This window comes from Phaethon aethereus (genome assembly GCF_964289735.1).
Source record: "Phaethon aethereus genome assembly, chromosome: 8".
Taxonomy (NCBI): domain Eukaryota; kingdom Metazoa; phylum Chordata; class Aves; order Phaethontiformes; family Phaethontidae; genus Phaethon; species Phaethon aethereus.
In genome coordinates this window covers 14,884,745-15,028,923 of record NC_138584.1, presented here as the reverse complement: position 1 = coordinate 15,028,923, position 144,179 = coordinate 14,884,745, and the positions used below count along the sequence as shown (strand labels likewise).

The 144,179-nt window shown below is 40.1% G+C and overlaps 2 protein-coding genes across 2 annotated transcripts; one reads left to right on the top strand and one right to left on the bottom strand.

Annotated features, from left to right (window-relative positions):
* Positions 1 to 28,229: 28,229 nt before the first annotated feature.
* SNX7 (sorting nexin 7) lies at positions 28,230 to 57,789 on the top strand (the record flags this gene model as incomplete). Its single annotated transcript, XM_082002787.1, has 9 exons — positions 28,230 to 28,610; positions 34,488 to 34,670; positions 36,516 to 36,626; positions 37,021 to 37,185; positions 38,146 to 38,347; positions 39,826 to 40,025; positions 43,414 to 43,500; positions 49,469 to 49,621; positions 57,709 to 57,789. The coding sequence occupies exons 1-9, from the start codon at positions 28,428 to 28,430 to the stop codon at positions 57,787 to 57,789; spliced, it is 1,365 nt and encodes a 454-aa protein (XP_081858913.1). The 5' UTR covers positions 28,230 to 28,427.
* A 35,125-nt stretch (positions 57,790 to 92,914) lies between these two features.
* PLPPR5 (phospholipid phosphatase related 5) lies at positions 92,915 to 136,080 on the bottom strand (the record flags this gene model as incomplete). Its single annotated transcript, XM_082003175.1, has 6 exons — positions 135,459 to 136,080; positions 114,646 to 114,778; positions 112,448 to 112,698; positions 103,316 to 103,492; positions 101,544 to 101,663; positions 92,915 to 92,947 (listed from the first exon to the last, which is right to left on the bottom strand). Exons 1-6 carry the CDS (start codon positions 135,687 to 135,689, stop codon positions 92,915 to 92,917), a joined length of 945 nt encoding a protein of 314 aa, XP_081859301.1. The 5' UTR covers positions 135,690 to 136,080.
* Between the last annotated feature and the right edge of the window lie 8,099 nt (positions 136,081 to 144,179).

The following is a 144,179-nucleotide window of genomic DNA, read 5'->3' as shown; positions in this document are numbered from 1 at the left end:
GCGAAAGACTACAGCGCCTTGATGCGAAACAGAGCTTCAAAGCTGCAAAAACATTAACACCCACCAAAAAATAGGAGCATAAAGGTCCTTTAATAGCCCTATACTGCTCTTGCCACGAGCTCTAAGCTCTTAGTGAGGAAGTGACCTTTATGAAATTATTGTTTATGATCTCTCTGTGTGTGCCAGCATAGGCACAAAGAGTATTCCAATTTATTTAAAAGGTTACGAATCAAAACTGAGTATGCGGTACAGCCGTGTTACCACATTGTATAGCTTTTACGCAGGAAATCCAATCCTTGGCACGTATGCCTTCTAGGCACCGGGGCTGGATTCCCTCGCTGTCAAAACTAGAGATGAAGCAGCAATATGTAACAAAATAATTTGTTTGTCCTTCTTTTCTTGTTTATAAATTGTCTAGAAATCACTTAGAAAGCTCCCCAAGTGATCCTTGGCTTTAAATTACTCACAAATTTCTTCCAATAAATAGTATTTTAGCTCGCTGAATGTTTGAACGTGGGATTCAAGGTACTCAGCACCTTTGCAAGCGAAGACTGTTCATGTTGAATAATTTAGTGGTCTCAGTTTCAGAAACCCGATCTGATTCCTTTTGAGTGTGTGACTCTCTCCGGGTACCTCGTGCACCACAAACACTCTCCCCGCCGCCGGCTGCCTGTCAGAGGCGCTGGCCGTGCCTGCCGCGGGAGGCTGGCCCAGCACTGCCTGCCGCCTGCCCGCAAGCTGGCCCTAGCAGCGAGGTGGGAAACCAGTCCCCTGTCCAAGGGAGCATCTGTGAGCTAGCGTGAACTTCAGCTCTTTGCTCCCCGAGTAAGAAAGTGCCCTGAACCCGCCACAGGGAACGTGCCTTTCGCTCGACAAGGTAAAAGATGAAATCGGCACACGTTTAGTTGGGCAAAGTAAGTGGTTAGACTCTTGTGCTAACAACATCAGACAAATTCACAAAATAAAAACTAGACTTGCAGTTATCGATAAGGACCTCTCCTAGCCACCGCAAGATCAGCAGCACAGTGAGCTGGCGATTACAGGTCCAAAGCTCGCCCAGGCTGTTCACCCTGGCAGCACCTTTCCCTCGCCCGGGGTGGACGAGCCCACCTCCTCCGGGCTCGCCCGGGGGCCGTGCGGGCACCTCTGCGGGCTGCCAGCGGCTTCTCCTCCCGGCACCCCCGGCACCGCAGCTCAGGCCAGAACCGATCCCGCTGGGTCCACGGAGGGGTCGGGCATCCTTCCTTCCTCGGCTTGTTTCTGGGAATGCAAATGTCCCTGTGCCAAGCAGGACGCGTCCCGCCTTGCCTGCTGGGGTTGGTTTCTTCCCCCACTATGGAAGATTTGCTGAACTATCATTTCTATCGTGTTTCTTAGTAAGAATATTCCTTTCGGCTTCAGGTCTTCCTGCAAATCACCACACGCTCAAGATTATGCTTAAACTTGATACACCATGAGAACTGTTTTATACAAACATCTTATTCGTTAGGGCTTCTTACTTGAAGTTTGCTTCTAATTGAAACTACACATCACATTTTGGAGTTGCAATGACAGTCGTTGCATGTACAACACTTTTTCTAAGTTACCCAAACTACGAGCCATTGCATTCTATCATGATTCTTGTGTCTTAAATGCTTAAAAAAAACCCCAACCACTTTGTTAAATTTATTCTGCTTGGACATAGTCACTGAACTTGCCAGTGACAATCTTCTGACAGCACAAATGAGGAGAAATTGGCCTCTGAGATTCACTTTATGCTGAAGTACAATGTTCAGTACACTAAAATACCCTCCTCAAATAGAAATCTAAAATCTGCACAGTTTCTTCTTTTCTTATATCTTCTAATATCTTCTAATTTGTTTCTGCTTCTCAAGGAATCCTGCAATTCACAAGGTAAAGGTTCTCCAAAGTGCTCCATCCAGCTGGAACCCTCCTGAAGTCCTTCAGCTATGCAGTCCCACAGAATAGCTCACAAATACCAGGCAACAAGATGTGAAATCCAAATCTCACAATTAAATATATCACTGAAAAATTATTTTCTCCAAGGATCTCAAAAGTCTAATTGAAAATTTGCTTTTGCAAATATTCATGAAAGATAATTTCAAGTGCCTGTATGCTCAGAGAGAGCAAATTCACAAAGAGTCATAGACGTGATCAATTTGGAGTTCATTTCTGAATTTAAATGGATATTCACAGATGTTTTTAACTATTCCTTTAACTTCAATACAGACTCATCAGCACTCATTTGCACCTAGTTTTTATTAGTGCAAATCAGGATTAAAATTGTTTAAATCAAAAGTTAAGCATGTCTGAAAAATGCTTAGAGAAGAACAGAATTAAGCCATCCTTTCTTATCTTCAGAACAGAGTAAATCTAGCTTCCATTTTTATTAAAATTTGAGAATTATTTGTGTTCTTTTGAAGTTATTGTTCTGCTGTCAGCTAAAGCCATTTGATACTAAACATGTCTTTACATAATGGTGTCTCTTCCTCCCAATCCCTTAAAAATTATTCATCTGCAATAATTTTTTTTCCATTTCCTTGGATTCAGTTTAAATTAAGTTTATAAAACTCCCATAAAATTATCTATTTCAGGCTGGTTTCAAATGCTACAAAGTTGAACAGTAAAAATTCTTTCACTTATGAAAAATTTGACAGTATCAAGAAAAAAAGGAAGATATTTTGGAAAATAAATTTAAACGGTTGCAGATCAATGAGTTATTGAAACATTTTCCTAAAGAGTAGCAATAGTCACACTTAGTCAGTTAAATTACTTATATGCTTCAAGTTCTCATGTGACTGAAGAACTCGTGGGACATGAAAATACAGAAAAATCACAATGTTTTGAAAAGCTTTAGTCCTGGAACTTTCTTTTCTTCACATCTTGTGATTTATTCTTTCTCAGTTTGAAGCTGAACTCAGCAGTTCCTCATTTTAGTTGATTCCAAATTTATCTGGATACTCTAGGATGACCCCTGAAGCTGTTTGGAAAGACAGTACTGTATTAAAGGTCATATTTTCAAAGATATTCGAGGTGATTTAGAAGTATAAAGGTCTATTTACCTATAGGATTCAAAATGTCTTAGTCACTTCTAAAAAGGGCATAAATCTGGGACTATTTGTCTCTCTTGATTGTCCTCCTAACATTACTCCGTCAAAGCAATGCACAATGACATACAATGAGTTACATCACAAAAGCTAACAAAGACAATTATGTTAGAGCTAATCAGGTTTGAGCACTATGATGTCAACCACAAGCCTTTTTGAAAAGCCGATAAACCTGATGCCCCTCATTCTTGAAGAGTAACCAATCCGTTCTTCATCCTTTCCCCTGGAAAGCTGAAGTGATGTAGAATAGCATCTTTCAAAACTATATTGTCCAATATCACAGTACCTTCTAGAAGTTACAATGCAATACCTGCAGTTACTTTGCATCTATATGGAGCTAGCTGCTTTTCTGCAAAAAGAATTTTCTGGAAACTATGGGTAACAAAATGAGAAATCTAAAAAATCCAAAATTAAGAAGACAGGTTTTTTCTTTTTTTTGTTGTTTTTGAACCACTTTTCTTAGACTATCCTAACATAGAATGATAGAATCATTTAGGTTGGAAAAGACCCCTAAGATCATTGAATCCAACTGTTAATGTAGCATTGCCAAGTTTACCTCTATACCATGTCCCTAAGCACCACATCTACACATCTTTTAAACACTTCCAGTGATGGTGATGGTGACTCCACCACCTCCCTGGGCAGCCTGTTCCAATGCCTGACCACCCTCTCGGTGAAGAAATTTTTCCTAATATCAAGTCTAAACCTCCCCGGCACAACTTGAGGCAATTTCCTCTCGTTCTATTGCTAATTACTTGGGAGAAGAGGCCAACACCCTCGTCGCCACAACCCCCTTTCAGGCAGTTGTAGAGAGTGATAAGGTCTCCCCTCAGCCTCCTCTTCTCCAGACTGAACAACCCCAGTTCCCTCAGCTGCTCCCCATAAAACTTGTGCTCCAGACCCCTCACCAGCTTCATTGCCCTTCTCTGGACATGCTCAAGCACCTCAGCATCCTTCTTGTAGTGAGGGGCCCAAAACTGAACACAGGATTCAAGCTGCGGCCTCACCAGTGCCGAGTACAGGGGCACAATCACTTCCCTACTCCTGCTGGCCACACTATTTCTGATACAGGCCAGGACGCTGTTGGCCTTCTTGGTCACCTGGGCACGCTGCCGGCTCATGTTCAGCCGGCTGTCAACCAGCACCCCCAGGTCCTTTTCTGCCAGGCAGCTCTCCAGCCACTCCTCCCCAAGCCTGTAGCATTGCATGGGGTTGTTGTGGCCAAAGTGCAGGACCCAGCACTGAGCCTTGTTAAACCTCATGCAGTTGACCTCAGCCCATCGATCCAGCCCATCCAAATCCCTCTGCAAGAGCCTTCCTGCCCTCGAGCAGATCAACACTCCAACCCAACGTGGTGTAGTCTGCAAATTTACTGAGGGTGCACTCGATCCCCTCATCCAGATCATTGACGAAGATATTAAACAGAACTGACCCCACTGCTGAGCCCTGGGGAACAGGAACTTGTGACCGGCTGCCAACTCGATTTAACCCCATTCACAACTCCTTGGGCCCAGCTAGGCAGCCAGTTTTTTACCCAGCAAAGGGTACACCAGTCCAAGTCATGAGCAGCCAGTTTCTCCAGGAGAATGCTGTGGGAAACAGTGTCAATGGCTTTACTAAAGTCTAGGTAGACAACATCCACAGCCTTTCCCTCATCCACTAAGTGGGTCACCTGGTCATAGAAGAAGATCAGGTTGGTCAAGCAGGACCTGCCTTTCATAAACCCATGCTGACTGGGCCTGATCACCTGGCTGTTCTGTACATGCCCATGTGATGGCACTCAGGATGATCTGCTCCATAACCTTGCCCAGCACCAAGGTCAGACTGACAGGCTGTAGTTCCCTCAATCCTCCTTCTGGCTCTTCTTGTAGATGGGCATCACACTTGCTAACTTCCAGTCAACTGGTACCTCCCTGGGTAGCCAGGGCTGCTGACAAATGATTGAAAGTCGCTTGGTGAGCACTTCTGCCAGCTCCCTCACTACCTTGAGTGGATCCCAACTGGCCCCATAGACTTGTGTGTGTCTAAGTGGTGTAGCAGGTCATTAACCATTTCCCCTTGGATTATGGGGGCTTCATTCTGCTCCATGTCCCTGTCTTCCAGCTCAGGGGCCTGGGTACCCAGAGAACAACTGGTCTTACTACTAAAGACTGAGGCAAAGAAGGCATCAAGTACCTCAGCCTTTTCCTCATTCTTTGTCACTGTGTTTCCCCCCGCATCCAATAAAGGACAGACATTCATCTTAGCCCTCTTTTTGTTGCTAATGCATTTATAGAAACACTTTTTATTGTTTTTTACGTCAGTAGCCAGATTAAGTTCTTTGGCCCTTCTAGTTTCCTCCCTGCATAACCTCACGCCATCCTTGTAGTCCTCCTGCGTTGCCTGCCCCTTCTTCCAAAGGTCATAAACTCCTTTTTTTCCTGAGTTCCAGCCAAAGCTCTCTGTTCAGCCAAGAGAGCCTTCTTCCCCACCGGCTCGTCTTCTGGCACATGGGGACCGTTTGCTCCTGCGCCTTTAAGATTTCCTTCTTGAGGACTGTCCAGCCTTCCTGGACACCTTTGCCCTTCAGGACTGTCCCCCAAGGGACTCTGTCAACCAGCGACCTGAACAGGCCAAAGTCTGCCCTCCAGAAGTCCAAGGTGGCAGTTCTGCTGACCCCCCTCCTTGCTTCTCCAAGATTTGAAAACTCTATTGTTTCATGATCGCTATGCCCAAGACAACCTCTAACCATCACATCACCCACAAGTCCTTCTCTGTTCACAAAAAAAATATAAACATCTAAAATCAATACTTTTCTCCCTACTTATTTTCTTCAGTACCCAGCTTCTGGGCATGCTTTATACAAGGCAGAGTGAAAGGCTTGGCTTTGAAGTCATAGAAAACTCGCTGGCCAAGTGCATCAGCAATTCACAGAAATACACGTGAAGGCATAGAGCAGAGAATCGGCACAGATCAGAGAAACTACACAAGCTGCTGTATCAGTTCAGCCTCATTTATTAAAAGGAATTGACAAGATACTCTGTATTGGAGTCTCTGCTATATTACTTACAGAACAACATATGAGAAATTTCTGTTGCTGCCTTTTGCGGAGGCACAGGCCTTTACCACAGGTGGATCATTTAACTCCCCTGAGATAAGACATTCTAATTCCATCCAGCCTGGTCACTCTTCACCTTTATTTCTTAGATCATATTCACCCTCGTTGCAATAATCACTAGTTACCTAGAATTCTGAAAATACAATCGAAACATGACGTTTCCTTAAATCCCTTTCTATTATTAGAATACTGAGACATGCACGTACCTTCTATGCTAATTGATTAGCTAAGAAACATCTTAGTTGAGGAAACTGATTTAACATAGGTTTTAATTCAGACTGCAAAATTCTGCAGTATTCTTTCCTATTCAGTACAAATAATCTTCATCCTTGCCCTCTGCTTCCTCATTCGCCCCACAGTCATTTACTCAACTATGGGGTTGTGAAGATTGCAGTAGCTGTTAGTCTACGTGAAGAAACTGTTATATTCACACCAAATATATGATATGCAAATATACCATTGTAATTCATCTGTTTCTTTAAGCTAATTTATATTTTAATGAATTTGGTCATTGGGAATTGAAGTACTTCAAAAATAGAGCTTGTTGAAAACCTTTTGCTGAAATATGTTATTTTCAAGCAGATTTTCAGCCAGCTCAAATCATTGTTGAGTTCCTTTATTTAGTGAACCAACACTTCAATAAATAAGACAGAGATATGACTTTTGTATAACAGCCTATAATTTTGTATACGAGCTATAGGGATAGTGGAGAAAGCCGTGCACCAGTGGGATAGTTAGACAAGCTATTTCTGAGGTACAATGTAGTTATAAACCATATTTTGAAAATTATTCTAAAATTACTTTGCCCTTATTTTCTAGCAGGAGTAGCTTTTTTCAGAAGAGAATTTAAATTGATTTAGAAGATGCCATCAAGATTTAACAAATTCTAGCCACACTTGCAAAACACATTTATGAGTGGCTCACACGTCGGCTGCAGGAACGGACCGATGGGAACACTCACAAGGTGAAAGTGGTGGGTGTCCCAGCCTGGTGTCACCAGAGCTGATCTGGGGAAGACCACCTCAGATCAAAACTCTCACAGATCTGAAAGAACTGAAATTGAGAGTAGTCCTTACATTGGCATGCGACACAGCGTTTTGGTGGACATATCCAGAACTCACTTAGTGAAGCAAATTCTGGCCTTAATGAAATTTCTTTGGGAAGGGATGTAAGCCGTGTCCACGCCGGGCATGATTCTGGCTAGCCAGTGCCTTCTGAATTCACACAGAAGCTTCAAGGCATTAATTTTCTGTATAGAACAGCACCGAATTTGAATTTTAGCTAGGCTGGATTTAGTATATCTGCAAAAACTAGATTTTCCATTGGCAACGTTCAGTTACAGGAAATCCGAGTTTTTAAAGAACCCCCCGCACAACAGACGTTTTGGAGCGCTCGGTCATTAGCTGGGCATTACTGCTCTGGCTGCTGCCGGACAGCCTGCAGTGTCGTGGTCAAGCTAGAGCCGTGCGTGGCAGCGGCTGTCGGCTCTTTAAACAGATTACTTCAGTTTGGATGGAACGAAGATGCAGATTCAAGATCACAATCAGGAGGATGGGGAAAGACAGAACGAAGATTGGGAGAGAGATCACTAACAAACCTCACACCCTGAAAACAATGGCAGTAAAATCACAATGACAGAACAATCATTTATGTCATACCAGTTTGAGAGAACATCGATTTAAAAGGTGTAATCAGATCCATTTATTGCAAGGACTAAAAAAAACATGGAAACTGTGAAAGTGAGTACAAATACATCCTTTGCTGTATTTTAAACCAGTAGCACAGCTTTATCCAATTAGAATGAAATCCATCTTATAAGAAATATCTAATTAGATACGGTAAACTTATTTTATTTTAAAAGAAAGACATTGATGACTCCTAATTACACACATACATGTTCTCCGAGTAAACCAGCCGCTGTCCGTGCCGCGGTGCCGAACACGGCCTTATACAACAGTGTCATCTAGCGGCCCGCGGCCCGGCGCTGCCGCAGCGGGGGCGGCCCGGCGGCCGGGCAGAGCCGCCGCCGCGGCTCTTGCTCGCTCGACAGATCGCACGATCTGGCACAACGAAACGCGTGCTGGGTGACTGCGCTCACGTCAACGGCGGGCCCTTGCTGGGTGACTGCGCTCACGTCAAGGGCAGGCCCTGCAGCGTGCCAGCAGGAGGCACGGACGGGCTGGCACCCGGGCGCGGGGAGGGGAAAGGGAAGCCCGGCCGCCGCCACGCCGGCGGGAAGCGGGGCAGTGCCAGGGGCCTTCTGCCGCGGCAGCAACGGCCGCACGTGTAGCCCGTCTCTGCCCCCAGATTTGTTCCCTGCAGGCCTTGTGGTCCGGATTTATAGTTCAAGTCGGGGAAGTTTTGCTGTCGCCTGCGCGCGTTCGGCAGGGCCCCGGCCCCGGCCCCGGCCCCGCTGCCGCACAGCCCCCGGCCGCTCCGCAGCCTCACCTCGCCGACAGCGGACGGGGAACTGACACCCCCGCCGCCCCCCGCATGACCGAAGCAACTCCGGTCAATTCACGCGTCCCAGCCCGCAGTCCCCCGCACCGGGCCCTCCTGCTCAACGCCGCCGGCCCCCACTGCCCCCCAGAACGCTCGCCGTGCTTTGCCGCCCATCGGCCAGCTAACGGCGCCCGCGCGGAGGGTACGGCGGGCACGTGCTGCCTGCGATTGCGAGACTGGAGAGAAAACACCCCGTGGAACAAATAACTACGTTTTACACACCCGCATCCTGGAAGTGTTGGTACTTAATGGGAAACAGAAAAAAACGGATGTGACGACGACATGCCCTGAAAGCAACGCATCACCATGGGCCTGAATAACCTGCCATCGGCTGAGCCCTATATCCACCAGTAAATCTTATTTTATGGGAAAAAAAAACCCAACAACAACAAAAAAACCCCTTTATAGTCTAGAACTAGCTGCGAATTCTGGATAATGACATTGTGAAAGCACAGTCTTGATAGGGAACCTACCGCAGGCTTCGGCGAAAGCCACGTTTTATAAGGGATATGCCTCCAAGATCCAATACTGATCGTTAACGGTCAGACATGGAAACCCGAATAGAATTTCTCAGCTCCTCACTGTAACAGGCTGCTCCTCTTGACAAATCAGACATCACAAAATTGTCAGGTTGGCAAGCTGTGATCTCCAAGATAACCAAATAAAATTCAGATTCCACCTGAATTCACAGGAATGCAGTACTATTTCCAAGAGTCTACTAACTCAAACATATTCCTGGAAGACTTGAGCCCCTATTTCTTGACAAATAAATATCATAATTGGGATCATTAAAACACTGGATTAAATTTGGAAGGTCTTTTTGAGTACGTGCTACAAAAATTTCACAATACATTATACACAAAGCTTCAGCATCCAGTAATTACAACTAGTATTGTCTTCTATTTAATATTTCCCCTGACCAATGACATTACGGAAAGAAAGGAAGAAAATCTTGTAGAAATCAGCTCTTTTGTCAAGCTTTTTTGCAGGTAAGAAATACGTCAAGGGCTGGATTTTATGCACCAAACCCAATCTCTAACCAGTATGGGGTTTTCCCTACGCCCTGCCGCTGGGTCCCACTTACCCGACTTTTTCTCTCAATCCAGCACTCCTGAGAAGGGCTGCACTAAGTCAGCATTCTTTGACTGGATTGTTCCAGTGATCAATAGAGAAAGGACAATGATTTATTTATAAAGCAGCAATGCAGCACTGCAACAATTAGTTTTCTTCTGGAAATGTTTCCCATTTTATGCATTTCCTACATAAAAGAATGCACAATAAACTTCAGCATGAATTGCAGTGCAAACAACATTTTAACTTTACCCCATAATTTTTTTCTCTTTTTTAAGTATTGTGCGGGGTTTTTTATTTAAAGCTTGTTGTATATTGATGTAGCAAGGAATAGGTAACAGCCGTATCAATCTTCTCACAGTGAGATGTATTGGTAGAAAAACAATTTTATAACTAGAAACAGAAATGACTGATCTATCGGCTATCATGAGCTATTCTGATTATATTATACATAGATTATATAGTTGATATATATAAATAACACAGGCAAGTTTTGTATTTTAGCTACGCTTCAACTAACATAGGCAGTACTGTTAAAAGCAAGAGCTCCACATGAGCAGTATAATATACTAAAAATTGGTATTTTGCATAGGAAATGGGATATGTGTCTCTGAGTTCCTTATTATGTTGATTATTACATTTTGGAGAAATAACATGCAGTATTATTATGGCAGTTTGAGGAATAAACACGTATCTGAATCTGCAAAAAATACAGCTCATAACAATCTGCACACACACTCAGTGTTTCACAGAAAGTAAATGAGATAGAATGTTTTACGCCTTCAAAAAGAGATTTTTTTCCCCCTTTTGGGTTGCATGTTTCTTTATAATCATCATTTTGCAATATAATGTCAGAATGAAGCACAAAAGGGAATTTTTTTCCAACAATTGGAATTGCCATGGCAACACCCCAGATCTGAGATAAAGTTTGGTCCTGTACCGATAGTCACATTAGCATTTGTTTTTGTGCTAAGCGCAATACTGCATGTGAAAAGCACTTTGGTTTCTCTAATGAAGTATAAGAGGGTGTAATTTCATTATTTCAGAAATGTGAACTGTAAGATTTCAACAGGTCCATAGAAAGCTTCATCTTTAAGATCACATATTTTTGAAATGACACAAATAACCAAAAGAAAATTAGGTATGGCTATCAATATTAAGAGCAGTTGCTTGCACCTCTAGTCTCACTTATGCTGAATTTGAATAACTGACCGCTGTCCCCTTTCCAGCAGCTCTTAACTTCCACAAACACGTTAATCTTCAGTCTTTTTATTCACATATATATCGCGATATATATATACACACAAAGAAACAGATGAAATCAAGTGATGCCTTTAAGCTGTCCAAGAATCAAAGGAGGCTGTTTTTCCCAGATGTCTTTATGAGGATAATTTCCTTACACTAATGCAAAGAATCAGTTGAAGGTAAACACAGACGTTTCTTTTCCAACACTCCAAAATCCCATCCAAACTATAAGGAAATGAAAATCCTTTAAATTACAAATATTCTAACCTGGAAAATCTACATATCTATAGAGCATATACACATAAACATGTTTAGGATGTGTTCAGGAGGTTTTTATCCTGCAACACTACTCCGTAGGCTTGTAGAACAACCTACCAGAAACAAAATACACAGGGAGAATACATGACCATTCAAGCTGAAACTCGATTCCTCCCCAAGCAGAAACCAAAACCAGAATATACTTTCTATCAAAGCAGCATGCAGTTCAGATTTCAATTACTGATTTTCTCAAATAATGTAGAGACAAAGACTTTGTTTTCAGAAAAACATGCTAGAAATATTCAAGAGATAACCGTAATTGTACCCAGCTAAACCGGCTAACAAATAGACAGAGTGCCAAAGTACTTACTATGAATTTTAACAGTTCTGATGACAAAATAAATGGTGCAGAATGCAAGATGAGACTGAAATTCTGTTGAAAAAAGAAGAGATTTCAGAAAGATTTGATTATCCCTCATTGGGCAAATGTCATGAACATACAAACGAAGCAATACAAATATGTGGTCTTGGTATACTCAAGCAGGTACACCTACTCCGTAGTAAATACAGCGAAGAATATAATATGCAATGTTTGCAGCTGGAGAGGGAGTAACTCAAACAGAAGACCTGCGACCCCTTTCTCTTTAAGGGCCAGATGGCTAAACAGCATTGGCTAGGAAAAGATCTTCCAGAAGCCTGACATTTAAAAAGGCAGTCATGGAAAGATCCTAAATTCTAACATTTTATGAGTATACAGGGTCCGCTTGAAATGTGTATGCCGGTGTTTGCTACTATTTTCCTACTCATACTGTAGATACAAATTCAGGGGTCCAGGATGACAAGCTTATCTCCTCAAATGAAAAAAGTGACAAGGTGCAAACTGTGTTTAAGGGCAGAATAAGCTAATGGCCAAAACCAAAAGCACAAAAATATGAAAAGAAAGAAGCCCAGGGCCAGATACTGCTCGCTGCTGTGGGGCTCACTTTCCAAGCACCCAGCAGAACTTTTAAGTCCCTGTTGCTTGCCCCAAGAGGTGTGCATTGCTCTTTACTGGGGATCTCGCTGCCTTGATACACCGGCGTCCCACCTGAGACACGCAAGTACTTGGAGTTCAGCCTTGGAGAAGGCCTCAACCACTTTTGAGATCAACAGCCTCAACAGCTGCAAAGCTCTTGGCAGATAAATCCTGCGTGTCCCAGATGAGGTCCTGAGAAACCAGCAACTTGGCTGCATTAGAACCAACTTAAACGTGATTTGTTTTTAGTACTTACTGGTGGATACTAGGAAAGAGAAGGGAATTTCTTTCCATAATTCTTCAACATTCTTTAACTTTTTTCTTTATCCTATTGATTTCCGTCCTGCAGAACAGGCTGCGAGCTTTTATGATGCAGCAATCTTCATTTAGGTTCACCCCGGCTTTAAGGCACAAATTCTTAGTTAAGAGACCTTTCTTATAGAAAAGGCAAAGCATTTCTGCTAATGCACAACATCTTCCACTCCCTCAAGCAAGATGTTTACTTTGTATGGGAAATAACTGGGATCTCCTTGAAAATGCAGGCATACTTTGAAGCCACTTTTCCAGATTTCACGGTTAGGCATGAATTATTATTCCCTGTGATGTGAGGCCATAAATGAGTTGAGCTATGAAAACTCGGTACGTTGGAGATTGTAAACCAAAACAGAAGATTTGGAGGAAGCTGGGAAGAACAGACAGACAGCAGTGAGACTACACCACTGAGCTTCTGGGGTTTTTTTACACTTTTCCTTGCTGCCCTACAATTTTTCTAGTAGCTTGTCTTTGAAGGGAAGAATACTTAGGTAGCTGTGTCACGGCTAGCTCTGTCTGCAACTATGCCGTTGTGATTTTATTATGCAGTGTTGTGTTTTAATAGCCATTTGAAAGCATTACTGAAATATCTCATTGCACATTACGATGACTCTTGTACCAGTAACTAAAGATGTAGTCCCCAGGAAGTGCCATTTATTTCAGCGGAGCACAGCTGCACTGGAGGAGAAAGCCTGGGGCAGCCGCAGCAGCAATGGGGAAGCGGAGGGAATCAGCAGCTTCTGTCTGATTTGAAAGAGGAAACATCTCTTTTAAAGTATTTATTTGCAAACAACTTGCACAATTACAGACGTTTCTAGAGGAGTCTCCCATTTGTTTTATTTCTGAACTATTTTTTCTTCAGGTGTTTTGATGACTCTGCTAATCTTTTCCTTTGAAAATAAATCTATTCCTTGTAAAAAAGTCTAGCAGTTCTTTTTTTAGTATCCAACATGCCCACACATGGAGGTTACACACTGAAAAACATATGCCCCTTTTCAACTTGCGCTTGTGCTCTAATGGAGGAAAAGCAGTAAGTCTTTGAAATATCTTTCTGCCTATGCACAAATTTTGTTTTAATTTTTTTCCATTTTGGAAAAAACATTACTGAAATGATAATTGGAAACAGTAGTTTCTGAAAACCATTTCAATGAGGTTTACAACAGCCACTGTAAATAGTTATTTCTATAGAGAAGCACAAAAAGGATAAAAATAAAATTCAAGCCAATTCCAAACCCCTCACCTTTCCCTAAAAATCAGGATTACATTTCTGATGACTCCAAATTTAGTAGGTTGAACTGGGAATCTACTTCTCATGCTGTCAAAGTCATGTGTTGTGATCTGGAACAGGTCACTTAATCTATATCTGCTGCTTTTCTTCTTCCTTCCTTAGCTGCCTAATTTATACAGTGAAATATCAGGACAGACTATAACACTCTGCTGCCGATACAACACATAGAAAAATGAGGCATGATCTTGTAAATACACTATTCATTATAATACTGGGATTGGAAATGCTTTACTCTTTTACAATGCAAATAAGAACATCTTAGTTATGGAGGTTACATATACACATGTCACAGAAGCACATTTAAGAACAAGCAAAGATGAAAAAATCTGATAATGAAGGACACTCGGCATAGTTCATAATGGAGGGTACAGTGTATTCATTTACGTTCCTCACGTGTACATTTTCAGTGTGTACAGTGCCAGTAGTTAGAAAATAAATTTGGATGCTAGAGTTTCCATAAATAATAAAAATCATCAAGATGCATTTTTCTCTTGTTCATTTTTTTTCTTTTTCTCTGACTTACAATTTTTTTACTTCCTTTATGTGATCTCAAGAGATTAAAGTCCAAACCACCTAACTATATCACTGGCAAAATAAGTCATCTGACATGCTCAATTTTTAGAGTCATTAGCTACCTGCAGACATCCTCTTAAGCAGTAGAGTTAAAAAACCTAAAGAGGCAAAGATGGAATATATCTAAGGGTAAAAAGCCTTTGTGGGTGTTGATGGAAGTATATGGAAGAAACCAGCAAGAACAGTGGATAATGGAAGATTGCTAGTGCAGGTAGTGGGCTTATCTATACAACAAAATTGATGAAGAATGAGTAGGGAAACTATGTTGATTTAATGCTGGCAATTTGAAGCATAGGCTGCACAGCTATTTCAGACAGAAATACCAAGATAAATTCAGAAGCAACCCCTGCTCTGACAGATTAATAAAATACCAGGAATTATTTGAGCTTCTTAGAGGAAGGGATCACTAAAGAGCCCTTCGAATACCCAAGATATTGCACATAAGAATAAAAGAATGGCTCATCCAGCCCTTGCCTGCCTGTTATCAAGAACATGCTTTAAACTGATAGCTAAGCTTTTCTAGCAGACATGAAAAAATACATATTAAAAGTGAAAAAGTAAAGAATAAGGTGAACACCTGCTATTGATACAATTTTAGGAAAAAACCTGGCTGTGGTAGAGCCTTCAAACAGGACACCTAAGAAATGCTTACCTAAAATAAGAGAAGTATGCCATACAGGGTCTTCTGTTTCAACTTACGCTCCTTAATCTCATTACTAGCAATAGAAACATTTATCCAGGTACATGGATAATCCAGGCTTTTTACACTTCAAAAACAAGACAAACCGACTCAGTGTAAACATTTTCACCACTGCTTTACATATGCCTGTGAATGCTGAGCCCTCCATTCTCTGATCAAATATGAAGGACCACATTTCCCTGGTTCTGCCAGGTGTTTAATATGTGGTCTGCATGCTCACTGCTAGCAACGTCAGTCTACCCAGGCATTAGAAAATATATTTTATCACATTTTACTAAACAGCCAGCCATGCTTCTTGGCTGAATTTCTGAGAGAAAGTCTGATTTACCAGCATTTTTGTCCAGTTCCAGACAATCCAGCACTCTCAGAAAGGCTACACTGCATCAGCAGCTTTCCACTGCTCAGCTCCAGAACCCTTTGGAAAAATAACATAGATTAATTTACAGACCAAAAGATCACAGATGAAAGAAGCTTGCTATGGAAGAATGCTTAGGAAGTGGTAAGACTGCAGGGTAGCATTAAAAAAAGTAGAAGTAAAAAAAAAAAAAAAATTAACTAGCTTTGGTATCCCTCCCCTCCTCCCTGAAAAGAAGGGAATACTTCTTTGCAGTACTTCAGTGTGATGGCTCACCAATGAATTATTCACGGAAAGGTAGGACTCGCTTTCTTTCCCAGGGGTTACAGCAATGTCAAGTGAAAACATGTCAGTCTGCCAAGAAATACCAATGGTGTGGAATAATTCTACCGGAGATGACACAATCACCCCTCTAATGATATGAGCTCTTTTGATGAGTGTATCTGAACTACATACCTATAAAGGATGCCAGGCATTACCAATAATTTCATATTTCATCTTGGGAAAACATAAAGATTAAACAAGCTCCTCTGAGTAACTTCTACAGCCATGTTTTATTTTTAATTTATCAGCATTGCCTAAACTTATTATTCATTGCACCATCCTCTTCCAGCAATATTTTTAACAGTATAAGCACTCTAAGCACTAATTTTAATACTAAAATGACCCATGTTGTAAAAATGCCCACCACTTCCTCATCTCAGTTCTGGGAAGGACTGCTCAAACATCAGTCCAACAGACAGTCCCAAAGCGTGGGGAAGACCATAGGTCGCAAAATGTAAAGTGACTTGCACAGTGATATTTGGGTTAAGCCTATTTTTCTCACAGTCCATGTAGATGTAGTACAGAAAATGTGGTATTTAAGAGGCTTTTTGTCAGGCTGTTGGTTCTGGTGGTCAAGAAGGAAATTCCTTTATTAGGGAACCTGTTGGGAAAGGTCTGTTGTGGTTTTCATCCCATTCACAACATCATTGCTTAAATACAACATAGAAATAAATTTAATTTTTCTAAACAAATTGCAATTTACAACTTAATTTATGCTTAGTGCTAGTAAGAGGTCTAAAGCACTGACTGTCCAGGACAAAATCTGAAATTCATCTAGTGGACTCGATTCTTATGGGAAAATCTGTGTAGACTCAAGTGCGTTCTTCACAATCTCTCTCTCTCATCCTCAAGAAGAAAGTTAAGATCATTTCATAGAGTTAGCTCTATTCATAAGTCAGTTGGAAGAGAGTCTCACAGAAACTCTGTAATCTGTGTTCTGCACCTATATTAAGTTTTGGTACTTTGTATAAGAAAGTTGTAGCCTACAACTGAAATCCATGTTTGTGCAAATCTTGATCTGTCCATTATGTATCAAAATTAAGTTACAGACAAGGAATTAAGAAGAAAGGCTAGACTGATCCATGCTCAGACACTTTAAAGAAAAAAAAATTATGTCCAACGTTACCTAAAGGTACGATTTGTTCAGAAGTGTTTCAGCCCACGGGTGGGGTAAACTGGCCCCTAAGAACGCCTGGTCCCCGAGGAGGGGAAGCGCGTGCGTGCTGCTCGCAGCACGCTGCCAACAACAGCAGTCCTGTGATGGTCCAACGCTTGTAACCAAAGCTGGTATCGGTGAAGCATTTGCAGGTACAAGAAGAATTTCTTCTAAAGCCTCAAGGTTGGACTAATGCACCCATGACCCCCTGGATCATTTTTCCTTCTCCCTAATCGCCGTGTATTTGCTGTCATATGGTATCAGATACAAGAGTTCATGAGCAGCTCTCTTTCTGGTCAGAAAACTGTTGATCACCATCCTTGACTACATCAAACTGCTTGTGTTTTGCTCGTATCTCAGTTGCAATGATTTTTATTTCAAAGCCTGTGGACTCATTCCTACTAGGCAACCTCCATTTCCCAGCACAGTCAGCAGCAGCATTTGTAATGAAGGCAGAATAAAGCATTTTCTTATTTTTAGGGTCATTCGTTTACTCTCTGAACAGTGACTCCATGTTCTTCTTAGTGGTTTGTTTCTGCAACTGCTTACTTAAGGCTGGGTAATTTTATCATGTTTAATATCCAGTGCAAGGTCTAGCTCTGCTTGACTTTTGTTGAATTCACCTTATTCCTATGCTTCTTTACCTCTTGTGCACAGATTTCTTCGCCTGTCAGTCCTTTCTGCAATCTTTTTTCATCCTGCTCATTTATTTTTAATTATGTGGCTATTCATCCAGTTAGATTCTTTCTACAATGGTTCCTCCTTTGTTCTGGATATTAATTCCAGATAGTTTTCAAACTTTTGAGTAAGAAAGTTCCAGACCTCCTCCGCGTTTCAGCGCCTGAGCTTCTTTGGTTGATTGATTTAATCATTCACATCCGTAAAGTATCGGCCTTTGAAATCGTCAGTTACTTACCTATTTGTTTTACCCTTGTCATTTAATTTTGTCTGAATCACACATCATACGTGCTTCAATCAGCTCATCTAGAATATCTTCGTTACTTAAATGAAACCTTAAAGTTGGCCTCTGATCAATGAAGTGGAAAAACTGTCAGCTATTATCAGCAGAAATAACCAGTATCGTTAGCATTTGTTCTCCAAGCTATACTGAAAAAGTTAAATGCTTCCATATGTGGGGCTGCCCACCCATATGGTCACAGCTCCTGGTAGTACTTCAAGCTTTAACCACGCACAAAATGTTAAAACACAAAATGCTTTAGAGAGATCCTTTTTAGTAACCAAATCCAACCCTACAATATCCTACAGACTCACATAATTAATAGAATTTTTCTGACTATCATTCCCTGACTTTGAAGCGCTTTTGATTCAAACAACAAAGCTACACTATGGCTACTTCTTTCTTTAATCTGCCTCATAAATCAATGTGCAATTATATCTTTTTTGATTACCACACCCTGTTCCACACCTGTTTTTCCAGTACATTCTTGTAATCCTTCTAACATCCCACATTTTGCTGGACCAGCTCATTATATTTTCATACAAACATTTTAATGACTCTTTCCTGACCATCATTTTTTACCCAGATTCATCAAAATCCTTCAGCTGACTACAGCACCTAACTACAACCCTGAAGAACCGCCCTGCCCTGCGGTTTCGGCCCCCCGCCCCGAGTGGGCAGCACTGCCCTTGCCCAGCGCCGACGGCTCCCTCCCCGCGGCACCGGCGGCCGCACAGGCGGGGCAGGCAGCGCGCGCTGCCCCCCGCGTCCGCCGGCGCAGGGCTGACGGGACGAGCCGCCGCGACGGAGCCGTCCCTCGCAGCGCGGCCGCTGGGCCCGGCTGGCCCGCCTGGCAGTCGCTGCGCAGACCGTTATTTTCTCTTTTTGCTGCCCGTGTTTCTGCTCGTCAACTCCATCGTCGTTGGAAGACGCTTGAACGCACCTTTTCTGTTTGCAGGAGATAGGCTGGGCAGTCCAAAAATCTCTCGGCCTTACCCCTCATTTCTTAGTTTCAGACTCATTTTACCAATTAAGCCATTCTCAGTCCCCAGAGGCAGATCACCAGTGCCGTTTCCTTATTTTCCGCTTCCTCGGTGTGCAGCAGTACGCGTCATTATTCACCTCTTGATCAATTGTGAGATAATTTGTATCCATTCCACCCTGCATTTTGGTTACCTAAAAATTGATCGATTCATTTGTAAACAGGCATAACTTTGTTTTAAAGCCATTAACATTTCAGGCTATACTTTTACTGGAGACTCGTTCCTTCAGCTTCTGTACTGATCTGTACATTACTTGCTTTTTTGTACTATAAAAATAATAAGAAAAAATGCTGTATTAACTAGATCATACTCTTAAATATGTTGCATAACCAGCGGATTATTCAAACCTTGTTTCATGTGGGTTTAAGTTCATAGCTACCATGTTTGCTTTTATTGTTTCCTTGCACCCCCTTTCCTCACTCCTATCAGGCATGTATTTGCGTTTGGGTGTGCATGTAAAATTAAGGACAAAGTTAAAAGGCATCCACACACCAGCAGCACATTTTCATGGGAATCTTAGGCCAATTTTTTTGTTGCTTTGTGAGTAGTTTGTTTTGGTTCTGCTAGAGCATGGGAATAATGAATCTTCTTGGGGAATGCTCCTAAAGTCCTAAAAAGGCACATCAAAGGAGATTTGCTCCAATCTACCCAATAACTCTTATCAAGCAGAGAGCACAGCTGAAGGCAAGAATGGCCGCCTTGTGCTCCAGCACTACATCCAAAATACTTGTGTTGCCTTATCAGCGTAGAGCTTCAGACAGAAACCATACAGCTTATCGGGAATTATATTAGATATTTTTGGCAGAGTGGGAACCAAATCAAAGTCTCCCACATCTTATATCATTCCTCCTGGCAGCTTGAATGGCTTTCTGAAACACAGAGGTGCAAATTCACGTGAAGGCACACCTAAGCTATTCCAACCTGCTAAAGAGCTGAAGCAATTCCCAGCTGATTGAAAAACAGATGAGTTTACCAGTGAGACCCCTTCCCCTACACTCAGCTACTGAGTCCGGCATCAACAGAGCTTGCCCATCTACGAGGCAGTCTAAGAGATGCTAAGAGAGTGGTTACACTGGAGCTTCTTCTCGAGCAAACCCAAAGGTGCTCTTCAGAGATGTTGTATATGGAAAATGAACCCTTTCCACCAGTTGTTCTTTGTTCATTGCTGTCTTCCTTGTGTATATCACATGAGAACAAGAAAGGTGACTGGTTTAAAATTCTAGCCCATTTCATTAGTTGCATACACAGTTTAGAAATGTGAACAATTTGCTAGTATAAATCATTAAGTTAATTTAAAGAGGAATTCTTACAGAACATCAAATCAGCTATTGCAGCATACATGGCCACAGGCTGAAAAACGCAATCTAGAAGATAGCAATTTGCTGTCTTAAGTGACATGACATAGAAAAAACCATATTATTCTGTTAAGGCTTCAGAAGTTCAATAAAGCCAAAAATAGCATGCAGCTTTGCTTTGCAGATAAGGAAACCACAGTTATGCACTTAAAGTAGAAGGAACTGACCTCTCTGATTTCCAAGGTTTTTCACAGTATGGAATAGGTTAAGTGTAAATACTGTACTACACACCTCTCCAGTTCTCCTATATTCCTTCCATTTTCTTAAGTCTATAGCATCCTTCTAGCAATCGCTTATCAGAAAGATGAATAAAGAAGAGAAATTTCATGTATTTAAACTTTCATCTAATATGACAGGGATTTAACTCCCAGGAGCTGGGAGGTACACCTACTCTTCCCTGCACTTTCATCTTGCTTAACAACTTTTCTCTTTCTCTCAGTGGAAAACAAGCACCACTGCTGTCTAACTACAGAGTTCGCTGCAACTCACCAGAATACAGTATTCCAATGCTACAGTCCATCCACAAAGCTCATTTTAAACACAAGTTCTCTCACAAATCCACTGGGTCAACATCTTAAGTGCTCCGCTACCACATCATCCCTAAGTGCAAAATCAGATTAATAAAACAGGGACCTAATTAATCCCATTGTTTCCCCTCTAAGATACAGACCAATGTGGTCTTTCTCATTTTCTCACAACCCAAGCCAAAACTAGTAATGGTTATTAAATAAGAGAAAACCGCGTATGACTGCTTGTGCCGCTACTGTAAATCACATCTGTTTCAATACTTCCTTCCCCACCTGATCTAGAGCTCTTGCAGCTGCAGTCTGACCGTACTACCCAACGTTGCTCTGTGTCTTGGATTACAACTCGGCATAAAGTCTTGAAATTTAAATTGTTTCCTCTGCTATTCGTTTCTAGAGTTTGGCAATGGTTCTTCTCAGTATTTGGAGACAAATACTTCTCACTCTTACTACTTTGCCTAAGTAAGGGCTAAGAGATCAAGCCAAAATGTAAAAAAATATTCTTTCATCTATAGATTGCTCTCAGCTTTTTTGGGGGTTTGGGCATTTCTTTTAACAGTGTTGAAAGTATTTTGAGCTATTTAGCAACTTTATAGCAAACACTGCAAGGAGAAAAAGAATCTTCTGTTGGACCAACTGCCAAGTTTTCACACAAGGGCTTTTCCACATATTAATATTTGATAAGGAAACTATCCTAAAATGTCGCAAACACAGCTGTTTCCATTCTAGGATTGATGTCTTCTATGTTGGGCAAGCTTAGCGCTCACAAAGTACCCTAATATTACTCTTCTGTATTTTTTACTTATTCATAAGCCTGCTTCCCTGTCTAATCATATTGTCTGATTACATACGTTGTTCTTTTGGTCACTTCTGAGTCTCACCAGTTTCCAGATCTTTAAAGCAGCTGCCACTATTAACTGACATGCATCATTTGTTTGCCAGGACTTAACAGCAGCTCTTCATAAACTGAGAGCAGCCTTTGCCTGATGGATTGCAAAAAAAATGGGTTACACTCTGTGTAAGCGGCAAGAAAGTTATCCATGAAGTAGATTCTTACACCTGAAGACGCTGCAGTTGCCCTGTGAGGCTGTGTGGATTTCCTTCCAACTCCGGCAGACTGTAATTGTTTACTTAACCTGGATATTGATTGTAGTTAGACTGCTGGCTAGCTTCCTACAGCTGCAATTCTCATTTTGGCAGTTTCACATACATCAATTAAATTCCTCTCTGCAGCCACGTTGTTCACATTCTTTCCTCTGGGTCACAGTCGACTATCCACGACCATACTTTTATTTCTGCATTACAATGATGATGGTGTTAGGTTTTTTTTACACTTTCTGATCTCTGTAGAAAAAAAAAAGAGACAGTTTAAAAAAAAGCAAGAATGACCTTTAACGACTGTCCTTTACAACTAGTATTGTAAAGAGTTTTACGGAAGAGAAAAGCTTGGTGACACAAGATAAAAGTGAGAGATACTGTGGCAGTGTAGCTGTAGAACGAATTGTTCACGTGTTTTATGAATGTCTATATACATATCATTTTCTACCAATAAATATTAAAGTGTTAATTAGGTCCCACGTAAACCCCAATTTTATGTCAATAGTTCAGGTATGAATTTAAGGACTAAAAAAACCTTTCACATAAAAACTTTCTTAACAGTCATCCTGGCAGTAATAAACTAAGGCAAGTGGCAGACAAAGTTTCTGTCTAAAAAAATACATCTATTAAAACATCATGCATACGGAGGGTTAATTCAGCCACGAGGTGCCTCCTGGATTGGTTTACGTAGGTTCACCTACCTGCCAGCTCCCCTTGGTAACGTTTTTTAGGGTCACTGAAAGCATGTGTGAACAATAAAAGATTGCTAAATCCTTATAAAGCAATTTTGTAAAGGCTAAAAATCCCTGAAACAATGGTAAGCCCTATGCCTAAAAGGTCAAACAATGATCGCAGGTTTGCACATATCGCACATTTTCAGAGCTTATGCGTTACACTGCAACAGCTGAAATACAGAATTATTCAATTTAAATGGGTTATAAAACAGACATCTGTAAATGAATAACATTCCTATCAGTCACTGTCATTTCTTTTTAGTTACTTAACAAACAGGACCACTCCTGGTCATTGATAGACAGGTTAATTGAAGTCCAGTATTAATCTGTTTCCTTTTACCTAAAGTTCGGAGTTCCCAAACTAAGCATCAAGAAAATTAAAAATAGAAAGAACTCAGATTCATATATCAAATAATTCAATAAGCCTTTAAAGGTATGTTAAATATTTATATATTCATTGCATACTCCTGGATTAGGAGATACTCTAATTTCATGCCATGAAGTACAGATTGCTAAATACACTATTCATCAAAAAACAAGAACAGCAGCAATTATTTGGAAACATGAAACCATTCCTTCAGCAGAAAAGACAATGCTAGATTTGAACAGATGGACTCTATCTGAGAACAGTGAAAAGTACTAAAAAAAAAAATAAAAAAATCAATGCTTTCATATCCAATGAAGCCTGGCAACTGTTTTACAATATCTAAAAATGATGAAACCCAGTAACACTTCACCTGGAATATTTTCATGTCTAAAATTTGGCAGAGTCACATAACTTAAAAGGATAGCAAGTCTCAAGATATCGATCTGGGCTCTGTACATCTACAATGTCATAAAAATGATCTGCAGCTATAAAAGAGATAACATGATTATGAGTACACTACATTGTAATTTCCTTTGGGCAGTCAGAAAGCAAAGACGGTCTGACAGTCTCTGAAAAAAATCAGCTTGGAGGATATCTACTGTCTGACAGATAAATCATTTTACAATATTCCAATTAAAGCACCTTCCTAACTTAAACCAACAACAAAAATAACAAAGAGCATAACAGTTACCTACCAACCAAAACACTACGGGCAGCTGAAAAGCTAAGCAGCTCACAACTTATCCGAGAGCTTTAATGCTTTGTCTCCTTTGCCAGTTCAGGCATGGAACACAAAGAGTTAACCTTATTTTCAGCCATTATATGGAGCTCACTCTAAAGCTTGCTTTAATAAATGGTATGATATGAAGGTCAGCCCTTAATTCACCATCAAAATATCTTCTGGGTGTAAACATAATGACTTCTGCTTATACACAGCTACACAACCCTAACAAGAACGCTACTTGACAATGCATTTCAGACCTGGAAAAACGTTCTCATTTGCGTCAAGGCGCCGAATGTCAGCAGATTCACTAACGTGCTTATTATTTGCTCTGCAGTGGTGGAACAGAGTAGAACACCATGAGCCCTCCATACCCCGCTACTGCCTGGCTAGGGAGCCGATGAAATAAAACAAGATTTAATCCTGTCCATATCGCTGTGCAGCTGGCAAAACCCGACAAGTCAACATTAAGCATTCAAAGTGGTACTGTGGCCTAAAGGGATCACATGCAGCCTGCACATGAGAGCGAAGGAATAGCTTGGTTCTGCTTCGGTGTTTGTAAATTTAATTTGTTCAAGAAAAAGCAACTCTGGAAGGGATTACTAGCTAGGATCAACACTCTTACCAAAGAAAAAAGGGAAAATGCAAGTAGGAATAATATTGACATTTTTGTAATACAAAATAGCTTTTGGGGCTTTAAGTGAATAAATAAAAGTTGGAGGTGACTGCAGCTCAGTCCTGGCATATGTGGATACTCCACTCGGTGTTCCTGAGGAGGAGGGCCTGGAAAGGGGCGTATTTCATGAAGATTGTATAGGTATTTAGAAAACACCACATTTTACAAAATGTTAAAATGTATTTAGCAAAATATTGTCTCAGTGCAATAGCTATTTCTTTAAATAACTGGGGCAACAATATTCATGGCATAACATCATCTGATATATTGATCCTTAATTACTGCCAAGATCTAATTCCACAGGTTCAGGGAAGGGTATCTCCGGTTAAACGTTGCCGTGGTTTAGCCCCAGCCAGCAGCTCAGCACCACGGAGCCGCTCGCTCACTCCTCCCTCCCGCTCCTGCAGTGGGATGGGGAGGAGAATCAGAAAAAAGAAAGGAAAAGACCGTTTAATAGGACAGCAAGGGAAGAGACAATAATAATAATAATAAAAGAATATACAAAATAAGTGATGCACAATACAATCACTCACCGCCCGCTGACCGATGCCCAGCCCGTTCCCCAGCTGCGGTGCCCCCGGCCAACCCCCCAGTTTATATGCTGAGCATGACGTCACATGGCATGGAGTAGCCCTTTGGCCAGTGTGGGTTGGCTGTGCCCCCTCCCAGCTGCCCGCCGGCAGGGCACGAGAAGCCAAAGGCTCCTTGACTAATGCAAGCACTACTCAGCAACAACTAAAACATTAGCGTGTTGTCAACATTCTTCTCATCCCAAATCCAGCACACAGCACTATACCAGCTACTAGGAAGAAAATCAACTCTATCCCAGGTGAAACCAGGACAAACGTGTAAATCCCAGGCACTGAGGAAACACGGGGTCTGTTGGCATACATGTGCACATACACACGTTGACACGAAGAACAACCAAGACCCACGGCAATGCACTTTTGAAATAACAGTACAGCAGAAACCTGTAAATACCCTCTGGTGAGCGTAGCTCTGTATTTGTGCTACCTGCAGTATCGCTGAATAGCACAATTATTCAACTGTTTAAAGTCATCTCTGATCCTACAGCAGAAAATGAGCAACAAATTCTTAAGTCTCTAAAAAGCTCTTTTTGCTAAATACTGCAGGGAGAGAGGTGCTGGCAAACGCACTGGGACTCAGCGTGGGAGGGAAGGTGCCCTGAAGCTGCATTTACTCCCTGGGCCCTTTCAGTAGAGATTAGGGACAACTGGGGTAGAGGGTGGGAGGGCAGGTGAAAGTGATGGCAGAACGGTCTCCTATTTTCTTTTAGCACAGGTCCTTGTGATGACTAAAACTCCAAATAACTGTTAAATGCAATGCATATTTTCCTAGAGCGAAGGACAGTGAATACCTTTTCCTCACAAATTGATACTTCAAATATAAAGCACAGAAAGATAAGCACTGCCAGCGAGGAATCTAAAAATATGTCTTGTTAAGCTTGATTAATGAGCTAATAAAAAGCTATATTAAGAAAAAAATCCAATTAAAGCATCTTGTGAGATTTCTTTCAAACAGAAATAAAGAACCCATGAGAATGGTAAAACTTTGAAAAATTAGTGTGATCCAGAAGACAGCCTTAGTATTCAAGCCTACAGTACATCAGTTTTATACTTTCTTTGACTAGTTGTCCTTTATTTATCATCTCTGATGTGCGCTGTCTGGAATTCTGATCCTCGATGAATTATCTTTTATTTTGTTATTGCCTCACAAGTGTAACATCTGAATTTAAATGCAGACGTAAGAAAAACTCAGTCATGATATGGGTGGTAGGTACTTAGTCTATTCAGAAAACCTATAGGCCTCTGGCACAACGTGTGGCACTTAGAAACAGTGAAGTAAAGGCAAAACCAGAGGAAACAAAACTCATCCAGCACCTGTACAAAGTCAGAAAATAAACTAGCTACACTTGTCTTATCATTGATGTACAGAGTAGGAAGGGTAGAAAATTTATATACCAATATTCACTTGTCACCAGTATCGGGCACATGAGGGTAACCAGAGGAATACAAGGAGCAGCAAGGACACTGGAATGGACCTGTAAAAGACGCAGAGGTGTGAAAAGCTGTAGATTTGGTGCTGGATGAGAAGCACCTGCACCACAAGGAACGCCAGCCTGCACCCTACAGAGCCTGGGGGTCAGAAGCACCCGGCCGAGGGCCGGTGGCAGCCGGCGAGATCCCTCAGACAAACAGCAGCGGGGCAGGGACGATCTGCAGAGGGTCAGAAGGAAAAGAAGCCTGAGGGTCTCATAACCAGGGACGCTCATTACCTTAAAACTACAGAAAGTGCCAATTTTAACTCAGCGAGTACCCGAGTGCTCAGGAAAGGCGCTCCCACCTCCCTCTGGCGGCTGGTCCACGGAAGAGAGCAGCCCACTACCACTGCAAACGCTTGCCTCTGAGCCCAAACATGTGCCATTGCTTCTGCGCAAAGGTCCACCACCTCCCAACCCACAGTCCCCTCTGCATTTAGGCTGTGGTTTGTGTGGTTTTTTTTTTTAACAAACATGAAAATGTCTTAGTATACGCTCTCTAATTACACAGGCATAATCTTTTTCTCTTTGTGCAGTTCAGTGAATATTTAGTGTTTATTTTTGTCTCTCTCAAGTTGTGGCTCAAGACTTCACTGAAAAGCATGAAATACCAAATTAATTTCCTCATCAACTGCCAGGAGCATTTCACGAATGAACACTTTTCAAAATACTTTGATTACGGGGTTTGCCTTTTCCAACTCGACAGCAAGGAAACCAAGGTACACGAAGATTATGTTGTACCTGCTTGTTTAACTACCCACCCAGGACTCCTGAAGCCTACCTTGACAACAAAGTTCCCGCTGGCTTTGGACGTTTCAGACGGAGCCCGTCAAGACGTGCCTCGCTCCACGCTGTGCAAACGCGGTCCTCGGTGACGGGCCCAGCTCCGCAGAGGAGCTCGTGCCCGGCACAGAGGCAGGCTGCCCGAGGTAGCGCTGAACCCCACGCTCGTTCGAGCGGCCTTCCCCTCCCTCAACCGGCCTGCTCACTTACTGCATGTCCCCAGCTCCCGAAACTTGCAGCACTGCTCACTTCTTCCTATTGAACACTGGCGACTTCAAAAACCCTCAATTCTGATGTTTTTACTTCCTGCAGCTTTATTATTTTTGCACGTCTGGTGCCCCTCTCCCCGCTCCTTTTCAGATGAATCGTGGTGTCCGCTTGTTCCCACGAGTAAATCTCTGACCCCAAAGCAATCTCTGGCCTCAGCACCTGAGCGCACACCAGGCGCCGCGACGAAGGGGCGAGCAACTGCGCCTCCAGCTGCAGAGGACAGAGCGGCTGTCCCAGGCGGGCAAGAGGCAAGGCGTGTAGCTCCGGCTGCTGCCCTGGCGGCGGGGACGCGGGCCGGGCAGCCCGGCCACCCACCAGGAGGGAGCGGAGCTACCCGGAGAGGCGGGGAAGCCTGGGCACGCCCGCCCGCCCGGCCGCCAGCCGCTCCCGGGGCTCCGAGACGCCGCCGCTGGCCCGCCAGGCCCTCACCCTCCGCACAGCACGGGCCTTTGCCCGCGACTCAGCCCGGCAGCGCTGCCCCGGCCCCGCCGGCCCGCCCAGCCCCTCAGCAACCCTGAGGCGGACAAGTTGGGGAGCTGCCGGCACGTGAACGAGCCCGGCACCCCCACGAAGGCGCCCGGGGCGTTGTGAGCAGCAGCCGCCGCCTCGCGGCCGGTCTCCGCAGAGACGCTGCGGCCGCCGTCCCGGGCCCCGCTTCCCGCTTCCTCCCGGCCCGGCAGGGCGGCCCTCCCGCCGCCGCTTCCACTCCTGCGCACTGGGCGCGCCCGCCGGGCCGGGCCGGGGGCGGGCCGCGGGCGGGGCCGGGGAGCCGCGGGCGGCCAATTGCGGCCCCCGGGGAGCGGCTCTCGGGGCCGCCGCCCGCGCTCGCAGGGAGGATGGAGGCAGAGGGCCGGGTACCGGGGCTGCCGCTCCCCCCGCCCTCGCTCGGAGGTGGGGGAGGGGCCGGGGCCGACCCCCCCGCGGGTGCTCCCGGCGCGGCCCGGGGGCCGCTGCTCGCGGCCGCCGCCGAGGTGCTGGCGCTGGACGATGAGGAGGACGACCTGGAGGTGTTCAGCAAGGTACGGCAGCGCCCTCCCCGGGTCAGGCCGCGCCGGGGGCGGGCGGGCTGCTGGCCGCTCCTTCCCTCCACGGCCCTTTGCCCTGCCGTGCGCCGGGCGAGCCGGGGCGCCGCGGGGGGACGGGACGGGACAGGACTGTCCCGCCCTGGGCGGCGGCGGCGAGCGCGGCCTTTGCCCGGCCTCTGCCCGCCTGCCCCGAGCTCGGCCGGGCAGCCTCCGCTCCCCGCCCCGGGAGGGCGCCGCGCCGGGCAGGGCAGGGCAGGGCAGGGCAGGCCCGGCTGTCGGCCGCTGCCCAAGGAGCAGTCACCGGGGGCTCCGCCGAGTGCTGCCCCGGGCAGCCCCGCGCCTCCGGGCAGCCCGGCCCGCTCGGCACAGCCCCGGGTGACTTCTCCTTGGGCACGAAAAGGGGGATTTGCTGCTTCCGACGAGTTGTGCAAGTCATGAATGCTCTTACTTTAAGTTTGCGAAGTAATCTGGGCTCGCTGTGACCTTATCATCACATTTGTCATGTATCACGTATGTATCTGTAAATTAAATAAACAGTCGTATTTAGTAATTGCAGTTGTATTTAAACACAAATAAATATTCCCAAGTTTTAGCTTTCTTTTAAAAGATGCAGGGAAGTGTAGCACCTCCACATAGGAGGTTCCAGATGGTAACATCTGTATTTTGATGAAGGGAATAAGTGAATGTAGCTGGCGCTGTATCAGGCCCCACGTTCTGAAAGCACACGCAGTTAGCGACCTACGCGGGCGCCAGTCTTGCCAATATTGCTGCTTTTAATTAAAACAACGAAGTGCACTATGGCTACCACATATATTGTTTCTCATTTTGTACTGATTTGCTTAAGACGAGTCTTACCTCTTCTTAGCCATTAAAGAAGAGAGCATGTCATGGATCTATTTGCCTTACCAAGGCAGTATCTAAAATATAATATAAGGACATGCAGATAGCTAAGGTGGAAGAAATATATATAGGGGCCAAGGCCCTGCTCACCTTCTGAGACTTCTGAACGGCTGTGTGACAGAATGTGTGACACTGGAGAGAAATAGTAGATATATTTCCTACTTGAAAATGTGACACCAAATGTATTTTCAGTAGGACCGAGTGTCAGATGAATTAAATGTGTGGTTTTTTATATTTCTGTAAATGAGAAACTTTTTTTTTTTTGGTATGCATAAATAAGAACATTGGAATAAGAGCTTCATTCTCAGGAGCTATGTATTTAAACTTTGACTGTAGTAAAATTATTGAAATTAATGGATTTTAAGGCCAGAAGGGGCTATTAGATGCTTTAATGGCCTGTAACATCCAAGAGATCAGGCTAAGTTTCACCAAGTTATCTGTGTTTTTCTGAAGCATAACTAGAGTCTGGCTAAATCATATTTTCTAGAAAAGCAGCAGTCTTGTTTTGACATAAAGAGTCAAAATATTCACTGAACTTGCATGCAAAAGCACTACTAAGATATAATTTCAATTGTTTGTTTCTTACTTTGAATCCTTTTGCTTTTACTAGGTAAGCTCAGGCAGTTCTGCATGCAGGTATCTGTCTGTCAGTACAGCGTATCAACAGTTATGCTGCTTGCTTGTCAAGAGCAATGCTCCTTGGGAATAAAAAATAAAAACAAGTGAGGTTGATACAAGTTACTGCTGCTATATGGCAAATATCTATATCTTTAAATTTCTGCTACCTGGATTCATGCCAAATATTTCTAACTTATACTAAATCTTAACTACTGTTAATGCAAGCCACATGATAACTTATTCCTGCAAACAAGAAAAGTTTTCATACCATGTGAAAATACAGCATCCTTTCCAAAGCTTGGACACCTGCATTTAGTGGTTATATACAGACCAGAAATTCACGGTTTGCTTTCAGGTGCAATTTGAGGGCTGATCTTTGGAGCTGATGAAAATCTATGAGGCTGATTGGGGATTACACCCCATTTGTTCATGTTCTTTATGTTCAAGGGAAACTGACAGGCTAAATGTAACTTCAGACTAAGTTTTGTACCATAACCTACTGTTCCAGAACCACCTTGTTTTAAATTGTATCTTAATGGGGTTTCTCATGCCGCTGTCTTTAAGGTAGTGGTGTAGCATTTGCTGGACAGCAGTGGCAGCACGGTGTTTGGTGCCTGACGCTGGCATCAACTTCATTTTTCTCAGTTTAGTCAATGAAATGTACCAGCTACAAAAATGGTGAAAAATGAGATTCTTAAACATTGTCAACCTCAATACCCTAAGTTATTACTCAAGATGTAAACACAGGGCTTTTATTTTATGAAAATTCATAGACATTTAACCTGATAGTGTCATAAACCATTGACCCAGTATCCTGTGACATATCTCGAATATTACAGACTAGCATCTTCGGCAATTCTGATAAAGCATTTCATGATGTGATGTGCATTTCACTTTATCCTAGTTTCCGTTACCATGGAAAAAGTTCTGAGGTCTTTTTAGCAGAGACAACTTCTGGGGGCTGAGCAATGAGTCACACAAATACAATGTTTTCGACCTGCTTTCTTCCATTCGCTTCAGAGTACCACATGTATCGCAATACCCATTCAGCTAATCTTTGCCTTCCTCATTAGCTGATACAGTGACCTAGCATTGACAAAGGTGTCAGCACTTCGGTTAATACTTAAAATCTTTAGCAGCTCTCAAACTCTGTCTTATAGTGCTTATCTCAATTTCATAATTACAGAAAACTTAATGGTATTTCTGGAAAAGATGTACGTGCCACTTCAGAAATGCACAGAGGCTAATTTTTTTCCAAAACAAGTTGATCAAGGATTTGAGACTGATTTATAAGTGAATTTTTCAGCCAAGGAACTATTCTGTCTTCCTGAATCTCTTTGCTGCTTTGAAGAATGCTCCAACAACTAAGCTATTCTCTTACAAGACAAACTCTGCCACCACGTCCTTTATCTCCAGACCTGCTTGGGATCCCTGGCCTCAGAAGATTGCAAGCTCTGGATCCTCACTGGGAGGGAGGGAGGGATGGATGAGGCATGGAGGCAGCCCTGAGTCAAGGATCTGTGCTCTGGGAGGAGTGGTGTTTAGGGAAACCCCCGGGCTTAATGTCATCTACAGAGGCTCAGCCTACTTTGAGGCTGCTCCTGCTGTATGAGTGTTTTCCTTCCCTTATTTATTTTGGAATCTTACTGACCCATTGCAGCCAAATGTGAGAGTGAGATATGGTGAGTGCAAGGATTAGAGGAAAGAAACCCAGAGCAAGGCCCTTGTGCTGCCAGGAGCTCGTCGATTTTCTGTTTGGTCTCCGGGCTGGTAAATCAAAATGCATGAACCTATTTGCTGATGTGCATGCACAGCTCTGCCGACTGCTGTCAGCAGTGAAAGGGCTTGGAAGGGAGAAGGGGCACTGCAGGTAGGTGGGGCTGGGGGAGGTGTGGGAAAGGACATCATTATCTGGGACAGGACCGTGATTCTCTTTGCATGGATGAGGAGGAAAAAAGTTTTGTTTTTTTTAAAAAGTGATACAACCCAAGAGCTAGAAGAATTGTCTGTTTTTCCTGTGCCACAAAACTCCTTCTGCGCTCATCTGTATGCACCCAAAACCATAGTTCCAACCACAAAATTACAGCTGTAGAGAAAATAGAACATTATAATCTCTTTTTAACATGTTTCTGTGATGACATCAGACTTTTGTCACACAAACTTCAAGAACTGCTGGAAGTAAACCTGAAGTAGCATGAGGGTAAAGAAAAACACATGCTTGTTTACAACTCACATGCATTCATTCATGTGCAGATGAACACCAGAGCTGTACTGCAACAGAAGACCTGCTTATTCTATGTTTTTTTTATTGCCCATGTTTTATTTCAGAATGACATATTCAGAAGCCCTTCCGTATAAAAATGTACTTTCAGGAACCTGCCTGTATAGAGCAATTTTTAGTAGCAACGTAGAAAGAGGAACAAAACATTAAGGCATTAATGACCCATGGAAAATGAGAAAATATGAAACCCGTTTGCCTTGATCCAATTTAGGCCTCGCAGAGTCATTATTCCTCAAGTTATATGGCCATTCAAGTCCCTTACATGCTCACATGCGTTTTTCTTTCCCTGGAAATTTCCCGTTGTCTCAGCACTTTGGATCGCTAGTGGTCCTCGTTCTTCCTGTAGAGCATGGCCAGCTAGTGCTAGTGGGCGTGAAAACAGCTTCTCTATTTATCCTCCACCATTTGGGACAGTGCTGGTTGGATACCAGTATAGAAATCATGCATAGGAGCACACTGAGTGAAAATAAAATGACTTACAGGTGTACAAGTAAGCAGCTATATAATTTAAAGTATTGCCTTTGGTCTTCCATCCTGCTTTTGTCTCCCTGTTCACAGAGCTGTACCTAAGCGATGGGAGGAGAATTGGTACATCAGTGCTTTCCGTGCATAATTCTCAATACAAATTTCTACTCCATATTTGTGGGAACACATTGATAAATCCAAACGAGTGGGACGGCATTAGGCAATGAGGTTTAAGGCAGGAAAAGAACAAGGGAGGAGAATGTATTCCAGAGAAAATTTCAATATAGTTGAATTCAAAGGAAGAAAACACAACTCACCAAGCTCAGCAGCACTGCGGTGAGCACACTCACAGCACTCCCACGAGATCGGCCTTGCGATGATGCTGTGTCTCTAGTTTCCGCGGACTCCCACATTTCCACTCCTGCCATTTGAGCAGTTTTCTCTTTAGCAACATCCCTTTTCTCCTTGCTCCATAGCTAGTGAGGCATGGGAAAGGGCAACTCTTTGCCACTTAGTGTAGCCTAACTACACTTTTAGAAAACTTACAGAAAACAGATTAATTTTAAAGTTTCTTATAAAAATATTCTGATGCATTGGATATATTAGAAAAAGTGCATAAAAAGTTTGATATTTAAAGCATAGTGATTGATTTTAATTGTCTAAATTTATTATTTTTAGTGATGTATTCATTTATTATGCTCTTTTACAGTGTTAGTGAATTTAATTTATTTTCCTAGTCACTGTGTCCTTCAAGATTTTAGATTAGTAGGTCTCATCCAGACTTGCATCTAAGAAAGAAAATGAGATTTTTTTGCTTGTTTCTAATTTCTACTTGGTTTCTCAGCATTTGAGGGATCATCATTGAATGCACTGAGCAGAAGCAGCTGCTATCGGGCCATATTCTTTGAGAGCTGTGGTGGAAGTGGTTGATGATATCAAAAAGTGGTTTTCCACTTCAGCAAAACAGTGGTTTGAGTTTTTTTAGAAATTAAGCCACAAATTTGTACTGCATCCTTACTTACTGTCTTAATTTTTAAGAAGATTAAATTTATGTCTCTCTAAAAGTTTTCCATTTCAAACTTTATTTTAAAATGTATGCAAACTGAAATACCCAATCCAATAAAAATTCTCATTTGGATTTTGTCTTGTTTTCTTTTAAAATCATCATTTTTTTATCCACCCTGTTCAGGTTATTAGAGATAATTCAAACTTCCTAAGTCCTGAGTAACTGGCTTCTAACAATTTTAATAAAGCTGGTAAGTATCCTACACGGTTACTGGGTGCTTGGATTCATAACTAATTTTAGCATTCATAGGCAAGGTCTCTTTCTAGCTATGCATAATATTCTTGTCAAATGGCAGCATTTTGCTCTTTCATCAGTTTTAGAGTAAATCTCATTCTTATTTCTTACATCCTCACTGAAGCAAATACTGAAAAGGATAATAGATTTACCATGTACTATATAATTCTTTCATCTGCTTTATGTTTTATCTGTTTTACCAGACTATGTAAAAGCCTGCCATTTTAGCATGAGATATACGTGTTTGCATGTGTGTGTTTGTACATAAAGATGTATTGATATGGGTGTTCTCATGTCTTATCTGTAGGATACATCACTGGCTGAGGTAAACTCATTCAGTCCTTCAATGCCAATATCCCCCTCATCAATGATAAACCAGTATAAATTAGAAGATGAGCCAGAATTAAGAGATCTCTTCATTACTGTCGATGATCCTGAAAGCCACATTACAGCCATTGAAACATTTATTACATACAGAGTAGTCACAAAGGTAAGCATCTACTCATGGCTATAGTGGCTTACGTTGGGAACTAGTAGCATTTTCACTCTTCTTGCATACCATTCTCTGGGATATGACTAAATTTAAACTATACTCTGATTTTGAGTTATAGACCACTAAACCTGTATGAAACTGTGCCGTAGATTCTGAAAAAAAAAAAAATCAGTATAAGTCTACACACATAGGTGCTTAGATGTTTTATGCTGAGAAAATAGCTAATAATTCTTCAACAGCCAAATCAGTTCTACATGAGAATAACATTTTCTATTGTGATCTTCATCAGGAATATGAAACAGCAGAAAGACTGATCAGTTCAAAGACACTATATGAGCCCAAGTATTTATGACTGGATCACTTGCAGGCTAGCAGTCGTTTGTCTTGCATACATGTTACCTGCTACAAAGTCTTTCAGTTCCATTTTTATGTAATTACAGCATTCACTATCACAAGGACATTTGTTTCCCATTTACACTTGCATATGATTTCTGGGGAAACTGCCACAATTCTCCAATCCAAAAGTAATATTAGGAAACAACTAAGTGTATTTTTAGCCGTCCTGAATAGAAATTAATTACTGGAAATAAGGAAGAAAGTCGGACTTACAAGACTAGCCAGCTCTTCTGGGATTACCAGCAAATATTCTGCAGGCTGCATTTTGAGAATTGCATTGTTAATTTATTTTACTTTGAGTTCTTTTTAAAAGATTCATTTAAAACCAAATTTTCAAATGGGAATTATTCATCCTTAAGTAAGAGGACATATAAATTCTTCATAAAATATTTAAACAGTAGGAAGAGAGCTATCTTCGTTAGCAATAATTTTAACTTTATGCATGTTTTTGTAGGCACAAGAACATTTTTTCTTCAGGCAAGTATGGAAGGGCTGTAAAGTGGATTGCTTTTGCTTTTTTATCTATTCTATCCTTTCTTATTGTATTTAATTTGAAGTCCTGGTTGTTGATGATAAAGTAATAGCATTCCTCCCACATACCTTCAAAAATTTTTATTCAACTCTCAAAAATGTTTTGATTACAAAAGCGTGTTTTGAGGTTTTTAGAATTTACTTGCATCGCATTATAAATCTCTGTGCAACAATGAATGCTAAACAGCATTAATGAAAACATGGGCTCTTTGTGGCTTAGATGATAGAGCAGTGATAAAATAAATCTCACGGTCTGACAATTTTGCAACACTGTAATAAGCATTTTTTCTAGGCATTAAAGGTTTGTTGGCAAGCTCTAACAAAGGGCTACAAAACTGGAATTGATGAAGGAACGTGGAATCCATTAAGTAGTGCAGGAAATGTTATTGGTATGATATGCTGAAGTTTTCATGTTTTGAATGTGGGGATTGTTGACTAGTGTCAGCAGACCCCAAGGACATATGTCAGCTATTTGGCTATTTTTTTCAGCATTCTAAAAAATGGACTTTTCTCACTTGTAAATTACTAATCATTTTAAAAGCAGTGCCCTAAAAGGAATGAACATAACCGTAATTTCTAAAAGGAAAATGCCACACTAAAATAATGATTGAAATCTTGTGGAAACATTGTGGTAGGCTAATCATTATAAGTCACTCTGTGTGCAGTTTAGTGCTTGCTTTTCTTGTATTTTTTTTTTACAATAGAACTTTGATTTTTCACTAAAATGGGATGTGTTTTATCTCTTTAAGTAGTTGATCATTGCACTTTAAAAAACAGCAAGCAAATAACATGGGCAAAATAGAATCTTGTATGCACTCCCTTCAAGTACACAGTTTTCTCCAAAATCTAAAACTGGTTTCTTCTTTTTTTCTGGTATTCTAACCTGGGCCTGTTTTTTCTGCCACTGATTTTCAGACATCTCGTGGTGAATTTGACTCCAGTGAATATGAAGTTCGAAGACGGTATCAGGATTTCCTTTGGTTGAAGAGCAAACTTGAAGAAGCACATCCGACACTGATTATTCCTGTTCGTTTGCTAAAACTTAAGTTATTTTTATTTGTTTATAAGATGGCTCCAGTTTTATACAGACATGTTTGAGTTTCTCACAAACTCACAAATGTTAAACCAAACCGTTAGCTTTGTACATATGTGATAATTAAAAATCCCATAAAATTGTTTCTTATGTTTGTAATTGTGACCTTTGCAGTAACTTATGTCCTTTCTTAGTTGTGCTTTTCTACTGCGCTGTGTGCTACAAGAACCATGCTATACCACTCTTGAATGTGATAACATTATAACGATTTGGTTTTTGCATGATAGGTTCTACAAGGTACACCTATGGTTTTAGTAAGTAGAAGAACTATTATAATACCCTTAATATTATGCAAATTATACAATATATTTTTTCTTTTTTCCTTAGCCATTGCCTGAAAAATTCATAATGAAAGGAATGGTGGAACGATTTAGTGATGAATTCATTGAGACTCGAAGAAAAGCTTTACATAAATTTTTGAACCGTATTGCTGATCATCCAACTTTAACTTTTAATGAAGACTTCAAAATTTTTCTTACTGCACAGGCCTGGGTAAAATTACTTTATTTTTATTTACAGTCATGTGAAACCACCTCTTGTGTAGTAGAGTATATCAGGAGTCTCCCTAGTTGAGTATTCAATAGTTTCCTCCCACGGCTTGTTACAGAACTGTCAGAAGAAGGCAGGGGATCTATGGAATATTCATGTCCCGAGGAAACCTTTTCTTCTGTGCTTTTGGTAATCATACGTGTGGCCATAAATATTGCTGTACCTTCCAAAGCAGTTTTTGTTGCTGCATTATGGATTTTTGTGGCAAGTTCACAATATTTCAACTCTGTATGCTTTTTGGTATACATTTAAGCTTCCAAGATTATTTGAAAAGTAGTATTTTAAATTAATTATTGTTTTGGCATGGCACTGTCTTTTTCCTCTGCTTTTAAAAAAAAGTTACACTAGTCTCATAAAAGAAAAACACAGCCTTTGAATTTCTTGTTGTATTTTTGCAAGATGAGTCCAGTTGAAAATCGGAGTTTTGTACTCAGAAGAGCCTGCATCTGAACTTCAGCAAAAGTTATTCTAGCAACATATAAAAAGAGTTACCGAAAAAATAGATGGATTACTTCTTCCAGTAGGAACATTGTTTGCTTTTCTCAATTACTTATTTTTGCAATCATTGCCTCTGCTTTCCTATTCAAAAGGCTAAATTGCAAACTAGCTAATTCACCCTAAGGAATGAAAGGGTAAAGGTTCTCTGCCATCTTTAATCACCCTTGTGAGACCGTGATACACGGCATGCTTGTGTTTGCCCAGAAAGGCTTAGCTAATAAATGCACATGACAGGTACAGTTCTGACACTGGTCTAATGTATTTAAAGTAAGATTTATATGCTAAAAAGACACACAGAGCCTTATGTATGTACTTTTGTTTAAAAAAAAAAGCTTTAAAGTATGCATTATTTTCAGAGAATTTAAAAAAATACATGGAAGTCAACACGGCTTGTTCTGTCTATAGGAACTGTCCTCACACAAGAAGCAGGGTCCCGGTTTGCTGAGCAGGATGGGACAGACCGTCAGAGCTGTAGCATCCTCAGTAAGAGGAGGAGTTAAAAATCGTCCTGAAATGTTTACAGAAATGAACGATTACATGGAAACATTTAGTCAGAAAATAAACGTACTAGACAAAATAGCTCATAGAATTTACAAGGAAGAAAGGGGTAAGTAGAAAACAAGTATCAGTTTTATTGATTTAAGAAATTAATATATTGGAAAAGTAAATGAGTTTTCGTTGTGCCAGGCAAAATACTCTTTCCAACAAGCAGGGGAAAAAGGAGATTTGTGTTTATACTGTGTTTTTCATAATGATCATTGTTTCTAGCAGACCTTTAAGTTGGTTTCAAAAACTTGTTAATAGGAAGAGTTTTAACATGTCATTGAACTATTTGATTTTCCACTGGTCAGCACTTGAGGGATTTTTTTGTCTGTATAATATAATTTGAAGACCTGCACTGTGTTCTTTAATAACTGAGTTCTTGTTCTTTATTGTGAAGTACCAGATCTCAGCGTGTCCTCACTAAATTGGAGAGGTCTGTAAAAGGAAAATACATGTTGGTGAAAAGAGCTCCTTTTGATATTGTTCATTTCAGTGGAAATAGCTGGCTGAGGTCTGTAGGTTCGGGGCATCAGTGCCAAAATATTTCCTGGAAAACCTTATGAATTTTGACATGCTCCCAAATGCTGTAGGTTATATCTTCTTTCTAGATTTTCCAAATAGCACTTGGCAGAACATTTGTGTGCAGGGCCGCACTGTCGTCGATATGAACTGTTGATAGCTGTGACTCAGAGAACACTCCTGCTTCCAGTAGCTTAACATGGGATTCTTAATTATATGTTCCACCGAGGGTTTTTTTGTTGAATTAATCTCAAAGCAAACATTACACTCTTCATGGCACATGTCTGCTTTGCATCTTTTCTTGGACGTTTCTTCATGATAAATTCAGTTGTGATGATATTGTGTTTTCAATACATGACCAGTGCGTTCACAGAGTACCCTCCTGTGAATATGCAGCTTCCAGGTCATATCCAGCCTTGAGCAAGTTTTGTCCTGCAAATGGCACAGTGAATTCTCAACATTTTTCTTTCTGCTTACAGATTATCACTTGGCCTAGAGGCATAAAAGAAATAATTAACAGGATATCCATATATTTAGAGTAATAAAAACCACTAAAGGAGATAACACCGGCAGAACTGGAGTGTGCCTTCTGCAGCTTTCGGGACATACCAAGGCTACTAGTTTTAATAATGGGGTTTGAGAAGAATTCAGGACAGTAGAAGCAAGTCAGACCAACTGCTGCCCAGGGCTGCTATGGCTCGTGTCCCTCTGTATGAAGACAATATGAAGTAGTTCAGGTTGCTGGGTGAACTGAATACAATTTCTCTTTAAAATACAAAGTCCTTTTAAAATGGCAGGGGCATTTTTGCTGATAGGTTTCTAGGAACTACTTAATTACAATACATTCATTGATTAGTTCATTCATAAACAATGAACTGCAGTTTACCTATCTTGGTCATTTGAGCAAATTTAAACATTAGCCTCAGTCTCTGGCTTTGTTCACAGTAAATGAGGTTGGAATTACTATCACTTAGACATCTATTGATGGACAAAAGACTAATATATGTATATGTTCCTGTTAAGAGTATTTTAATGAAATGAAGGAATACGGCCCCATCCACACACTCTGGTCAGCATCGGAAGAAGATATCGCAGACTCCCTAAAAGGTGTTGCCAGCTGCATCGATAAGTGTTGCAAGGCTACCGAGAAGCGAATGGCAGGGCTCTCGGAAAACCTGCTGCCAATTTTACATGAATACGTTCTCTACAGTGAAATTCTGATGGTAAGGTTTCCTTAAGGATTGCTTATGGCTGTATATGAAGTTTGGCTTAGTCTAGTGACAAACACTAGAAGAGAGTTTGCAACTGCTGAAAATGATTTTGCAGTCCCTCTATTTACTGTTGTTACCAAGCGTGCACAGCATAGGACAGCGGTCCGTTAGCGGGGAATCCGGTTTGTCCTGTTTCCCTTGTTAATCAGGCAAGGGGCACCCCTTCCAGATGAGAAGTGGCCCTTGGTAGCTGGGCTAAGGAGTATCTTCAGAGAGCTCTGCATTGTAGCGGAGAGGCGGGCACACAGAAAGGTTTGGGGAACAGCAGCTGAGAAAGACCTCCTCTGACACTGCTGAAATCTGAACTCATCGAGTAACAGACTGTGTGGGGAAAAGAAGGGGAGAGGTTTTTCCCTTTCTAGGAGATGTTCCTAAACTATGTTTTCTTTTTCGAGAAGAGCAGGGGACTTCCAGTCCCTGTGCCATTATATAAGCACATGTTAGTCTTTGCCATAAGGGGATGCTCTCTGTTCCCTTTATGTATGTATTTTTCTTACACTTGGGGAGAATGTAAAAAGTCAGACTTCAGAATTTATAAACTCAGTGCTGATGGAGAATCAACATAATTAAGTAACTGAATTCAGCACGTCATAATTCCCACTCTGTTGCCTTCAGAAAGCAGAAAATATGTACAAACCCCTCTTTGTCTAGCTTTTGAGCAATGCAAGTTGCAGTAGCTGTTTTTGCCTCTCTGCTGGGAACCCAGCTCCTACTGCAGTTGTTTCTGAGTAGGAGCTGAGAATGTGTCACAGGCCATGGGTAGAGCAAGACCCAAGCTAACTCAGCCTTTGCTGGCACTGTGCAGAGTGCTGCCAATTTCTCAGTAAGGCTTAGCTACTGAGAGGTTAAGAATTACTGCTGCAATGACTGCTGTCTTTAAGACCAGCTTCACTGAAAGGGGGGCCATACAAAATGTCCTGTTTCTCCCAGGCCTCATTATTTACATGTACGTGCACGTAGGTGGAAGTAGGTACTGATTTGTTTAAACGTCTGAAGAGATTATCATCCTAGCAGTTGCTGGTCTTCTTCCTCTCCCTCACTTCCAAACTTATTTTTCAGAATTTCTAAGTCTGTTACCCATGAGCCATCCCATCCTTCATGCTCTTGAAGAGACACTGCCTCTCCATTGCCTTCCAGTCTGCAGCCTGGCTCACCCTTTCTCAGGTGTTTTTTGTCCACAGCACAGAGAGGGTTCTGTGGACAAACCCCGGAGTGACTACCTGGCTCTTCGTGCACACAGTATAAGTAGCTGTTGCCCATTGCTTTTTTTTCTGCTTGCAGCATTCTTGATGCAACACTTGCAGTGCAGCATTAGGCTGCCTTGAGGTCCTGTCCGGAGGAAAATCTTCCTCCAGTAGCTCATTCCTGTTCTACAACCAATTTTTGGTTTTCCTGCAGTTTAATTCCGTCTTGCAGATTGGAGAGGGAACTACTAGTCATGATAAAAATACAATAGGGGAAGTCACACACTAGTAAAACCTGCTTTCAGAGGTGTGTTTAACCCCTCATCACAGGGACCTTTGTGCAGTGCTGCCAAGATCTTGCGCAAATGTGCAGAAGAAGGTGTGGCCAATACAATACAATCCTTGTATTTTCCAGCCTTGGAAGTTCAGCCTTAAACTGGAGAAAGAGATGAATTCATAGCTAAAATATTTATATCTGGCTCCTTCCTAACTGACTCACAGAACAAATCGGGGAGTGCAGAGTACTGCGGTGCCTCAGGGTACAAACTGCAGCAATAAATTGGTTACAGGTCCACATACGATTATTTGAGGGTTTTGTGGCAGGGTGCCATTAAATACTACACCAAAAAGTTGTAGAAGTATAATAATATGTTTTACAAACACAGTCCCTCTGTTTGCCATTAGAAGTCAGCACTTGTCTATAGTTGTAGCATATTAATATTAAAGTCATTTGGTTTATCTTGTATTCTAGGGAGTATTTGAGATAAATTTGACAAACAGTCATTAAAACAGTTTTAAAAGAGGCAAAAGAAATAGTAAAAAAGACAAAGCATTTGTAATATGAAGGAAAGCTGTCCTTGTTTTGCTTCTATGCTTACAGCTAACCATTTTCTGTATTTATCTAACCAAAAGATATTCTCAGCTATCAAAACGTAGATTCATGAGCAGTAGTATGTATTGCTAATCTGTTACTCAGGATTATCTAATCAGATTTACCAAATTTTTTTAGTGAGTACCTGTTCAAAAAGAAATGTTGAAAAATTATTTGAAGTTTAACTTCCTAAATTACTCTATTGTGTTTGTTAAAGTGACAAGATTTCAAAGAGAACTCATTCAAATAAGACAGCTAGAGAAGGTAGAGCTGCTTGTGCCCTGTGCTGTTTCAACATGCCCTATGCTAGAGGTGAATACTGAAAATCTCTTTAGTGTATGCAGAAGAAGCAGTTATACCAGTTGTGGCAAGGTAATATAAAAGAAAGTTTTGAGATTTGTAATTATACATGTCCTGCTTCTGATTATTTTTTTTTGAAGGCCTTGCAACATTTCTGCAAGATAAGCACACGTGAGTGTGCTTTTACAGATGAGGAAACTAAGGCAAACAGAAATTTGTAAGGGTTCTTCAAGGTCACAGAGCAAATGAGCATCAGAAATGGAAATCTAATCTGTAATATCGTTCCTGTTTTGTAGTTTAACAAGTAACATTCCTTCCCCTTTCTAACTATTTTTTGATGTTATGCTAAAAATCCAATACCCGATAAGACAGTTTTAAGGGAGGAAATAATTGCATATGCTGAAAATAAGCACATATATTGATGTTAGAACATGTATCGTTTTTATGATAATTTTATCTGATTTTACTGAACTATGTTTGTCACTTACAAAATTATATTAAAGGTTAAAGTCACGATTTCAGTAATGCTCAGTGTACCATTTTTAGTAATTTGTAACTTTTTTTTGTCATATTGTAACTTTTATTCAAAGAAGATACTTTTGTTCATGAGATTTTACAAACTCATCTTGCTATTTTAAAATATGAATGTATAGTAAGTTGAGCTGATACTAAGTAAACTGCTGTTGCAGTTTTTCTTATACAACTAGCAATGATACAGCATATGGCCCATTCTTGCAGCATTGATTTTGGATTTATTAAAATTCTTGAAAAACATGTAAGATAAAATATAAGTATCGAAAAATGACTCTTCACTACATGATTTTAAGATTTTGTTGAGGAAAGTACATCTATCATGTCAAAATTATTAAATAACATCATTCTGTGACCTTGCTTAATTTATTAAATAGCCAAGTTGTTTGATGGTTTTCTGAATGGATGGCTAAAATTTGGTGTGGTTTACTTCTTTTTTTCTCTTTATATTAAGGGTGTTTTGAAAAGGAGAGACCAAATTCAAGGCGAGCTCGACTCCAAAGTTGATGCTTTAGCCAATAAAAAGACAGAAAAGGATCTGGTGAGTATGTAGCCCAAGTTGAAATCTCCTAGGCCTTATTCTAACTGCAAAAGACAGTCCCCTGAAGAACGTGTGTCCTCTGAAGCCATGCTTGGTAACTGGGTGGTGTCTCTGTAATTCTCACACTTATTCTGAAAAGGTTTGGTCTTTGTAGCTGTGCATGCCAGGCAAAGGCAACCATGGTAAAGACGCAAAACTTCCGTAGATAGGCTGCTGGAGCAAAGGGCTGGTAATAGTGGGCAACCACTGTGTTTTGTCAACACAGACTGTACCGCGGCTTATTTTTAGCATTTCGGTTTACTTCCACGCTGGGAATTAAACAAAAGTATGATTTGCTGCAGTGCTCTTGCAGCTGCTGCTCCGTGGTTTGAATGAGCAAAGCTGGTCATTAAACTTATTTAAAATAAAAAGTTCTGGATTCTGTCCTTTCAGGTTTCTGTCTTACCTGTTTGGGCCCAGGGATATTTTTTTACTTCCAGTATGATACCTTCATCCATTCTAGTGAAGTCAGACTGTAACTGGTAGCCCATGGGGGCAGCCACCCCCAAACCCATCGGTGAGGCTCAGCGGGCCGATTAAAAGGAACTTCTGGGATGGGTATTGGCATTTTTTAGATTTTGATTGTTTAACTCTCCAGCCTAAATAATGTCCTTCTAGCACAGTGTTAACACAAAGTGTTATACTGTGTAAATAATATATATAAAAAAGACTAAATAATAATCACTGTAACTTTTTAGTACATCAAAGGAGAAAGTCCTTGACATTTCAGTTACTTTTTATTAGGGTTTTTGTAATTAGCTTTCATGTAAAGATGAGCCGTTTAGATAGTTTTTGGCACTTGAAATGCGTATTTTTATTTGATTTCTTGTCTGTGAGCTGAATAAATAAGAATATATTACCACTGTCTGATATTTACCATGGCTATGGTGTATTTTGTAACAGTTTGCCTCTGTGTACTCTAGTGGGACAGTAAGTAAATACCTCTGGTTTTGTTTTTTTCTGAAGTAGAAATTCTGTTTACTTATATCTCATATTGTCCTCTCATTTCACTGCCTTTGTGTTCTCTAATCTGTTTTTGTTTCTCTACTTCCTCTGCCACTTCTCCTGTCCTTTGTCCTTAGTTTACACATAAGGTTTGAAGCTGTTATAAAATGCATGGCGGCTGGTCAGTGGGAGAAGGCCCCTAGGCTGGGAATTGGGGTAGCAATGGCAGGTCCTAGTCCTCTGCTGGCTCCAGGCCACCATATTCCCCTGCTGCCTTGTGAGGGCACTGGCAGACCCGCTGCGGGCTCCTCCCGTAGCCTGCCCGTGCCCCCAGCACCCTGCGCCGTGGGTGCCCCGCGTGCCGGGGACACGCACTGCATGTAAAAGCACAGTATATATTGAGTGATCCTTATGGGTCCCTTCCAACTCGAGATGTTCTGTGATTCTATGATTCTAAAATTTATTCTGGCAGAAAGGAGTGTTTTACGTCCTTGTGTAAGTTATTTGTATGCAGCTAGTTATATCAACTTTTCAACCTTGCGTCCCTTTTAATCAGTACTTCCCATTTGTATGGTTTGTCGGCAACTTGCTAAAAACAGTTGCATTTGCATAGAGGAATTCAGCGATGAATTCCAGCTTCATACAGCTTATTTAGCAGCTAGTCTTATTGCTGTCCACCGTAGGGAAGGGAACATTACCTGGCAGGACATGGTCTTTTCAGAATGTATTTCTGTTTTAATCTGATGGAGTCCTCAGACAATGTGCATGCACTCTTTTTCCCTGCACTGTTACGGAAAAAAAGGAATATTTTTCCCTTTAGCATAGTATTGATCCTACCATGTTGATTTGATATTGACAATGGTTTACTCCATAATGAGATGTTTCTACTTGCTGCCAGTAAAATTTTGAGATCAGTTTGCACCTGGTCTTTTTTCACTGTTTCTGTGTTTCAAAAGCCTTTGGACAGTGTGATTACCCAGGTAATCAGATCTTTGGTTTATCTTTCCAAGCCCTCTATTTCTTACTCCTTTCAAAAAATCCTGTTTCTGAGAGTCTGATTCTCCTCGCAGTCTCACGAGAGCAGTAAAACAGATGTCTTGTTAGCCTAATCTGATCATAAAATCCTGTGTTCTCTAATTGAGTAGCAGCTGTATCCTGAAGACTTTTTCTTAATTAGAAGTTGAAGGCTTTTTCTATTAATGATATTTTGGCCACAGAGAATGGAGTACTTCTATTCTTAACCATTCAAGTAACTTTTAACTGTTTTCTTAATCAGTTTTTTACCAAGTTTTAATTTTTATTATGTGTTGAAATATTTTGCTCACAATTCTAACCAGATTGATTTCAGAATAAAAGGTGGTCATAACATAGGTACTGTTATTGGAATAGGTGTCAAACACCGAGTGTGGCTGTATTTGCACATTTCTATTTCTAAGCAGAACTCATGTAGCTTCTAATGATCTCATAGATGTCAGATTGAACTTGTCAGTGCAATCTAGTAGCCAGAAATTCTGCTGACAATGAGTGGCATGAGCTCTAATCTCATTTGAAGTACATTTCCACCATAGATAAGGAATCTCAGACTGTCATTAGAGCTGATAAAAGGCCGTGAGATCTTTAACACTGGTCATGGCAAATGTTAAATGATTTAACAAAAAGAATTTATACAGCAGGAGGATACGAAACATCCCCAAGGTCAGTGCAGCTGAAATAGGCTGGAATCGCAACTTAAACCTTACAAGATGTCAGGCTCATTGGCTGAGAAAAAACATTTTCTTGACCTGTGCTTCTGCCACTGAGCTTTTAGAAGGCTGCTCGTGGTGCTGCTAAATAGCCAAAACCTTGTCTCTCACTCAGAAATTTAGTCCATGAAGAAGGCAGCTGTTGAGGGTATGGAAGGTTTGAAGACAGTGATTTTGGATGCAGGCTCTGGCAGAGATATGTGGGAGGGCTTTGGTGTCCTCCTGCTTATCTAGACCATTCTTACCTCCAGAGCTCTGGCTGTACAGATGTTGGGGTTTGTGGATCCATTGCTCCCATGCTCCATCCTGAAGGCATACATAGCAACGCTAGTGCATCTCTCTGTGGTTTGGCAGTTTTGGTACTGCCACTAGTGCTAAAAGTAATTCTGACAAAAGGTTGGTATAATGTGCTCTGACAGAACCAGATAAGCATTAAATGCTAACTTAAGGATTCTAGTGTTCAGGCTTGAAACTGAGTAGCAAAGAGATGAAATGCTGAATCTATAACATTGTGAATTCATCTTATGTTTTAACTCCAGGCTGAAAAGGTTTAGTATCACCAAGCTGTAGGATTAATTCATGTAGCAGACAGAAATTCACGCTATTTTGTATAGTGAGATAGTGTAAAATGCTGTGTTGCTCACTAGGTAATTTGGATATGGGGCAAAAGCTTTTTGGCCACAGGTTGCACCACTCACATCTGGCAGCGGTCTGCCCTAGCAGTGTCTGGCTCCCACCTTCCTGTCCTGTGGTCCGATGTCTGATTAGTACTGTGCTGTCTTTCTCTGGGGATCACTGACGTGAGATTTAATTTATCACACTAGCTGCCTCAGAGACATCAGTGTAAGAAAATGGATTCAGGATCGTAATTAATTTACAGGATAAATTGTAACAATTTACACCTTATAAATGAGGAACAAACTAGGTAGATGTTTTTGTTGAGACCAAGCCATTCTTCTTTGATTTCTGCTGTCATGACAGCTGAAGAGGGTAGCATTTATGGGGTTTTTTTCAGTTGTCAAAAAGTAGATCTTAAACCTCTCTACTTGAGATGATGAAATGTGGCATATTGCTGTCTTTACACCTTAAGTCCAACCCTTGCCTTTATACAACATACAGTTTCCTTTGGGCTTTAGAGGTGATGTTTAAACCACATATCCAGGTAGGCATATCCAGAGTCTGTCCACATCACATTGTGACTACATCGTGGAAGAAATTCATAGTTTTCTAGAAAAGGCAAGACAAAAACAAACTGTAAAATAAATGTCTTAAAGATATGAAGAATGAGATAAAGGGGAAGCTGCTGCAGCCAGGACTTCTAAGTCAGAGAATTTCTCTATGTGTGTAGCCTGGCTCATTCCCATACAGGGACTTTTTTCTTGAAAAGCAGAACATGGATCCAACTGCCTTTACTATTCTAAACAATCTAAAAATATTCACTGTTATCAGTATTCTATGTACATTCTTTTTTGGTATTTGAAGGAATGGCAATGAACTTGGGACAGACCTAAGATACTGAATCCATCTGCCTGTAATTTCTTTAAACGTAATGACCCCAAATTTAAACTTTGGATTAACCTTTTCATATTGAATACAGTGTTGGTAGTTGAAATCACCCTTGTCCATAGTTTGATTACCGGTCTGGCTAGATAATTGAAATTGGGCTTTTCAGTAAATTAGAAATAATATTTTGTATTTTGTTCTTGATTAATAACCAGTATTTCATTAATCTAGAAGTGTGGCAAGGAAAATCAGTGTAGAAATTAAGTCTAACTAAAAATGTTTATTCATCTGTGTATCGTGGAATATGGAGAAAATCCATTCAGATGAATTTTTCAGTTTTACTAGCTAAGGAGTTTTTGGCTGCTTTGAAGACCCGAAAGATTCTAGTGTTTCAAACTGAATGGTGACTTGTGGTTTGTGAATTAAGCACTGGGCTCAGGTTCTGTGACCATTTCAGGCAGTGCTGCTTAGTTCATGTCCACTGGCGGCGGCACTGCCAGCTGTTGCACTGTCCTCCCTGCATAGTTCAAGCTGAAGGTTGCACAGCAAGACCTTCCACACCCTGCTCCGAATTTTGACATTTCTGCATTCTGCCAATAGCCTAATCATTCCTTGAAAATCCTGGAAGTTAATCCTGGAATACTGGTTCATATCAATGAAAGCACTAGCTCTGCAGAGAGCACGAGGACCTATCCAACTTTACAGGGACGTTGTATGTGGAAAAAACAATTTGCCTGACAGCAGACTACAAGGAAGAAGAGGAAGGTGTATGGCACCCGAGTGGAAACAGTACAAGGAGATTAACTTTTCCGGCTTGACATTCCTTTTTGGTGGTGTTTCTGCCTGACCTCCCTCCAGGGTCTGTCTGACCCTGCAGACAGTCGCTGTGCAGTCCCGGCAGATGAATTTGCACTGTAGCTGAAGATGTACCTCATTCTGAGACTGGGTGCCAGCCAGAACTGACACAGATGATTAGTAAATTACAATAGGTAACAAAATTATTGAGAGGACTAGAAGACTCATTAAAGAGGGGCCCTCTGTCCACTTACTCATTCCCATTAGCTGAAAAGTCACTTTGTGCATCTACAGTAATTAGAAGAAAATAAAGTCTGTAGAGTAGCCCTCAAGGTTTTTGATCCTGGATTGCTGTGAAAGAGTTTCTCCACTGCTGAAGTCCTTTGTTTTAAGTTCTTTCTCTGCTGTATTTCTCTCTCCCTTACATGGTCACACAGAGGTTAGTTCCGCAAGAAAAAATGGCAAGGTAACAGCCAAGAAATCAGAAAGTTTGTGCTTTTTATTTCTGCTGTCTTCTCCCCAGTCTGGTTTCTCCTGAAGTTATCAAAGTTTCTGTCAGGGTTTTCACAGTTTTTCTGGCCAAATCTAATTTGTATAGTTGATTCTGCTTCAGTAAAGCCCTCTACATTTTCCTTTTTAGATGCATTACTGTCAAGTGCTAGTGAAGAGGTGCCAGAGTCTGTAACTTCTCAGTCAATAAAAGTATCTTCAGCACCACTTTAATTCTGGTCTAGAATTTCTATTATTAATATTTCAGAAATTGTACTGAGTTATTAATTAAGAATAAAATTTAAATTTATCCCTGGGGAATGATTTTATGTGCTAAGTTAAATACCAGCCTTGGTTCTGTGGTTCTGTTTGTCTGCACTACAATCACTGGATTTCAATCACTTTTGACATGGTGACTTTACTAATATTTTTTAATGTTTACAATTCATATTTAGTTCTCAGAAGAGATTGGGAAACTGGAAGACAAAGTCGAATGTGCCAATAATGCTCTGAAAGCAGACTGGGACAGGTGGAAGCAAAACATGCAGTGTGATATGAGATCAACGTTCACTAATGTGGCTGAGAATAATCTCCATTATTATGAAGAGGTAAAACACTTTCTCATATCAATGTTATTTTTTCATTGATTATTTCAGCGGAGAAGTCCATGGGTTATCTGTAAAGAGGAATTTTTGCATTTTAATTCAAACCTGTGTTAACTTCAGAATCAGTTTTTGCTGGAAGAGGGAGGCAGTTATCTTTAATTTGACACGATTCAAGCAAAACGTATTTTATTTGTGCCCAAGTGGTTGATCCTGAGTTCATCATCGACAGAGGGCACTCTTGTTTTACTAACCACAACAATTTTGAACATATTTTTCAGTTAAATGTCAGCTGCTATATTTCAGTTTGGAAACCTTTTGCTGTAACTGCATGAAGAAGCCCTCTGGAAAGCTCAAACTTGTGTAAATGATCTTGCATGAGGAAACTATTTGAATGTGATTCCATTTCAGACAGCACATTAAGGAAGTCCTCATTGTTATTTCTCTAAGAATTTTCCTGTTGTGAAATAATCAGACTTTAAAAGAATAAAAAAGAACAAAATAATTTTGAGAAGTCAATATGAAAAGCTTATTGCACTTTTTTAAAAAAAAAATCAATGCTGCAAGTGTATACAATTAATAAATTGAATCTTTTTATAACTGAACCTTACTACTTCAGAAAGAAAGAAAAGTGGTTGAAATTAGATTTTTGTTTTCAACTCAAATGCTACGGATAATATTCTTGGTAAGAATTCTCTTTTACAAAAATATATACTAAGAAAGAGAACTTGAAAACATATAACAAAATATGTTAAGCATTTTGTGAAGTTTCTTCATGGGGAACATGTTGTTGATTGAAGTATGCATTTTGAAAATATCCCAGATGTCTTTCATTTTTTAAAAGAATTTCTCCTTATTTTGGGAAAAAGATTGAAATACACTAAGCCATCTATTAATCATAAATTAGTAATTTTCACAGATATATGTTGACAACTGTAACTTCCAATCCTGCATTTTGAATTTTTTATGGATAGCCCATTAGCCAATGACAGTGTCCTGATTTTACAAATCATTTTGTTAAAATGTAATTGAAAAGACAGAGCTCTTGATCATCAAGTCTAATTAATTAACACACAGTCTGTGAGATGCATGGACATTGACAATCTGTTGTTACATATTAAGATCAAAATATTTTCTGAAATCAGGCAGCAAGCTTTTGGCATCCTCTCACATTTTCTTCAGTTATTGATGATCTCTGACTTCTGTATCAGCAATACGTATGTTAAAACAATGCCAAATATATTGAAATATTTTGTTAATGGATCATTAGATAAGTTAAAACACAAAAATAATTCTTTGGTTTTCTTTCCTGTCTAGAAATGCTTGTTGCTGAATTAGAATTTTAGTTCAGAATGCCAAAGCTCGTGTTGTACATGAAATTACTATCATTAAGTCACAAACTGCAGAAAATGGTTCAGCTATCTCTGTAACTGCCAGTGGTTCTTAAATAGCCTCTAAAATACTGGACACATTCGTTTATATTGAGAAATTATTCTTTGTTGGTGCTTTTCTTGAACACTGAAATCTGCATAAAATGTTTTTGCTGTTGTATCTCGGTAGATCTAGATTTTAGAAAAAAATGCCTTCTCTTACTGCAGCAGTTGCAATAATAGAAAGCATTGTGCTAACTGTATTGCTCCTTGTTTGCAAAGTGAGGGCTTACCACTGATGGTTAATTACTGAAGAAGTGATTACTGTCAGAGGCCCTTATATTACCAACTACAGGTGTGTAATGCACGCCTGAAAACAGCAGAAAAAGAAGCCCTGGCATCTGCTTTCACTGTTTGGAAGTGAAACTGCAGGAAGGGTATCTCAGCAACCTGAGAATCAGAATATGATTTTTATGCTTTCAGTAGAAAACAAAATCCTACCTTAAAACTAATAGTTTGAGTCTCACTCATTAAACTCATGCACAAACACAGCGCCTGTTACAGTGTTTTTCACTTGTTTAGTCATTACTTGCATCATTAACATTCTCTCCTATGTCTGAAGTTAAATGACTTGTTCATGCTTTTGATGCACCATTTGATGCTTACTAGGCTTCTTCTTGCCGTAGCATCCTTCATCGTGTTTCTTGCCTTTTTTTTTCCCCAAAGCATGTTCTGTGTATGCTCCCAGGCACCACGGATGCCATGGATATGATTCAATTGCCCAGCTCTTCTCTCCATCTTGTATGAGGAATCATCTCCTTCTTTCTAACTCAGTCACTACCTGCTTCTCCTCCTTTCCATAGCCTTTTTCCCCCACCAGTTCAACCCCTATTCTCGCCACTCCACGAGCAGTGTCCCATTCCCTTCTCTACGGCAGTGTTTCGCCATGCTCCTCATTATTCCCCAGTTTTGCTTACTTTATTTCCCAGGTACACAACCTAAACAGGAGTCATCCCTGTTAGTGGCCATTCTCTGCATCCCTTAAATTTCTCAGAACTACAGAGTAACGAGAGACAGATATCTCATGTTTTCTGGTGGCTTTTGCAGTAGAGAATCCAGTCCTTCAAGAGTGTATAGAACTAAAGCCAGTGTCATCAACTACAACATAGCAGCATGTCAAAGTACACTGTTATTTCTAAGATTTTTTTTTTTCTCTTTGTCACAATACGGGGAAAGAGTGTAGCTTTACATTTGTTTGGATTTTTCCCTAATTGTAGTTGCCTAAGGATTCTGCTGTCAATTTGTCAAGCATCACTTAGCCAGCATAAAAGAGTATGTCTCCCCTAAGCTGAATTAATGTTCTCGTTACATGAAGTGCTACTTTAAAGTGTTACCTGTAATTATATTTCTCTGGATTAAGTAATTCAAAACAAGTAGAGGTATTTTTGTAGCCTTCCAGCTTATTGACTATCTATGTTTAATGTAGTTGAGTAAGAAGTGTTCCTTTGTTTCTACAGCTGTGGAATCGCCAATCTCTTTGTGTCTCTCAATGCTGTGGTAACAAAGTCACTAATTTTGCAAATATATGAGGTGCTCCTATGCAGGCCAATGAGAATGAAGGCTTCCCCGTGATAATGTACAAGCTATGTTATAATACATTTAAATATAATGTAATTTAGTGGCCAAGAATTGCCATGACTGACCAATCATTTGGTATTCCTGCCGCTGGCCTCAAGAGTTCGCAGAGTTCTCTACATCCTTTTCTTTGCTTCTGGAAAAGAGTTGAATACACGCTTAAGTCTCTCTGGATTCCACAAAAGCTTAAAGGCAATATCATACTGTATTAATAATGACTGTGAGTGCATTGCTAAAATAGGGAGGATTTCTTTCTGAAAGAATATGAAAAGGTGTTAATTTTTAAAAATTCAGAACTTTACTCCTATTTCAGAAGCAAGTAACATCAATTTATTTGCCTTACAGAGAAAAGTTCTTGAATGAAGTATGTGTTAACACCATGCCATTTATTTTATTCCCTTTCCTCATGCCTTAGGTGTGACACTATTGTCTGAAACAGCACACCTTAGTCCAGAAGAGGCATCTGCCAAACAGCTGAAAACACAAACTGTCCACAGGGTGGAGCTTACAGCTGAGAAAGCTGTTGTCACCAGGAGTATTTTCATTAAGTTAGGTATAGATACTCTGCAGAGCCCTAAAGATGCAGCATTTCTGAAACCAAAACAAGATACAAAGTTATTGGTCGTGGTGGTAACCAAATCAGGCAATGTTGAACTCACTTCAAAGAGCAATTAAACATTTACTAGATTTTTCCTTTTGTTTTTCTCATGTGTTTACTGTAGCGTCTAGGATATATACAACATAAAAGAAAAAGAAACACTTTAATTTTTCTCAGCAAAGAAATTGTTAACCTATTCTATTCAGAAAAAAACAACAGAATAAGTGGCTAGATTTTGCAGCCCAATCCAAACACTAGTTAGACTTTACAAATCCAACAAATACACCAGAGTTTGGTTTTCACTGCTCATGAGGCTCTCTAGTTAAAGTGCAGGAAGATTGGGGTTTTTTTCATAATGTAGGATGACATTTAATTAGCTTTGGCATTGAAAGAACATGGTTTTTCTTGTGTGTGGATGAACTTTTGTTTTAAAGCAGAGCCTCTGATTTTATTTTCCTCATGTCAAGCTAGTCCTGTTAAACCTTTGCAGCTTAATCAGATAAAAAGCTGAAGTTACCTTTAATATAGTGAGATTCTTGTTGGTGTTGACACAGATTACTCTTTTCCAAAAACATAATTTCATTATTTTCTTAACTATTTCAAGCATAATTTAGTTTGTTTCTGTGACTTACATTGTTGTACAGGCATAAATTGATCCAAAAGATTCATGAGGGCAAAACAATACTCATTCCCCATTACCGCAACTTCCCTCTGACTCCAAAGCCCTTATGTACCTCTCTACCTAGTATAAACTGTAGAAAAATAGATGAGATGATTGCTTGTTTGCCCTAGAGGCCTCTTAGTGATGCGTTTAACTAGTCACTTGGTTGCGCAGCAAAAAGTTAGCTGCTCGTGCATGTGGATGACATCCTACCTTAGCAATGCCTGGGAATGTAGCTAACAAACTTCATGTGATTTTCAAAAGCTCCCACATGGCTGAGCCAGTCTATCTGTGTGCATGTCGCTTCAAAGCCAGGATCCATTTTTGAACCCTCATTCACTTCAACCATGAAAACATCTTTTAAATACTTTCAGGAAGACCTTTTTTTATAGTGGGAATCACTATTTCTATGCACTCCAGTTTTTGTTTCCGTGCACCCAGAAACTATGAAAGTATTTTCTGTCTCTTAGAAACACACAAGACTTAATTTTCAGATTCTACTCCAGAAAATTTTTAAGGTATCAACCATGGAAAACAGGGAGCTGGAACAGAACATGTGACACACTGCTTCTGTTATCATCCCTACTACACATTCTATTTTTATATCTCCTTTTTAGTTAGATCTGCAATTGTACTATATGAAAACCCTTTTGCTGCTTTTTCTAAAAATGATGTTGCAGAATAGATGTGTGACCTGCAGTAGCAATCAGAATATTTTAGGGAAAGTAGCTTTATTTAAGCTCTTGCTATTTCATTTTGTGTATTTAGGCTTTTTTATGTCTTCCACCAAGCTTTTACAAGTAATTGGATTATGAATTTCAATCCTATGCATGCACATTTCATTTCCTGGGTTTGTTTTTTCTTTTTTTTCCCTTTCTGTCTCGTTTGTGGAAGCTGGCTGACCCTCTATTTAGATCTCCGTTTTCAAGCTCCTAGGAGAATGAAGTAAAATCATTCTGTAATAACGTTGAAGTATACATCACTAACGAAATGTCGTTTATGCCGTTCATGCTGCACAATATAAAAAGCTTGAGCCTAAGGCACAGAGACCTAGTTTTGTTTTGCTATGGTTAATTATAAAACTTGTCAGCTGTAGAGGCACTGTGATGTCTGACAGTGAAATGAGCCACCATTGCTCTTACATTTTAGAAAATGTGTTTTGGTTACATAAACAAGGATAAATTAAAAACTGAATAACTTGTGTAACTGAAAAAAATGCTTTGCATCTTTGGCTGGAAAGACTTCAGTAGATTGTATCTATCTGGTTAAGTGACATATTGTGACTGCATTTTAACATGTGCAGTTTGGCTCAGTGTTGCAAAGATAACAGAAAGCCATTTTTACATTCCAGCCAGTGCCGATATATGTATTTTAATTCACATTACTGAAATTACAGAATTACAAAACAGGGAGTTACATGGTATAAACTGAACTGTGGTTCAGAAAAAAAAAAAGTCAGTCATTGCCAACAGAAGACTCTTCACGAAACAGTGATCATTCCTTGTCCCACACCCAGAAAATGCCTAGGAAAACAGATGTGCCTTGCAGCTTTCTAGGGTGGTAATCCAGGCTGGGCTCTAGCGAACAGAAGTCTGAGTCCTAGTGCCACAGTGAAGACACACTGCTAGCAGCTGCCTCATTGCCATTTTAAAACCAAGATGCCACCTTCCACCTGGAGCATCTCAGATAGATAGGCTCAGCTGCCACAGCGTCACATGAAGTAGGGGAGAATCTAATCATCCAACCTTAAAGGCTTTATACAAAAGGTCAAAAAGACCTTTTAAGTCAGAAATCAGTTTGCAACGCTTGCAGATCACCGTTTGTGCTAACACTATTTTCACTGTTTCTCCCTGATTTTGTATTTACCATTTCAAAATAACATTTCTCCAAAAAGTCAATGAAGAAATCAGATTTCTACATGAACCTTATCCTGTTATTCCTCTCTTTTCACAGTGATTCAAATGTTAGATATGCTCTGAACAGCAGCATAACGTTGTTGTGTGAAAAGCAGCAGAAGCTAGTTGGGGTTTTTGTCAGCAAGATCAGAAAAGAAAGACTGGGGAAGTAGATTCATGATTTCCACAGTCCAGGGGACAATATATGACTCTAACATGCCTGGTAATGACCAAAAACCTATGCAGAAGTAAGCTCCCACATACTTTTTGCTTTGTGATGTCCTAAGTCAGTTGGCTGTTTTAACCTCTCTCATTATCTTGCAGACCCACATCTTCTACTTTATGATGTCTTCAGCGACATAATCGCTGCTGAACTTTGTTTGTTGTTTCTTGTTACTTCTGTCACCCGTAATTTTATGGGTATCCCTGGTTCTGCGTCCTTGTGTCATCATGGATTGCCCCAACTCTAGTCATCCTGTGTGTGTCCTTCATTTTGCTCTTCGAGCTTATACTTTAACATTATTTGTGACTATTATTCATCTGCTTGCACACAGATATGCAATAATACCAGGACCTAAGCTCCTTCAAGTAATATCATTAAATCTACATATTTAGTGGCAGAATTTTGAAGTCATTCACTAGAAATGTCTAATAAGACAGAGTTAAGTGGCTGTAAGTTCAAGCAGCACGAATGCTAGCGTATTTTCCATGTCTCCTAAGCAATGACAGATGGATGCTAGATACTTCATTGTAGCTGGGCATAGCAAATTACTGTGCCTTGAATAGCTTATGGCGAAAGTTTTCACTTAGGAAATGATGATGTTTTCAGGGTAGTGATTTAATTCAAAGTTCAGATAAATGGAGTATGCTGTCCAGGTTTTAATATAAAAGAAGATATTTCCTGAGAATTTTGTAAGACTTATTTATTGTGAATATTTCAGATTCTTAATGAAAAAAAATGTGTACAGTAAGTAGTAAATAAGCTGCATTGTTAAGAGCAATAGCTATGAGTGTGTAAGTCAAAATTTTGTTAGAACATTTCAAGGTTTTTTTTTCCCAATAGCATCAAAACAATAAAATTATTGCATGAGTTTGCCTGCCCTGTTCTGATTATAGACTTGAAATAGTAGACACCTGGTGCTTTGGGTAACAAGCATCAGCACACCACAGGTTACCTAGTGATAGCCTTGCCATGACGCTCAACACTAATCTGTGATTTATAATGGTTTTCCAAGCTGCCAACACACATTTAAGCCAAATCAAACCAAAGTAATTTGGGGATTTTTTTTTTTTTTTCATTTCACTGCCCACAGTCTTAGTGCTTCAAATAAAAAAAAAATATTTTGTGCAATTATAAATACATTTTTCCATAAGGAGAGAAATGCCACTTGTTGTAAGGATGACAATTTCCCAGCCCCCCCACCCCCTGACTTTCTGGTCCCACTTCCTTACCATTACTCAGGGGGAAAATTAATTATCTGTGTGTTTAGAAAAAAACTGTTTTAATTTAACTCGGAAGGAAAATTGGGTATACAATAGGAATCCACAGAGATTACAAGGGAACTGTGCCTGACAGTATGCTTTCTGTTTGGAGGAAATCTTTGCCTGTAACTAAAGGGAGAGATTAAAGAAGAGCATAATTAATGTTAGCATCTTCCATGCTAAGACATACAATAACGATGCTCACACTGTGCGCTTGTCGTAATGTAAAAGTGACCTTTACAGCTCACTTGGCATGTTGGCTAACATTTTGCATATCACTGAGCTGCCTAGGAAACCGTATTTTGCTCTTACCAAAGTCCCACAAAAGCAGCTTGTGACAACGTGTATGTATTCTGCTACTTTTTTCTCTTCTTTTTCTCCTTGGCTACCAGTTTTACAGAAATCTATCATCTGCTATATTCATATGTATCTGTGGTTTGGTTTTTTTTAAGTGCCTTGCTACATGGGAGTCCTTCCTAGCATCTCAAACAGTGGATCTTCATGTGGAGGAAGATTCTGAAGATAAGCCTTGAGTAATATCTCTGCTCGATCTCTGCCTTTTCCTTGCAGTTTTTCCCAACCAAAGAAGTGCTTTATACAAGATCAGATACATTATTAAATTTAACTGTTAAAAGTCCGTGAAATGCAGGAAACCAGCTTATTGAAAACTCAGGTATTCTAGTCCTGAAATACATTTTGGAACATGCTATATATTGCTTTATATTGCTTAGCTGTGATTACATATTTTTATGCAAGTGTTTGCATACAATTGTTTTCATAAATATTGCATAATTTGGATATAAAGTATTTTAAATATGTAAAAATAGCTGAATTTTAATAAAAAGTTTAATAAGGAAAGCTTGTCTTCATCCTGTATCCTAGTCTTTAAGAAATATTTTGGTACTTTAGCATGCTCATTATATTCTCGTTGTTGAGTCATTTCCTGTACTTGTAAAATTACGTAGCATAGTCTTTAAGGAGCTCTTCAGGATTATTTTGATAGATTGTGCTAGTCACCTGATGGCAACGTGCTAAGGAAAGATGCCGAACATGTTCTGTGAGATTAATGCTGCTTTAAAGTACTGTTAATTCAGTTTTCAGTTTGTAGTATTTACAGATCTATTAAACATCTTCAATTTGACATTTTTTAAAGGATAAAGAAAAAACTGACAGTTCATGAAACAGACTTTCTACAATGATACAAGGCTAGTTACAGCACTGATCCTGCCAACACAAGAGCTTCCATTTGGAGTTTGCAGGATCAAACCTCTTACTCCCATGGCTGACCTTCCTGTAATCCTTAACTTCCTGCCCCTTTGGATAGCCAGTGTGGAAGAGAAAGGGAGAAGAAAGGAAAAGAGAGTTTGGCATTAAAATTATTAGCCGATTCACTCACGCAATACGCATTAAAGTGTTCCACTCATTTAATTATTCCACTCAAAAGGACTGTCAGTCTGCACTTGTAATTCCTGCAGTTGTTCTCCCTGGTAGTTAAGGTCTGAGCAAGTCTAAGTCTGAATATGGAAAGAATGAGGCGCAGGAATCGGGGACAGCCCAACTGCGGCTCTGGCCTTGCAGAACAGCGGGGCTTCAGCTGTCACCCTTACCTTCTGCGGTGGTATTTTGTGGGCTTGCTCTTGTCACTCACTTAATGGCTGGGGGGGTCAGTTGCTGAGCACACGGCTGCGCTTGCGTGGCTGTGGACCTGTCCAAGCTGGACGAGTCCTTTTGCGTCTTTGATCTTAAGACAGTTAGATTGCAAGTGAGACCTGGAATATCAGCACGGCCCTTTCAGCAATGAAAGATGAGTGTTCTTACACTGCCCCATGAAGTATTAATGAAAGCTCAGCTCTTTTTTTTTTAGCTATAAAATAGCAGTTAAGATGCTTCTTAAACACTGCAGGAAGCACGCATCTCTCCCAGCACAGACAGGCCGCGGACGAGCGGCCAGTCCGAGTCAGGAGGAAGGCGGTGCGGTGCCGACGGGCTGTGCTGTGCGGTGTCGTGCCCAGCAGTGCTGGCAGCGGCTGCTCACAGGAGGCACGGAAGAACAAAGTGGCTGGACTGTGCTCTTTTCCCATTGTATCCTCCCCAATGATTTTTTTTTTTATAAATCAGAGCTTCTGTCAATGTGCTTAATAGCCCTTAATGCCTTTTCCTGTGCTTTATTTTCTTTTTTTTCCATCTAAACTTTTAGGGTTTACCATGCTGAATATCAATGGATTCCACAATTGAATTTGCAGCAAAATCAATTCATTTTGTGATTTCCTAAACTAGCTTACCCAATAATTTCAGGTAATGCCCTCTGCCTCTTAAATTGTGAGAAGAGATGAACAATTGTTTCCTATGTCTTCCCTGTGCCACTCAAGTATTTACAAACCTCTAGTGAGTCTTCCAAGCGCTGCCTCTTTTCCCAGAGGAAAAGCCATAGCTTAATACAATCTTGTAGAAAAGGCATTTCATGTCTCTGCTTATCGTTGTTGCTTTTCTCTGTATTTTCTCGTTCTGCTGCAACCGGTGTTCAAAATGCAGGCACACCAGAAATGTAGATGTTGCCATAATTAGGCTTTGATTTTCTTCATCGTTTCCTTCTGAATCCTAATTTATTTTTTAAAGTACAACTGAATGCTGAGCTGCCATTCCATAGAACTGTCCACTAACATTAAGAGCTATTCTGAAGGTTACTAAATAATTTAATTTTCATCAGTGTGTATATATAGAAGTGGCTTTTCCCCAGTGAAGATTAATTTGCATTTATTAATACTGAATTTTGCCTGCTGTTTGTAGCTCCTAATCTCTCAGTAGAGTGCGGTCCTATAAACAGGATTCCAATGAGACAGGCAGCAGTATAACACTGTATACCAGAGAAGCAAAAGTTCAGGAAATTGAGCTTGAACAGGCTTACCTGGAAGGGTATGAATGTTTGAGTGTAAACAAAGATTAAATACCATGACTCTAATTTAGGCTCCTCTAAGAAAAGGTAATGTCTGGCTGGCTGAGATGGGGAATGCCAATATATGTTGCATTGATTTTACGTGTATGTTCTGCCAGAGCAGAAAGCTCCTCTCTGAGGTGTTTGGAAACCAGAAGCACCACTGGAGATTTTACATCCTTGGTAAAAATGGGGGCTGTGGTTCATTATGTTCATGATTTATTTTAATTTCTTTTCCTCTTTAGCTAGGCCATAACTTATGGGTGGAAAGACTTTAGTAATCACTTATACAGAGGCTTTCTTGTGACCATGTTGTTTTTCTGATTTTCTAGTAGCAGTATCATCATGTAAAACCAAAGTCTATTGTTAAGTACAATCAAACGTTGTTCTTTTTGCGTCATGCAAATACTTCTGAAATTTATCATTTTAGAAAGTCTGCAGTGTATTTAGACCTATTTCCAACAATTTTTCTTTTATAGAGTCTCACCTTCCTTAGGCTAATGCTTAACTAGATTTTCTTTCTGCTTTTTTCAGATAGCTTTGTACACCTTGTTATAGCTCAATCACTTTAAGTAATTTCTCAAGTGCCACAACTCTGACTAGGAATTCAACTTTCAGGTACCTATAGCTAAGAGCTCTGTCTGGAGGCCTCAACTTCCTTCTGCAGATTTGCAGACTGAAATTAATTAAACACTTAAAAGGCAAACCTCATCTTCAAGAAAAGAAACCAGTGTAAAAATAGTGTAATGTCTGCAGAAAGCATGAAACAACAGCTCTGACCGGTAGAAAGTTTCCCATCCAGTTCTGTGTGGGTTTTTTTCTCAAATTGATGTGAGATCACTCTAAAAACATGAGTGTTTTATTGTAAAATAGAGACTTCAAACTGCACCTGCAGTTTCCTAGATAGATAATCACCACCTGTAGAACACAGAACCAGCACAGCTTACCAGCTTCCTCGGGCAGCCAGAGACAATGTGACTGAGTGTGTTTTCTTGGCCCATCAACTCCGTTTTTTCCAGCGATGCCTTTTCTGCCCGGCCTCAGAGACAGGACCATTAGCAGGGAGTCATGAGCTACTGGTCAAATACTTTTCAAAGTGCCCATTACAGGATTTATGTGCAGGTACTTGGAAAGCACAAATCAAATGAGTATTTAAAAGAAAAAAAAGCGGCCTCCTTTTGCTCAGAGTTCAGCGTACAAACCCCAACTCCTGGCGAGCCACAGCCAGCTTCCTCAGACAGTAGCGTGACTGCAGAGTTCCGGGGCTGCGAGGTTTAGTCATCCAGGTCTGTGTCTTGACCATAAAGGGGAAACAATTCCAAGACAGAAGCAAAGGTCAGTTGTTGAGAACGTGCTGCCTTTTCATATGTTAGTGGTTCATACCCAGGGCCTGTAAACAATGCATTTCTCTCCCTTGTTAGACTGAAAACACGTACAAAGACGAGAACAAAAAGCTTCTCAGCTACCTAACAGGGGAGCTGTCACCAGTGCAAATTGTCAGTAATAAAGCTAAACCAGAGATGGCTTGTATGGGTAAGACATCGGCAGCTCTAAACACTGAATGATTTTAAATGGTTGCCTGGTGCAGATTCCATTGCTTGACAAGCTCCAAGTGATCTGTGGTGAGATGCATGTCTGAAGAAAAAATAAATAAATACGGGCATAAAAAAAGAGCTGCTGGCTCCTGCTGCTGTCAGCCTGCACCCAAAATAGTGACTTTTCAAAAAGATTTGGGCTTCGTATGTTGAAATTTGTTCATTTGCTTGATTGCGAGGGGCAGGATTTCACTGATAGCATCACTAAAATAAGGATAATGCTAGCATAAATTAATCATGAAACCAACCTTCCAGCATGAGCTTTGCAGGCCAGGAGGAATATCAAGGGGTTTTCTTTCATATGCCCCACTCACACTTTAATATTACATATCAGCACTGCCCACTATATTGCACAAACAGTCCCTTGCAGCTTAGTGAAGAACAGATGAGGGCACAGGTGTACGTAACAGGCTCTTCTGATAAGTTTCAAGTACACTCAAAGAAAATGGCTAAATAAACCTTTCCTGACAAACGGAGGAACTCCTGCCTTGTAGCTGGTAGGGCTGACTTGAGTGACGAGATGGTCAAATTGCACAGCCTTAGCAGAAAGCACCTGGACAGCAAAACATTCATAAAGCACCGCACAGCTTTGTAGCTTTTACTGTGATTGGCTTTCTGTTGCCTTGACTCTAGCCCTGGAGAGAGAAAAGCCTTATCTATGCAATCCCAGAGCCAGCTTACTGACTACAGAGTGATTTAAAGAAATCTTGGCCAATAAATTGAACCTTAACCTCCTTCAAGAAACCTACTCTGTTGCTTTTCCAAGCTGCAGCAACGTATGTGTGCAGCCTCACTGTTGGCAGTGGCTCAGCCTTGCTGGGAGGAACAGAGAGGCGACAGCTCATCTGGAACTGAAAGGGACAGCCACAAACTTTCAGTGGATTTGGGAGGTTTTGGGGACCTAAAAAGTGAAGGTACATCCTGTTTTACATAAGATACACAATTAACGGAATGCAGAACTGTAAAAGGATGTCCTTGTTTAAAATATAATTGGAAAAATTATCAAAAAACATTGTCTAAGTTCTCCTATAGGCAAAAAGCCATACTTTGAGGTTTAAAATTTTTGATCTTGACTGTAACATGACACTGAGTTTTCAGCAGGAGTAATTCCTTTGATAATTGTATTGCTTAGAAAGTTAGTTAAAGAATAAGCATTATTATGTCTGCATTAATAATTTACCAAGAGTTGCTAGTAAGCCATTAACTGTCAAAGCCAAACTAAGAAACTTCCTTAGAATCAAGGCAACATTGATTACATGGCGTGGGGAAGAGTCACTGTTCTTTAAGTAATTCTTAGAACACTATGTCAGTTTAAAGAGAAACTAAATTGCCTTTTTGAATCAACTTTAATAAAAAAAAAAAGTGGTTGCAATGTTTTAATGCGGGGGCATTTTTTTACCAAAGTAAAGCATCTCACCAGGCTCTTTTGCAAATGAAATAAGATGTTTGTTTTTTCTATTTGTACTCTGGAATTGTGTTCATTTAAATAATAAATTAAGCTTTCACCAGGAGGTAAAACAATAGTATCTAAAATGAGAGCTGTGCAAGAAGCTCCATATGTGTAAAACTGTCACAAAGCTCCTTACTTCTAAGTGGAGAACTGTTTTTTCACTTGGGTGCTGCATTATTTGGCTGTTGGGTTACAAGACAAAGCCAGAGTTGCCCTGAACATCTGCACCTCCTGCCCAGGAGCCTGTGAGAATTGCTTGGGCCCCACAAAGCTGCTACTGAGCCCTTAAGGCTGGCAGGGACCACCTAAATGAGCAACAGCTCAATGAAGTTTCCGAATCACTAATGCTTTTTCAGCTCTTTTTACTGCTTGATGCTTCAATATACACAGCACAAGTGTCCAAAGTTTCTATCTAATAAAAGAAAAACAGGGAAGTTTATGAGAACCTAAAAACTATTCTAATAGTCTATGAAATAAAGTGAAAATTGAGAGTAATTCTATGAAGAGAAGAACTATTACAGGAATTTAGTACAACTTCTGCTAGTTTGGTCCACCAGCAATACCTTTTGCAATAAACAAAACAATCTGGCAGATACTCTGCTGACATAAAAGCAAGGCTAAAGCAAGGTTAGAGAAAGATTTGTAATTGGGTTTGAGAGAAAATAGCTACGTGAGAATAGCTCTTTGGAGACTATGAGTTCATTCACTGACAGGAAAGTACAAATTTTATAAGCAAATTAATTGTGACAGCATAACACAGTAAAGTAAGTTGTTCAATACTTATAGGTGCTTTCCACCATGTTGCTTTATTCCTGTGATTGCACATATTTTATTACCACCTCATTGTGGGGAAGAAAAATAATGGAGAAATATAAAAGGGGAGGTGCAGAAGCAGAAAAAGCAATGAATTTATAATCTTCTCTGATGATGATTGTGCACTATGGTACACAATGTTAAAAGAATTTTAAAATATTATACAAATACAGTTGTGCTTCATTTTGTCACATATGGGTACAGCAAATGATGAAATACACTTCTGAAGACTGAACTTAGAGCCCTTTTTTTATATTATCCTTTTCTTCATCTCTGACTTTTTTTGTGAAGCAGAGAGACTCTCAGTACAGACCAGCATCAGCCCTATCCAGAATATTTAATACAGAAAGGCAGTACTGGGTCAAACCAGCAAGTCTTAGCCAGCTTCTTTTAACCGGGGTAAAAAAAGCCATGGCTTATCTGGCTAAAATGCAGCGGCACCAACAGAAGACATTGCCTGATGACTTATCTTTTTTCCCCCCTTTCCAGAAGAGCTGCAAAGCCACTTCCTACAGGTCCCACACGGGTTCCTACTCACCTGCTGGGCAGCTCACCCAGTGTAACAAGGGCTTTTACAGCCATGTTAGGACAGGGTGCAGAGTCCTCTGACAGAGGAGCTGGCAAAGAGCAGGGCACGGAGGGCTGGGCACGCGCTGGGGAAGGTAGCCGCGGTTCTCCTAGCCGCAGCGCTGCCCCACGGCTGAGAGAGATGCTGAGGAGCATGAGGTACTGTACTTTGTCTCACTACTCAAAAGAGATTCCGGGAGTGCTACAAAGATAATGGTCATCTGTCACTTGGATTGCAGTCTATACATAGATTTCAGAACATAGATGATCAAAAAATAGTACTGAAGGAAAAAAATACCTTGGATACAATTAGAAGGATATTTGCTTTCATGATTTAAGTTATATTTAGCTTAGTTTTTAACCCTTAACTCAAAATGTTCCTTTTCCTACTTTATATGGCTTGCTGCCTACACCGAATGTATGTCACGTCTCAAGTTTGTGCAGGTTGCTGTGGGAATTTTAGTTTCACTGCTCAGAAAGTCATTGTCTGCAACTTGACAAACCTGATCAACATTATTGCTATATATGTTCATCTGCCCTTAGAAGCACTTGTCTTATGGATGACCTTTATGGAAAACAATATTATTCCATATCTGCTTTTTAATATGTCATCTCATCAGAAATATTTATTCTGAACAAATAAACTGCAAGGCTGTGAAGATTTTCCTTGGGAGTCCCTCTCCAATAACACAGATCCAAATGTTAGATTGTTCCAATTCATTGTTTGTGGTACAGCTATTTTATAGCAAGGATGTAGGAACACATGTATAACTCCATGAAATGGCCAGCACAGTGGCACGTGGCACGGCCATGTGCCCATAAAGCTGGCAGCTGACATTTAGCTCACTCATCTGTGTAGAGAGCTGCTCAGTGCAAGGAACATTTCAGTATTAATTTTAGTTTTTAAAAAATGTGAGATCAGTTTAGAGTAGAATTTAGTTCCCTGAGTAATCCTAACCATGCAAATGTATTTATATGGTGCCTCTTGTTTTTTGGTCTGTTCATTGACTCTGGGATATGTGACTATTCCCGATGTGATTGCTGACCACCCCATCATTATGCTGTGATCCAGAATCTGTGGAAATGAATGAAAAGACCGAAGACTGTGTTCAGCTGTTCTAATACAAAGTCTCCCAATTAAGCAACATTCAAATTATTAATAGTATTTGGGGAAAATTTGCTCATTAAAAAGAAACTGGAACAGAAAAATATAACCAGTAACTTGACTTACTCTTATATTTGGTAGTGACCACAGTGTTTCTGCCATTTGCTCCTAAAAGGTTGGGAGGTGATTTTTTTTTGGAGGGGAAGCATTTCCCATTGTCTCATCTTAAGTATCTCTCAGCTGTTCTCCAGCAGCAGCAACATGTGTTTAGAAGGGAAGCAATAAAGCCTTAATTATAGGGCAGTGCAACAGCTACAAATGCATATTCTACTGCTACATGTTCTTCAGAAGGATGTAATCAATTCACACTGTTTTTGAATGATGTTTCATATTGTGATCTTGTAAACAGATCTTAAAATAGCCAGTTTAAAAAGAAAGCTAAATCTCTATAACTAGGAGAGCTTTTCTTTTTTTCCAATTTAGTCCTAAAAGAAAAGTGGGAGGATGGAGGTAGAGCAGCTTTGATTTTGAACCCCCTACTGAAGTAAAAGAATGCTAATAATTTGAACATTTGCTTTGTTTCGTTCTTTTAAGAAAAATGTACAGCCATTAAAAAATATACACAACAACTAAATGTGGTGTATCAGAGATGAACTTAAAATGGTGTTTCTGTAATGCTGAATCACCATGAATTAGTTCAGAAAGTGAACAGTGACACATTGTTTTGGATTTTGGTAAGAAAAGAAGAAAAGAGAGTTCAGCATTTTCAGAATTGGTTTTGTACCATATCATTTAACTAGTGGCCAGCGGCTTCTGCTCCACATGGTGAAGCTGAGGTCCTGTTGTCAAATCTCTCATGAATTGAATTGCAATCTTGGCTTTTAAACATGCCACCAACAGAGGCTGATAATGTACCATCCAGGAAAACTAAACTAATGTTTCATTACAGCAGACTTTGAGAACAGCTGCAAATCCCTTGCTGTGGAGATGAAACTGTAGTGTATCCAAAGCATATTTCATCCTTTGGGGTTAACTTTGAAGAAGCTGGGATTAATGAATAAATCATAGTTTTAACAGCTTTATTCCAGTATCTACAGCCTTAAACTATGATGTCGTAAGAAAGAAGAGCCTAATATGAATGCAACTGAATTAATGTTGCTTAGTAAAAACCCCAAATTTTAGAGGATCCTGTAGCTGAATAAAGTTCAAGGGAGTCACACCTGCCCTCTGCTCGGCTCTTTTGCAGAAACATGGCCACTGAACGCAGGGGCTGAACGTTGGTGAATGTGGAACAGCTCTACCCAAAGAGCCAAAACTGAGCACGGCTGTCAAAAAGTTGATCAACAAGATTAGAGTTTCCATATTTGCTACATCTGAATGTCATTTTGTGTAGCAAGAGCTTCTCATCTGGGTCTCCCATGTCACCAAAGTTCAGATGAGGATCCCTGCCCATCTTATTTATCATTTCTTCGCAAGGACAAGTTCATAAGTATGTTAATGACCAGGGAAAGAAAGTATGTCTATTTGGGGAGTATTACATCTTTTTACAGAATAAATGATTGTTCTCAAGTGAATAGAACCAAAAGTACTAGAATAAACTAAAAATTGCTTTTGTCTAATCTCTTGAGGTTGCTTAGGACACAGTGATATCCCCACCCTGTGGCAGAGGGCAAGAAAAGCTTCTCACTTTTCTAAGTCTTCGACAAAATACACATAGTAGGAAGGAGAAAAGCTGTCAAGTCTCTTGGCCTTTTCTCTTTCTTAAGTTTTATCATGTACTTCTGCAGCATATGGGTATAACTAATTACGTTTTTCTGAGCAGATGTGCAAAAGATGGATTGATATGCCAAGGCTGGTAAATGTCCAATGAGGAGGAGACTGGTGTGCCCATGACAGATTTTGTAAATGAGACATTTACAGAAATGACAAACGTAAAACATTTTATCTTAATATGTTATTCCTGAGGTTAAAAGAAGCCCAAGTCCATTGTCAGTGGGGAAAAAATGTGTGTCTCCATTTCCACTTTTAGAAAAATCATTTTTTTCCAAAATCTGTTTGGAATATGTTGGGGTTTTTTAACTTATTTCCTCTCTTCTCTCCCATTTTCTACTTACTGTTGAAAAGGAAGGTAAATGGGAAGGGATTTGGAGGGGGAAAAAAGGTTAAATCCTTCTGTCACACAAAAGATTAAAAAATATTAACTTTTCAAATGTTAAAATTAAGAATCAACTGATAAGTCTAGTGAGAATCTGTACACACTACAGCGGAACAAAACAGCAAACAGGAATTAATGACGTTGTTATTTGATGCGGTATGTCAGAGCAGATTTGACTGACCACTCAGATGTGCTTAATGGCACAGCAGCTAATGCTGCGGAATGTGCCTACCCAAAGCACAAACAGAAGCCTTATGGATTCTGTCCTGAAAAAATATACAATCCTACTGTCCTAAATCAGTATAAAGCTGGTGAGAAAAGTCACTTTGCAAAATAAAAGTAACACGTTATTTGATATTCACTATGGTATTTTTCTCCAAATGTTATGGTCCTTCTGTAAATCAGTACTTCTGATCATGTGATTCTCTTTAGCCAGATCTAGGCAAGTTCCCACCTGGCTAACTCCAGGTGGTCTTCGTTTGTTTTCTTTGTTTTGTTTTTAAACAGAGCTGAAGGAAATTCGAGAAGTTTGTATATTCTCCGTAGAGAAAGAACTAAAGAGGAAGAGTATTTTGCCTCTCAAAGTGATTCACAGTTTTCATCCTTTTTATTTTCTCCCGTTAGTCTCTTTATTATTATTCACATATCTCAAATCTGTGTATTTACCTCCGCCAGTTTTCAGGCATTTTCCTTCATAGTTAATTTCTTTCTTCATTTCAAAATCCTTCATTTCCCTCTGACACCATGTAATATTTATTACATTAGTGCTAAAGCTGTATGAATAATTTATCAACTATTTTGCCTCTTTTCCTATTCGAGTATGGCCCACACCGATTTACTTGATATATTCATTATTTGAAATATGTTGCTGAATAATTTTTGCAAATAGTTCTTGGCCTGTGTATTTTTCAGAGGTGCAATCAAAAACCCAAGTGGCAAAAGCCCATCTTTCATCCAACTGTCCCCTGATGGAAGCTCCTCTTCTGATGCAGTGTTTGGTTCACCTGCTGAAAATGTCCCCACTTGAAACTGGCTTCCTGAAAATACTCCTCAATGTTCACTTAAAAGTTCTGATACAGAAAAAAGAAATACGCACCAAATGAGTGCATATTTTTAGACTACTTGGAAAGGAGGGACATGAGAGTCAGTGGTCAAAAAAAACCCCATTCAGCAGTGAGAGTGCTATCTACAGGGAGCTTGCTGCTCGTTCAACTAGCTGGTGGGCTGCCCATGCTGTCTTTACTCATTACTCCCTTCGCTCCTCAGCACCATCGAACAGCACAGGTTACCCCGAGTGACAAGCTCCTCAACAGTGAAATGTTGTAGCTATGACTTACACAGCCGGCCTCAGGAAGCCTGAAAGAGATAATGCTGATACGAAGAAGAACGACAGCGCGGGGGAGTTTCCCTTGCAGCATCGACGCTGGCAGCAGTGGGAGGTCAGCATCGATCCTGGAGGGGAAGGATACAAACAAGGGGCCTCACTTCTATTCAGCCACGTATTTTTCAGCCACCAGTAGCAGCCAGGATATGGGTACCGTGTTTACATGGATGAGGGGTGCCACACTTTGGGGAGCAAGGGGCTGGGCTTTCAGGAGTTCGAAATCTGGTGGGATCAGCAGATCCTGCACCCTGTTGCTCACCTGCAAGCAACTGGGTTTGCAGTCACCGTCTGCTCTCACGGGGGCAACAACCACTTCCAAGCGAGCGTCCCAGACTATAAATCCCTCCATTAATGAGATCCTCAAGGGAAGATCCTTGGACAAACCTATCCCTTGTAACCCCAGCTTCCAGCTCATTTCTGCACCTTAGAAACAGGTGGCAGTACCTTCCTGGCTACTTTGGCCTCTTCAGTGAGAAAACTGGTGCCATAAATAAATAGTGACAACAAATTTTAGTAGTAGCATGGTTATTTTTCCCAGGCATTTGTGTAAGCACCTATGTAAATATTGCGATTCCTTAGACTGTCAGCTTTCTAGGCCAGGGTGTGTTTCCGTTTTGTTGATAAAGAACTTAACACAGCATTTCCTGCGCTAAGTTGGGACTTCTATTTGCTGCCACAGTGGAATTAATATTTACTTCTGCACATGTATTTTTGGTATGTCCTAGTGATGCAAACTATTCATTTTTGTAGTAGGAGTAAGTAATCATCACAAACTCAGGGCTAGCCCCCAGAAAAGTGTCACCTATAAAATGCAGTAAGCTGTTTGCAAAATACTGTCAGTTATCAAAGTTAGTTCTCAATGACATTTCTCTTGCAGTGAGGAGGCTGCTTTCAATTTAATTGCTAATTAAAAGTTCAATCATTTATTGCTTAATATTCCCAATTTAGCACTAAATGAACATCAAGTGAAATAATTGCTGCTGAAGTCCCTGACCAGATTGGAAAAGGAGGGGTAGAGGGCAATCTTTCAAAGCATCAGGGCTCGCACTGTGCTTATGCCAATTTTCCACCTCCGCCTTTCGTTAGCAATGCTAAGCGGGGAGTGCTGACCCTCAGGGTTAGCTTCTGTTGAATAAAAATTGGAAGTTAAATCAGTGTGGCTATCTGCTGTGGTCTGTGAGAGCTGCCAGCTGTACCTGTGCTCTGCAGATGCTCTGGGAGTGAGTCCAGGGCAGCAGGGAGTGAAACACTGAGAGACAGCATGTATCAAATGGAGCTGTGCTTTGAAGAGGACAGAGGAAAGGTGCTCTGTTATATACCTAAGCAAACAAGGGGGACTAACTTGTAAGACAGTGAGGAAAACATTTTTTTCTTCTTTCTGAATTTCTAATAAAATCTTGATACACAGAAATATACATAAGGAAGACCATGAAGTAGACAACTGGTACTGAGAAGTAGTCTGTAAATGATGGACTATAGAAGCTGTGACTTTTTGGATTCACATAATTTTTTCCTGTTAGGTTGAGCTGTCACCCACCATAGCCAGATTCCATGGATGAATGTGTATCCTGTAATTAATTATTACTTATTGTTTTTCTGTCTGACCCTTGGAGTTGATTTTCATAAACTGCCAATTGTCAGAATCTGATTTGCATTCAGTGCTACTGACAGAGGGAATGATCAGAAGAATTTACTTAACAAATATAGATGATAAAATAAAATGTCACATTTTATTACATACTTTTGTTCCATCTGTCTGAGCAATTTTAAATGCCAGATTTAAAGAAGTGCCAGCAGGCCACGTCTTTCAGGGGTGCCTGCACATGGCTGCACTGGCTTTTAGCATTTAGTTTCTACTAAGAGGATAATTTGGTGGCACAGTAAACTCCTGGAAGGGAGCGAGAGCATGTGTGTTTGCAGTGGGTCACCCACCCGTGCTCCTGCCCCCGTGCCAGCTCTGGGGGAGAGCACAGGGAATCGCTACCTCCCAACTTGCCTCCCCCTAGCTCACACAAGCGGTTTTCGTGGTATTGCCCTCGCAGGGAAGCTGCACCATTGTTTCTATGCAGCTTTTGAAGGTCACCATCGCTCACCTCCACACAGCTTGCTGGTAAGACACTACCAGAGCATCTCTGTTAACTGTGGGCTTTTTCTATCGCTCACAGCATTTCTCTTGTTCGCGTACCAAATATTGAGGCTTTGGAAAATCTCAGATTATCTTTAAAGTACTTCTGCTTCCATCAGTGAGGCAGAGCAATGGTGGCAGTGGTTAGGTGGCAGGTTGTTGTGTTTTTTTCACTTGCATGAGCAGCTCCCACCAGACTGCTCCTATTTTGTTCTGGTCCTTGTTGGGGATGGTACCCGCTCTGCCTGCCAAGGCTGCCTGACCAGCCAGACATGCCAGGCATCACCAAGGAGGGATGTGAATCCACCTCAGCCCTGAAGTCCCTCAAAGACTCTGGGTTTTAAAGTTCAGCTCAAACTTGAAGCATCTTTGATGAATTTTCTGCTTCAAAAATGCTGTCAAAAAATGAACAGGAAAAAAGACCCAGAGGAATTAACTCAGTTAATTCATGCTTGATTCCTGCAAATAATACCAGAATCGGGGTGCTTGTTTCTGAAATAATGTAGGTTATAAGGAGAGGTAACTCAAGTACTGGGATTTGAATGTGAAAACTTCGCTAACTTCAGGCTACTATTAGTTTTGCACCCTGCCAGTGAGTAAAGCATGGATTAGACTTGCAGAAATACCCCCAACTGTGCTCATGCCTCAGGGCGGATTTAGATCAAACTGATTGTTCCATTAAGCCCCCAATCTGGTGAGAAGTCACACTAGTAATTTGCATCTTCATAAAAGAATTAGCAGGGCTGTTGCTTTGAAGTTCAATTATCCATGTGCATGTTTAAAGCAGAATATTGAAAATGCATTGTGCTGTTTGCACAGCTGCAGAGAGCTAAATACACGGGATGTTTGCAGGTTTGCTCTTGAACTTTCTGCACAGCCAGAGAAACACAGAGCTATTGTGAAGTCTGCAGAAGATCTGAAACCATGGGCAGGCATTGAAGCAGAAGTGAAGCTCTAAAAGAAAGTTTATAACTTCATTTGTGGACATTGAGGGTAAATTCAACTGGCCACTTAAGTGTTTTTATTATGAGGTGCCAGGTGCAGCTCTGTAGATAAGGCTGAATTGAGCTTTGAATTTAAATCAGGGGTTCAACTTCATTATTTATGTGGATGATGTGGTTTCCTTTCTTTTTTCCCTCGTCTTGAGATTTACAGTGCTTGCTCTTTGAGTACATGATGGATTTCCTACCAACTAGAAAGTAAATCAAGCAGTTAAAAGAGTTAAAATTGAACTGTAAAACAGATCCTTTATGAAATTAGATATTGTTCAGAATACTATTGATTTTTTCACATTGTTATCACTGTTCAAACTGAGTTATACAACACAAAAAACAGCTGAGAAACACTGAAAATAATTAATCAACATTCATATAATTGCTACGATCAACAGCTCATTTATACTCATCGGCATTATTACGGCACCAAAGCTTACGCAGCCTATCAGCCCTCCTTGCCCGCACAGCCGTTCGTTGCCTTCGTACTCCAGGTCACAGCTTACCATGCGGCAGCGCCGCCGCTCAGAGAAGGGGCAATGGTCCCTTTCAGCGCACACGTCCCAGCCGCTGCGGCCCGCACACCTTGGTCATCTCCGACCCGCGAGGCTGCTCAGCTGTGACTGACCCCGCAGGGCTCTGCAAGGCTCCCTGCACTTGTGCAGCCCCGCACGAGGCCCAGGCACGCTGCCCAGAGGGCTGGGGGTGGACAGCGGCTGGTAGTTCGGCACTTTAAAGCCTCTCCCTACGGACCTGCCTCAGCTCCCCGCGTGGGAACACCCTGTGCCCCAGCCGGGGCAGCGCTGGGGCCGCCCGGAGCCGCGGCTCGCTCCTGGCGTGCCCCCAGGCACCACCTGTGCGGCCGGTAGCCATCAGGTCACTTGCAAAAGCATCTGAAAAATATGCTGACGTTGGCCTGCGCACCCCCTTGAGAGAGATTCCACAGCTGAACGGGGCTTGGAGAAGCCACACAGACTAGGTTATCCATTATGAAACAGTACACGTTGTGAGAAAAATTGAAGTCAAACGGATTGGCCCAGGTCAGCTGCAGCTACTGCAGTCTACACGAGGCACTTGATACATGTATTATTTCATGTCCTTCATCCTTACATAATTGACATAGCATTGCATGGATCACTCTACTGCTTGCTGCCACTGCGCCGCATTTTGGCTGCTGGTCATTTTTGCAGAGAACAGGCGGGACCGCTGCAGAAGAGGCAGGCGTGACACATAGTATTTCTGTAGAAGTGAGGAAGATATTTTGATATGACTTTTACGTTTATTGCTAGTGACTAATGAAAGTTCCAGCTCAGCATCCGAGGATCAGCGTTTCTAATTTGCTGGCTATCTATCTTTTAATCAGAGCAACGTCTTAACATCAAGGATTCTGCAGCCTGTGGCATTTGTTATGGGAATGTACTTCATGGAAAACCCAAGAGACACAGACAGATCTGATTGCAAGGAAACAAAAATATTACAGCTCTGATGTTATCAAAATGCAATGACTGCCTTTGAACACACTACTTTTCCTATAGCAAAGACAATTACAAAGGGAAATACAAGCGAGGAAGCTTTTTTGAAATGCAGTAAGTAACTAAGGAAATCTCATGTATGAAAATCCAGGGCATTTTGTACAATTTCATGCATTGATGAATCTTTGCCGAAAGGAACAGAATTCCTTAAGTTTATAAAATTAACCACATCAAGATGATAACCCACAGGAATTCAATAGTTTCCCCCAAAATGTCATCCTCTTGGGTCTTGTGGCAAACTATTTGTTGTAACAATAAGCCTAAAATGTTACAGAGTCAGATCTGCTCGGTTCACACACAGTGTATTCAGATAGCTTTCCAAATGAAAAACCCCAGTCGAAGAGATAACAATGTATTTATTTTATTGAAATACTACTGATCCTCCTAAAACTAAATTTGTGGTTAATCAGATTTACTGCAGTTTTATTACTTTTCGTTTATGAATTATTGGAAAAGCATCAGATCCCGGTGCAGTCAAAACCCTGCAGATCAATATAAAAATTGATCCAGTCTCTTTCCACAGCTCACATCTTCCTTTTGGAGCAAGTGTAAATGTTATACAACTTAAACTAAACCACTGCAAAAAATATTAACATTATAGCTGATTTCTAGCAACTGCTAAACACCTCTAAGCCCTGAAACCACACTTTCACTAACTGCACAGCAGCCTTGATACATTTCTTTTCAGTGATTCACGTTCTTGTAATCTATAGAATCGTTTATTGTCACTCTGTGCTTACCACTGCAACAAATAATGTCTTTTCACTGTATTGTAATTTCTTTAATATTCAATACTGTTCACACTCCTACCAGAAATAAAAAAAAAAAAAAAAAGAAAAAAGTTTTCCATAGTTTTTGATACTGGAAGGAATTCTGTCTGGCAAAGAAAACAAACCTTAAGAAGTAGCAATGCTAAACAAAAAGAAGTTCAAAGTAATTCAAAGTCGTCCATGGCAAGCCTGCAGCCCACTCCCACACTTGCTTATCCCAGTGGACAGAGAGAGAAGATAGATTTTGCAACATGTGCAGAAAACTAACAGGACAAACAAATGTTGAATGTGAGACTACAGAAAGATCAGATGATACCCACATCCAACTTCTTTACAGGTTCATTCCTGACCTGTCATATTTCAATTAATACTTTCCTATTGTTACTTATTAAATGAATACTTGAATTATTTCTTAAACAGAAATCAAGAGGGGCATGTGCATGCCTTGTAGAGCAACTGTATCTTGTCTACTTTAACAGCCGCAAAAGCCAAGGAGAAGGGTACCAAAACACCATGGGAATGACTCCAACATCCACTCTTTGTATTATGCCCTGCTATGATTTATGTTATTTTCCTTAGCTGTTTATGATCTACACACTATTTGCTAGCTATACAAATCATGTTTGTCAAACTAGCAACATTATTGCCCTGATACAATGAGGCTTCACCTTGTATTTTATTACTAACCAAAACCACTTTCATAAAACAACCCAAACCAAGGGTCTGTCTTTATGAAGTGTTTGTGTATTTAGCCAGGCAGAAAGTGGAAACTACGCCGCATTACTGATTAGCTCACTTGCAATCTGAACAGTTCAAACTGTAAATAGTAAACATTTTTATTATGTCATTTGTAGTCAATTCATAGATATAAAATAGCAAGAGAGGATTTGTAAGTGTAGACTTGACCTGAGATCCATTTAATCCAGTATGCATTCTCTGGTGGGTATCAGCACCGGATTTTTCACAAGAGGTTGGGTAAGAGCAAATATGAAATAACAATCCTAAAGGAGAAGTCCTCTCCTCAGGACTAAGATTGCCTCCTTAGCCTAATGGTTTAATTATATTGTAAATAGCTTGAAATCCTATCTACAGTAATCGTGAACATTTCCATCATCTATACATCTAATTCATTTTTCTGAATCTTACTAAGCTCTTAGCTTCAGCAAAACCCTATGGTAATAAGATGCCCAGAGTTAATTTAAAAAGTCATCAGTTTTAAGCTTGTCTCACAGAAAAAAATCCTTCGTACACATGGTAACAGCTCCTGAGGAGCTGGAGCTCCTCCCTTCCTCACTTGCTTACTTTCACAATGGCCTCTTTTACCTGTTGCAACACCGAACTAGATTCAGGCTTCTTTGGAAGAAAATGTCTATTTTGCAAAATTATTACTACTCAACACATACCATTTGTTTCTGTCTTTTTTTTTCCTTTGCTTTGATAAAGATATATTCCATTTTCCCCATGAAACCTTTTGCTTCCATTTCCTTGAAGTGAAACCCAAACACCCTAATGAGGATGACTGTTTTTTTCTATAGTCTTATCTGTTGAGCAAGGCACACACATATTATAGCTGTCATATTACAGATGTGAAACTGAGCACGGTGCTGCTAAAAGCCTGGCTTTAGCACTGGGATTTTCCACTGGCTGGAAACCTGCTTGAACACAGTCCTGTGCTTTCTGTTTTCACTTAGGCCAAGCTCCAGCGTCAGCCAGTGCACTGTGCAGAGCCACGGGATGAAATGACTGTTGTACCTGACTATCCATCTATCAGAAATCAGGGATATAGAAGATGATGCTGCTCATGAGGAAAAAATATATTTCAACAGTATTGTCTGATTTGTCTAAAGGAAATGCATTTGTTAGAAAATACGCACAGTGCCAAGCCCCTCGCAGTGTGCTAAACGTCAGAATAAGCCTCTAGTGAGAAAAGCCTGAGAGAGCAACGACATTTGTCCTGAAATGCACAAAGAGGGGGGCAGCAGTTATACAGAGCCCAGTTCCAAGATCAGAAATGAAAAGGGCGAACTTGCAATTCCAACAGGAACTTTTCTGAACCATCCTCCTTCCCAATGGAATATGACTTCCACAATACAGCATTTCAGAACTTCCCAATAAAATGTGTAATGAACACTGTGGGGGCCGCAATCCCTACTGAAACGGTAACTCCTCCTTTCAGAAGGGCCAGGGCCAGGACCGCTCCAAGCCCCAAGGAGCAGCCGGAGGGTGTCCTTTGGACGGCACTCCTTGCACGGCTGCAGCAGGGCAAGGGGACGGCCAGATGGGTGACAGCTCCAGTCACAGCACACAGCTGCTTCCAAACCCAGCAGGAGGGAAAGGGAGGCAGAGGGAAATCGGCAGGATGGAAAAATTAGCTCTCAGAAGCCCCAAATGACCTTCATAGAAGAAGAAATAAGTCTGTTGTAACACCCGTGGGCACAGAGGGTGCGCTGTGGTCATAGTTAGAGGTGGTTATGAACAGTACACAGTACTCAGAAGTGTCAGCCATTACCATTAAAATAAATACTCAGTAATATGTTGGAACTAGCTGTAAAGAGTCTGCAAGGTGCATGATTGAGTAAGGATAATTTCCCCATCTCATTTCCTGCACATAAGGTTCTTTCTACTCTCAGCCCCCTTAAAAAGTGAATTTTGTTTTCTAACTCCTGAAAGGGAAAAGGAAAAAAGAAAAAAAAAAAAGATTTATTCAGTTGGCAGCAACTTTGTACCAGAGAGAATTTATTGACACTGAGTCAATAAAAACAAAACCTCCACATGCTCTGTTTGGTTCCTCACCTATCAGACTGTTTCAGGGAGGTGATGTGTGGAGGAAAACTGTATCGTTTAATTGGGCATTATTATCTATAAACTACTAGGTAGGCCCTGAGGTGTTCTGAAATAACCTGTAAAAGGAAAAAGCATCTGCAGTAAAGAGCATGAAGAACATCACTCTTTGCTTATTTACTACTTAGGAGTATTTTAAATCTTTTTTTTATTTCCAAGTGATCTCAGCCTGCAAATGTACAATGTACCATTATAACAGCTGCAGATGATATTAAGAGAACTGAATTGCAAGTACACTTTGGAGCACTGCACTGAATCATCGATGAGTGCTGGAGAACTGTTCTTCCATTATTTTAAATGTGTACACATTACCAAGTAAAATAAAAATATTATGTATTACTGATATTATATTACAGCACAGTGGGTAGGTGGCATAGAAAACAGAAAAGGATAACCAGAATAACTCTGTAGTTAAAATATTTCACTAAGGTTTACAGTTTAATTTGCTACCTGAAAAAATGACAAAAATGAGATATAGATATAGGATCTGCTGTTGATCCCAGAAGGAATTTCATTATATTAATGGCATTACAGAAGACGTTCAGCTTTTGCATGATTCGGGTTTTTATAGTTTAATCATTGTAGGCCTCTCTAAATTAAATAAAATGTTCATTTGTTTGGACAAAGAAGCATAAATTATCACAAATACATTAGAAAGTATTTTTAACAGAAGCCTGCGAGGCTCTATGAATGAATGGTGGCGAGGGCTGTAAAATTTAACTTTAAGATGGGCTCCTGAGCATCAGAGAAACATTCTCATGCTTAAATGCAAGCACACCGATTTTTCTCTAACATGGAAGTATTATTCTGCAATGGAATGATGGAAATGCCATAATATGTCATAAACACAATTTAATACTTTTTTTCATTAGAAGACTGCTTGCTGGAACAAACATAAATTTATTACAGAAGAACCACTGGTGCTTTCACAGTTAATGCCTGCTAGCATTTTCATTTAAAATTTGTTTTTTCCATGGTTTGTAACTCGACAAATTTGCCCTGGACCAAAACACGGTTCTCAAGAACTAATGGCAGGGACCTCATTTAACCAAATTAAGTATACATTTTAAAAATAATGGAAGAACATTTTCTGTGACAATCGTGACAGCATGTGAAAACCACCCAGGATGCATGGGAAACTGATAGGATGGTCGAAATCCAGCTTGTGCTCTAGAGCAGGCTAAATATTACCTTTTCAGCAGCATCATGAGAGTTACCAATCTGGCCCTGAAAATCACCATCTCTCCATGTAGGAGCCATTTCTTTATTTCACCGCAAGAAAAACTATCGGCACTGGGAAAACACGAATGACCATCCATGTTGCAGTGTGTGAGCACTTAAGGCACAAAGGGCTCTCTGTCCTCTGAAGGGCCATCTGTCCTCCAGCAACTCCTCTTAGATGCCTGCTCACTAGCTGTGGGATGAGTCACAGGCTTTCACTTCCCAGTGACTTACCCAGGTTTCCACAGACAACTAAAAACCAAAACCCCCAGCCCTCAGCCTACGTGCCAAACAACAATTCAGCTCTCCCAACTTTTTCTTCTCTCTTCTCTCCTCCTTCCAAAAGATGTTCATCTAAACCGGAAGTTTCGAGTCAACATCAGAGGTATTGGCAAATTAAGCCTTGTGCTGTTTCCTTTCTGGTTTATTCAAAGACAGGCAGGGGCAGAAATATTACTAAATAACATGTGCTAAGTGCATGACGGCTGTACACTGCAGAACTAGGCTTCCCAGCTTGAACTTTGCACAGCTCTTCCCTGCTGCCCTGTAAACGTGGGAAATCTCTTAATTCACAGTAGAGGCAAAATGAAGATTTCTTTGCTTCTGAACCAACATTCCAATATGGGGCTTAAAAGATTTTAAAAATCCAGAAACGATGATTTCAAGAAAGGACTCTTCAGAATCCATGAATCTGCCACTTAAGATTCTCAAATGAATAGCAGAGACTGTGATTTTCTAAGGCACCCAAAAGTTATTCCCACTACAAGCTAAAGCACTTGACATTTGATTTCTATAGACTAGCAAATCTCTCAGCTATGGCATATAAGCACCTTTTCTTGGCCCAAAGAAATTGCCTCCTGCAGAGACTATTTTATAGCCTAAGAGGAGCTGCTGGGCAGCACCGGCACTGCGGCCAGCACGAAAGCCCCAGCAGAAAGAAGCAAGGCCACTCCATGGGGAAGAGCACTTCTTGCTGTGTCCACACTCAAGGCGCACGATAGAAGGGTGAACTCGTGGCCTGCCTCTTCCACCACCCTGCTGGAATGAGGTATAATCTCTGCTTTTATACTTTCATTCCTGGGAATCTTTCCAGGCTAATCTGTTCTGCACGGACTGTTCGGGCTGCCTCTGCCCCACTAAGTCAGTGATGAGGCACTCATTGCTTTCAGTCCCTGCTGGCTGTGTCCAATGAGCTCATCAAGAGCTTGAGACAAATCCAAAATCTCGGGTTGAGCTCCTCAGCATGTCTGGAAGCCCTTTTCTGTGTCTGTCCCACAGTAATGTATTCCACAGCTCAGCATCCTATGCAATCATATTTCTCTGCATAGAGCCAAAAAAAATAGGACTTTCAATCTGACCCTTGTAAGGTCATTCCAGCAGCAGCTCATAACTGCTAGTACATTAAGCCCAAATCTACGTGTTCAGCCCAATATTAGACTGCTTCATCCAGACATAGGCACATTCATGTAGATGTGGGCAGCTAATAGCTTTGAAAAAAAAAACATTTGAAAGTTAAAACATATTTGAAAACTTTGGCCCAAGGACAGAGAAAAGTAAAATTGCTACCAGCAGTTTGGAAAAGCTCAAGTCAGCTGTAGCTCTACTAAGAGAGCTCTACTAGCATCTGTTCAGGTCTAAATACAAATCAAAAAGAGATCCATCAGTATAAAAATAGCTATCAAATAAAATGATACACTTTTAGAAGGAACATAACTTCTAATAAGCATTTAGAGAACTTCTCTGATAATAAAGAAATAATAAAGAACAACTCCATACAAAATACAAATTGGAATGTGATTTTTCTAACAAGAATGACTTTCAAAGCACAAGTTACTAATTCTTATATTCAGTGCTTTCCAGACTGAATGTCCTGCTTAAAATATACTTTCCATATTCCCAACTCTGTACTCCCTGTCCTTCCCTTTGTGTTTCATACTTTACAACAATATGTTTCATATATTTATTTCACTGTCCTTCAGTTAATTCTATTTTCTATAGTAAGACAGGTACCAAGGTGTGAAAAATGCTAGCCATTGATCTCTGCCACAGACTTCAACCGAACCCTAAAAGGCACTGCTAAGTAGGCTACAGAACATGCAAACAGGAAACCTAGTAAACTGCTCGCTGCATTTCAAAATGGATTTATGGCTCTTCTTGCCCACAGATGGAGCTTTCCTTGAAATATTTCTCCTCACCATTCTCCTTCATGATTCATTAAAGTGTTTCCAAACAGGGTAAACATGAGACAAATTTCCACTCAAAAAAGTCTGGACACAGTTTATGCTTCTATCATTCTTGCAAAAGTTGTCTAAGGACCTTGGTAACAATATCCTCTAAGCTAGCGAGCCCAGACCACCATCCAGCACTGCATCACTGGGTATTAAGTGCCTGCTCCCAGGACAGCCAGCTTCTTCAGCCACTACCACTTTTGCCCAGTGACTACCTTGGATTGGCTGTTTTAGCACTGCACAGCAACACTACACCAAATTGAAGAATGGGGAGTGAAAACTCTTACCAGTCTGTTGGTGGCACTGCGTAAATTAAGCCAGGCAGCATACACTTGGAGGTTAGCCAGAATACAAAATGTACTACAGATCTTCTCATCAAAATGGCTAAGACCTTGGACTAAACTCAGGCTAAACTCCATTTAGGAAAGGAAACAAGACATAGCTACAAACACATCTGCACCAAAGGTGACCTTTATAATAAGGGAAGAGAAAGATGGGCTCAGATCTTATTTTTGCTGTTGTCTGAAACATCCTGCTGCTTTGATACTAGCTGGGACACAAAGACCAGGAGAACAGAAAAACAGAAACAAGAGCAATGCTCACTTCCAACAGCTGCTGCCTTGCTGCTGAAAAGAGCAAGTTTCCTGGAGTGGATATCTCAGGGCAATGAGCAGTTTTCAATTAGAGTCAGGGAAGATGAGCCAAGGGACAAGGCCCTTTTCCATCAAAACTAATGCATAAGAATCAAACTGTCTGTTTTGGCTGAAAAACTAGTCAAACTGCAATGTGTTCTCATAACTAAGGTGACCACATTGGTCAACATCCAGCAAGCCAAAACTACCTGCTGGTTTTATACATATGTTTAAGCATCTTATAAGCAAGCATGTATTTGAGGGTATTTTTTCAATTATTTTAGGATTGTGTCAGGTGAAAGAAATAAGAACACAAGAAAATGAAACAACCATTAAGTGGTATTTTTGTTTTGAGGAAATACAGCTGTAAGTTTTTCTTCTATGTTTAGTCTCTGCCACAGGATAACCTAGTAAATCAACAGAAAGGAGAAATGCATTATTTTTTAAAGTTTCAAGAAAATTCCGTGTGCCTCCAGTAACTTTTACTGTCTCCCACTAATTCTCAAGGGATTACTTATCTGCCAACTCAAGTCAAGGACTTCCGCTGGCAGGATCTTGCACTTCCACTGCCCAGGCTTTGGTTCATTAGGCTAACTCTGAGGCGAAGTACTAGAAGATGCTATTCTAGTATTCTACAACTATTATAGAGAAAAAAATTTTAAAACTCCCTCAGTTCCTTAACACTGAACTTTCACTTCTCTGGAGTCTCCCAAGTGCTTCAGAAATATCTGTGGGCTGTGCAGGTGTAGCAGGGAGCAGGTGACTATACTAGGATGAAAAGGTCTCTTACCATGATTTTGCTTTTAGTTACCACAATGACCTATTGCTTTAACAGAGGATGTGTGTGAATCCTCCTTTAGCACCTTCTCATAGCTACAGAGTCCTGTAAGGCAGAATACCTTATCTGATAAATGGAGCTCTATGTCATTACTCAGAATGCTGAGAGTGCACTCACACAGCTGTAGAACTACTTTCCTCATGTCCCCTCAGCCTCTGCCTGGCAAATACTTCTCCTAAACCCCTCCAGAAATAATTGAACAGCAAGAAACATCAGGACTCTGATAGCTAGAGTCAAACTGCATCTAAATTGCCTGTTCGTTTGTCTAGAAGCCTCTCAACTGCTGTAATTAGAAACTGTAATGCTATTACCAACAGTGGCAGTTTCTATTGCTAAGATCATAAATTGAGTGATTGGATTATAATCTCTCTTTGTAGGAGCATGGGTGTGTGATAAGAGAATCAGTGAATGATGGATTCAGTAGCCATCACCTCCAGCTCCTAAGCTGGTTTTTATCTAGCTGCACACCCATATTCAGCAAAACTCCACTTGATTGCACATAGTGATCATGATGAGCTCCATTCAGGGAACACCAGGGCAGAAAACAAATCGCTGTTACATAAATATAGTCTGTAAATATAGTCAATTTGTACTTTTGTACACTGATCATAGACTGCAATTTCCTGCATAGGATGGCACAGCAAAAGGCTTAGTCTCAGAAAAAAGGCAGATATCTATTTGCATTTATTTGTGTTTACACAGTTTTTGCACTACAATATTTGATAAGATCCCTTTTCAGTGGAGATTTTTTTTTTTAATTTTTCATCTAATATGCTTAGTTACTTCAGTAAGCAACTTTTCCCCTTCAGAATCTTAATATCTAAATAGCTCTTAAAATCTTTAGCTAATTTCTTTCTGTCCTTTTTTTGTTTTCATGCCTTCCCCTTTTCACAGTAATCTCAATTTTAAGTCATCAGCAGCACAGTTCAGCAGCATAAAAGATGCTCATATATCCTGACCTGTTCTTTCATGTTCACAGGCTGGCTGGAGCATCCCAGTGTGATGTCCACTGCTCCAGGTCTGCAGATACTGTGCTCAGCAGTGGGATCCCAAATGTCTCCCAGACAGATAAAAGTGTCTATAGAAGATTATGGATGACATTTAAAGGTCCCATTTGGGATGTAAGCTCCAACTCATGAAGTGCCTTGCAGACCCAGATACAGACAATTCATAGTGCAAAGAATCTACAGTCTAACAGATATCAATCATGTCACATGTGTAGCCAGATACGTAGTAAGCATCAAAGTCATAAACAGTGCTACTTCTGTTGCATACTGGTCTTTGTTAAAACAGAACCAAAATCAAAGGGACTAACAGTAGTGGCAGAGTCGCTAGAGGAAAGGAGTAAGATGAGGAAAGAGAGTTGATATTGTCTTGCTTCCTTGGTAAAAACGTCGTCAGTTGTATCTGAAGGACGGATGTGAAAACAGATGAAGTGATACTTGCACTGACATATCAGCATATTGCATGTTTGCATGAAAAGGTAGACCACAGAAAATGAAGCGTCAGGGAGCCTGTGCGTTTCTGGCATTACTTAATCTGCTTTGACCCTACTGATACAGAGACAGAAGCGTAGGGGCAAAACAGCAAAATACAGCTGTTACTGCGACAGTAACACTGAACACTGGAACAAGGCTCCAAAAGGACCACATCTGCCTGTGACAGAGCTTCCTCAGTCTCATGAGTGACTGTACCAGGAGAGCCACGAGGACACCGCTGCCCAGACCAGGAGGTCTCTCACTGCTTTTAGATAGTCACACATTTCTCCTTGCCTGTGCCTCTGCACTGAAACCAGCAAGCAGGTCCAATAATGCACAGACTGGCAGAACATCACAGTTCCACAACCGTCACAGGCAGATGGGAGCCTAGGTGTTGAAAAGTGCAAGGCAAAGCTATCAATTAATCTATGGTATATTCTAAACCAAATGATAAGTTGCAAACCAACATCAAACAATGAGGAAGATGACATGCTTAAATACTGCTGAAGTGTAAAACTTAGCAGAGAGGAATGGCACTGAAGGGAAATGGAAAATTTTCTTAGCTAGATTAATGTATGCTGCAAAGCTCTTTATGCCATCTGGTAATAAGAGCAATAAAAGATCAATACGGAAGAGTGAGTAAGTTCAAAAAGTAACGAAGAATAAGAAACTGGCATCTGAAAAAAAAGACAGCATCTGTTACAGAGAATGAATGGAAATCACATCTATCTCATACTCAAGGAACAAGAAATGACAAAATTGAAACCTATTCTGATAACATACTATCCTGGAAAGGGGCTATGCCAGGACATCTTAAAGCTTCTGTGAGACACTGCTGACAAATTCACATGATAATTCCAGTCTCCATCTGGCAGGTGAAAGAGCCTTTCCGGGTCCCAGGGCTAACCACTGATCTACGCAAGCTTGCAGCCTCCTGTCACAACTCAGTCTGTCAGGAAGAACGACACGAACATAACAATACAAATGTGCAAATACTCATCAGCAACTAGGACCACGGCCCAGTTTCCCACAGTAAGCCGTCCTTGCTGAAGACATTTGGTGTCCTTTTACCCTAGTAGGAAGGAAAACGGCCATGTATCTCAGCTCTAGCTGCAGAACAGCAGTGACAGGGGAAGCTGCAGATCTCCTGTGTCCTCCTCACAGCTAATGCAAAAGCTGTGTTCGAAGCCTTGCTAATGCTCTGTGAGTGCAGGCTGGAGTGGGGGCGAGAGCAGAGGAGAGATGTGCAGGAGAGGAGCTACTGGATTTGCACTGGATGGCCTACATTTGAGGCCTAATTCAAAGCCTGATTAGGGTGGGGTATGAGTTTTGAAAGGGGACCTCTCAAAGCAGGAGGACACAAGGTGGCTGAAGGGGCATGATGATGATTGGGATTTTCCTGTTGTCTCCCATATACCTTTGTTGGTGATTTTCTTTGAGTAGCTCCACACAAGAAGCTTCCTTTGGAAAGGGCCATTTGTCATATCTGGGGTGCTGCTCCCAAATACCACATGTACTTGGAAGAATTAACAAACATATGGTCTGATTTTTAAATGATAAAAAGGTATAAAACCAACCCTCCCACCCTCCACTATGTCTCATATTTAAATCTGGAACAAGTCCCCTGACTCCCACCCAGAGTTACACAAACCAGCAGACAAGAGCGGTATCTAGTCCTTTCTTGACCAGTTTTCTTTTCTGCTGTATTGCAGAAAGCATGATACACACAGCCCTGCACATCTTTGCTTTGCCATTAGTTTGTGACTTGTCACAAATCAGGCCAGATTTGTGCCTGTGAGCATGACTGTCAGACCACTGTAGGATTTGCAGTGTTGTGAATTAATCTAGTATGATCTGTTTGCTTTACCAGCTGTGTAGGAAATTCTCATCCACTGTCTATAAAGTCGATGTACATTATATCCTTTGAAATTCCACTTGTATTAAGATTAAGCCTTTAGCTTAGATTATCTAACATTTATTATCAAATTTTCCTCACTCCTCATTTTTTTCTGAAAGTCTCATTTTCTACTGTTGCTCTACTCCCATTAAAATAATTGGTACCTCACCACATTTTTCTACTTTCATATTCATATCTGCACCTGAAAAATCCATTTTATGTTGGCAAAGGCCTAAGTCCAATGATACTTGCTGGTTATTACACAATGTGACACAGCAATATGTAACAGCTAATGAGAAAGCCAAATGCCAGAAGCAGAGCGAAAAAGTGAAGACGTAGCACAGAGCCATGTAACAAAAGGAGCAGGTATACTAAAGGCCAGTGAGGATGAAGAGGAAAGTTTTAGTACTGTTCTCTTTTGTGTTGACATGTATGTTTCTCAGCAATCTTCCTTCCAGTTGAAACCACAACCATAGTGAAGTGAGTGGTAGATTTAAAAATCATCACACACTTGAGATCAAGCAGGTCGTAAAGAGCCTTGTAGGTGACCAAAACCTTGTGGTATCTCCCACTGCAATGCTCAAGACTTGCAGAAGCTCACTCTTCCATTCAGCCTGTAGAGGTGACTCTTCCCCTCAATTATGAGACACTTCTAGCTTCAGGTTTACAGCAATATACAGGTAGAAGTGAGTTTACAATCCCAATTTTCAAAAGAAATTACATCCATGAGAGAAATTTTCTTAACCTCTACATGCAGATCACCAGATTCCTGAAGAAAAATTCCATTTTATTCATTAAAAAATGCAGAATACAGCATTTTACCTTAAATATGCAGGGAAGGCAGGTCATCAGGCAGGAAATAAAAAGCAGCAGCATAGTGTCCAATGCCATGGGAGTACCAATTTCTCTTAATCTGACAAAGAACTAAAGATCAAACATCTCGTGATTATCTGTTCTTCTAAGCAAAAAGGTAATTGACTGAAACATATACATCATAAGCAGGCAACACTCCCATAGGAGACCCAGGATGACAGAATTCCATCATATCATCAGCTGACATCAAGTCTCTACTCACTTGGTTTCTTTCCTAAAAAGACTCAGCATGGGAAAGCTCTCACCCTCTATTGATAATGTATAATTTGTTTAGTCTTTCTATTCCCTCTCTTCTGCACTGGTGTTCACCGTCTTTGACTGTGACTTCATAGAGTAAACACAATACAAAACCAAGGACATTCTCTGTTTCCCTCTGGAAGACTATATACTTCATCCTTATAATGTTTTTTCTAATTGCTCAGGAAAAAATTGGGTACTAATCTCAAAACAGATCTATCACCTTGTCTTGACAACAATGCAAAGTACTGCCAAAAGGCAAGGGTCTTGTTTTATTCCTGATGTTTCCTAATAGGATTAGCGTTAGGTTCCCTGTCTTCAGTGAGAGCCAAAGGGGCTTTTCTTTCATTTTCCTCAATAAGCACTTTATTCTTGTCACATCAGACTTATTTTTAGAATATTTCAATAGAATATCTTTGTCAGTTGCTACTGTATAAATAGAGGTTGCTAAGGAAGGAACAGTAGCTGCTTCATTAAGCAACAGTAGCAAGAAAGGATGAAACAGCAGATGATTTCTTAGCAGAAAGAGCAGACTAAGAGCAGCAGTTCTCTTCTACTGCAGTATGACAAAAATTTAGAAATGCCATCCATTAAACTATTGATATTTTAAGTTAGAAAAACATAGCAAATCTGCCCTAAATGGGAACATTTGCTAACAAGTGTAAGAAGGCATTTTCCCTGCTTCTGAAATTCATCCCCTTCTCATTTTGTAGCTCTTTAGTTTTTCTTTTACAGTTGTAGACATGTTTAGTATCTTCTTTACGGTTATTTGCTTACTTCAGAGCAGTCCTAGGAATTCACAACTCAAGGATCTCACATTCAGAACCACATTAAAGATTGCCAGCAAGGCTACAGAGGGAGTATGTATTTAGGTATAACATCGTTATTTAGGGAGAGATTTGTCAGAAAAAAGGGGTTTGTTTCTTATTTTCATTTATTTATTTAGATCTGAATGTTGCCAGATGAGAACACTGGTGCAAAGAACTTGGTTTTAGAGACTAAAACTCTTTACCAGGGTTTCTACTGAAGCTCCCATCTTAGAGGATGGATTCAGTAATTTCACAGTTGGAGATTACCATTGTGCCCATTCGTAATCACTTTCAGAGCACAAGAGCAGTCCTCTGTACCAGTCCACTAATGAAGCCGCTAGCAGGTGCATAACTTAGAGATGATTATTGTGCTGATGTGATCACTTCAGGAAGCTGGCTGCCACATGCTGTTCTGGCTGTAGTCACCAGGGGAAGATATTACAACAGTAGAGCTCCTCCGGGGAACAAAAAGGCTTAGGACTTGTCCACACAGGGGACAATTCAGGATGGTTTATTTGAATTAGCTAGAGATCTGCTGTGGATTAGTTAGAATCATATAAAACCTCTGGGTGTATACATTTATTCAGAATTAAATTGTCCAATTCAATTAGATTAAGTTACTTCCAAATGTTTTACACAGCTAGTGATAACAGCAGAAGACATGTAAGCATATCTGAAATAGCCTGCCAATGAACACAGCCACTCTCCCCTTATGCCTCATGAATATCACATCTCACAGCACAATGTAGTATCCAGAGCTGACAACCGGAATGGAAAAAATTGAGTTCAAGGACACGACAGGCAGAGAACTGGATGTCACCATCATCTTCAGAAGAAAAGCAGTTGGAGAGCCTGGGCACTAACCGGTTATATTGATTCCGGCTAGACTGATCATCAAACATGCCTGGATCATGATAACATTTTAGGTAAATGGGAGCTAAGCATCTCTGAAGCATGCCTTAATGACAGCTATCTTATCACCAACTTGTCTGGATGGTGTTCATCAAACACTGGCAACAGGTTTCGTACAGGATATGCTGTGCTTCCTAGGATTTCTACACAGAGAGAACAAGCTCCATTACTGAGCACGGAACCAAGTACCTAATCCTCTGTGTTGGAAGTGGACTGGGGCTTCATGATGAGGCAAATATAGGCAGTTTAGTATCAAAAGCAAACCTATTAGAATCATATCTTGGCATAGCAACTCAGCAAGCGCTGAGGAAACAACCAGGCTTATCACCCAGTCACATTAGGTTTTCCAATTCCCACCCTGACAGGAGTATTTCAGGGCTGTTCACAGTTTCCTCCTCCCAGAACATCAGGTCAAGCCTGGAAACGCTAAGGAGTTTTTTCAGCCATTCTCACACAGGATAGGATGACAAAAAGGCAACACTGTGTTTTAGTGGAAAGTCTCTGGTGGCCAATAGCAAGAGTAAAGCTTACACAACCCTAGGCATGCAGCTGAGGTTCAAGTGGGCAGAAGGGCTGTGAAGTTTTCCTTTACTTTCCTTTGTGGAAGTCCCTGAAAACCAAGTGCCCTAGAAAGTGGAGGAGAAGGCCAAAAGCTGAAGCCATGATAGGCACCCATTCATTTGGCTTTCCACTTGTCCAAGTGAGAACCGAGCAGCTGCTGGCTCCAGCTGCAGTCATGCTCATAGTACACTTTCGGGTGAGGGCATGGTATCTTGCCTGATCTGTCCAGTTTCCCACAGGTACTTGAGGGCAGATGGAAAGTGCTGGTGTACAGCAGGGAAGTCTGGTGTGTTGGGGTAGAGTCAGCTGTCAGAGGCAGACCTGGTGAAAATACTCTTGGTGTGCTTGGAGGGAAGTGCTGCAGGGCTGAGAGGTCTGGAGGTCTGCTTGCCCTTCCGCCTGCAAATGCTCCTGGGTGTCCCCAAGGCCAAGGCTACGCAGATGGCCAGGGATGTATGTGATCAAAACAGATTTAGGTTATCTGTTCCTAAAATGTTGTGCACTCTGCTTTCTGCATGGCAAGCCTCAGAAGTACCAAAATTAGACTTCAGAGGAGTATAAAAAGCTTCCTGCTAACGTAATGTGCAAATGGACTGTTGCACTCACTGTGATCTTGGCCAGCAACAACATTAGAAGGCAACAGCAAACAGCAAAGAAAACTGCAGCTGAAAAATACCAACAATATCCTCTTTTAATACATATTGTTAAAACGAACATTTTTAAAAGCTGAAGAGATGTGAGCCCAGATGCTATCGCCGTATGTCTTACGCAGTTCATGATTACAAACAAACAGCAGAATACATATAAGTGAATCTAAAATCATATGGATACAAGCCCAGCTGGTGTCCCCATATGCCTTATGAATTCCATTTTTAGGAACACAGCAGCATATAGTATTAAAGATGCTTCTTAAACATCTCATTTATAAATAGAGTGGAGCTGTTCCACCGAAGTACATACAGAAAAGGTAACACAAGAATCATAAAACGAGCTGCATTCAAAATCACCGAAATGGTTCAACCACAGCATTTTCCTTAGGAATCACTTTGCACCAGAATATCATCTGATTGAGGGATGATGCTCGTTTGTCATAGGCTCCTTATTGGGATTTTTTAAAAAGCAACCACCAAAAAGCCATTTTAGTCAGAAATGCCAACTTACTTTTGTTTTGGCAAGCCATTCCTACTGAAAGCGCTTTCAAGTCCAGAATGGAAGAGCGAAGGCTCAAGCTCCAGGGCAGCAGAGAGGTACAGGTGTGGGAGAGGTAAATTCTTGCCACTTCTGAAAATCAATCAAAGTAGGGTCTGGAGCTTGGCCGGTCCACATCCTGGGGAAAAATCCTTCACCAACAGGCTGTGGACTCTTCTGCAGCACAGCTCTTCCTCTCTTGCTTTTCAATTTCACCAGAACCACCTCTAAGGGAAGGTAGTTAACTGTGGGGATTCCTGGTTAATTGTGAAAATATATCACAAAATGCAGTTGACTTAAAATCATACTTTCATTATATGTACACTATCAACCAAAATATATCTAGAGTAGGTATCTAAAAAAAATACAATACATATGAATGAAAAATTATTTTATTTAAAAATACATTATACAGCAGAGTGTCTCTCTTTTTGTTTTCTCACTGCTGGTTCACAGAGATAATATGATAAATTTAACCCAAATATTCGACTGGGAAAGATCCTGAGAGAAAGAGACCAGTTACAAGCTGATGATATACAGTACACTGAAAAAGAGTCATCTCTTTTAACATAAAAGAATCTCTTGGTAATCTTATAAATCAGATATAAAAAACGCAGGTTTGCTACCATGCAAAAATGAGTGAAGATTTCATTCAAATCTGCACACAGAGAAATCATTAGTACCTTGGACCCTAAATAGCTAGACTAAGAGAAAGGTTAAGTGTGCCTAACATGGCGACACAAACTTTGGACCTACTACTATTTTGTAAACACAGTTGATAACCTAATAAAGGTGGATTTTCAATCACCTAAGTAATGTTCTTGTAGCTAAGGGCTCTATTCTAGGACTCTTCTCCCCCCTGATGTATTTCTTTATTCTCCAATTCTCAGCTTAGCACGACTTCATGAGATATGCTCTATTGCACTCAAAGATGACTTGGCCTTGCCCTGTTTGTCAAGCACTATTTAGGTAGTTGTAGTTTAGTGAAAGCAGAGGTTAGAGTAAAAAGTAGGTGTCACCTGGATGACTATGCGGGAATGCATTAAAATTCATCATAGAAAATATATACCTGATTATACAGTCTTATGTTTCAAACATCTTCTGACAATGATTAATGCACAGGAAATATACTGAATTACGGAAAATTTAAGGCCTATAATGTTCAACAGCCTGCACTGAACACTACTGCTCTCAATAGTGCCCACAGTACTAGCGTTGTATTAGTTGTTACCAGAAGAACAAAAAACTTTCTGGCAGATGTTAAGAGCATCGTCAGCATCTACAATATTCAGATCCATTTGGTGCTCAATTTTTACAGGACAACTTCACTACTGTCTTTTGAAGGGGAGGCTCAATTTGATTATTCACAGCGATAATAGAGCTATGATAGCATTGCTGTTGAGGAAAAATCGATTTGTCAACACCGCACAGATTGACAGTGGATTTTTTTTGCAAGAATATGGCCCTGAAACACAGACAGAGATAGAAAGAGTTTTAGAGAGAAAGTCTGCCTGTCCTGGTCACTGAGGCTGAAGAAAATTAATGAAGCCATCGTGTTTTTTCCATGAGTGCTCCAACATAAAAACAGAGTAGAAACTCATATGCACTTTTCTCACTAAGCCAGTGACCCTCCTCTTATCTTAGCACCCATTCTCCCAGCATAACAACAGAGTGTACAACAAAAACAAGAAGATGCAGGCTTCCTTGAATAATTTGTTTAAATGATTTATGAATAGCACAGCTTCCCATCAGATATGCTGAGCTAAGAATGGAGCCCTTAACCTTTCATGGGATATCATTAGTAATAAAGAATATATGAATGATCAAACTTTCTATATTATTTTCATTTCTTTTAACCTAGATACATATATATCATCCAAGACATTCAAGAACTACAAAACAACAATTCAACTACAATTATGTCAGGAAAATATCCAAATAAATAAACTTTTCATTATGATACAATACTTATTACAGTAAAAATTGGCATTTTTTTTTCCTCTTCAAAAGCAGAAGCACCAGTCTTACATATAATGTACTGTTTGAATGATATCTTACATGGAATACAGCGTAATACAATGTGCAAACAGCATTTTCATACAGAAGGTAATATTTGTCTAGTTTTTATACACTGAAATCGCCTCAAATGGAAACAAGTTCATGCTGAATTAAAAATGTAGATTTTAAAAATCAAAGTCAAATCAAAATATGATGTACTGTTGGAATAGGTACATGAACCATTAAAAACAATGAGAAGTCAAAATAGAGGGTATTGTCAGATAAATATAATTAGTGTTCAGTTTGTCCCATTCCATCAAAAAGTAAACAGTTAATATTTTTGCTAGAAAGTAAAGCGACGTTCTAATATTTAAGAATTCTTCAAAATGTTGGTATCATTTTATTGACGTAAAAATCAAGTCAGAAATAGGACTTCTAAAAATTTCTTATTTTTGATACACTGATTGTGTGTGGGCTGTGAAAAGAGATGAAGTCCAATGGAGTGAATATACATCAGCATCAACATCATGTGACTTCTGCAAAGGCCGTGATGTGGTTCTACGAGTTAAAGGAAAGACAAACAGATAAAAACCCAGAAACCACACAGATAGGTATCAGTCGCCATTGTGAACATTTTTGCCTCTTGTGCTTTAGGGCCAGCCTTATGCTTGGAGACTATTGCAGGATGATGTAAGTAAAACTGGCTTTCACTGCAGTGCTCTCACTCACTCCCATAGCAATTCTTTGTTAACTGCTGGAAGACTGGATATGTAAGTGTGCTGAACAAAGTAATTAGATGCGATGGTTCTACAATATTTTAGTTTTAGATGGGGTTTTTAAGATGAAGTAACAATGTGAATAATTGGATTAGCTGTACTCTTACTGCTACCTTATTCACAATTTAAAGCAAAATTCCTAGAAATGAAAATGACAGTTTCTGACAGATTATTCTATTTTGGTGTTAATACAATTTCAGTGTTGCATTTTTTAAAAGATTAATTGCTCTCCATGAGCTCAACGGCACAGAATCAAGTAGCGAAATGCTACAACAAAATTGCATTCAGCAGTTGATCTCATATTCAAAATTTATTTTTCAGAATCACTACAGTGTGCTCTTCACTTGCAATGTTATTGTCCTCCTTCCTTCAACGGGACGATTCTTACGAACACGAAGCTGTGTATCAGAATATGAATATACTGTGTGTGACTCCATACAGTATAACTGCAGCATCCCAAAGAGCTTTGCTACTTTTTCATGCTCTAACCTAAGCAAGTACCTCTGCAAATATTTGGTAGGTGAAGACTCAACTGCACAGTGATGGGCAGGATCCAAAGGAACTGTACATTCTCATTAGGCACACAGTACCCTTGACTGCCATCATTTTCTACATGTGTAAAATTAATAAAGAGAATCTTGATGTTAAGCCACGTCTTTGTTCCCCAGCACAAAAGTGCAGAGAGGGAAATAATACCACGCAAAGCACTGCAGATTTCTTCCATCACCTCCCCTCCTGGAGCAGACCGATGTCAGAAGAGAGGAGGTGTAAGTTGAAAAGGAGGGAGAATGTAGATAACTCATGGAGAGTGGGATAGATCTCCCACTTTTTGCTTTGTTCAAAGTCCTTCATAAAGTCCCTTATCACACACCATAGAAAGTGCTGGAGAGAAGCAGTGGCCACCACAGAAGTTTGTATTTCTGTTCTTTAAACTGTCTGGCTATTTGTCTATCAGGGGAGGCAGGCAGGGATCTCTGATTTTCACATTACAGAAAGGAATTTAGAAGTACCCTGAGTGGGAGCACAGGACAGCTCTCCTGTCTCATGCCTCTTATTCCCCGCTCACCAAACAAGGCTAGCAGCTTTGCTCCCTCTCTCACTATGCCATAACTGTACCATGTCCAGGAGAAGAAGGTCTCTTCCCCCTCCCCTATAATAGGCTTTTTAGCTCTAGCAACGTTCTTGCTCTATTTTTATGACAGCTTTCATAAGAGAACACCAACAAATTGTAAGCATCTGTGTACATTCTTCTCCAAAATAGAATGAATATATTTTAAATAAATAACAATGATTAAAGCATAGCCTGCAAATTTTTTAGAAAGCATTAGGAAAAAAAAGAATCAGTGTGCAACTTTCTGTGAAAATGTTTTCAGTGAAAAACATTAGCAAATGTCATTGTTTCCAGATTTTGATTCTGCAGAGGAAAAGAAAAATTAGAGTTCCTAATTAGAAAACAAAACATTAACATTTCAAAGCATTTTAGTTGGTTGACCATCTTTGCTTTCAGTACAGGAAAGAAGATACATTGGGCAATCTCAATCCTCAATGACTCTAGAGTTGCTCTGAGGCTCTTATGACATTTTCTTCACAGTATTTTATTTTTTCTTAGATAGATCTGAAAATTATGCTGTCAAATTAAACTAGCATCCGTCTAAAATCATTCACTTGGTTGATAACTAAGATGGCTTAAAAATGAGGAATTAGATGAAAAAAAAATCCTTGTTATTTATTTTAATAATTTCTTTCAAGTCCTGATACATGCTCTCTCTTTCTCCAAGTGACACACATTTGTGTCTGATGCAGACAACCAAATGCTCTTTCATGTGGCATTAATTCAGAACTGGATAACTGATACTTAAGAAAGGAGAATGTGGTTCACACTCCTGCCAGCTCTACTTCCAAAATGAGCAGGTCACCATCCTTGGAAGAACATGCAGAGCATGGGATATAACACAGAATGAAATTCCCCTTCCCCAATAAACTCTCAGACAGAACTGCTAAGCTACCGATCGCGGAGCTATTGATTTGGACCCTAGTGAAGATAGTGAAGACTTGTCAATTAATTTCCAACAGACTCAGCAGGGTGATGCATAACTAGGTCAAAATTAATCACTTGCTGATGGCAAGAACCACTGATACAGATTCATGCAACTGTCTGTGTATTCATGCTTTTTCAAATGTATTCAGTCTCAGGCAGAACCACAAATAAGCCTTGCTGAGACTTTTTACAGAAAAAAACCCAAACAAACAGCATGTCTCTTGAATAACTGCATTTCAACTCTCTTACTATGCTCTTTTACTTCTGCTTAGATTTACTGTGACAAAGTTCAGTGTGAGATACTAACCACTGTCAGCAAACAGATTCATGCAGATGCAGGAGACAAGTAGAAAACCATGCACAAGACCTCAGCTTCTCCAACTCCATGGGAAATTATTTTCCCTACAGTACTCAAAAGAATTAGACTATGCTGAGGGTCTGCTCAACAGCAGCAGTTTCACAGACAGGCATGCCAGCTTTTGTATTATTCATTCTAAATTGGCAGTATCAGCCTGGTGTCAGCACCACATGGACAAAGCATGCTTCATAACCGTGCTCTCACACCGCTAACAGAAAAATGAAAGCTAAAGGCTAGGCCTTGAGTGCAGGTTTCTGGGGGGAAACAATCCATACCTGTGTATCTTCTGTTAAGATTTTAATTTCTGTTGGTAAGTGATTCTATAATGTTAAAGCATTGAAAAAAAATCCATTACAATTTTTTTGTGGTTTGCAGTTTTCATTATATAGACTAAATATTTTTTACCTGAATTTTTTTTGTTCTGCTTTCATGAATACCATTAGAAATATTCAAAAATAGTCATCATCCTAAGCCAGATTTTTCCATTTTTGAAAACAGGAATTTGAAAAATTGTTTGTAGTCCTTCACACAGTGGAGTTTGTTAAAAGAAATAGAAAAATACTACTGTAGTAGTTCAGGCAAATGATAATTTATCATATAGTAACAATAATGTTATCATACCATTCTCTGGGTCAGCAAAATGTATTTTATGGTTTTACTAGATGGATCACATTTTTAGATAAAAGAATGAGTTCAGGTGAAATTCTCCATTTAAAACATTGCAGACCTGCACAGAACGCTGCCGCCACACTGCATATGCCTTTGCTTCAATTCCACGCACACTCATGTGCGCTTTTGCGCACATGCGTTTATTGCCTTATATGAAGATGTTCAAGGTGGTCCATTCCCAATATCCAGGAGAAGAACCTAAATATGCATGCTTTGAGGGAGTTTCGTTGCAAAGGATCTTCTTGATTGTTACTAATACCTTGACCCTGTAACACCTACAACATGTATATTTGATGAGGTCACACTGAATATATTGTTCCATTTCCTATGTTTAAGTATTATTTTATTTGAACATTAGATGTGGTTATCACAGTTTGCATTCAAGCAGAAATAATTCTTGTACAACCCCCCAGAAGAAGATTTAAGCAGAAGACTAGGACATGAATGCAAATTCAAATGCTTGACATTGAAACAAAACTGTTTATGGTCTTCTATAAGCTGCCTCTCCTGGGTATGTGTTTCTGTGTGTGAAACAATGTTGTATTATATCTCCTTTAACACACCATATTATTAAGAGAGAACCGTTATGACAACAGAAATACGAAAACCTGCCTATAAGCTAATGTAAGCACATGGGCTCTAGTCAAGCCCTCCTGGAGACACATACATATGTACTAAAACACTGTATGGATACCTACCTACACTTTTGGAAATGAAGCACAACAGTATTTGGATACTTCTCATCTAAAATATTCTTAAGCAACAGAAATAGACAGAAACCCTCTCCCCCATTTGCCCATAGAATGATGAGCTAAAACATCTTTGTGTTTTGCTTTTAGCATGTAACCTCAGTGATAAGCTATCAGTGTCCCTGGAGAGCCCCAGGGACCAGACCAGACTCCCTAGGCCACGCTGCGTGCACGTAAGCGCACATAGCAATGAAAGACTTCTTAGTACCAAAATACTTAAGACGAAGGAAAAAGCAGTAACACTGAGAATTAAAATTAAAAATACCCTTTTCTGACACTGTGAAGAAGCTGTTCTACATCTTGTGAATAATCAAGATGGAGTAAAGAGAAAAAACATTATGCCTTAAAAACTGAAGGGGAAAGCTTCCTCAGTCTTAAAATACTACCAGAATCCAGTGCAATATCTATACTAACTATTGCTAAGATCTTTTATCACCACCATTGCCTTTGGAACATACGCAGTAGAACAAGAATTATAGTGTCAAACTCAACAACATCTTTGAGACAATTAACCGTGATAATCACTAGCAATTGGTATGACAGGAAACAAGAATGAGAGTGGAATTCCAAATACTTATCACCATTAGAACTTAGAAATGGCTGAGACACAGAGAGACCCAAAACTATCTGGTTTTAGCTCACAGCCATGCTGGACAGTCAGTCCTATGGACGGAGTATAAGAAACCTCATTGTAACAAGGAACAGTGACTGTGTTTGGGAACATGGTTTGGGCACTGTTGACAAGAAGTAGCATTATGAAGGAATGCTGGGCAGAGACTTTGGGGATAAATGCAGCTTAGCCGTCAGGCAGAGCACTGCAAAGAACCCGCTGTGCAAATATGTAATATTGAACAACTACAGAAAGCACTGATGATCAGACACAGTAATCATCTCATACCACAGGAGATGAACCATAGTGCCTCTCCCAACCCAACACTTCCTTCTAAAACTTACCTCAGTATTCTATCTACTGCCTCAATTAGTCCTAAAATGCTTCATGTTCCCTTTGTATTTGATTTTTCCAAAGCTAGAATACTTATTTTTTAAAAAAAACAAAAAGGCTAGGAGAGTCAGCAGCTACTACAAGACATGTGCCAGCCCTCTGTAAGCCCTGGCCAATTTCACAGAATCACTGAATCATTAAGGTTGGAGAAGACCTTTAAGATCATCAAGTCCAACCATCCACTCAACACCACGATGTGACTTTAGCATGAAATAATGTCAGTCTCCCCTGAAACAGAAAAAATAGTTTGTGACTGCACTGGATGAAGCTGAACTTTAAACTCCTCCAGGTACCACCCATAACATCCCTATTTCCCAGTAATTCTTGCAAAAGAACAGGAGTCTCTAACCTTGGCTGTGGTAGGAAGAAATCCTCTTTTCTTTAGGAGAGTGCCAGCTAACTGAAACACAAATCGTCTTGTAAGAGATGAAGAGGGTCAAAGACAGGAGAGAAAAAGCAGCAGATGTGTGAGTGATGAGGTTTCTTGGCTTTCATTCTTTTCATTAATTCTGAGGACGAATGTAGTTAAGGTGAAAGCAATAAGTCTGAATTGCTGAGCCAGCTCTGGCAAGGATTCTTCAAGGAGACACTCTGCAGCTACAGCTTGAGTGCATTAGAAGTGGGTACCTGTGCAGAACAACTTAATCATCTGCATGCACCACAATTAAACAGAAGTGTCATGCAAACAGTGACCTACCCTTGTCATTAACCAGCAGCGGCTCAATTCAGAATATTACAAGAACACATGTTCCTACTTAAGTGCACTTCAAATGTAGCTCTTGACCTCCACCAGAACTCAGACAATGGCAGCACGGAGAGCGTGCCAAGAGCATTTGTTCTCCAGCAGGAAAAAGCACTGGAATAGCAAGTAGCAGATCTGGAAACACAAAAATAAAGTGCTTCCAGGTCTGTGTGATGCACCATGTGCTTATTCATTTACAGGTGAATTTAAAAAAATTGCAACGAGTGAGGTCCCATCTGGTAGGCATCTCTAATGAAGTCATTCTTTAAGACAACATCTTTGAGTTGCGTTGCTTCATGCTAGCACTGCCTTAGTCCATGATAACTTCAGCCAGTCAGGGTTTGTGCTACCCTTAGTAGCTAATTTCTGACAGTAAGCTGTCTCTAATACTGGCACAGGAGCTTGCAGACTGACAATAAAGAAAAACAGATTTAAAATAAGCCAAATGTAAATGTATGTGCATTCAGAATATGGAACTGGAACAGCCCTAACTGAAATGTAGTGAAAAGTAACTTGCACGTGGCTGAAGTAGGCAAAGACAAGTAGCACACAAGTTATTTAGCACCCGTCTCTCTCCAGAGGAGAACAAAGGATGTAAAATAAGAAGGGAGTTAAAAAACAAAGGCCAAGCTAATAAATCTTGTTGGTAGTTAATTGAGATGGCTCAATTTAGACCTTAGTTCCACATAAGTATTATTCTTGGTGTCTTTTATTTAACAGGGTCTGGCTTCTGTCTTTCCAAAGCATTAGTCTAAACATTGAAGAAAAAAAAAAAGGAAAAAATCTACAAAAACTCAACACCTAAAGCTCTCACATGTAAGTAACTTTTTCACCAATTATTTGCTAATTCAAATTTAAACTTTCTGAGAGTAGAAGCAGAAGAAAGCATTTCCCAATAAATAGCAAAGTCTCCACATTATCATCCTGCCATCTCATCCTCTCTGTCTGGAAAAGAGAAAGACTTTGCAACATAGACGAAGATGAACCCATACACTGAGATCACACCAAGAGTAACACTGTATGGACAGTCCCCAATTTATTTGTCTAGAGAGGAGTTCCATGACAGCAAACAGCTACCCTTTACTGACATAGGAATATGGGTTCAGAAGGAAAGAAGCTCATCCATATAAGAGTCCTGGGCAGTTCACAAATGGTAGAGGTCATCCTCAAGCAGAGAAAACATTACTCCTGCCACACTCTTCCATAGCTTTCCCCACAATATCTCAATCTTGCCTGGGCCAAGTCTCAGGAAAAGAACATTGTTCATCATGAGTGGGAGGGTGTCAAATCAGGTAGAAACATTAAGTTGAGGTCTTCATTCCCAGAAAAAAAATTAAAATTTCAACAGCTGGAGAATATACATTTATTACCTAGAACGGCTTTTGAGCTGCAGAAATGTCTTCCTTTGCCGTAGAGCCTAGCACATAAATAAGACACGCTCTTATTAATGTGGTATGTCCTAGGCCAAGTGACATCTTGTTTTGTTTTGACATTTTACAGGAAGTTTACTGAATGGATTATTTTGAAGATACACATTCATCATCTAAATGCTTGTTCAAGCAAATGAGACTCTGGCCTCCTTATGACAAGAAATCAGCCGAAGTAGGTTAGACACATTTGGTTCAAAAAGGCACGTTAGATCATTCTGAGAAGAAATCTTTCTCTTCAACAAAAGGAATAACAAACTCAAGGATGGCAGCAATTCTTACTAAAGGACAATTTCCACCACCTCCAAGTGACTTAGACTGGGAAGTGGTTAAAAATATTTCTTCTTATGTTTAATATGAAACAATATCAGGAGTAATTTGGATTTAAAAGAATGCTATCACTGTAGAAATGTTTACTATCTTCTAACATGTCCATGACACAAGGGATTTTAACAAATAATGACAGATAGTCATTAGAAAAAGTAAAATGGCTTTCAAACTTTGTATTAGTAGTTCAAATGTTCCCACTGGTAAAAAATGCCTAAAATGTTTTCTGTATTTGGCTATGTTACCTATTTCAGTGCTTGCTTGCTCGTAACATTGTTCAGACATAATCTTATTTAACACTCTGTGTACATAGTACAACATTACCTTCAAAAATGATAAATTTTTTATTACAGGAAACTAAAATTTTAAACACGTTATGACACTTACTCATGAAAAAAGTATTGGCATACCCAGGGGAATATCACTAGCATGTCCTAGTCCAAAATCCCATTTGCTTTGGCAAGTGATCATGGCCTTTATGCAGTTACTGTATGACCCATGTTACTCTATTATTATCATCACATTCATTAAGTTGTTTGCCCTGCTAGCACAGGCATCAGATCCCCAGCGTTTCCAAGTGAGTGCCATCCTTGGGGCTAGCATGTGTCTGATGAGAAAAGCCCCACAGCTGATCCATGCTCTACACTAGCCTGAAGACATAACCCGAAAAAATAGGATAAATGCCACTCATACCTGAATTGCATAACCCCTTGGGCGCAGGAGTTAGATTTTCTTTCTAAGCACTTCAAACTCTCTGGATTCTCAGGCAAAGTGTTAATCAAACTTACTTGAGTAACACAAGGAAAAAGGGCCTCAGATCTACTCAGCCTGGCTCCATGGACTTAGCAGTGGCTACAGCAGTAAACAGGACTGATTTGTAGCTGTTGTTCTTGGAGATGACATGAAGAATCTCCCAAGGAGTGTCTGAATTAATTCTTCCCTTGTTTCTCCTTCATTGCTATGTCTCCTTACTTTAAATCCAATTACCTTGTCAAGACAGTTTGGGATCATCCTTCCAGGAAAGCTAAGTTTTATTTAATTGTTTTTAAAAAAGTCTGACATTACCTTTTCTAATGGGCTTTCTACTCGGGGTATGCTGATCATGGGCATCTGGGCCAGATTATCCATATGAGAATGTTCATGTTCTGGCTGACGTCCTCTGAAGTTATTTACCACACAAACAACCTAAAAGGGTTTAGAAGATAAACAGAATAGCTAAGGAACAACTCATTTTTTAAGCTTTGATCCTGACATCCACAATTAGACAGAACTGACACCAGCTTTAGTCACAGCTTACAGTAGAAATGCAGAATGTGAAGTTCATGTTTTACAGAAAATCCTTAATTAATATTTCAAGACAAAAGATTTTGAACCAATGTATTGTTACATGCATCATCTGAGAACTAAAAAAGCCTCTTATCTAAAAGCAAATCCATTACTGAAACTGAATAATAGAATATCAATTATTAGCAATGTCATGAATAGATGCCCAGAGCACATGCAGCAGAATATGGCAATAACCTTAAATTCCTATGAAGGCCAGTACCATCTAAGTTTTGACCAGCAAAGACTTTCTTAAATGCAGAGTGAGAAAGGGAGAACAAGAAGGCAAGGATCATCCCCAAGTTTGAACTAAATTCCAAACATGCTCAGGGCAGCAGTGACTCTCACACAGGGACTTAGGAATGTGATATATACCTGTTTGTTATTGTTTCTGCTGCACGGCTAAGTGTCTGAATTAGTAATGTTTGCCCATTATATTTTCTTCAAAACACAACTAAATTTGACGTCATGCTACTCCAAAGGAGTTTATGCAATATACATCACAAAATACAAAAAAAAGTGCTGGGACAGATTTCTTTGCTATCCTGTTCTCTTTTATGACTTTAAGGGCACAAACAGAATGGAAAAACTTCTTAAAAATGAACAACCAAATATAACTCCTGGACACCTTGGGTGGAAGGGAACATTTGAAAGTGCAAGCAGGTATATTTTAAAGGAGACCTACACCTGCCCTCACATTTCTCAAAGGAGTGAAAACATCCACCTCAGCCATCCCTGTGGCGTTCTCAGACAAGCCAAGTCTTCAGATCCAAGATCTTGAGATCAAGACCTTGAGATCCAAGAATCAAGCTCAAAAGTGTTTTCATGGGGAAAAAATTCAAAGGTGTATTTAGTACTATTGCAAGCTGCCAGGCAGACAAACTTGCGGGCAGTAAACAGCAGTGACTATTCTATGCCATAGTCTTGCACTGAAGTTATCAGTGAAGGTTATTAATAGATTAGCAGTAGCTTTCTGACACAGACATTAATCATTGTGAACTGTGACATAATTATTTGGTTTTGGAACACAGTTCCAGAAAAGGAAAAGGCTAAACAAGGATTTTTTTTGATACAGAATATCATAAAATTTCAATGTAAACCTGAATTGGCATGAAAGAAATTAAATAGGGTTACTTTGAAGCTGGAAAAGAAATGCTACTTACTCTCTCATCGCTGTAAGTATCACTATACTGAATTTCATACTTCATACATGAGATCATAACTAGATGTTATTCTAAAGGATATGCACTTGCTTAAAGTGGGGCTTGATGCAAAAATTGTTGGTTGAAATGCTACAACCTGGCATATAAGTCAGTCAAAATAGATCATCTGATCAGTCCTTTCTTGACTTCACATTTCTGACTGTAAAACTAAGGAAAATTATTTAAAAAATAAAATTTAGAAACAACTCTTGTCTTTCAGTTATCTGAAAAGTCAAGGCTACCAATATTTTATGAGATACAAAGTTATACACTGATTTTTTTCAAACAGAAGTGACACAGATATACACTTACCAAAAATACTGCTATAGATATTCCAATTATAAATCCTGCTATTACATCTGACCAGTGATTTCGATACTCTGCTACTCTGTTGATTCCAGTAAGGAAAGCCAAGCACATTAAGCCCAAACACAGAACAGGTTTTGCAAGCCTTGTTCCTTTGGCTTTTACTGTGTTGGTGATATACATCTGAAAATAAGAAAAGAAGAAAGTATAAGACTGATGAATATCTCCCACTTACTGTTGAATATAATCTCTACAAGTTTTTTGAGTAGACTATGTGTATTTAGCTTTTTTTTTCTTTTTTTGGTAAAAAAAAAAAGAAAGTAAAGCACTAGATAAAGTCATCACACCTTTCTCGTAGGGATATAGAAAAAGAATTAGACCACAGAGCAAAATTACATTTTATGCGATACTGAAAAGCCCCCAAAAGAACAGGCAAATTACACAATCCCATCCTATTACTCCCAGTCTGGGTATTTATTTATGCAGAGAGGTAAAGAGACTGATTTTTCACTGCACAGTGTTGACAATAATAGAAAAAGATCTTTACCCTGGAAGGGGCTACCATCAAGGCCTGGTTTTTATTAGCAAATGCCTTTCTTCCTCATAGACAACTTCTCCATGTGATTAATTAGAGATTTGTCAAAAAGCAGTAAAAATTGAACTAAATGCCAGCATCTACTTTTATAAACAACGTGTAATAGTTTGAACCAGTGCTGAACCAATACACCTCCATACCTCACAGATGGTGACTGAGGATGTTTAGTACCAATCCCCCCCCAGCACACAAACCAATCTAAATTCAGAAACTTTTATGCATCAAACTCTGAGAAATCAATTCGCCCTGCCTGCAGTCTAACTCTCCCTGTGAAATACTACTGAATTAAAAGCAAAGCTTGATGACAGAGCAGCTCTTCCACCCTAAGGGTATATTAGTGACTATTAGGTTTAAGCCAGCACTTTCCAAGCTCTGATGGGCCAGTGAAAGAAATTAATACCAAATTTTTAAATTTCCATTCTCTTGAATCTTGGCATTATGGATGCTTAAAAGTTGCCCCAGGAAGATTATACTTCAACTAACAAGATTTTTTGAGAAAAAAGTATCTACTTTCTGCAGAAGAAGTTTCTGCAATTAAACCACTGAAATCCCTAAAACCTTCACATTTAGATAGAGTTGAAGTTTTCAGATTGAAGAATGCAAATATTTGCTATGGAGTTTCACTAGAGAAAAGTGTGTAATGCCATCACCTTGAACTGCAAAGGGAAAACAGATGAATCTGCATTGAAGAACCAGTACCTTTTTGGCCAACAAATGGGCAGTCCTTTGGTTTTTTTTGTACTGTCTGAACTTTCAGCGGAATTTACTGGGTAACCAGTTATGAAGTGCTGCAATAACCCAGTCAAGAAGTTTAGGAAGCGTGGTTACAGTTACGATAAATTAAATGAAGGAAATGGTGGTCAGAGCTTGTCTGAAAGGAGCAACATCTGACAGTAACTTTGTTCAAAACACTAGAGAAAGATCCATGGCTTAGAGGACAAATGAAAGCTTAAGCTTAAAATCACAGCAGAGTACTGGAACACATACATCTTCAGTGTACCTTATATGATGAACAGCAAACTAGCAGCAAGCTTTCATCTAATGCAGACAAAGCCAAGGTTTGAAAAGAACAGTTTTGGGGTGTATCTCCAAACCACATTTCTCCTCTCTTCTTCCTAGACCATTTCAGAAATAGCGTTTCTCCCTTTGCTGACTACCCTTTTCTCTTAGCTCCTTATATTTTTGCAGGCTGTCTTCAGTGAGTTACCCTTACTGGTAAGGCAACTGCAACTTTAATTTCCAGCTTTTTAGCCCCACTGGTTTTCTTCAAGCTACAAACAGAGCAGTGCAAGCTGAGTTATTCAGCGACCCTCTGTTTTAGTGAGTCTCACTGTACTCCTGGATACTACCACCATTATCCACATTCACACTACATGTTAGAACATCTGGTGCTAGGGAAAATATTCTAATATTTTGAATATGCAGCAAGATCACTAAATTTCAAATACAGCTTGGGTGAAGTTGACATAGGCAAGTAGGCAGGAAGCTATCCTGCATTTAATTCTGTATTGTGGCATATTAAATCAAAATGACTACTGAGAAGGAAAAATCAACTAAAAAAAATGTGTAACTTGTTTAAGGCAGGTCTCAGACATATTTCAGTTATCTATAACACCTTGTGATCACTCAAGATGATCTCAATTTTTATGAAGTCAAAACACATTATAATACTTGATTCAGCAGTACTTCAAACTTCAACATTTTTAATAGCAACCTAAACTCAAAAGTGCTCTGCAGAAAATTCTCATAATTTTTTGTACAATCATGTCTTTCAAATCCCTACTCAGACAAAGCACTGAGTGAGCAGAAACAACCACAGACTCATGCTGTGCCTCACATGAGACCTCCATCTGCAGTCACCTCCTATATGTGCAGTCAAGATTGTCATGCCCAGTCCATTATTCAAAATAACCTGAGGGTTCTACCACCATAGGTACAGTTTCTATCTTTTCTTTACAGAACAGACACCACTGATCTTAAGAATAGTACTGTATTAAAATATTGTTAAAAAATTAATAGACACAGGGTAAACTTCTGAAACAGTGTAGTGAAAAGCCTGTATATTTGCAAAACCCTGCATAGCAAATGTAGATTCTTCCAAGGCAGGAGTCATAGATGTCCATTTTTAAACTTGACCTCTTGCAGCTCTAGTAAAATATATTAAAATGGACAGCTCAGTCAAAGATTTGATTTTGACTGAGAATAAATATAATTAAGCAGTTGTTTTCTTCTTGATTCTGGAAGGAAAGCTATAAACCAGCACAGTCAGTAATTGACAAAGAAAAGATGACAGGATTTTTCTTCTCCTTCTTTTCATAAATATTAAATGCAGTATAAACAAAGGAAAATAGCTCAGTGATTAAAACATTAGTGTGAATGAATGACAATATAAACTTTTACATGGCTAAAGTTGTTTACTGAAAAAGTCCATCTCAGTTCCTTTTAAGAACAGAAATTGGGAGCGGAGGAATCTAATTAAAGAAAGCTTTTAAATTAGTCAACTGCAAGACCAACAGCAGAGATTTTGATGTAAGATCAAGGATTGATAGAGTAGTTAGAATTAATTTTGCAGGCTGCACATTCTCCTGTAACATCAGATCAGCAGTGAATCTTCTCTTGCAGAACTTCTGCTATTGCTTTTCCTTTTTTCTGAAATAAGATATAAAGGTGGTATCAGCAAGCAGACACTGGCAGAGATGCATATAAGGAGGTGGATGTTATTTGATCATTCTATATACCAATATTTTCTAGATTTTTTGGAAAACACATTTGACCTTCACTCTTCAAGATGCTGGAAGTAAAGTCTTCAGAGAACCTCATAAATTGAAAGAAAAAACTCTAATTGAAGTGGTTTTGAAAATATGTATTTGCAAGTCAGAAACATCACCATCACCACCAAAGACAAAGCTACCTGTGAGGTTTCTGACATGACTGTCTCGGGTCATAACATAAGGAATAATCACAGTGTTGGCACTTAGACCTGTAACATGACACTTTTGAAGGCTTTCCCAGTACAATCTGACTCATGTGAAATATGTCCTAAATCTACTACAAACAATCATTCCAAACCATGTAAGAGAAGAACAGGAATTGAATGCCAAGTGCAGGACAAAGCGACCTCCTGGGCTATGCTGCAAGCTCTTTCTAGTCATCTTCTTTCAGCTATCTTTAGGCTCACCCACACAAACGTCTATGCGCACACACACACCTAACGTGTCCCAGAGTTCCATTTTAGTTGGAGTGGAGCTAGTCATCAGGCTGGGTGCACCAGCCAGGCAAGGTTAATTTTCCTAGCCGATTTCATCAGCCTGGGACCCACGGATGAGGGTAGGAAGATCCCTTCTGTGCTTGCTGTTTCGGTCCTCTCTGAAGCAGATGGTCTGGAGGACTGACAAAGAGACAGACCAGTCCATTAGTGGGCAGAGAACAATGACTCATGAAGCGACAAGCAGAAAAGAGGAAGGAATCACTGTACAGGCAACTATCCCAGGCAGTGCTCCAAATACACATTATCTCATGTTTTGTGTTGCTTTTACAATGTGCTATCGTTAAAGAAAGAATCTTGAACTATTCAAGCAATATAAATAATGTTATAGATGTTCCACCTGAGGAGTACATAACTTTCAATATTCATCATACCTACAAGAAAAGAGATACTCAAGAGATCAAAAAGCTGAAAAAGTAGTTAGTGGGCTATAGTGGATTGTAGTCTATAACCAGGTTCAATATTTAGTTAGAAACCTGTTTGACAGTCTAAAAGCTCCTCAGCTTCCTTGATTAATAATTATTGTGTCAAATTATTTCTAAAGCAAACCACATTCGTATTCTCAAATCATCTGGGTCTTTCTGCAACTGCCCACTGAAGAATTTTTTTAGTGCTTTTGAAGCCTCCTCCAGCTTTCTCCATATATTTTGCAGTAATTACTGATGACCCTAGACAAAAATTTGCTTTCAAAGTCAAGGGTCTGGATTGACAAAAGGAAATGAAAGCTCTAGAAATGCTGGACCTTACTATTACATTTCCCACTATGAGCTCCCCACAGTTGTAGCTCTAAACAACTGGAGAAGGAAAGAAGTATCCTTCAATATACCAGGACTGTAAGATACACCCAAATACTCATTAAAGTTGATTCAGTCTACAGAGGTCATTATCTTGAGCAACTGAATCGTAATGAAGAACTGACTGACAAGAAATATCTAGATGTCTTTAGATAAATCCCTGAATCTGATTGTAATGCTATTTTACTATCCAGCCTGAAAGTAACTGATGCACTCAATATATGAAGCCCATGATCTATGCTGTACAATCAGTATCAAGGGATACTTTTACTTGCTGCACCAGATACTAAAAAGAAATTCCACTTTCCTAACCCTGCCCCTGAAAAGCAGCCAAAAGAATCCTTTAATTCTCTAATTTCCTAACAAAAAACGGACAACAAAGCTGACTCAATAAGGTGGCTCTGCTACTCCTTTTCCTCCTGAAGACCCCCTAAAGCCTATCAAGGAGACGCCCGTCATGCCTCTTCCAGCTGCCTGTTGAGCAGGAGCCAAACGGGCACTTCAAGACAAAGGAGAGGTGAGATGAGACCTACACCTAAAGACTGGATCAAGGAGTGACACTGAACAGAATGTCACCATGTTGCCAGCACTGTGACCCAGACTGCCTTGCTCTCATTTCCCAGTGACTTATAAACACAGTAAACAGCAAAGATGATACAGCAGAATGCCAAGAGCAAGAACCTTGCAAAAAAGATGATCATGGGCCCAACAAAAGCTCTGCAGAGGAAAAAAATTGTCAGCTTTACCTGCTATGCCTGCCTGAAGCCGTAGTTCAGGCCAAGGGTTCACAGTACAAAGCAACAAAAGCAGCCTACAGACCTAAGGGCTATGTCAGTTATCAAGACATTAAACCTGCTCCTCTAGCATTACAAATACAAATCAAGTCTGAAATATATGTGGTAACACCAAGTTCAAACACTACCCTACAAACAGGTTGGTTGCCAACTGCTCTTGTCCAACACAGTAATAATAAAACAATGAAAAGGCAAAATTTAAGACAGATTTTAATTAATTCTATAAAACTAGACCTAGCAATGACCAATCCCCTAGGTCTGCAGCACCAAAGGACAACTGTTAGTCACAAGTCTCATTTAAATTCAAGGGAATAGACTGACTAAATCTTCCTATATCCCATCAAAATCCTACCAACAAAAAGACTCATGACTTCTCACTTCTGTGTCTCAGTTGTGGAAAAACCCCAAGTGTATGCATACTTGGCTGCTTCAAAATATACCTCTAATTTTCCGGGCTGTGTCAGTTTACACATATCAAAATACGGCTTATACAATTACCTTCTATTTAATGAACTTGCAGCGTCTGCCTTAATACCTATGTTAGCAGCTATTGCTCCAGCTGAGACAGGGTGAACTGCAATGCTGATAAGAACTGAAATCAGATGCAGTCAACTTATTAACCCAACTCAAGCAAAACCAAACAAAAGTTCTAAGACAAGTTGAGCAGACATGTAAGGAGAAATCCAGGTAGCAGCCAGCTGGGTTAGAGATTTTGGAATAGATTTACAGTAGTTCATTTTGAAGACTCTGGTACACTGGGAAAGATAAACTTAAAAGTCTGAAGAAGACAGGCAATGCATCCTTGAAAGTATATGTGTTTGGAGCAGGGTAGAGAAAATGCCTAACCATAGTGCTGCCATTGAACATTTCCATTGCTAAATCTCTTCCTTGATAGGTACTGAAAGTAATGGATGCAAACATTACAGAGGTCTAAATATTAGCAATACAATTGTTTGAAAAAGACTGTACTTCAGCAGGAGGGGAATTCAGAGTTGCCATAGCAGCCACCCACTCTCAAAAGAGGGGAGGGGAAAAAAAGGAAGACTCAGGAACTTAGATGAAAAAAGAAACTATTATTAACAAGACAATATGCACAGATGCTAGGTGGTAAGGATATGGCTGCACTTAAATGGAACAGATAGGGCAATTATTACATAAAGCATAGCCTTTGTTTTTAAATGGATTGATTGGTGAAATCACACAAGTCTGACATTGTTTACTTTGCCCCCTGAGAGAGCAAGGCTCTGGATCAGCTTGTTGCCTGTTTATGCCTTTAAGCTGGTTTCATTTTGTGCACAGCTGGCTGAAATGTCCAGGGAGGATTCTGTAACAATTCCTCCCTCTCTCCCAAATATTTCTGTTAACCAAAAAGAAAGCACATTTTGTATCAGAGATTATATGTTCATGAAATACTAGCTGAGTAATATATGGAGGTCTTTATGTCCATGTTCTCAATAACCGTTGTACCACAGCTCATACAAAGACTAGGCTACTGTTTAAATCTTCTACTCCAGTGAATACCGATGAGAAAGTTGTTATTCAGGGCCAGCTATCCTGATAAACATCAGGACATGACCCCAAATATTGGAACATTGCATTTCTTTCCCTGGTGTGTAATAGATAGTATTTGTAGCTGCAGGCATGCAACAGCATTTAAAAAAAACAAAAAAAAAACCCCAACCAGACTGCCAATATTGCATCAAAGACCTAAATTTGCAGGCTGCAACTCAGCTGATACATCATAGCAATTTACTTTATTAGGCAGCCTATAAGAATTCAGAAATCCCAAGAGCAGTGTATAGTACTTTAGTTAAACAATGACAGTGTCATGCATCATGCAACAATACAGTAACGACATAGGATATATTAATTTCTGCAGTTACTGAAAGATTTATGAAGTCATGAAACAGATCACAGCAGTTTTAATTTTTGATGTTGCTAACTGTATATTGACCACAGACAACATAAGGTTTGCATAAAATACTGCTCGTGCCAAAAGCCATTGATACTAGGTATTAGACCTTACTAATGTCTACTTTTTGTTTTTAAAAGTTTATTAATACTATTTTCCTTCCTGCTCTGCAGTAGCTGAACAGTTGGTTTCCTTTAGTTACTGTGACTCATGGCAACAGTGGAAATCCAACTTTACAGATGGATGAGAAAAATAGGAGCAATTAAAATGAAGAATACTGAATATTTTCTAAAATAGCTTGCACCAAATTTAGAGGTATGTTTCAGTCAAGCAAAGCCTTAGATATCTCCCCAAATAAAGAGAATACTATTAGGAGTCTTACACTTGCCTCAAGTTAGAATAGACTTTTATTGCTCATCTCTTATTTGCAGGTAACACTTGCCTGTACTAACTGATGATCCACATCTCAAATAGACATTGCTCACAAGGAACTTCTGGTAAATGTTACTGTCAGTGTTGCAGATTTTAAGCAACTGGTTCTAAAACCATATTCAGAAGCATGGGGTTGGCACACTGTCTGTGGATGGCGTTGGGTTCTTTGTCATGTTGTCAAGTATCAGGTTCCAGATCAGTCAGGAATTAAGTGTCAGCTCATTAAATATATACTCAAATGCAATACACACTCACACACATATATATACATTCATATGTATGCACATTTACATACACACACACACACATGTATAGGCAGGCCACTGTTCAAATACGGAGGGAATTTAAGGGCAACGACCATAGAGGTGTACGCACACACTTGCCTAGTTTTGCACTGACACTATGAGGGGCAGCCCCAGGTCCATCCAAAGGGTGACAAAGGACTGTGATTACCAGCGCAGATCAGGTAAGTGACTCCCATAGGCATGTGCTGCGGACAACTTTACTAAGAACCAGATGTGCTTCTGCTTAAGACAAGAACGATGTGCACTCCAAACTAAGCCAGGGAGTACTGCACAGAATTAGCTGAGCGAGATTCATTAGTCACTCTTCCTCTCACCTGCCTTCCCACACTTCTCAATAGCCTCTAGAACAGCTCTGATGCCAGGCAGTAAAAAACAGTTTCTATCCCAGCCCTGCTCATTACTCCCTGTATCAGAGAGGAGAGAGGGAAGGAGGACTGAATTGTCTTGTAGCCCACTTCACGGCAGAATAAGAGCCAAACTGACTTTGCATGAGCACTGAGGTACTTATAAATACCAATTCTGGTACCTAAAGACACAGACAGATCTCTGGAAACCTGCAGAGATCAGACACTTACATATGCCCACTCTTCTGCTTCACACCACCAACAAATTGGCCATGTGCAATTCCACTAATTTGTACTGTGTTAAAACATGGAAAGGAACCACTTCTAGTCACGGGCAATCCCTAGTCTCATTATTGACTACTGAACAAAGTAGTCACGTTCCCACATTCTCTGGAAATGGGGAAAAAGTAAACCCAAGGACCTGGTTATCCCAGATCTATAACTCTTTTTGGACAACTTGCCCTCTCTCAGCATTGCCTTAGCTTTCACGGCTCAGAGAACCACTACATCTGTAATTGTCAGAATTAAGTCCAATGTACCAAATTCTTAAAGGCCTCACAGTAACTCATATAAGGTTCACATATATAAAGTCAGCCAATGGCTGTCTTGTCTTCTCCCCATTCCTCCCTCCTCCCCTCACAGTGTGAGCTGTTTGCTCTCAAAAATATAGTGACATTAAATACCACAATATACTTACAGCCAGATACATAGCTGCATATACGCTTAGTGCTGCTTCTTTGGATGGGAATGTCTTTCTGGCTTTCGTTATAAGGTCTGGATTTCCAGTACAGGCATGTACACTACTGATGAATTGTGTATACTGTTTACATCCAAGTGCTGTATAGTTGGGTTTACAAAGTGCAAGAAAATGTGGTGCAAGATTCCCTGTTACTACTTGTCCAGCATTTACAAAGATGTCCGTAGCAAACAGTCCAAATGCGTAAATTCCTAAAGAGGGAAACAAAGAGTTAAATTTCCTGACAATTTCACTTCAGGGCAACATATTGTAGTATTTATCACAGTACTATACCAGCTCCTTCCATGTAAAGACTTGAAAAACCCTCACATGTACTATACACTAAAGATCCTGGCTCATGTTGGAGATGGTACTTTCCCACACAACCGCAGCAACAACACTGCAACGTACCCACACACCTGATCTCTCTCCATCCTTCAGAAAGCACTCTCACCTCTTGTGTACATAGCCCGCCTTCCTAGGCCCCCTAGCCATGAACCTCCACTGTTCGGGGTACCTATAGTAGTGCCTAACTTTTGCCCATGCTCGTTAAACAGAAGTGACGGGGGCAAATTCTTCACCCTGTCAATCTGCTTGAGAAACAAGGAAGTCAGGCACTGGTGGAGAAGTAACTTGAAAATTCGTAACACATACTGGACAGACATTTTCTTTTCCCTTGCAGCTGTAAAGAAGCTGAAGTACTGAATAATTCAGTATTGCAATGCACGAGTTGTCTTCACCTGCCTGCTACTGGGTACATCTCTATGCATGGCGTATTAATCACAGTACCAACAGAGTGAGCTGAAGATCTATATATATTTGAGGAACTACTTATGCTAAAGAGGTTTTTTATCAGACATATCTGCAAAGCATTAAGCACGTGTACTCATTTATTAGATGCAAATGCATATACCCAATTACTTAAAAGAAAACAGTTTTCTTCTATTCTGAGGTCCCTTTCTATCCTTTTGGAATCAGAAAATGAGCTCTTGAAAGAAATGGAAACGCAGCACCCTGACTGGGGAGCAAAGCCAGCAGGTATGTATTCAAATTCCACCTGAGCTACAGATTTCCTCCTGTATTTCCACAGGTAAATCACAGCGCGGAGGCCATTGTTCATCCCTTCCTTCGCTCCCCGCACTGTTGTTTTGGTGGGTTTTTGGGGTTGGTTTTTTTTTTTGCTTCTGTGAGCAAGGAGGGCCCTCCAGGTGGGATGGAAACATAGGCACTGATCACACATAGAGCAACTGCAACTGGAGGAGCTCCTCATCATCACTCCCCACCTCCTCTGGACCTATGCAAGACAGTCTCATTCTTAACAACTTTTAGCCACTCCAGTGTGACAGTGAGCAATCACGCTCTCAGAAGGCAAGCACGGCTGTTACACAAACACTGCAAATACAGCCACAGCTGCACATTCCCTCCCTCCCCCTGCAACTGGGGCACGCAGGAGGATTAGCTGCCCCAAGGCTTCGTTCCTCCAGCTGTTTCTCTTAGATACAACCATAAGTGAGAAGCAAAGAACAGAACTGAGCCCTGCTATGGCAACCCTGCACACACTAAAAAGCAGCATCTGGGAATATTCAGTAGACATTTTGAGTGGTGGTACTTCTCCCTCCAAACACATTCACAATGAACTAACTAGAAAGGATGACAACTCGTATCTACAAACATCAATGGGGGAATTACAGCTGACTTCAGTGCAGCATGGATTTTGTAGTTTTCTACTCGCAACTATAATACAATCTCCAGGGTTAGAAAGCACCTAAACCAGGCTTGGCTTCAAACACACTTTTATATCGCAAGTCTTCAATTTTGGCTGCTATGTGTGCATGTAACCAAAAGAAAACTATCAACTATAGATATGGCACAAGGATACCTCTTTCCTCCACTTCACTATACTCCAGGCCTGCTGGTTGTTGTTGACCCCTTGTGGTCCCCATTTTTTTCTATTTTTACTGCTGTTTCTGCAATTATTTTTTTATCCACACTTCCAAGAAGCTTCATTTGCTATCCAAAAGGAGAGAACTCATCACACCTGAGTTAACACTACACATGAAATGTTTTATGGTTATCTGAATATTTTCCCCAGGTCAACAGTAAGACATAATTGATCACTCTCATCATTCAGAAAATGAAAGCATTAATTTTGCTCATACCAAGGAATCTGATGGTCCTGCGCACCAGTGGATTTATATAACAACAGTCTCCAGTTAATATTGTTTTTTCTTGGTTTTCAAAATCCTTTGTAGCTAACTGTAGACAAAACACTGCAGTTTCTCCAACGATAATCTTAGGGAAGGAGAAAAAAAGGGGAGAGAAATGGTACATCAGATTACAGCAAGTAAATATACTAATATTACAGAGATGGCTATCTCATCTTATGGAAACAAGACCAAATCAGCACAAAAGACAACATAAGTGAACCAAGTTCTGTACGTTAATCTTCTTATGAGGGAAATATGCTTTATGGCTTTACTTTATTTGCATTAAAAAAGAATAAAATTCTATAACCAGGACTTGTAATTGACATAACATAACCTAATTTTCAGGATGAGGGAAAAGAGAAAGAAATCTACTAGTTCAAGAACAACAGATTGCATAATGCACAAGGTGTGGACCAAAATAAAGGCCTAATCCTGAAGATGCTGAACATTTCAGTTCCCACATGGCTTTCTCTGACACCCAGCACTTCACAGGGTTGAGCTCCAAATTTTTAACTGTGGAGAGGAGGGGGGAAATCACAGCAGAGCTCCTGTTCACGTCAGAGGATTGGTTTGCCAGGAGGTACTTAACAGGGTTTGATTCATATTTTGCCAGCTGAGTTTATCAAGTCTGGCTTTAACTTTGTTCCTCATGCTTGAGCAAAGTGTCACCACTGATATTTAAACATTAAGCATGGCCTGTTTCACACTCATTACACCAAAACGAATAAAGTTCTCGTGTCTGTATGTCATTCACATTACAATTGGTGAAAAATTAAAAAAAAATCATAAATAAAGAAGAAAAACAGATTTTGAATGTAAAATATCCCAAGATGTGTATTTACCTGAAAATAAAGTAAAGCAAAACATGACCTTTAATTTACTCATGACAATTACATTATTGAGACTTAATAGCCAAAGCCAAGCCTTAAGTGTGTATCTGTCTAAACATATGATACTGAAGCTTTACAGCAGGTAGTACAGGTATGATCAAAGAGAGTGGAGCAGAAGGGTCAAATACTGACCACTGTATTCCAACTTTGATTCACTGTGGGACTTAAAGGCAAGGCTCTTCTGCTCTTCTATATGAAAAGCAGCACAGCTTATTCATAGGTACATCACAGGAATGAAGACCAGCAATCTGAAGTCTTAATACTACACAAATACAAGAAATAATGCCATCAAATCTGCTTCATTGCCTATGTTTTTCTAAATCTTTGACCTAACAGGAAACGATAAACTTTTTCATATATCACAATAGGTCTAAACAGTTCTACACACAGCATTAGTTAAAAAAAAAATGGGCAATGGCTCATAAGCACAGTTTGTTGTCAACAGGAAGAATGCAGTTAATGACCTTACTTAGTTATTTATAGATCTACCCAGGTGACTGGGCTAAATTGTGACACACTGTGGAGGAAAGTGCTTCTTATAAATAACGTGGCACAAATAACAAAAATAACTGTGGTGGCAAGTATGTAAAAAGCAGAATTCAGTTTGTCACAGAAAGAGTCATCATCTCTTACTTTAGACGGGCTTCAGATCCTAGTGAAATTTTTAGATGAATCAGAAATTTCAATACCCAAACTAACAAAGTATCCTCTCTTTACTTTGGTACAAGCAAGTTTTCAGCACACCAAAGTATAATTCCTTCATCTATAATTAACAAATGATCAGTACACATATGAAATGTAACTCAGTCTTGAATTCAAGGTCATCAAAATTATGACAATAAGAAGGAGAATTCAGTCCAATGACACCTACGGCTCTCATGAAAAGACCAAACAAACAGTTTTAATATGAATCATAAATCTGAGAACTGAAACACTAAGATTTTTACTGTGAGTCACAGTTGCTCCCTTCTTTCCTCTGGAATAATGAAACATCAAGGACTAGGCAACCTGAACACAGTTAGATTCTGCATAAAACTGATTTTTTTTTTTTTTCTCCCAAGCTCAATAAATTTCAGTAATGCAGACTTCCAAACTCCAGAAAAAAGCAGAATCCAGCACAAGGATCCAAGAATCTGTGATATACAGTGCTCAACCTTTTGCAAGAACACAAAGAAAAAGTGTGGCAGCAAGCTCAAGACTCCAGCTCTGAGTCTGTGAATCTGCTGATCTAGGAATACATGTTCTTTTTGGTTGGTAGGGAAGCTGAGGATAGCAAATGAGCAGGGAGAACTGCTCATTCAGTTACAGAAAGGAGATCCTCACTTCCAGCAACCCATCTTCATCAGCTTCATCTAGGCCCTTGCTGCTGGCAACAATTTTTCCTTGTTACATTTCCTGTCTTTGATGGTGACCTAGATGAAGAAAACCCTCTGCTACAAGAATAGCAGGGGGCAGTGGTCAAGCTCTTAGCTGCATGAAAATAATCTCAGAGTGAGTACATAGGTGCAAGGGTCAGAACAATACAGAACTCAGCTAAAGACAAAAAACTAGGCTATACTAAGCCTAGTGCTCTACTCTCAGAAGTCATCAGAGTTATGCCATTGAGCACAACAGGCCTTCATTTCGATGCCTCTGTGGCTTTACTTTGATAGAATCCATCTGGAATTTGGCAATAAATACAGTTTCTGTATTTTTTTGTACTGGCAGCTCAGCTAAAGCTGTTCTCCTTCCTCCATCCTTCAGCACAAGCACTGTTCATCTCAATAATCAGCCTACTGATGTTTCTGAAACGGAAGGAAAATCTTTTTTGACCTCAGTAAGTCACAGGAGAGATTCCGTTTCCCTTCTCTCTGGCACCACTGGCAATAATCAGCTCTACAAGGTAGAGGAAAGGGAGGGCAATCTCCCTCTTGCTCTTGTAATTTGCATGCCTACTATATTCCATGTTCCAGGAAGGAACAATTTCTGTATTCCTTCTGGCACAGGGACCACCACTACCCCTTCCACTGCATACGCGAGTTGCAATCTGTCAACAAATGACATTTAATGTAACAGAATTACTTGTGTACTTGTTGGCTAAGTTTTGGGGAAAAAAGTTTTTGGAGTATTCCAAAACTGACAGTGAAAGATTGCAATGGATAATCTGAAAGCTGTGACAACATAAACTTTTGGACAGGGCTACACAAGTTCAGGTATAGGAATACAATTTGCAATGAAAAAAAAGTGAGGATATTAGAAGTATCTTTTATCTTATTCTGTCTAACAGGGTCATACTACTTTAGGTCACTGTACAGATTTCCACAAGAATGATACATATTAGAATTCTTAGCCCACAGGTATTTTAACAGCTGTTAAAAGCAGAGGCCACCCTCCGTAAGGCTGAGAAAACCTTTTGACATATAATTACAGCATGTAAAGTATAAAAAAAAGAACAATTTTCACCTGAAGACTAACAATACAAAGTGTAGGCTTTCCAGTATTCTAAAGAATATATATATATAAATAATTTTCACAGTCCTCAGATAAAAATGCAGTGTAAATAACTGTTACAAAGAAGGAGCAAGACAAGAATGAGTGCCCTATGGGCATCAGCCTAAGCTCGGACAGGCAGTCATGAGGTCCTTGTACTACTACAGCTTCACTCTGTAACCACAGGGAAAGCCCTTAAGTCCTGGTTCACAGTATAAAGTGTAAAAGGACAACACAAAAATCACCCTACATAAAGATATTTAATGTTAATACATACTTCATAACTAGCATTTAAATAATCCTTTCTTTCTAGGGAAGCATGGAAAAGAAATATTAACCCAGCAAAATCTAAATTACAGGAAAAGTTCTTGTAACCATCTCCATGGCAATCATATCCTGTCTGCGATGTGACAACCCATTCGACAGCCAGGAACAGAGCTTGGGAGGGGTGAGATCTAAAATTAATATTTCTTCTTGTTTCACCTCTTAGCTCCTGATTAATTTATTTGGTGATTGATTTTCATGGTGTTTTTGTAGTAGTAATATATTTATTGCCAACTACCCAATACCTGTCCCTTTCCTTGTTTTCTGCACAGGATACTTAAAGCATTTAGCGCACATTCCCTACACCAATTCCTTCCTCCCAAGTAAGTTCAGATTTTTTCTGTATTAGTCATTTTTCTGAATCCAGGCAAGCTGTTCCTAGTTTTAGCACTGCATGTCAATTTAGAAATCTAATTTGTCCTTCCCAAAATCATCCATCCAGTATATTCTTAACTTGGTTCTAAATTCTGAGCTCTTTTCCAACTTGAAATGTCAAACCTGACTCATTCCAAATATTAGCACTTAGAGCAGCTCTGCCCTTGTTGATTTTCCAGTAAACTGACTCCATAAACAAACTTCCCCTAGTGTCACATATGGTTTACAACAGCCAGCACTTACATAAATAAATGACCTTAAATCTGCACTTCTCAAATACTAATGAGGTTTATTTTATGGACTACCTTCTCATATATGATGTAATTTCCTATAAAAAACCCCAGGATTCAAGTAACAATTAAACATTCATTTGGATGACAAAGTATCTGAGGGTATATTAATGCATTTAAACAAGACAAATCCTGAAATTTAAGGTTGATAATCTCTCATATTCACAGATCTTTCCAGCTAACAGCTACTTTAGGGTATACAAATATTCACGAAATATTTGATATGGGCCAGAGAATGTGGTAGAATACACGATTCCCTCTGCCAATTCTCAGGGTTATGCTGTAGCTACAGCAACCACTCAGATAGATGAGTAACACTGAAAAGCAGTTATTGCATTAAAAAAACCCAACAAATATTCATCCATGTTCTGAACTTCTCAAGTTAAGAAGAACAGTTGACAATACTGCGCACTGTAATCTCTCTACTGACTTCTTTTCATTCATTGTATTTCTCTCATTTAGGCATGACTTGAACCCTAACTAAGGCTGCTGTGAGACCACCTTCAAGAAACAACATGGCAAGGGATTGTCTCTTTGGGGAATGAGCATCTCAGGCAGTCCACAGCTCTGCTTTTCTCTCTAGAATGAAATTCCTCATACTTCCTTATCAGACACAAGGGCAGCTGGGAACTGGAGCTAAAAATCTGGGGGGTGATCTTTGTACCTCTAGGCAAACTGTCATCATTTTAAGTTGCATGGCCTCCCCATGCATTTCACTTACAAGTTCCCACCTAAAAAGTATGGGGTAGACTTCTTTTAAAATAGGCTTCCATAGGCTTTGTTGTTCCTGTTCTTTATCTTTTCTTCTTTCAGCAAGACCATGGGCTATTTCTGGCCTACTCCCCCTTTAAAAATGCCATCAACATACACAGAGCATAGTGGTCTCTAGAGTTTGGAAAATCTAGTGGCATAAACCTCAGTCTTTAGTGATGCTATAGATAAGCTCCACTCTCTGCTTTAAGCTAAAATTGCTGTGTGAGGTGACAACCCTGGCAGGAAAAGCAGCAACAGTATTTCCAGCAGTAGCAATTTCAAGTTCATTATGCACAGCTTTCCCTTGTGGCCATTTAATTTGTGTTTTTCTTGTTCTCACTGCTTCTTGCTTGCTTAAACTGACAGCAAATGCCCTGGTTGATTTTCACAGTACATTTTCTATAGTAAAAAATGACGAGTAGTTTTGAGGAAAAGGAAAATGAAGAAATAAATCCTAGATAAATCTGTCTGCTATTGATTAAATACAAAATATCCCCCCTTGCACGCAGCATGGAGATAGAGGAACGTACTGCATATCAACTTCTGAAGGTCTGGAGAGAAGATGTGAAAAGAAAATTGCTTTTCTAGAGAAAGATGTGGGAAAAAAATACTCAGCCTTTTTTTCCAGTAATTTTTGTTTTAAAAATATGTACTCTTGATTTTTTGAGAAAAATACCAAAATTTTAATAGAGTTCTTGGTATGTATTTGGTCATGGCCATTTACAGAAGAAAAATAGCAGTATAAGATTATATATCTAATAGTCAAATATTATCTGCCTTACTTATTTTTCTGTAGTGCAGCATATGGCTATATTACTAAAAACTAATGTTACTTCTGACAGGGCCAAGTATTCTTTACTGCTCTTTGTAATACTTGTACACATAGTCAGTATGTAACAATGGTGAAGGTTGCTCACTTCAAGAGGCACATAGTAACCAAGCATTATAAGCAGTGAGCTTCAAGTGAATCCCATGAGCACATAACCACAGAGACATGGACAGCTTCATCATTCACTGGATTATCTTCATTCATTACCTTATCTTATGACATAAAAAAATGAAATATTTTTAATTACAGTGTCTCTAAAAGCCTCCTTTCCCCCCCCCCCCTTTTTCTTTTTTTACCTAACAGAGCAATAGATCATGTATGCAAATGGCATCTCCTCTAGAGCACGCCTGTGTCATCCAACAGGCAAAGCCTCTGCACAGCAGCACACTGTCACCAGGGATGGAATCACCCGATGCCCGAGCAAAGTTTGGTTATGTAAAAGATCATTTTGAGAAACAGCTACCAGGACCCCGCTATTCGGAGCGTAACTAAGAGAAGGGCCCTGCGCCACCACCACAGAGGGCAAGTCTTGGCCTGTGACAGCAGGTCCTGCATTTGATGCTCTGCGACAGAAGCAGAGGGGTGAGCAAGCAGCCGCACGGCGTGCGCCGGCCCAGCCCGGCTCTGCCTTGACAGGAACGCGCACTCCACTTAAGCCCGCTTTACCCACAGCGCTTGGCGTTACATCCCCTACTTGTGTCTACTAAACCTTTCGCATCACTGTGAGATGAAGAATATCCAGCTGCTCTGCACTGCAGTTCTCCAGGGGATTCGAAACGGCCAGGACACTGGGAAAACAAGCTCAATAATGCTAACAAGGCAGTCTAGGGGCCAAGTAAGAGTCTGACACTTGGCTCCAAAACTATCTAAGTGCTGGCACAGTTTCACAATACTGAGACAAGCATTCTTGGTGAACGCGTTCCAAGAGGTAGTAGAGAACAGACTTCGGTGAGAACTCTTGTTCATGCACTGATCTTTTCTAATTTTAAAAAATAACACCCACAAGCTAGGAAAAAAAAAAATTAATCTAGAGAAAATTCTCAACATCTAAAAAAAATAGTAATTTTGATCTGAACACAGTGAAGGGATGAGAAAAGAATTAATTCAAAACTGCCTTCTAAAAGCATCAATTCACGTTTCAAAAGGTAAAGTTACTTCAGACTGAAATATTCCAGATAAGGTTCTTATAATAGGGAATTCATGCAAGTTTTAAGTTGTTCTCATTTTCTTTTTACAAAAATGAGGATGAAACTATCCAAACTTTCCAAGCTCCACACTTCTCTCTACAAACACACCTCAACAGGAGGATGGGTTGTAATATAACCAGAGATCAACTAATTTTAGTTTCCTAACCTCTGAGTGATAGTTGAAAAAGGTTGTTGTTTCATATAATTTTTTCATTAGGGTTTTTTAAAAAGAACTTTTCATCAAAATTTTTCTTTTTCTCAGGTGCTTAGCTTCAACCTTTAAAATGCCATAAATATTTGCGAAGGAAAAACGAAATGCTCAAAGCCCTACCATTCATCTTCCCTACTAGAAGACAAATTCAGACAGCATGTTCAGCTCTGCACTCAGCTGTATCAAGGAAGTCTTCTACTGGACTTGAAGTGATACATGTGAGGAAGACTGTGGTTCCTTATGGCCTGGCCTTGGTAAACCCCTTTGTTTCTTGCCTGTCCAAGAAAACAGTATTTTGTTCTGTCTGCTGAGGGAGATTGGTTTCTTAACCCTTCTGTGCATGTTGAAAACATTATTCCTTGATAAGCACAATACCAATGCTTATGAAACCCATACTGATGATCATTTCCAACAGCAATGTTACTTTATGCTTTAAAACTTACATGATCTACACAATTGCACTTTTCTACCCAGGATGAACATTCAATTGCAAAATTCAACATAAACAGTCTTTCATCCCTGCTTGAATAAAAACTGATCACATAAAAGGCATCTTTTAAAGATTCTGGTCACAAAGTAGTGGTTTTATAGTCAGTATATGACTGGAGACAACTGTTCTCAGAGGCTCAGAGGAAGGAGAATATCTGAATTTCTGGCTTTTCACTTCTATCTGATTTCTACTCAAGGCCAGACACATTTTGCAGATACATTATTCCTGACACCAGTTCAAGGAAAGCCACTTTCACTGAAATGCCATCATCAAACAACTGAAACTGAAGGACCAAACACTGTACCAGTATAAGCACCCTGTGTTTTAGTATAACCATGAGAAAAATATGCTGCACATATGATTAATACCTGTAAGATTTCACAAAAATTGTTTTCCAGATTTTTGTGGCAAAATATGTGCGTCTGCAAACCATACACACATAATTGCTTTTTTATTTATGTTTGTTACTGTCAATTAGTATTTGATTCATAATTACAAATTTAAGTAGACAGCTCAATAAAATGATTACACACTTTTTTATTAAAAAATTATCTTCACAATAAAATAGCTTTCTTTGAAAGCACATAACTAGCTCCACTCCTCTGTATAAGCATCTCTCCTTTAATTACAGTGTCTCTAAAAGCTTCCTTCCCCCCCCTTTTTCTTTTTTTTACCTAACGGAGCAATTGATCATGTATGCAAATGGCATCTCCTCTAGAGCACGCCTTATCTTAGGCTACAGTATAATTTCTAATCCATCAAATACATTAAGGTCATTACCTTTTCCCAGTTGAAATGAAAAGTAACATCCCTGCTAAATTCAACAGGGGCTGGATTAGTTGTGAAAACCTGTGGCACACTAGATTAAGACCAATACTCCAGTCAAAGTGGGGAAACAGATCTTAGCTATGAATGCCATCCCAAGAAGATAATAAAACAAAACTAAGACAACAAGCCAATATTACAGGGAAGTAGTACTAAACATTTGGGAAAGAGATTTAACGGGTCAGATAAATCAGAAAAAAGAGTCCAAAACTACAATGCCCACTCCTGAGTGTATTACCTTAAAGTAATTCTTCTTATACAATACTTTATACTCTTCACATTGTGAGCATTACTGCAAAGTATCCAGGCGTCATCAAAAATGAGTTAAAACCACTTTAAAAGCCATTGCATGGGAAGCATCTGATCTAGAACTATGACTTTATTCTGAGCTGTCTCACAGCAGGGTTAATTGTGCGTAATATGTACATTCAGCACAAAACCAGCAGTAAAACTAATGAGTAATAAACCCTGACAGTATTAATCCACATTTCTAGTGCCTGTGAAAGCCAGGAAACAAACGACCAAATAAAAGCTTTCAAAGAAAAGTAAGACTGAAACTTGTATTGACACTTCAGTGACACAGTCAAAGCGAATGAAACTGTGGCTGTACCAAAGTTAACTTCTGAGCTTCACTGACTTCAGGCAGACCCATGATGTTATTCCCAGAATGGTCACTAGAGACGCTGGTCAGTGAGAGAAGATCAGAAGAAAAAGAAATCAGAAGTCCCTCTTCCAGACACCTCCCAAACAACTAGTAAGCCCAATGTGTGACCGTTCACCTGCATCTCTTCCCTCAGACTTGAAAGCTGTAATTTCACAGTGTGCAATTATTTCTCCTTAAGAATGTTATTATAATAAATTAATATACTGAAGTGACGTTTATTAGAAACAGAATCTTAATGAAGGGACAGAAGTGGGAGCAGAGAACTGCTTACGAGCACCAAAGTTTTAGTAATTCCTTACCTCTTCTCTTAACAATGCAACGGTAGTGATTTAGCCAGCAAGAAACATTGCATAGCAGTAGCATATCCCATTTGTCTTTTTTTGATACATATACATGTAGAAAGACCATTTCAGTAATGAGTCTGTATATCTTGTTGATCAAGTAAGGGGCATTTATTTTATGGTTTTCTGCAAATATGATTTGCACCACCCTTGACACTCTTTCAACTTTGCCATACAATGTCTATTTTACTGCTCCTGCCACAAATCCAGATGGCTGCAGATGTGCAGCTGGCAACACTATGTTATCTGACCCTGTTTAGGAGTTTACACAATGCAGTGCTTGAATTAAGAGGAAGTCCCAAGTGCTCTCATTAGCACAGCAGCCAATGAGCTGAAACAGGAGCAGCAAGAGTGGGAAATTTTAGCAAAAAATTCCTAGTACAGGAAATGCCCACAAGACAGAGGGGAGATTGTATACTTCGCTGTGAAGACAGCAGAGCATAAAAACAGCTCTTTTAGGCATGCAATGGTATTCTGAAAACTAATTGCAAAGTCTATAGGCCAAAGTAAGTCCAGCTACTCTTCTTCAGTATGTGTCTGTGTCTCCTTCCACTCATAAAATAGGGCATAATGGTTTACCTTAATAAGGATCACCTCCTTTGTATAGAACTGTAAAATAAAAGTAAATATGTTGCTGGCTTTATCAAATATCTTCAAAAAAGCTCAAGTGGCGAAAGAAGTGTTTTACCAATGAATGAGTCTATTTAAGAATTTTAGATCTTGTGAAGCTTTGACACTGGTTGTCTTCAAGGCAGACTTTATAAGAGCTGTCATTTAGTCTCCTTTGTGAAGAGAGTAAGGAGTGTTAGATAAATACATAATTGTTATGTAAATGTATGAACATATATTGTGTTTTTAATCAGTGTTGAATGTAATCTCTCATTATTTGAACAACTTCAGTTATTACTAGAGAGAGAAGTTTGAAGTATGCTGAGTCAAAAGGCGCTTTCACACATATGATAACCTTTTTAGGTATTCTGGTGTGGTGAACTAATTCTTTCAGGCACTACTTTTTTTGCCATTGGCATTCAAGCTTAAAAACACATGTGAACTAAACTATGGATACAAATCAGCCATGTAAACATGACTATTTTCTGGCAGCTCATTGTGCATACACACTCACATAAGAAATACATTGAGTTTTTTAAAGAAATAGTCTCTGCTCTATGATTTCCTTATACTTCTAATCACACAATCACAATTCATAAAGAAAAGTAGTATTGTGTAAAACTGCAATATTGGCACTTAAAATGAATGTGGTTCCATAAAAAGATTCTATCAGCATCCCACTCATTCACATACATACACTATTCCATCTCAGAAAAGGCTTGTTATTTCAAGTGGCATTGAAGCATGTGATTAAACCCCACCAATACCAAGATAATTAATTAACAATTAGTACGTACCTATCTAGCTCTTGTATAATTTTTTTCATGTATAAATCTCCTAGTGCTTTACAGAGAAGCCTAGTTTCACAATTACCACTTGACAGCTACGCAGTAAAGACTAAATGTACATCCTGCTTGCGTGGCCCGATCCCTTTATCAAGGCAAAGCCTAAGAGAGCTCACAACCCAGCTCTGTACATTCATTCTGCCAGCTGCAGATATCCACGAGCTACTTACATGCCCCAAGGTCAGCCTGCCTACAAATCTCATGTGCCTTTGCTAAATGCTCTGGAAAGAGTCCCCGTGACTGACTGAAGCACTGTCTTCAGTCAAGCGCGAGCACTTGGCAAAGAGGGCAAAGAGGATGATCGTAACAGCCAGACTGTCCTCACCACCATTCACATGAGCATCCTTGTGGCCTACGGTACAACACAGCACAAGCTCCTCAGTCCTCCCGTGGGCCTCTCGGATCCTTAAACTCATGTCTGTGCAGTTTCAATGCACGATGGCAGCAGCCTCAAGCCTGGCCTCCTGGCACAACCCAGATACACCTCAAAAGGTCCAAGGACACCCCCCATAGGAACAGGAGAGGCAGAAACTGAGCAGTGGAGAGGGTCTGGACACCAAGCTCAATCTACATAAGTATGATCAAAATGCTATTAAGTATGCACTGAAACTTGGGCATGTCCATATGTTGTTCTGCATAGAGATGAACTTAGGCACTGAGCCGTGCACTTCTGAAAATGGGGAGGTCAGATCAGACATCAGACAGGAGCAGTTTGACTGTATGAAGTCCCCACTTGTCAGCAGAGCCATGTTATGGACAGTCTGTGCACCCACTCTGTAAAATCCAAAAAGATAACATGTATTGGCCTAAGTCTTAATTAAAGCAGGTCAAGCTCAGATACTTCACCTCGTGCTCCTCATAGGCTGCACACAGTTGGTTACTACAGCTCAGCTGACCTGTGATTAACAAATCATTAAGCAGAATTAATTCAGTCATGTGGACAGGTCACAGAAATCTCTATTACTACCCAAAACAGCTATACTGGGAAGCTGAGTTTCAATTACTGATTCTAATATTTAATACTTGATTTATAAAGTCACAAACTACAAACTGACTGAAAAAAGTCCTCATACTATTATTCAGAGTTTAAATGACACCCCCCCCCAAAAGTATGACTCAGATCCTTTTGAGAGACAGCATGAAACCTACCAGCCTAAAACAACGGGTGTTTCGAAATGTTATGTTATGTAGAGAAAGAAAAAAGAACCAGAACAGCATGATACAGCTGGGCTAACTTCTGTTCTTGATAGTCTGTTGGGATTTTTTGTTTTATTATTTAGAAAACAAAACAACCTCTAGTTTAGGAGTTACTGCCTTCATACATACTCCTTAACTCTACATGAGTGACAGGCAAGAAGTAATAACTACAGAGAAGGAAAAATACTATTTGTAAAGAAGAAAGCCCTTAAAACATAGCAGTATTGCATTTATAATTGGTTGTACATTAATAAGTATATAAGGTTAATGATTTTTTCATATAAATATATAATGTATAATAATTATACAATGGATAATTAGGATACGTTTACACAATATTAGAGGTAACAGTGTATGTTGTCCAGAATGGTAAGCAGAAGTGGCATCCACAACCTACTGATTTTTCACCCAGTATAACCAGAGGGGCTTTTTTTATGGTGTCTCATACCTCAGGAAATGGCAACCAGGACTGAGAATCAATTTTGAAGCAGTACTGAACAATTTATTACATTAGTAGATAAAAAAACCTTAATATATACAGAATTTTTTCTGCTGCAGATTTCTTAGTGCTTTACATTAAAAATACATATATTCCCACCAGCAGGTGAATAGAAGTGATCTTAGCAAAGCCAGGTTGCTGATCAAAGATAGCAAGTGCTATAACTTTTCTTTCCTAGTCCCTCTCCAATACCATGTTCACTGTACTATGTGTGAATAAGGACTAGCATGTTTACAATGGATATTCCTCATTAAAACAGCATGTCACACGTACATGTTTTCTGAGTGCTGAAGATGTGGTATAACCACCTCAGCTAGGCTTTTATTTGCAATCTATGAGGTAACACACCTCAGCTAAATAAGAACCATTTATGATGAAAGTTGGGCCATCACTTTAATGTATCTGAGACATGCTGCAAGAACACTGTAAAGCTTTTTAAACATCACATTGCTTTTAAGGCTGAAAAGCTACTTACAATTCTGCTTTGGGTGTCATTTATAACGTATCATATGGACACCCACCTCCTCAGTCCTGGATGATGTACAATGAGCAAGAATTGTTTGGTTGAGAAACTGATTATTACTTCAAGCCTACTATTTTAGGTTACAAACAATGCATACAAATTCCCTAATCACACAGGATTAGTTGGATTAACAATTTCTCACTTATGTTTAAGTGCATCGTTTATAGGACAAGCAGCCATTCAGCTGTTGCAAACAGAACCCTGCCCGCCTTGTTCACATCTGCTAGCCACTTTACTTCCAGAGAGCCCATCAAGGGATGGAGCATATGGCCTCGATACTGTTAGTGTTTGTAAATAGCATGCATAGTAAGCACAGCAGAAATTACACATTCGATTGGAAGTACAAACATAACTTCTGCACGCACTGTTCATGTAAGCCATCACAGCACAAGAGGAAGACTGACAGATAAAGAAGAATCCCCAAGAAAACCCACAATGGTTCTGAATCTTTTATTGTTTTGCCTGGTTACAGCTCTGTTGGATTAGTGGTTTTATGCTGGGATAAAAACAGCATCAGACTATCAAACCATGTATTTGTCTTGCTATGTGTCCCAATAGGCCAATACTGACATCTGTTACACAAAGTTACTGCAGATCTTAACAGTGTGATTTATTTTTTATTCCTAGGTAAAGCTGCAGTGCAGCTTCACAAAGGAACAGCATAACATAAATTGTCCCTTAGCTTTAACATCTCCTGCTGGCATTCCCCCCTTCCAAAAAAGTGGCTTTCTGAAGTCCCCAGCATTTGCACATTAAAAAAAAAAAAAAGGCAGTGAGTTTTACATGTCTTTTTTCTATCCCCCTCCACCAAACGTGAAAATGGAAGAAGAAAACTACCAAGGAAAAGAAGTTGCAGCTGTGCACAAGAGGTTGAAACAGAACTGTGAAGACAGAGACCAAACAGGCCCTTCACGAACAACATGATCACAGAGTAAATGAAGTATTCTGGCAATTCCTTCTTCATGTAAAGTCTTAACAGCTGTCAAGCATGCCAACAAGAAAAGGACACATAAGTAAGCTTTACCTAATCAAAGGTATTCCAGAATTATTGAAATAGGTCATATATCAAAAAGCTAAAGAGAGTTTATCATATAAGTAAAACTATTTCCATTTGGTTTCAGAGGCTGTTTAGTCTACCCAATTCATACAAGTCTGTATGTACAATTCTAATCTTGTGTTGCATTACCATTGTCATTTCAAAAACAGCAATGGGACATGTTCAAATATTGCAGCTACCGACCTAGCAAACAAGCTTATTGCTCCCAAAAAAGAGCATCGGGATGGACTGAACAATCTGCTGGGTGATTCCTCTAACTTGCTCTAGAAGATGTACATAAAAATGACCAAACAAGCTTATTGCTCCCAAAAAAGAGCATCGGGATGGACTGAACAATCTGCTGGGTGATTCCTCTAACTTGCTCTAGAAGATGTACATAAAAATGACCACTTGAATACCACGCTACATACTCTTAGAATTTTTTGCCCTGTAACACAGAGCTGCTGGCAACTGTGCATGCTTGCATTATTTATCAAGTTTCCTTGATTTCTTTCCAGCAGAAGTGACAAAACAGCTTAGTCTCCTTCAGGATGCAGAGAAGCCACTTCTACTTCAGGTTGCAGAGCAAAAAGTCTGTTCGATTCTGCTCCTGTGCTTTAGTTTTTTTCCAATAGTATCAAAGTGTCCACAGAAGCTAAAGTGAGTTGGTGCCAGCCATGAAGTAGAAAAATAATCAGCCTAAAATAGATGGAAGAAACATTTGTGAAGATAGTACTTTTTTCTGAGCAAGGTCAGGAATGAAAAGCATCTGGAGTTCTCAGGTATGAGGTAAATTTACAGATTCCTGGCACAGCAAATTCACAGAGGACATTTCCAGAAATATTTCTTCTTTTTCAGAACTTTAATTCTAAACTGTATTTTTCCTAAACTTATAACAAACAGAAAAATATTGTTGTATGTCCCAGAAATGGATCACAATCCAGCACCCTTTTTCATGTACTAATTTTCTAAGTTATCTCAGAGTAGAATAGTTTCAGTGAACTACAAGTTAACTAAAAGCTACTCTGACAAGAGCATTTTGAAAACTCAGACTGATAAAATCCGGTCAGCCCCTGATGCCACAGCACATGGAATCATAGGTGCCAGAAGGAAAACAGGGCCTAGGAGGTTCACAAGGAAGAGTGAGATAGGAGCATGCCCAATCACATCAGCTAGATCTATGTGGTGGAAACAAGCGGTGCACCTCCTTCAGGTCTCTGCATAGCCTTCAACTACTCTTGAGCTGCTCAGACCTGGAACTCTTAAGAGATCAGCAAAGACACTGGAGAAGAGAGAAAGAATTATGAAATCTGTGCTGATCCTTCAAAAGGATCAGTCATCTTTGCCAGGTTTCAAAATTCCTTCCTCAAATGATCAGAAAGGAGAAAGTTACTGACTAAAGCTAAGCTGAAGGCAGAATGCCTGATTTTTTACATCCATTCCTTGTTTGGGACATGCCAATTTAAAGATTCATCCAGACTACTAAAAAAACCAAAACAATACTTCACGTCTGAATGGCAGATATTTTTTCAACTATGATAATAAGAGGATTATCCTAAAACAAATTAGTCTTTAATTGGTTTACAGAGAAAATATGAATATCCTAGGAATTCATCTAGGCAAATAGAACAGTGTATATTTTATGAATAAGTACTGTAATCATCTGCTTGTTACTTGGAAATAAGAACAAATAACATTTGCATAATAAAACTGTTTACACATCTTAATGAAAGTGTGTCATTATCTCCTCCTGGCTTTTATACAATAGTCAACGTACATCTTGGGTCCAATACATTTGAGTTTTACACCAGTTATTGCTTAAACAGCTTTGACATTTTAAGTAATCCATATTAGTATGTAGAGTCATTAAAAGAATCCTTAAGTGCAGTTAATAATATTTTAGAGAGGTCAAAATTATTTAAGATCTACCAGAAAGAAATAATGCAGAACCAATCACTCTACATATTCTGAAAACATGAGAAACTAGCCTCACAGTTCTACAAATCACTTCTACCGGAATCTAAAGGATTAGACTGACGTATATTTCCCAAGCTATCTGTCATAACAAGTCTAAAAAAGCAACCAGCCCACTGAGCAAGAACTGGCACTTTGGGAAATGGCTTAAATAGTACTGAGCTCTCAACTAGCACTTTTATGCTTATTACATCACTGAATAGACTCAAATCAAGAGCCTATTTCTTGTCACCTTCACACTTGACTTGGAGATATAAATTAAAAAAAAAGAAAAGAAAAAGTGGATTGAGAATTCCTCAGTATACCAGAGATTTCTGGATACTAGTGCTATGTGCAGTAAAAGGATGGGAGCACAGAGCCAGCAGTACTCTTTCAACCCTGAACCACAAAGACAAATGGGAGGAAGGGAGCCCACAGGGACACTGCCTCTGAAGGAGTCTCATTCTTCCATCACAGAATCTCATACTCAGGGCTTTTACATTCTTCTGATCGAAATTTCAACCTCATCTACATTTTGTAGAACATTTTACTGTTACTCTGCCTGATACTCCTTATGCAAACACATCTACTCACTCAAGGCATTACTTTACCTGTGCCTAAAGGTATGACTTAGGAGACCTTCCACAAATAATAGTCTAACATTGGAATGGACCATATATTTTGTTGTATGTTAAGATGCAGTTGTCTTCAGCCAAAACAAACCAAAACATTTGGGCCCTCAAAATTCCCCGGTGGAAGATCTCATAAACTACAGATTTAACAGATAAGGAACAGTGCATACACCCTCTAGAGATAATCTACAGAACATAGAAAACCAATGCTGTAATGTATCGTGCTCCATTCCACGGAACCTGCCTAAAAGCTGGGAAACCAACTGGAAAAAGAGAAAGGAAGAAGCTCTTCTCATCCTACAGAATGGCAGCTGGATTCCTCTACAGGTTTCCTACAATGGCTGTTACACCTATGAATCATAGAATAGTTTAGGTTGGAAGGGACCTTAAGTATCATCTAATTCTACGTCCCCTGACATTGTCAGGGACTTCATCTGCTAGATCAGGTTGCTCAAAGCTGCATCCAACCTGGCCTTGAATGCTTCCAGGGAGGGAGCATCCGCAACTTCTCTGGGCAACTCTGAAGTTGCAGGGACTTCAAGCAGGTATGTCTATTAGCGGACAATAAATTGATTACTGCTGAACAGAATAGCATAACCATTTTATTTCTTATTAGCTCCTACACAATCTAGGAGATATTGTAGAATAGAATAGTTCAGTTGGAAGTGACCTACAACGATGACCTAGTTCAACTGCCTGACCACTGCAGGGCTGACCAAAAAAGATTGTAGATGTACAAACCCAGTAAGTCCGAAGCGCAGAGTGCAAAAACGCCTTCCTTCAGTCAGTTTCCCTTTCCCACACCAAAGCATCCACAAGTCAAGCATCACAGTCAAGCAAGCAGTCTCTGCTTCTGCCCTGGGACTCCATTTCCCAGATCAGACTCCTGAGGACCTGTGACCTGACAGCCAGATGTCCTTGGATGGCATGGGAGTAGATGGACTCAGGAAGCATGGCAGCGATGCTGCACTAGGGCTGCAGGACTGTATCAGCAGGAAGTAGCATTTTAAAGACTAACCTGAAACTTTCCAGGATTAACATAGTGCTCACATGTACATCCCTGTCAAATGACCCATCTCATCATTTATGTTTCAGCACATGCATGTTCCTGCCCTGCGACCAGATGCTCAGCTCTGCCGCACGGCCTGACAATCAGGTCTGCTACTGCAGCTCTGATGTGGCAAAAGAATTTTGGACGAGCAGCCAGCCGTCTGACAGCTCACAGCAGCAAGAGACCCACTGCTGATGAGCATCGCATCAGGACAGATCCAGCTACTGGTACTTTCATTTTTTTTAATAGCAGGTATGTGGAAAGAGGAAAGTCACTGGAAAAACCTAATTTATTCTCCAATATTAGAGCAACTTCATTAAAACTCAATGCAATGGACCCACTGATTGAGTCACATTAAAAGAACCTGGGTTACCTTGAAGCACTCTATGGCTCCAATTCAAAAAGCCCTGTTCCTCAAAAAAAAAAAAAAAAAGTTACCTTGAACAGCAAGGTAAAGACTCTCTGTTGCTCTATCTCAAAACCCCAGAAACAGCATTAATCCCCCATATCAAACTAACAGAAAGAAAAAAAAAAGAGGATTTTTTTAAAAAACTCGCACAAATAATAGTATTTAATAAACTATATTCTGTGACAATAGTGACACTGGGGGAAAAAAAGTACAATTTCATTCACAGAAATCCATTTCCTTCACTGGCCTACATTTGTGCAAGATTCATTTTTATATTTCATTTATAGGAAAAAAAAATTACACAGAACATCTACATTCAAACCGTCATAGATGAGAAACAAATTAAATAGAAGAGAATAATTAAGCTCTGAAATCTTGGGAAGGAGTTCAACTACTGCTAAAAGCATACAAGTTGCTTTGTTGAAGGAATAGTACCTTCACCACTTTGAAAGAAGTGATGAATGAAAGTTCAATGAAAAGAACAAGCAAAGGCAATGTCCATATCCTGCACAACTGAGCAAGAGCCATCCCACGTAAACAGTAAGTCCAGGAGGATTGCCCAAGGAGAACCAGAACAGAATTCTGTCTGAATACTGAAGAAATGTTGTCTTTAATTAATAATGTTAATGATTAGACTTAGTGCTGTTGAAGTCATGAGATTCCCAGGGGCTGAATCCTCCATTTAAAAACATTCGTTTAAAAGTGCACCACAGGCACCTGCAACATGGTTTTCCATGCCCTGGTCTCCCAATGCATGTCATTTGCCCAAGAGACTGGTGACTGGGAGAGGAAGCACAGTTAAGTATAATTAAATCCTATTATTAGATTTTTAGCTAGGCTAATTCCAAGACTGCCAAACCAAAATGTCATGGTGATTTCTGACGTAATCATCTAACACCCAGGAAATGAATGGAAACTACCAATCAATTCTGCTGACACATATTAGGAAAAAGAGATGCTCATCATGAATATCTGACATAATCTTTACATCTTTCTGAGCCAAATAAAAGAAATACAATTAAAAGCAAAAAAAAAAAAAAAATCACATGCAAACAACAGAAAAACATCACCACCAACAAAAAAAAACCCCTTTAAAACCGCAAAGGCATTTGGGGGTTCAAAAGAGCGAACAGGTAAGTAAAATGCTCAACTAATTGTTGTTAAAATAAAAAGGAAAACAAAACCAAAAGGCTGCATAACATGTTTTGCCAAATGATGTAGTTCAATCCCTAGAAAAAAAACCACAAAGTCTCAAATACTAAGACTGAGCCTGACCGTAAGGTTTTACGTTGCATACCATCTGAGACCTCACGGTGCTACAATGCAGAAGGAAACTGTGTCTGGGAGTACCACAGCCTTGATGTAGCTTTATATTCTCACTCACATTTTCATATTTTCCTGAAAAGGAATTAATCTGTGAAACTAATAATCAGTACCTTAAGAGGCCTCTTCCCATTGCAATTTTTTTTATTCTAATGCTTAGAGCCAATTAAAATAAACTCTTTACAAGGAGTTTCTGTATGTGTAACTGTGCATGCACCTGGTGAGTTTATATATAATTCATCCCCGACAGCTGAATACTCCCATCTCGTTCCCCTTCAGTCTTTGCTCCACAGTATGGTCAGGGATTATTAAATGATGCTAATGCCCTTGTTATCTGCCAACACAAATAGTACATTCAGCAACTTGAAGGGAAGACATCTCACTGGTTTTCCCTCTTAGACGTTTTCCCAAAAACCCAATGAAAATCAATTAAATAAATCTCATTTTAGATACACCTATTTAAACCTGATCGACAGGAGATCATATTCAATTAGAGACACATAGGTTTAGCTTGCATACACACCAGTAACTGTAACATACTGAGACAACTAAATCAAGCAGAACTGCTCCTGATTTCTTGCACACATCAGTGCAAAAAAATAAACTGCCAAGAGGGGTTTTCTAATTAGTATTGGCTGAAATATTAGTAAGTGGTCGCTAACAAGCGGGTTTCAATCAGGTAGCCCATCCACCTGCAAACGACTGACGTTTCAAAAAATAAAAGATTGTTTTTACCAAAGGAGTGGAACGAGGCTGGCCGTGGAAGCACCGGCAGTTACATAAACCGCTGCTAAAAATAAACTTCAGAGGCGCGGGGTGGGCAGCGGCCGGGGCCGGGCCGGCAGCGCTGCCCGCCGAGGCCCGCGGGGCCGGGCTGCAGCCCCGCAGCGCCGGGAGCGCAGAGAGTCCCCGCCCGCCGGGCCCACCCCAGAGCCACCCCGCCGGCGGCGCCGCTCCGGCCGGGGCCCGCGGCGAGGTCCGGCGCGGTCCGGTCAGCCCAACAAGTTGCCAGAGTGGGGGCGCGGGCGGCCCCTGCTTACCACCAGCACGGGCACGCCTGCGGTCAGCGAGTAGAGGAGCACCGGGGGCACGGCGCTGCGGTCCTCCGGGCCCGGGTAGGGCTTTCGGTACGCGCCCTCGTAGCAGAAGAAGCCTTGCACGTTGACCGCGAAGGTGTCCGTGTACTCGAAATAATAAGCCAGCATCACGGTCCCTGCCATGATCACCATCTGGAAGTAAAGCATGCTGGTAAGCGGAGAGGGCACTCGCATGTACGTGGGCTCCGGCGGCCGCGGCAGCCCCCCTCCCCGGCGGCGCGCTCCGCCCGCTCCCCGGCGGCATCCACCAGCGGCATCCACCGCGGGCGCAGGCGGCTCGGCGGCGGCCAGCAGCGCGGGCGGGGAGCGCGGGCGGGGCGGGGTAGGGCAGGGCAGGGCAGGGCAGGCGGGGGCCCGGCCCGCCGCTCCTGCACCAGCTCCAGCGCGGGCACCGGCTCCAGAGCAGGCACCGGCTCGTGCCGCGGGCGGGCGGGCGGAGCGCGGCGGCGAGAGGGGGCGGCTTCGCCCCACCCCTCCCGGGAAGCGGCGGCCGCGCCGCGGGCGGAGGGAGGCTCCACACCGGCGGCGAAGGCAAATCTGGACGTTCCCCGGCCCCGGGACGGCTCCCACGGCACGGCCCCGCCACAGTGATTCGCAAGTGAACCCTCCCCGCCTCTACGGGGCTACACCGGCACACACACCTGCACGGCGGGCGCGCAGACGCGGGGCAGCCCCCGGAGCTGGCCACCGCCAGCGACCGCAGCTCGGGCGTGCCCGGGCGGGCAAGCGGGTGGCCGCAGTTGGCCGGGGCGGTGAAGGCCTCCGCCTGGAAGTACGTACTCTTCTGCGTATGGACAGCTACTAAAGCAATTAACCTTGAAAGCTTTAAAGAAAATGGGGAGCTGGATGCGAAGCTCTCCTTGCCCAAGTGACATCGCAGAGTAAGAGGAGAGTCTGCCTCAGTGCTGGGAGAAATCATACATACATAAACACGAAAGAGTTCCGCTTAAAAATACGTATATAGCACATACACATACACTTAAGAACAGGCGACTGTGCCCAGCCTGTACAACCTTGTGCAGGTTCAACCCGTGTGTGGGCCCCAGTCTGGATTCCCAAAGCCAACAGATAAAAAGGTAAAAAGTTACTTAGAGGTACTCCCCCCCTTGCCTCAAAATATTACATGGCTGGGAAACAGTCTTTAAGGGGACACCTTGGCCTTAAAGATTCCACTTGGCTTACTTAGTAAAGGCTGTTGGAAATAACAAATGAGGTTTGATTGCCCTGCATTATAATGTGCAATCATTCTTCTAGTGTTGTACTTTGGCTTCAGCTGTTTGTTTCCCTCCCCTTTCTGGAGAATTTTGTTCATATTCAGTGACGTTCAGTCTCTGTGCATTTATTTTTAATCAGCCCTTGAACATGCTCTTCATGCCTGGATTCCACATCCAGTCTATTTTTACATGTTCTTAACATACTCCCCAGAAGAATCACATTGCACTCACCAGACTGAGCGGGATTGCTCCCTACCTTTGCAAAAAACATGTAGTGAGACATGAGACATCTTGTGGTGAATTCTGCCTAGCACAGAGTTTATTTTCCCCATTTCTTTAGCACAGTCTGATATCCATTACCATACACGTAAAAATCTTGATTTCATCCTGGAGATCGCATACAAATACCCCCATTGTCAGGATGTAAGGCCTGATCCAAAGATCAAAGTCAATAGCAGGACTGCAATGAGCACTAGACTCAGCTCTTCAGCTCCAAGTGGATGCCCCAGAGAAACACTGGTGGCGTATTTCAGCAACTGGCACTGGGGGGAAATCAACCTTTTTCTAGTAACCAGCTTATAAAATACTCCCACATTTTGCTATTACAAGGCAACTTCTATTTATAGATATACCAATGGAGCTATTGCATATAGGAATTAGAGGACATAGAAAGTCCTGTTTTTATAAAACTTCTTTGAAGCTACTATCAAAAATCACTGAAGGATTTTGGATCATAGATTTTGGAAAGAATCTCCATTGGTCACATAGTCCAACCACCAGCTCAATGCAGGTCCCATTAGATAAGGTTGCTCAGTCCAGTCAACTGTCAGGTGTCTTGAAGGATGGAGATTCCACAACCACTCTAGACAACCTGTGCCAGTGTCCAGCCATTGACATATAAAACATTATTTCCTTATATTAAGGTATTTCCTTATATTTCCTTATATAATTTTCTGTGTTCCACCTTGGGCCTGCTGCCTCCCCTCCTGTCACTGGGATCCTGGAGAGAAGAGTCTGACTTTCCCTTCTCTACACCCCACCATGAGGAAAAGTAAATGGCCTTCTCTCATTAATGCTAAACAACATTTAAAATGTGTCTGGCAGTACAGGAACACATCTGTATCCTGAGTGCTCGGTCTTTTCTGCTGGTACACAAATGCTGGCTGCCATTAAATGAAGCATAAGACTATTAAAGGAATTATTAAGGGGCATTACAACAAAGACAGTTTGTCTTTATGCTTTTCTCTTACTCTACAATAGTGACACTATTTAGGCTCTAATATGTAGCTTCCAATCATTTAAAAACATGGCGTGTAACAGACCAGAATAAATGTATTAGATACAATATTCACTTGTATTATTTGTCTCAGTCTACTGCCCATGCTTCAAATACTACAGGTGGAATAGCCATTTAATAGAGTCACAAACGAGAGCATACAGCATTTAAGTCAAAGAGGAGTTTTAAAGTCAGCTTCATTGGTCGTCAACTCAGAGTCAGCTCAGAGTGATCTGAGTCAACTCAGGTCACTGATAAAAAAACTGAAACGTGAAAATGCCAGGCTCTGTTTTTCATTCAAAAAAAAATTGTGCTACACAGGCAAATTGATTGATTGTCAGTTTGATGCTTCAGTGAGGAATTAAGGGGATCAATTATTCCCTTTCTGCAACCCTCAGTTTTCAGAGTAAAGATTATTAAGTTAGAAAAGTAATCAGGACACTTTATTGAATAGCAAGGGGCTCAACTACAGAGTAGATGACCAGATGCCAAAAAAACTTTAAAGCTGAAGGTATATAAAAATATCTTTTTTTTTTTCTTTGAAAGCTCTGTAAACTTCTGACTGTTTCTGAATATAATGATGAACTGTGTATTTATTCTTATACAGGTAAGGCCTGCTCTGGTACTGTCATCCTTTCTCAGCCTCTTCTCCCATTTTGAAGAAAATTTTTCCTTAGAACAAGTCTGAAAGGCTTGGTTTCTTGCAGCTGATAAATTAAAATCTGGATTAGCTTCTGTCTGACTTGCACAGGTTGAAAAACACATGCACTTGATGCTTGCTACTGTTCTCTTCATATAAGTTGACTGTTGTACTATGTAGACTACTATTTGGTATGATAATGAAGGGTAGAAATGCTTAGGAATGCATAGGTAAGGCAGGTCCAAGGTCCAGAAGATGCTTAGACTATTACAAAAGCAAAAAGACAATACTACCAAATATTGCTTTATTTTAATACTCGTAAACAAATTCCCATTGTTGCAGGCTTACTTCACAAGCAGCGCCTGCACACCAGTGGCTTGCCTCCATCAGCAGTTAGCTGATCAAGTAAAACCATAGCTATACTTTTTATTATGTTTATTGCTGCACAGTTGAATATGCAAACATGTATTAAATCAAACAAATAGAAGCACAAGAACACCATCCCCAGTGAATAATGCAGCCAGCTAAATATATTCTGCAGTCACAGTATTCACTGCTGATTTACATCAGTGATATGCAATGACAGCAGAATGGCAGAGAAAAGCCCAGATCCAACAATTTTTTGTTTCAGAAGGCTATTGGTAAAATTGTCAGTTGAAACTCAGATGACAGACAGACTGGTTTTGAAACTAACTTTCTTGGGAATAGTGCCACTGATCTCAGAGCAGGAGCTCCCCTGATAGTCCTCACAGATTTATCTTGTTCTTTCATTTGCTACCCAATTTTAAGTGAAATATCAGCTCAAGAGGCACAATGTAAAACAGGGCAGACAATGAGAAACCATAACTGTTTTGGAATACTTTGAAATCATGACCTTCATTACAATTTCCAGTGATATTTCCAATTCCAAACCAAATTCACTAACCTTTCCTGTGCTTATATCATCACTTTTTGTAGTATTTTCTAGTTATAAAACATTGCTATGACAAAAGGCAGTAAAGAAACAAAGCCAACACAACAAAGCCTTCTCAATGGGAAGAAACATAAGAATTGATATCAAATCATGCCACTGTTTTTACCATGCTGTTTACCTCTCTCATGCTTTATCAGAGTGACAACAGCTGGCAACCCCATGGCTGTTCCCCTGTTACATCTTCACATTACTACACTAAACCAGCCCTTTCTAAAGAGAATATTGCATCTGTGTTGATGGCAGAGCAGTAGGGAAGAGACACAATGAACTAAAATCTTTAGAGACCTCCTGGCTTTATCCAGGAAAAAAATTAGGAAAAGCCCCCTGATTTGGCAAACAGCAGGAGAGAGATTTACCTGCATACAAACTTCAGAAGAACACTGTATAGTACTTACTTATTTGATGCAGGCTTTACTCTGCCAATATACAATAGTCTCTTCCTCTGTATTTAATAACAGATATTGCTAAGAGATAATTAAAAGGACATTTTAATTGCTTAATTAAATTGTTTATTGATATGCAGTGATTTAAGTCCTAAAGCCCAGGGCATTTACCGCTAAAACTTATGCTTGTAGGACCACCATAATGCATGAGGAGTATAATTTTCTAGCAGCTGGAGCACAGCACAGAATCAGAAATGGGGGGCTTGCCCAGAACATTTGTAGTATGATTCAAACAAGTTAGGCACCAAATCTAAGCTTTTCATATGGTCTTAGCATGTAGTTCCCAGAGAGAGACAACTCCAGCAGGTGACTAAGCTCTACTACATTAGGGCAGGATGAATCATCCTCTGAAAATGTCATTTATGCCAGCCTAAGAAATACCAGCCTCTGATGGATACCACTTGCAACAATAATGAAACAAGCTTTGATGACTAGCTTAGATTGTTCATTTAAAGGGCTCATGAGTTATGATCAATTTAACTCTTAACTGTCACTTGCACACAGCTAAATGAGCTCCAAAATAGGAATCGTACTTTCAAGAGCCACACAGGGAGAAAAAAGTTAAATTAGTAGCAGCATAAGCATTAATACTGTATTTGTATTGCGGTATTATGCAGAGCTAGACCCTATTTCCGTAGAAGACACCATTTTTCCCCAGTAAGCTTGGGCACCTCATACAATGCAGTGCAAGTATATGAGAGTGTGAGCAGATGGAGATGAAACAAATGAGGAGGAGGACAAGGCAACAATGAAGTGATTGAGTTTGATATAATGAGTAGCAGTCACAGCACATTAGTTGCCTAGTCAGTGTTTACATCAATAAGATAATTATTCTTCTTAAAACTGCTTGCTATCTTCAAACTAGGAAGTATTATGGCATGCAAGTTCTTCATAGCTTAGAACAGAAATTTGGGATGCCAGAAGGACACTGTGTACCTAAGGCTTCCATATCTTGAGAACTAATACCTGTATTAGCATATATACCACTGCTCTGTCAAAATAAAAAAATATAGAACACGGTTTTGTCAATGTGAAATTAAATGAAATGAAACACTGATATTTGAAAGCTCAAATAGTGATTATTTAATCTTACCTAAGATAAACTTAGGAAAAAGCCTACCACTTAGAAAATTATTACCGCAGCTATGAAGTTAACCTTCATTAGTAGACACATTTTCGGTAACTGCAGTGTTATGCAAACTGGCTGTAAACTTGGCAATCTTTGGCATAATTGGGTCGATAAAAATCATATGAGTAACCTCAGGATTTTGGAGTAAACTTCCTCATCTCTTTCACCCAGAATATCATCATTATTATAATTTCTTTGGACAAAAGAAAACCCCTTTCCGAGGTAATTAGTGATACCTTGGAAGATTGATGCAGCAGATTACTGAACGTAGCTGGCATAAGCAGAGCATTAGCCTATTCATGGTGCGGTAGTCAAGTGGAAAAAAAAAATCACCCAGACCTGCGCTGTGCAGTACACTGTATGTATCTGTATAGCCGATTTTGTACATAATCCAAAACTAGTTCAGACACTTGTACAATGAAGGTCTGAAGGTTTTACAGACCAATCCTAAAACTCCATTTACATTTTACTGAATTAATTTCACTAATTTGAATATGGCAGTTTGCTGCATTGTAATTTGCTTTCTCTTTTGTACACTTTTACTTATAAATAGTGAAGTTACCAGAGAGATGGAGACAAACTTCTGTTTCAACTGAAGGAGACCTTGTTCATTTGCAGGAAAGCTTGTGTGAAAAATCACGCCCTGTCTGCTTGCAGGGTCATATTTTATAGCCTGGTCTCTACCTGGATGAATCCACTCTCTCATTTTTAAATTCTACACTTAAACAGAAGTGTGACTAATTTTTAGCTGTGCGCATTTGCCATCCTTATCTTCTGCTAATTCCATGACTGGCAAATAAAATATTTTGAGATACTGAGGAGGGGAAAGGTAAAACCATCCAAAAGTGTGTAAAAGAAATTACTGTCACTTTGGCATGGGACTCTGCATGGAATTGTGAGGTCTTCCTTCCAAGACTGACGACTCCTTAATTCAGGATCCAAGCTTGGCCCTTAGCAATTATATCATGAACAGGTAAGGTTTACAAGACTCCAAAGATACTTTCAAGCGCAAGTCTGTACATAAGATTAAATTAACCCACTTACTAACTTTCTCTCAAAAGGGAAAGACAAATAGGCTAGTATCATAAATTATGCACTGTAATCACTGTAATGCATAATTCCAGCTCTGGTTATTGTTCAATGCATGCAGCTCATCCTGGCAGGAGCCCAGTACATCCTCTGTAACAGCTTCTGCTGGATAAGCTCACGCACAGTTGTGTGGTAGAATTACTTATGTTCTTACAAATTATACCAGACATTTCTCATTAGCATTACACCTGAAATCCCATTCCCAAGTTGGATATTATCCATTACTTCATAAAATTAAGATAAAAAGCATAGAAAGAGCAAGTTCAGGATACCTTTAGCCAGTGGTTCAAAAGGGAGGAAAAATGCCCATAGAATTTACCGAACAGAATTACAGACACTATTCATTGCTACCAGGTAATTGTTCAAGAAAGCTAGAAATAGAGCTGATTATTTTCTTAGATTACTTTGAAAATTATAAATATTAAAAACATTTAAAGTCCAATTCATAATACTCATCACCCAGAATCCAGCTCTCCTGCACCCTGGTGTAGCCATCAGCATTCACGATCCACAGAGCCACAAGAAACACAGGTATCACACATTATCATTCAACACCAAGACATTCATCTTACATTAATGTTTTCACACACATCCTTTCTCTGAAAAATGCCCTTTCTTTTGTAGCTTGTTCATGAGCATGCAGTGAAAACAGAAAACTCTAGAAAGAGGAAAACTTAAAGTCTAGTGACAAAAAGTAGGTTGCTTCTCATTTAAAAATATTCTGTGTTTAATAAATTGTTAGACTGAAAGGTAAGAAATTTATTAGATTAGAATATTAATATCACTGATATAATAGGCGACACTGTCCAATTATTACATAACAAAATATATGCTTGCTTGGTTAATACACAACTCTCTACTTTGATCGCTGCTTTTGGAAATCTTTACTCATTTGATGCCTTATTCATCCAGCTAGCTAGCTCAACTCCAAACAACCGACTGTTCTAAAAGAAAGAAGTGGCAAGTGATAGTGTGGGAAAACATGATTAAAAAAGGAAAAGTGGGGAGAGAGAGATTTGTGCAAGGGTACATTTACAAAGTTGGCAAGAACATCAGAAGTTGAAATTACAGGTTTCTTGTGGGAAAATGCAGTAAGTGGGGGATTCTGTAGACTTCTGCCAGAGCAAAAGGATTAAAAGGTAGCAGCTCAACAGCTCATGCAGGCAGCTCATACACTGGCGTGACAGCAGGACGATGTGAAGAGGGCTGGATTATGCACAGGCAGCCTGGCTCTCCGTAGGCCTGGCAGGTGGTAGAGGGGTAAGAAGGCCGTATCACCGGGACAGAATCAAGGAATATAAAATATCTTCAGGATTCATTTTGAGAGAGGATTAATTGATATCTGCCAGAACTAAGATCAGTATCTCTTTTCTCTTATGACCACCTAGTGACTTTACTCTTATGGCCTTAAAGAATCATGCAGTTTTTATACTCTTCACATTGCCAGAAACTATCATTCTTAGAAACATATAAGGCTCATTTACTTTGAACTGACTGCTGTGTGGTAAAGCTGTAAATGTGAAGTACAACTACCTCAGAAATAGAGAGATATTAAAATATTATTAGTGTTTGGTCTTTTCCCCCCCCTAAGAATTCTGTTAATTTAGATAAATTAAAATCAGTAGGAGATCTGAGTACAGAACATAAGGGCTGCAGAATCAGATTCTCACTAAGCTGGGACAAAAATTAACCTTTGGGAAATGGAGTGGGCAGTTGCTAAAAAGATACAGCCATCTTAGGACACATAATTTTTATGGCATTAACCTTTTCTTCATAGACCAATGCCAATATCCAGCATGCTGAATACGGCTTCTATAGTAACTAGGACAGTATCCAAATTGGATTTAAGCAAATTATTTAGCTTATTAAGCATCTTAATGTCCCGTGCTTAATTCCATTA